This window comes from Juglans microcarpa x Juglans regia, chromosome 4S, assembly GCF_004785595.1.
Source record: "Juglans microcarpa x Juglans regia isolate MS1-56 chromosome 4S, Jm3101_v1.0, whole genome shotgun sequence".
Classification (NCBI taxonomy): Eukaryota; Viridiplantae; Streptophyta; class Magnoliopsida; order Fagales; family Juglandaceae; genus Juglans; species Juglans microcarpa x Juglans regia.
This window is the reverse complement of record NC_054601.1, coordinates 14,630,204-14,774,382: the sequence shown is the minus strand read 5'-3', so window position 1 is coordinate 14,774,382 and position 144,179 is coordinate 14,630,204. Positions and strand designations below refer to the sequence as shown.

At 36.4% G+C, this 144,179-nt stretch overlaps 4 protein-coding genes, 4 long non-coding RNA genes and 1 other non-coding gene across 18 annotated transcripts; 3 read left to right on the top strand and 6 right to left on the bottom strand.

The window, feature by feature from the left end:
• Nucleotides 1-16,392: 16,392 nt before the first annotated feature.
• On the bottom strand, nucleotides 16,393-20,307 carry LOC121263462 (protein indeterminate-domain 12-like). 2 transcript variants are annotated; one of them, XM_041166364.1, is made up of 4 exons: nucleotides 20,181-20,307; nucleotides 19,003-20,093; nucleotides 18,521-18,917; nucleotides 16,393-17,511 (listed from the first exon to the last, which is right to left on the bottom strand). In XM_041166364.1, exons 2-4 carry the CDS (start codon nucleotides 19,166-19,168, stop codon nucleotides 16,635-16,637), a joined length of 1,440 nt encoding a protein of 479 aa, XP_041022298.1. In that variant the 5' UTR covers nucleotides 19,169-20,093; nucleotides 20,181-20,307; the 3' UTR covers nucleotides 16,393-16,634. The 2 variants fall into 2 exon arrangements, with proteins under 2 accessions (XP_041022298.1, XP_041022297.1); XM_041166363.1 differs by having other exon boundaries at nucleotides 19,003-20,262.
• Nucleotides 20,308-76,321: 56,014 nt separating this feature from the next.
• Nucleotides 76,322-76,410, top strand: LOC121263931. The gene has a single exon (XR_005940412.1). It is a non-coding gene; the product is annotated as a small nucleolar RNA R24 (small nucleolar RNA).
• Nucleotides 76,411-77,913: 1,503 nt separating this feature from the next.
• LOC121263671 lies at nucleotides 77,914-79,677 on the bottom strand. Its single transcript, XR_005940317.1, has 3 exons — nucleotides 79,575-79,677; nucleotides 78,864-78,923; nucleotides 77,914-77,956 (listed from the first exon to the last, which is right to left on the bottom strand). It is a non-coding gene; the product is annotated as an uncharacterized LOC121263671 (long non-coding RNA).
• Nucleotides 79,678-81,712: 2,035 nt separating this feature from the next.
• On the top strand, nucleotides 81,713-106,267 carry LOC121262678. 4 transcript variants are annotated; one of them, XM_041165263.1, is made up of 21 exons: nucleotides 81,714-82,161; nucleotides 82,293-82,518; nucleotides 82,972-83,077; nucleotides 83,177-83,318; nucleotides 83,465-83,729; nucleotides 84,650-85,017; nucleotides 85,774-85,847; nucleotides 87,330-87,483; nucleotides 87,895-88,081; nucleotides 89,186-89,402; nucleotides 89,542-90,039; nucleotides 95,606-95,663; nucleotides 96,266-96,353; nucleotides 101,718-101,792; nucleotides 101,886-101,969; nucleotides 102,136-102,279; nucleotides 103,921-103,993; nucleotides 105,484-105,566; nucleotides 105,682-105,736; nucleotides 105,842-105,960; nucleotides 106,067-106,267. In XM_041165263.1, the coding sequence occupies exons 1-20, from the start codon at nucleotides 81,870-81,872 to the stop codon at nucleotides 105,905-105,907; spliced, it is 3,255 nt and encodes a 1,084-aa protein (XP_041021197.1). In that variant the 5' UTR covers nucleotides 81,714-81,869; the 3' UTR covers nucleotides 105,908-105,960; nucleotides 106,067-106,267. The 4 variants fall into 4 exon arrangements, with proteins under 4 accessions (XP_041021198.1, XP_041021199.1, XP_041021197.1 ...); XM_041165266.1 differs by lacking the exons at nucleotides 81,714-82,161; nucleotides 82,293-82,518 and having other exon boundaries at nucleotides 83,250-83,318; XM_041165264.1 differs by lacking the exons at nucleotides 103,921-103,993; nucleotides 105,484-105,566; nucleotides 105,682-105,736; nucleotides 105,842-105,960; nucleotides 106,067-106,267 and having other exon boundaries at nucleotides 81,713-82,161; nucleotides 96,266-96,358; nucleotides 102,136-102,193.
• Nucleotides 85,857-105,477, bottom strand: LOC121262680. The gene is made up of 3 exons (XR_005940157.1): nucleotides 105,230-105,477; nucleotides 104,469-104,470; nucleotides 85,857-86,977 (listed from the first exon to the last, which is right to left on the bottom strand). It is a non-coding gene; the product is annotated as an uncharacterized LOC121262680 (long non-coding RNA).
• LOC121262682 lies at nucleotides 90,929-102,805 on the bottom strand. The gene is made up of 3 exons (XR_005940159.1): nucleotides 102,794-102,805; nucleotides 91,832-91,835; nucleotides 90,929-91,163 (listed from the first exon to the last, which is right to left on the bottom strand). It is a non-coding gene; the product is annotated as an uncharacterized LOC121262682 (long non-coding RNA).
• Nucleotides 92,346-94,059, bottom strand: LOC121262681. The gene is made up of 3 exons (XR_005940158.1): nucleotides 93,890-94,059; nucleotides 93,716-93,792; nucleotides 92,346-92,433 (listed from the first exon to the last, which is right to left on the bottom strand). It is a non-coding gene; the product is annotated as an uncharacterized LOC121262681 (long non-coding RNA).
• Nucleotides 106,268-111,079: 4,812 nt separating the features above from the next.
• Nucleotides 111,080-118,305, bottom strand: LOC121262679 (ETO1-like protein 1). Of its 5 annotated transcripts, none has more exons than XM_041165268.1 (7): nucleotides 118,121-118,300; nucleotides 117,894-118,047; nucleotides 117,125-117,342; nucleotides 115,294-117,006; nucleotides 114,630-114,921; nucleotides 111,948-112,257; nucleotides 111,080-111,488 (listed from the first exon to the last, which is right to left on the bottom strand). In XM_041165268.1, exons 3-7 carry the CDS (start codon nucleotides 117,265-117,267, stop codon nucleotides 111,280-111,282), a joined length of 2,667 nt encoding a protein of 888 aa, XP_041021202.1. In that variant the 5' UTR covers nucleotides 117,268-117,342; nucleotides 117,894-118,047; nucleotides 118,121-118,300; the 3' UTR covers nucleotides 111,080-111,279. The 5 variants fall into 5 exon arrangements, with proteins under 5 accessions (XP_041021202.1, XP_041021204.1, XP_041021203.1 ...); XM_041165270.1 differs by having other exon boundaries at nucleotides 117,894-118,031; XM_041165269.1 differs by having other exon boundaries at nucleotides 117,890-118,300.
• Nucleotides 118,306-132,349: 14,044 nt separating this feature from the next.
• On the top strand, nucleotides 132,350-136,595 carry LOC121263810 (protein LIFEGUARD 4-like). Of its 2 annotated transcripts, XM_041166890.1 has the most exons (4): nucleotides 132,350-132,868; nucleotides 132,974-133,087; nucleotides 135,239-135,396; nucleotides 136,193-136,595. In XM_041166890.1, exons 1-4 carry the CDS (start codon nucleotides 132,619-132,621, stop codon nucleotides 136,394-136,396), a joined length of 726 nt encoding a protein of 241 aa, XP_041022824.1. In that variant the 5' UTR covers nucleotides 132,350-132,618; the 3' UTR covers nucleotides 136,397-136,595. The 2 variants fall into 2 exon arrangements, with proteins under 2 accessions (XP_041022824.1, XP_041022825.1); XM_041166891.1 differs by lacking the exon at nucleotides 132,974-133,087.
• Nucleotides 136,596-144,179: the final 7,584 nt, after the last annotated feature.

The window sequence follows — 144,179 nt, the reverse complement described above, 5'->3', positions numbered from 1 at the left end:
AGGCGAAACTCTACCACAGTCCCTGCTTACCACCATCCCTACTGCCTGCACCGTAGGCGGGAATCACAGGCGGGACACAACCACCATACCTGCTTACCACCATCCCTACCGCGTGCACTGTAGGCGGGAATCACAGGCAGGACTCTACCACCATCCCTGCTTACCACCATCCCTTCAGTTCCTTTCCACACAATTAATACTTATCACACAAAATGAATACTTATCACACACCATGAATACTTATCAGAGCACTGTAGGCGGGAATCACAGGAGGGACTATACCACCATCCCTACCGCGTGCACCGTAAGCGGGAATCACAGGCGGGACACAATCACCATCCCTACTTACTATCATCCCTACCGCGTGCACCGTAGGCGGGAATCACAGGCGGGACTCTACCACCATCCCTACTTACCACCGTCCATACTGTCTCTTTTCCTTTTTCTCAAACCAGTCAATCTAGTCGTTTCAAACACATGAAAATCATTTCACATGAAAATCTAATTTTCAGATAAACACATGAACATGTATGCAATCATGTGAAAACCTAGTTTTCATTTACAAACATGAACATGCGTGCAAATATGCCATATACATGAAACCACACCACAACTAACAATTCACAATACTAACCAAAAACACAACTCCGTCTATAATCCATCCGACCCCCGAACTCCTCAGACTCAGTCCGGCATGTCCAACCAGATTACAATAATATGTGTTAGTGTAAAAATACATTTAAATTATGAAAGTTCTTTGGAAAAATACTTATAGTACTATATAATAATTTTCGAAGGATCACGAAGCTGCAAGAAGTGGCGGCTCAGCAACGTAACAATGAAAAATACACTATGGCCGTGCGTCTTAAAAACTCACTTTTCAACGGAGATAAACTAAGACCCGAAATTGATAGGGTAGGGCCTAGAGAGGTCGGTGAAGCCAATGGTGGTGGTGGTTTGCCGTGGGTGGTAGCGCAAATGGTGGTTTTAGGCCAAAAATACCCAAATCGGAAATGGGATTGGATGTGCTTCACCGGAGACGGATTGGAGCTGGAGTTGGGTCCATTGGGTTGCTAGGAGGTCAAGGATGAAGTGGTGAAGAGATGGTGGCCAGTGGTGGCGCGACGATGGCGCTGGAGCTTAAGATGCGCCGCGGCTTGGAGGGGCTCGTGGGGGCAAACAGCGGCGCGATAAGAGTTGAGAATGGAGGGAGGTGGTCGTCGGCCGGTAGGGAAGTTGATGGGAGAGGCGGTGTCGCGCACGGCGGCGCGACGGCGGTGGGTTGGGTGAGGAAGAAGCAACGCACGGGGAGAGAGAGGGAGAGGGTGTCACGCGCACGGGGAGCAGCAGGGAAAGAAAGAAAAAAAAAAGAAAGAAAAGAAAAGAAGAAAAGAAGAAAGAGGAAAGAGAAAAATGGAGGGAAAGAAATGAGGTCCAATCTTCACATCTTGGGTCACAAAAATGATCCAACGGAAAAGATTTTAAAACCACAAGTCAATTAAAATAATTTAAACGTAATGATACAATGCAAATAAAATAATTAAATCCAACAATCAATTAATTTAAAAGAAGAACAATTTAAATGCATAACAATAAATAATATTAAGAAAACATAACAATTTAATTTTCACAATTTAAAGATCATAAAATAACCCATTTAAAATATCCGATAATTGTAAAATAAGAGAATAAATTTTTGAATTATTAAAAATAATCCTTCAATGAAAATACACTAAAATACAAGGTGTTACAGAAACTGTAGCATCTAACACTGGTGGGTGCAAAATAGGATGCTTGCGGTGAAGGCATTACAGTCTACCACAACAGTTAAGAGTTCTTGATGAAGGTGATTCGATCTTCCAAAAGCTAAATGGTACTCATGGTAAAGGCATTACGATCTACATGAGTATTCATTCTTTATATGATATATTTACTCTCTGTGTAATGTATTCACAACTGGTCAAGGGACCTCTGATGTGGTGTAGTAACCAGAAGTAGCACACAATGTATGGAGAACTGTGAGGCGTCACCCTTTGTAAGAACAAAAACAAGAATGAATGATGTTTTACGAAAGCAAGCATGTTATGAAAGCATGAAGTTTCGATGATGATGATATTTTATGAAGAGAAGTGCTGCAGCCACAAGAAAATCTCACAAAAGTAAACGTACAAACTAACATTGTTTCATATTTTACGCTAGATCTACTTTATAATAAAATTATTTTTAAATCTAACGTACCACGTTAAGTTATATCAGTTTGCGAGTTCTCTTGTATGAAAGCAAGTATGTCATGAAATATGAAATTTCGATAATGAAGATGTTTATTTTAAGAAGCACGTTCATGTCAATCACTATTAGTAGACTAGTAGTATAACTTACTGAGATTTGTAAAAATCTCATCGTGGTAGTCCCAACTATTATTCCTACTCAAAATGGTAGAAGTTATACCAGGTTACCATGAAGATGAATGGGCAAACCTCGTCGAAATCAATTATGGAGATGCTAAACCTAGAGGACCAAATGAAGACTATCCTCCAGTTTTTTAATATTATCTTACTGTTGATAAACGAGCTGCGAAGCAGCTCAACCTATGGTTAAGAAATTATATAGTCAATTGTAACTAAGGAGTTCTTACTCCAGTACTATGTTCTTTTAATGTAAGGTTATGTTTTGATGGATGTTGAACCAACTTATGTATAAATGTTATGAAAAAATATTTTAGAATTTAGTCTATGCTGGTACAACTTATAATTGAACAAAAAAATATATTCCACTGAGATTGTTTCATACTGCTAAAAGCATGCTAAGTGCATTGTATATTATCTGTCATGAACGGGGGTATGTAACATTATATTGCATGTCCATATTTTATTACAGCTAGTAATAAAATAAGGACTTGCTAATTGTAAAACTATATAACATAACCATTGGAACAAACCATTGATTTAAAGAATATATAGTTTGTGAACTCCCTTCAAGTAGTGGTGAAAAATAAAGATAGACCAAGCCACAAAGAAAATGACTTAAACCTTCAAAAATTAGTGAGTATTGCACAAGATTAAAAAACAAATGAGTATTGAAGGAAGGATCTTATCCAAATGTCTCAGTCTCACACTTCAAGCGATTTTATAATTGCTAACACTAACACATTAATAAGTATTAGAAGCAAAATCATCGAAAAAAATTTCACAACGTTCAATCAATTACAAAAACTTGTCCTCTTCATACAAGACAAAACATGCATGTGATATAGTAATACGTTTCCCATCCTATTTCATTTTTAACTCCTTCCTTATTTTGAGATTGGAAAGGTCACGAAGCATGTCAACATGATCTTTTGCTTTTTCTAAACATCAATGGTCCCAAGATGTTATCACATATGTTCTTCCACATGTGCATCACATCTAGATTATGTATAATATTCAAAGTGGGCCAATATGACAACTGAAAGAAGATATTTTTTTTGTCAAATTCAACTACTTAGTGGTGTGTTTTCTTTTCTTTATAACTTTACCAAAATGAGCATTTCGATTATTTTGGAGTTGATTGATTATATCTTCTCCCGAAAACTATGTAGTGAGCCATGATGCTCTTGATTATCGTTCAAAATACTCTTTTTTTTTTCTCCAAATGTGGCATGGTAGTAAGAACCAACGCTACCCAATATAACAATATTTTTGGTTGTTTGTCAACTACATTAAATATTCTTGGAATTGAATGTCCCAAAACCTACTTTATTCTTACTTCTACTCCTCTCTCGATTTTCTTGCTAAGTAGAGGTTTTCTCTTGTCATTGTACAGGTGATTTTAGACCATATTTTCATTTGTTGTTCTCTGATTCTCGCAATGGAGGCGAATCTGGAGGAGCTGTACAAACGGTTCGCTCTTACGGATAAAAAACAAGAGGAGATTCAAGTGGAGACCCACAAATTGGAAGATGCCTTCATTCATGGAGGTCTATGCTTGATTATACAAGTGTTGACAATGCGACATTACAATAGAGATGCTTTTAAGTAGACAATGTAGAGGGTTTGGAGGCCTGTGAAGAATATCAGATTTCATGATTTGACGGCTACGTTACTTCTTATTGAATTTGAGGACATTAAAGATAAGGAGCATGTGATCCGTGAAGGCCCCTGGTCTTTTGAAAAACAATTGGTGCTGCTAAAGGAGGTAGAAGGGACTTAACCTGTTCACCAGATACATCGTACAGAGGCTCTGTTTTGGGTTCGCCTACATGGGTTACCCCTTGGAACAAGGAATGAGTACATAAGGGATTTGATAGTAAGCAGGATTAGGAAGGTAAAGGAAGTGGATATTGAGATAGGAGAGATGGCATGGTGAGAGTTTATGGGAGTGAGGGTCAAGGTCGATATTACAGAGCCTCTACTCGGGGGGAAGATGATAAACTTTGGTGTGAGAACAATAGATTGGATTCGATTATCCTATGAGTGCCTTCCAAATTTCTGCTACTGTTGGGGCCGATTGGGCCATTGGCATTAGGAGTGTGAAGTATGGCAGAAGGCACAGGGTCGAGGCGAAAAAGATGGTTTTCCTTATGGCATGTGGATGAGGGCAGTTGACAATAGATCTAGTAGTGGGGAATGATGGAGAAATTTTTTTGCAAATGGTAATTCACCTCAAGCGGCTGCTCTAGCGACTGTGATAAACAACGAGGGTGGTACTTCAGTTACGCCATCACAACCCATGCAAAAGGTGGAAGATGCTGACATGGATATTTCCAAAACTGTTAGGAATATTCCTAAAGGGACGTGGGGACCAAGCGAGAGAAAGAGGTTGAGGTGGTAACGAATCGCGTAGATTGCGAAGGTAGTTATTCTGTTTCTCTTAACAAAAGGCAAGTAGATGCTGAACTCAATATGAAAGAGGTTGAGGTGGGAAGGGAGTTTCTCAGGGAAAAGATGACACAGCAAGATGGGCTTTCTTTACCAAAGAGTCCATGGGATGATCAAGATGGGCTGAGAGATTAGAGGGATGTTGTTTTGGGGAAGAGCCCAATAGAGCTAAGCAAGTTAAAGCCCAATGAGAGGGAAGCCTGAAAGTGGAAACGCTTGTCTCATTTCAGCAAGTCTTCTTTGACCCAGAAAGAGAATTCATTCCAGATGACAACGGTAAAAAAGAGGAAATAATTGTGCGAGCTGGAGGAAGGAGAAGGTAGAGCTGCAATGAAGAATCAAGTACAAAGGAAGGTTGATCGGGATCAAAGTGAGGAACAAACAAGGATATCAGCGATGGTTGACCTTCAGCCCTGTCAAGAACCATGGAAACTCCTTAGCTGGAATGCTCGAGGGCTTGGGAACCCACAAGGCATTTGAACTCTTCGAGACCTAGTCACAAATGAAGGGCCCAATGTTGTTTTTTTACAAGAGACCATACTGCAAGCTCAAGATATTGAGAAATGTAAGTTTAGACTTGGCTTTGTTAACTACTTAGCTGTTGATTGTGAAGGGAGAAGTGGAGGCATTGTTTTATTGTAGAGAAAGGATGTTAATCTTACCATTCTGAGTTACTCAAAGAATCATATTGGTGCCAGTATTAAAACTGAGGGGTCTAGTAGAAATGAAAATTGTTGTTAGTTTATTATGGGTGTATATGGGAGTCCTGATACTAATTGTAGACATGTGGTGAGGGCTTTGATTAAATCCTTATATAGAAGAGAGGAGCCATGGATAGTTTTTGGAGATTTTAATGAAATAGTAGGTCATAATGAAAAAATGGGTGGTAGGAGAAGGCCTGAAAAACAAATATGGGAGTTTAGAGATGTGATTAATGATTGTGCTTTAAGATATTTGGGTTATGGAGGACCACCGTTTACTTGGTGTAATGGGAGAAAGGGACAAAATTGCATTAGTGAAAGATTAGATTGATTCGTGGCTAATTCTCACTAGATTGATTGTTTCCCACATGCAAGTGTTACTCATGGCTCTGTGGCCTAGTCTGATCACCTTCCAATTTGGCTAGAGTTAGTAGGGGGAGCATTACCAAAACCAAAAATAAACTGTTTCGTTTTGAAGCCATGTGGATTGGGTAGAAAGATTGTGAGAAGATTATAGAAAGCTCATGGAGACATGATTTTGAGAGGAATGATATGGCAAAGGTGATGGCAATGATTTCTGATTGCAGCCAAAAATTGGAAATGTGGAATCGCATTTCTTTTGGAAGGGTTCAGTACCAATTAAGGAAGGCCAAGCAGAAACTTCAATATATATAAGAAAGAGATCCTACCTATGGTTATAGAGAGTCACATCTTTCAGCAAGAGCAGAGGTCCAAACTTGGCTGGAAAGAGAGGAAATATGTGGAGATAACGCTCAAAAGCATTATGGCTAAAGGAAGGGGACTAGAATTTCAGATTTTTTTTCATACAAAAGCTTCACATAGAAGAAGGAGAAATGGTATTAAGAGATTAAAAGATGCAAGTGGTGAATGGCAGGAAGGAGATGCAAGAGATAGGATCATACTGGATTATTTTCAGGATCTGTTTTCAGCTGCTAAGGAGAGAGGTCATACAAATTTAATGGAAAGCTTGGCTAGTAGGGTGACTTCCTCGATGAATAAAGAATTAGCAAGACCCTATATTGACAAGGAGGTAGTTGATGCACTGAAAGAGATGAACCCCTCAAAGGCCCCTGGGCAAGATGGGATGGCCCCAATTTTCTTTTAAAAATACTAGCATGTTGTAGGCAGATCAATGACAACAATAGTTTTAAAAGCCCTACAAACTAGTAAGTTCCCCACTGCTTTGAATCATACTTTCATCACTTTGATCCCAAAAAAGAAAGTCATTGAAAAGATTGTAGATTTCAAACCTATCAGTTTATGCAATGTTGTTTATAAGTTGATTTCAAAGGTTATTACTAATAGATTGAAGAGAATGCTTCCAGCAATCCTTTATGATTCTCAAAGTGCCTTTGTTCCTGGCTGAGTTATTACTGACAACGTTCTTGTAGCCTATGAATTGATTCACTATTTGAAGCATAAAATAGTTGGTAAGCAAGGGTACATGTCACATAAATTAAATACGAGCAAAGGTTATGATCGTGTTAAATGGAACTTTTTAGAAACAATCATGATAGCCTTGGGATTTGAGAAGAAGTTGACTGATATGGTTATGAAGTGTGTCACTACTGTGAGTTTTTCTGTGTTCCTAGTAGAGGGCTGAGGCAAGGAGATCCCATCTCTCCTTGTTTTTATTATGCACTGAAGGTTTGATTGCTTTACTACAGAAGGTAGAGAAAGACAAATAGCTCAAAGGGATTAAAGTTTGTAGAAGGGCTCCTCCAGTTAACCATCTGCTTTTTACAGATAACAGTATGATATTTTGCAAAGCAAATGCTGAAGAAAATAGAACAGTTCAAAGGCTGCTGGATACTTATGAGAAGGCATTAAGTCAGAAGATAAATAAAGAGAAAACATCTATCTTCTTTTCAAATAATGTGTCGAAGGCAGTGAAGGATGAAATTTTACAGTTGTGGGGAGTCACTAATGTTCAATAGTTTGAGAAGTACTTAGGACTAACTCCTATGGTAGGTCGATCCAAATTAAGGGCTTTCTCAGAGATAAAGCAGAAAGTGTGGCATAAACTGCAAAACTGGAAAGATCAACTTCTATCTCAAGGGGGTAAGGAAATATTGATCAAAGTTATTGCTCTCTCTATTCCTACCTATTCAATGCGTTGCTTTCTATTACCAAGAACTTTATGTAAAGTGTTGGAATCTATGATGGCTAGGTTTTGGTGGGGTCAAAAGAAGGATGAGAGGAGGATACATTGGCTCAGTTGGGGAAAAATGTGTGAAACTAAGGCTAGAGGAGGGTTGGTTTTCAAGGATTTGTAGTCATTTAATATGGCTCTGCTTGCTAAGCAAGGATGGAGGATCTTACAAGCTGAAAACTCAATGCTCCATAAAATATACAAGGCTAAGTACTTCCCACGAGGCACCTTTTTTTACTCTAGGTTGGGCCACAATCCATCATATAGCTGGAGAGGCATATGGATAGCTAAGAAATGACTCTTTAAAGGGTTTATGTGGTGGATTGGTGATGGTAAAACTACAAAATTATGGTCTGATAACTGGGTTCCAGGGCATCCAAATTTACAAAGGGGTGGTAGTGTAATAAGGATGGAGGATGAAATGGAGACAGTGGACAATATCATTGATAGTACTTCGAGATGATGGAATGTGGAGAAGGTTAGAGCCCTCTTCAATCCAAATGTTGCCTCTGGTATTTTGAAAATTGTTATAGCCCCAGGAGTACAACCAGATTATAAATGGGTATGGACGCAAGAAAGAAGTGGCAACTTTAGTGTGAGATGTGCATACAGATTCATCATAGGGCAGTTGCAAGGCAATTTAGGGGAATGTTCCTCATCTAACAGACATCAATCTTTGTGAAGGGCCCTATGGAAGATGAAGATACCTCATAAAGTAAAGGTGTTTGCTTGGAGGGCATGTAAAGATGTGCCAACGAAAGACATATGTTGTTTCTACAAAGTAGGTGTTGAAAACCTTCCCCATGCTTTATTTTACTGTCCTCAAATAAAAAAATATTGGAGCAACTTATTGCCTATGATGGATGAGCTGGGAAGTGAGATGACAGTAATGGGTATTGCAATGAAAATACATGAGGATGGAAGGGATGATGATTTAGCAATATTTTTTGTTTTGTAGCATGGGGTTTATGGTTTAGGAGGAATAAGCTGGTAAATGAAAAGATCTGTATTGAGCCTAGACAAGTAGCTAAACATGCTTTACCTTTGAAGAAGGAGTTTTCTGCAGTTCAATCTATGTCGTGCAATGAGTTAAAGAATTTTTGTAGCTGGAAGCCTCCTAAAATAGGTTTTCTAAAAATAAATGTAGATGAGGTTATATTTAGTGATCTACATAGAGTCGGTGTTGGGATTGTTTTAAGAGATGAAAAATGAGATGTTATCATGGCTGCTAGCAAGATAGAAAATGAAGTTTCATATCTTGAGGATATTGAACTTTTAGCAATTTTCAAAGGACTTCAGCTATGTGTTAATATGGGGATCTAATTGATTATTGTTGAAAGTGACTGTTTGTTGCTGTTTCAGGATTTTCAAATGAAACTGGTTTTCATCTATACGTGGTATTTTGATGATAGAAACTAGGAGATTGTTATCTTTGCTGAGTGAATACAAATTCCAGCATGTTGGTAGGTTAGGAAATGAGGTTGCTCATAGACTAGCTCGACATGCTTGAAATGTTGATACACTTGATATGTGGTGGGATTCTTTTCCAGATTTTCTCTCTCAAGTCATCTTGCTTTATAGATGTCTATAATACTTTTATGATGAATGAGATTGTTTACCATAAAAAAAAAAAAAAAAAAAAAAAAAAAAAAAAAAGACAATGTTTCTTGGTTGCAAGAAGGATATGCTATTTTTCCTTTAGTTACCCATCCGGAGTAGTTACTGTATGCGAGAAAGTCATTAATTGTTTACAAAAAAATTGCTTATAATCAGAATGTCTGAGCTGCCATTGTATCATATGTATCTATACCATTTTCTCATAGATTAATGAGTTCATCTATCAGCGACTACAAATAAACATCAGTTTTATTCCCAATGATCTTAGACCAAGAGTAAGAAATGAAATCATGAAAATGGATTTTTCTTGGATAACCACAACAAAAGTTATAAGGGAAAATAATCACTAGCCATATCATGTTGTAAGGTTTACTCCAATTATCAAAGGAAATGACGTCGTTTTCCTTCCTTCAATGGGCTAGGTGTTCTCGTGGGCTTGGGTATTACATACACGGAGGAGTTTGAAGATAAGAAAAGTGGCTTGGGAAGGAAAAAGGCTAGGGATGTAAATAAAAAAAGGCAAATCTATCGCTAAAGATTGGCTCCATCAAACTCTTTTTGTTTATTAATCGAGTCATTCATGAATATAAGATTATTATTAATTATTAAATGATACAACTTGTATAAAACCTAACTCAACTCATATAAGTTCGTATAAACTCGACTAACGTACTTCGTGTCTTTTATTTCTAATAAGAAAAGCTCAAGTATTTGAAGAAATTATAAGAAGAAATAAGGTTCCTAACACCATATATGTTACGTGAATCCTTGCAAACATAGTGAATGATATATGTACATATAAGTTATACAAAGATATTAACAAACTATTAAGGTTTGATTGTCCAAATTTATAGATAAGATTACAAGATACAATATATATATATATATATATATATTTAATTGTTTTTATTAAAAGGACGCAGTTTGTGAATAAATTTGAACTTGCTCGAATAATAAATGAGCTTCTCGTACGTGAATATAAAATAAAACTCGATGATAATAAATGGGACGACGCTCAGTCGAGCAAAGCATCATCATGTACACGACAATAGTTTGCTATATGATCTTGATTCGTAGCCCATTAATTTCATTTTGTTATGACGAATTCGAATTCTTGTGTTAGAGTTTCTATTGATTTTGGTTTGTAATATATTTAAGTACTTGGGATATCTTTGATCGAACAAAATGATATTTTTTTTTTTTTTAATTTTAATGCCCCTGTGAGCTAGGCTAAATCTTTTCAAGCACAAAATAGCCACTTGTTCATATCACCATTTTTCCTGATGAGTTTTGTTAACTGATCTATGATCTGTCACTTTTAGAGTTTTAAGCTATAGTACCAGTTTTACAACATGTTATATTAATAAATGTTGCCTTTAACATATTGTTGTTCACCCTGAATTGCGTCACACTCTTAATTTGTAGTTTTGTCTTCTCATTAAATTTTGACAGCATACCAAAAGTGGTTTATCTGCTCATCAATATCCCAGCACAAATGCATAACTGGATTGATACAGGAGAATCCTGGTCTAATATTGATACAAATTTGATAGATTCTACGTTAATAGCATTGGTACATCAACATAAATACGACATAAAATTGTGAAAATTCTTCGGATTGGCGCAATAATATTGCTCATAATTTATAAGTATTTTGGCTATAACTTTGACTATGAGTATCATAATCGTGGATTAGAAGACCCCAATTCAGAAAACCCATTTGGCGTGCACATTGTGGGTTACCAAGTCACGCATGGTAGCTCACGTTTTGATTCAGAAATCAGCCGTTATCTATCCTCATATCAAATTGTCAAGTTACATTGCTTTTTGCGTTCTTTGGAAATACTTCAATTAATTCATTTTTAGAGATAACTTTGATTCCAATTTGCGCTAAATGTTTTGCAAGATTCTTATTTTATTTCGTTTTAATTTTATGCAATAATTAATTTTACATTTTTAGACAAAATTCTCATAATTTTGGATTTCCATAGCTATTGGGCCCGAATTTAATCAATTGATTTTACTTCTCATAGTTTTCTCTAATTTGTTTTGAGTTTTTTTTTTTTTTCCTCAATCTCAATCTTATAAGTTTCTATTAATTAAATAGCCATTTGAAGAACCTTAATTCTATCTGGCGTCTGCATGGATCTTCCACCAATGCCCAAAATTAAGTGTAACGTCAAAATTATATTTGAAAATGTTTGCGACCTAGCTCAATTGATTGCACTGGAAATAACATACCACGTCCAGGGAGTAGATAGAAACATTTTGAGACAAATTAGAGACGAAAAAATCTCGTCTCAAAAAATTTTTAAAGACGAAATTAAAACATTTTGATACAAAAATTTTCGTTCCTAAAAAGTAAATTTGTTGGGGACAATTAATGATGCATTATCTAATTAATTTTATTCTGTGTCCAGAAAAAAAAATTAGTTCATTTTATTCTTTGTAAAGTTCTTAATTTGTTGGACAGGTAATATTGCAGGCATTCAAGATCAAATGCGTTGCATTAGTACATGCGAGTAAAACTTTGGATGGACCAAAATCGATCTTTGGTCAAACGATTCTTAGAAAAACTTTCCCGCCTGTGTCGATTTCACGCGAGCAACTCATTCACTCATGTTCACAGCATGCAGAAGCTTTTGGTCCCAGTCTAGCTTAACTTTTGATGCCAGACATGAGATATGAGACAGTCATCCACATGCAGTTTTGTATATTATGGACCATTTACTTTGAATAGCACTGCTGTGCATTTCAGCTGTATACATGCTAGCTATCTGATGATCTGCATTAATATTTGGCTGGCACATGTATGCATGCATCTCGATCGGCTTTTAAGTTGTTTCCGGGGGAGGTTTCAGATCCAAAATGCTCCATTAAAACTCTACGGCTTAAGAATTATATATACAGAAAGGACAGGCTCCTTAGTATTTTAGATTAACCTCGTTTGTTTTCACAATTCATCTCATCTAATTATTACAATTTTTTCAAAATTTTATACAAAAATAAAATAAACAATTCAACTTTTTCAAATCTCAAAACAAAAATAATATTAAAAAAATATATTCTAACAATATTTTATTCAAATTTTAACTTTAATCTCAATTTATCTCATCTCATCTCATCTGCGAAAACAAACGAGGGGGCTCAGTGATATTTTTGCTTCTTTACATTAAATATATATTCTTTAAAAGCTTGCATTTTGCAGATCATGTGTCGATTGACTTGAGATAACTTCAGCTAATTCATGGACTGGCAAAAGTAAGTTGCACAAATATTGTACCTATACTAAATTAAGGATGGACTGAGATTGCAGAAATAATGGGCTTTGCTTGTAGTTAACTTAGATGGAGATGAATGCTACAATGAAGAGAAACTGGTTGATCCATTGCATATATCACCATCATATGGCTAGCTAGGCAGCGTCCAAAATTAGTCCCTTTTGGCTATATATAATCATTATTGCTTGAATTACATATACGAAGATGCCAGGATGAAAACATTGATAGGAATTAAAAGCCATTGAAAATTCAGAATCAAAATCATGAATGGAAAAACACAATCAATAATCGTGTAGGTTGGCTATATAATTAGCTAGTAACGTTGTGAAAATGTCCCCATATATATATATATATATATATATATATATATATATATATATTTTAATTTATTATTATTTGGAAAATTAACCCTTTCTTGAAGTTTGTGGGAGAAAGGCTAAAGAGCTGAGTGCTGTATGGGGATTTGAGGCCGAAGGGAAAAAGGAGAGAAAAGCAAGAAAAAGAAAGGTGTAGTAATTATTGCTGTTGGAAGAAAGAAAGAGGCAAAAGGAAGGTTTCATGAGATGAGAATGAGATTCCCTGATGGAAGATGACATATGCAAGAGTGGTTGAGAGAGGAAGAGATCAGGGGGAGGGAGGGAATAGAAGACTAGAAGCTTTTGGTTTGTCTGGTTGTGCAGCAGATCAGGAAGATAAAAAAAAAAAAAAAAGAGGCAGTCTTTTTTACTAGGCAAATGGCATGTATTGTACCTAAATCCTGCCACTTAGAAATATACTTTCTAAAAGCTTTGATATATCATAACAACAAGCTTGCCTTACTTTCACTAATCCCTATGCCTCTCTATAGATCTCTACCTCTCTCTTCTCTCACAAACAATACTGAATATACTTGGTCGTAGCTAGTAGCGAGGAACTTTGCTAGCCTGTTGCGTGCCCCCGTTCCTTTATTTGGCAAGTCCTTTTTTTATTCACATTTGTCCTTCTATTTATATATACACATATGTTGACATGTAAATGTAAATTTTAATAGAGGATAAAATTGACAATTCACATATTAATATATGGCGTGACCGGAAAAGATAAGTAGCATTTTCAATCTTTAAAATATAAAGTAACACAAATTATTTGAGTAACTCCTCTGCGTAATCACCATATTATTAGCTAGAGAGGTCAAATTATCTCAATTATATGAGACCGGCCTTTTAGGTTAATTTAAGGCGTAAACTGGCCTATTGGCTATTGTGAGATATTCCTCCAAATAATGGGTTGCATGTAGATCAACACTTGTTTTCCATTAGGATAAAATTATATTTATGGGTTATTTTCTGAGCATTGAGATCATGGCCAGGCTCGTATATACCAATTGTAGGGTTCAGATTTGAAAGTGCGTGGGCCATCAAGATGTTAGCAAACTAAAGTACTAAGCGATATATACTTGACTGTCTGCGATGGTTTTTACTGAAATTTAAGCTGCCAAGTGCCACAGACTGCGATATGGGGACGTGCACAGAAATTAAGAAAGTGTCATCAATGAAAAAGAAGACTGTCATTCAAACTTTCAAAGTTCTATCAAGCATCTTTCTTGTAACCGTTGACATTGTGTTCTTTCTATTATTTCCGCTTCTTTTCCCTTCTTTTATTTCCTTTTGGGTTAGCACCACTATATGTGACGGACCACCATCACACCCAGCTTGCGCAAATACACATACACGGCCATCAACTTAGTGTGCCTTTTCACTCATCACGCTTACGACAGGTTCTACAGCCTCCCCGTTTAGAAAAAGGCTAAAACTTCTTTAATATATATCCTCTTAATTAGTTCATCAAAAGAAAGCGATGAGGAAAAGAAGTTCTTGGAATTCGATTATATACTTATAATAATAATCTTCAGTATATATTTTGTGTTGGATATGAGGAGGAAAAGCAAGTTTCTTGAAATTTCACAATTTGATAAATATGCTTTAGTACTAAAGCATAGTTGCTTTAAGGGGCCAGAATGTACGTATTGACAATTTTGGATTTGTAATTTGGTATCATTGTTCAGCACCAAATCTGCATATCTCTTGGATTTATCTGCATGCATACCGCGTAAGTACGCACGCAATACGAATGGATTTGTCATGCATGCTTACATGATGAGTTATCATTGGCACATTGATTAATGTCTTATGGTTAATTTACATGATGGGTTAATTGCATGCATGGAGGTTCAATAATCAAAAGTGGGGTACGTAGCTACTAGCTAGCTATATATCACTTTGATCATTGGTTGCCAGGTTGGGCTGGTTGAAGGGAGTATCCATAAATTAAAAGTGTCCTGCATATTGGTATGGCCCTCTGATCAACCGACATGCATATGCTTACCTCATCTCGTACTTGATTGCTTAAATCTTACAACAAGCATATACTGGCTTTTTACACATGGGAGCGCTAGCTAGCAGCTAGCTACACACGTCTTGTTATGTTCACATGCATCGGTACGTAATTTCATCTAGCTATAATTTTATATCAAATTACAACAAAACAAAGAAATCTATCTGGATATCTCTTTCCATATCAACATATATATATACATTAATAGAAAGAATAAGAGAACATAGCCACTAATTAATGAAAGTAATATGCATGGACCGACAAGGAATAGTTATGGAAAATATTGCTAGATCAATTTTTGTAAGGCTTGCAATTTAAAACAATTAAATTAACTTCATAATTGGAATGTGTTTGTCCCGGTCAAGTGTTTCAATTTGCAGACACTGGCCAGCTGAGTGGTTTGATCATGCGATAAAAGTAATTAATTAAAGCGACCGACCGGATGATACTCTTAAATTACGCACAAAGAATGCTCAACGTACAGAACCTTGTTTACACAGCTTGTTAGGACTGAATTAGCAACACTTTCGGGAAACAAAAAGCAGTAAAATCCTCAAATATTAATAACCCTAGCTCGAATATTATATATTCTCTAGTCACATGTCTCAATTATTGATGATCACCAGGTAATTCGATCTAAGTTAATTAGCTCCATTTGTCTCGACAAGAATTCGTGGGAGTCTATCAAAGCGACCATTAATGCATGACAGCTTAATTTCTATCAAAATGCATGACGGGAAATTGGGATCAATTCAGATTAGCATGACATTAATGTCCAATCATCTTGTTAATGAATTGAGATTTTGACGGATAGTGGACAAGTTTTATTATCCGATCATCATCATCCTGTTGTTGATTTAAAAAGTAACACGTATATATCTTGATGACAGTAAACGTACGTAGGGCGGTGGCCAACCTAGCTAATGCCAGTAGGTATATTCTCTCGATGATTTTGGCATGTATGAACAAGCCACTAAGACCTCAGTGAAGAAGATCCAAAGAAAAAGAAGGGATACTGATGAGGATTTCACTTTATCTTTTTTAGTGCCTTTTTTTGTGGAGGTGGGGTAAAACTAAATCCTTAACTGGTACCTCTTAGTGGCTTTTACTTTTCAAAATAAGAAGATAAAGTGCTATATTTTTAACTGATCAAATCCTAGCGAGCTCCTCCTAGAATTCGTCTGTAACTAAGTGACAACTAATTTTCTGCAACATATACAATATCAGAATGCCGCAATGACTGTGCATCAGGTGGGATATCAATAAGAGCCGAAAAAAAGAAGAAGAAGAAAGAAAAAATGAAAAAGACGAGAGTACTGAGAAACGTCAAAATGAAAGAAAAATCAGAACGTCCTAGCTAGCTACCACATGCATGCAGGTAAAAATCCAAATGACAGAAGCTCACTCCATTTAAAACTAATGTAAATAGTTAATTAAAAACAAATAAGAGCAAAGCTAGGGTAGCATACCTCTTTAAAGGGAAACTACAGCGAACATTTATATAGGAAAGAAAATTGCTATCAAATACGCAGAGAAATTTGGTCGAACTTCCTTTGGTGGGGGAGGCATAGGCATTGGTACTTCTGCCCTTTTACAGGAGTTTGAAGTAGTATTTCTGCCTGGTCGTTTGATTTCAAGCTTTTTTACGATCAACAATCCCCCAAGTTTCGGAGGCAGGCTCTGCGAATCCAAAACCATGGGACTTCAACAGCGTGTGGTCAGTACGTTCATATGGTTGTTGGAACGTCTGATGATGGTCTACGGCGCCACTATTCGTGAACGATAGCATATCTTTCACGTTCACGCTAACGTTAACGTGACCACCATGTCCGACGTCCACAGCACCATTACCATCCGTCAGACCCAGAAAGTCCCTTGTCAGACGGTCAGTCTTCCGCCACGCTGCAATGTCTCCGGACGTGAACCCAGTACCCATGTACTCGGAGGCCGGGATGTGACTCATTGGGTTTATTTGAGTCACTGTTCCAAACTCGCCCATGTTGTTTAAGTGAGTCATCATGTGACCCACTGACTGAGCCTGTTGGGTTGCAGTGGCAGCTGCACCGACGGTTGCAGCCTTTTGGAGGAGTGCAGTGGCTGAGAGGTGTGCTGACGTGGCAGGGTTGGAGGTGTGTTGGGTGGTCACATGAAGCTTTTGGAAGGGTGAGTCTATCAATGCCTTCGGGTGGTGCTGTGTCGGTGGTTCTTGGAAGAAAGTTTGCGCATGGGGAGAAGAGAGAGAATGTAGTGGCATTTGGAAATGGTGAGCTTCAGGCTTGATCTGAACTAGGTTATGGGTGGAATTAGGGTTAGGGTTTTGGGGTGGGTCCCAGGGAGTGAGCTGGGAGATGTGGGTTTGTGGTGGGGTTGGGAAATGTTGGGTTGGAAAGTGGAAGAGAGGCTGAACTGTTGGCCGGTTTGTTGTGGCTAATTGGTTTGCTGAGAGTGATCTTGCACTTTCTTCAGCTAATGCATCACAGAAAGCTCTATGGGTAATGAAGCTGTCCTTCCTATAGTATTCACATGAAAATTAGACAAAAAATCCAGAATATGGTTATAAATGTTATATATTAATTAACCAATTAAGAAAAACAATAACTTAACTTTTACGTGTAGATGATGGCCAGAGCAAACAGATCACAGGAGATCAGGGAGACGTGATAAATTTTTTTTATGGTTTCGTGCATGCATCTATTAGTTTAATAATGCCAAAATTGAGAAGAGCAAAATTGGGAAGAACATTCTATAGTATACGCATGACCCTAATGTTGCATGCGGATGGCAAAGAGACACAAAGGTCAAAAGGCTTGGAAAACATATAAAAGGAACGACCGTGACACTTGACATGCCAAATGGGCACATGATAAGTACCCTTCTACAACTAGCTAGATCAGCTAATGCATGAAACTAAGATATGCATGAATTGAAGCCCCATGTCACGAAGAGAAAAGCAAGAAAATCACCATATCAGATTTTTTTTTTTTTTTTTGCAGATTTATCAGGTTTCGTAATGATGAAAATCAGAGATTCAATCTTCAGCAAGTAATTAATTGCATGCTTCAGGAAAAAATCATCATCGATTTTCTCAGCCATGAAACTTTAAAAGTATTTAGCTTTCTTTTTAACTTTTTTCTTTTTTCTGGATAAAGAGCAGACCATAATTATTTTTGATACTGCAGTCACTCCGTTAACAAAGTACCAATAAAGGCCAGATATACACAGTAAAAGGAGGTGTTATAGGAGAAAGACAATTAAGTTTGGTATTGAGTCACAGACAAAACAGTAAATGAAAGGTTGCGTGCATTCTTTCTTTCGGTTCTCTGATCTCTTAATTTGTTATTTTCATACATCAACTTAAAATGGTTCAGAATTCAGTGATATGCGATCAGTTTTTCTTGTAATGTCACCAGCAATCCAAAGTAATGAATGATAGCAAAGATCAGAACATCGTAAAACCAAAAGGAACACATCTTAATATGAAAAAAAAAAAAAAAAAATACCAAGACAAAATAATTGTACCTTGAGAAAAGGGTTCCACAGTCACATCTATATTCTCTTGTCCCACAGGTTTTAGAATGAGCCTTCCAATCTGATTGAACTGCATAGATCTTTGAGCATTTCTCACATTTCCACTTCTTCTCCCCATGTTTCCTGCAATAGTGTTTCTTAATTCCTGTAAGATCACCCAGAGCCCTTGAAGGATGGTGGTGAACACAAGAAGGCTCAGGGCAAACATAAGCTCTCTTTCTGACCTCTTTGCTGTTTCTTTGCTTCAGCTTCCAAGGGAGGTTATGGCCTCTCCTGTGAAGCTGAAGGTTTTGATCCCTCTGAAAGCCCTTGTTGCAGATCTCACACACAAATCTATTGGTGGCCAGTAGGGTCTTTGGGGATAATGCAATCACTTCAGAATCTGGGTCTGAATCACCATCAAATACTAAGACCAAAATGAAACATGAGAGCAATCTAATGCAAAATTGAAGAGACATGGAAATAGATCTTACCTGGGTTTCCAGGGAGGCTTCTCTTTTTCTTCATCTTTTGTGGCTGCTGTGGATTAGTTGTTGAAAGCACTCGATTTAACGTACCAAGGTCCTGAACTCTTGTACCAGAAGAAACACTAGCTTCTTCAGACAAAGAAGTTGAATTGGACATAGCTGCAGGCAGCATCGCCTTTGACCAAAACTCCAACAGAGAAAAACAAGAAAATCCAATAATCTGATCTCTTCGTTTGTTTGAAATCTTCTCCTACTCTATTGTTCTTCAAGTACCCCTTTTGCACCTTTGAACAGACTAAAAAGGCAGACCTAGGAATAGATCAGAATCCCAGCTTTGGACATAACTAAGCTTGTTGAAGAACAGGTGGCAGTAACACATAGCCACAGAAAGGCAACATTCATTGGTTTGGCAAAAGCAAAATTAATCTCGTGAGAAGAATGATGATGGTGATGATGACGAAAGGTTATTCTCCAAGTCGCTATCTAGGCCATGGATTGCTTGCCCGAGCAACTCTGCAGAACCAGTTCAGATATATCTCTTTCCACTCTCTCTCTCTCTCTCTCTCTCTCTCTCTCTCTCTCTAAGCCATCTTAGCTTTCACCATGCAGTCTAACATGGGAAGAACAGTCAATCAGATGGATTTTCTTTAAAACATCCTCCCAAACCAATAGCCTTTTCCCTCTCCTATTTATCCATACATGTGTACAAATAGATCAGGGACAGAAAATGAAGAGAAAAAATCAGTAGCTGGGTGTTGTAGTGGATAGTACACAGAGGGTAGAGGGTGATGATTACTGGGGCAGCCTGAGTGGGTGGTAAATTGAAAAAAAAAATGATAAATGATGAAAATAAGAAATCAAGGTAGGGAAAAAGATGGGAAGCAAAAAAAAAAAAAGAAGAAAAGAGCCCGGAATACTGTAAAAAAAAGGGGGGGGGGGGGGGGGGGAAGAGAGAGAGAGAGACGGGATGAGGGCTGCCCGAGAAAAGACTGGAAGAATCCCAACCCCACTTGACTCACAAAATTTTCTCCTTATTTTCTTATTCGATTTCTTTCGATTTGAGTCTGAAGTTAGCACTTTCTGTCTTTCCTTTGTTCCTGTAATAAAACACCCAAATCCTAAAAGGCCCTTGATCATCATTTGAATGGAATGATATTAAAAAGAGGGATTGCTTATTTGCTTACCAGAAGGCTTAGATCAAGAATGAGACGCTGGAAAAGCTTTGAAAGTGGTAAGTGTTGAAAGATAGGCCATCTCAAGTACCTTTCATAAAACCCCACAGTAACATGATCCATTTCATTGATCGACTCTTAGCTTATATATACAAGTCCTACAAATTTATTATAACTTAATATAACAATCAGCAGCTTGTCGGTACTTATCTCCAATATTATTCCAAATTTCCTACGAGAAATGAACTTGTCCAATGAGGGTTAAGCTTGCTTATTAATATTGTTACCTTTTTTAGATTTAAAAAATTGAAGTTTTTTTTAAAATGATTGTTAATTAATTAAGTCGTGATCAATTAAGTAAATTCAATCTGTTTTGCAGTTCTTAATTTCTATCAATGTATCCTTTCAATTATGCATGCATGCAGGTTAGAGATTAATTTTACTCCCCTTTCTGTCACTCTTTATTTTGTTATAATTCTCACTTCAATTATTGCACAGTGCACAGAGATCGATCAGGAATTTCCAAGTCTTCTTGATCTTATTTCCCCCCTTTTTATAGTAGTTTCTTTATTCCAAACCCAAACGTAAAGCCATGGAGATCAGGGAGCACGAATTCTCTATTATATATATATATATATATATTAGAAAAGATATATATATAGATATATATTGCTGAACGTGTACATGAGCATTAATTCATGCATGGCTAGTGTTGTACCGTCCGTCCTGCAGCATCATGTTCCTTTTCTAATATTACATGAAGAGATTTCTATCCTTAGAAGCCATGCATGGGTGGGCCTAAACATGGCAGCAACCATGCAGTTCCATAAGTTTAATTTAGGCGTGGATGAAATAGGACCCATCTGCATGCAATAGTACTTTTGGTACAAATACATATATAGCCTAGCTTGTTCATGCATGTGGCTCATATAAATCCTTTTGGAATCCTATGCATGCGCGCGGGTTCTTTTTTCTAAATCTTTTGAATATGCAATGACTTTTCAGGACTGAGATTAATTCATGGTTTTTTTTTTTCTTTTAATAAGATGAGATTTATTGCTTCATTATTGATTAAGCTTTTAAGAAAAAATGGTGCAAGCATGCCATTGAGAGTTTGGCAATTAGCTAGCATGCATGAGTACTACAATATACAAGCATCTTAAAAAATATTATAAAAATTGGAATAAAATAGAAAAAATATAATCCTATTGCACCAAATTTTATCTACCATATTATAGCATATATATATATATATATATAATCATAATCAAGAGGTTCTACATCTGAAAAGTACGTATTTTATTGAAAAGATGACGTTGATTTTAATATTTAATTATTTCCATAATTAATTAGCAGGAGACAGATAGAGGCCAAGATCTGTCTTACCTGTTATTAATTGAGGCTCAGTTGCTTGCTGATCATAAATGTCGACGATGTTAACTTCGTCCGACACTTCTGTATTTTCATGTTTTGATGCTAATTTTAAAAATACAGGAATTAATTAAGTCTATACAATATATATATATATATATATATATATATATTTATATATAGGTCTATTTACAAAGGATTTTACGCCTTTAATTTTACAAAGAGATCTATCAGGTGTATTGGGTGTACGTTAATAAGCGAGCTAGCTAGCTAGGGAGAAGACAAAAGAGGATGGAAGATTGGATCCCACTACTTGATTAACATCCCAATTTTATATATATATATATATATATATATATAGCTACTCATGTTAATTGATGAATCCATCTGGGAGTACGGATCGATATATTTTGACCTTTTCAAGCAAGTAGTGCATGCAGAAGCGCACACATGCATGCACAGTCTTTTTACAGCTTGTTCTTGCCGATCTTGTTATTTTGATTTTCTAATTATTACTGATGTGCAGATCAGAGCTGGGATCGATATTAATCATCATGAATGGTAAAGAATGGTGCATCATGCGGGCCATACCTTATTCACGGGTTGATCTTCTATATATATTATATTCTCAGGTGCAGGTTTTGGCTATATATATATATATCTTACCCCAAGCTAAGGGCACTGCAATACTACTGCCCATTATCCTTATCGTGCATGCAGCTATATTTTTTTTTTAACTTTTGTATGGACCTTGCTTTCAGAATTCATGATTACTACTTTTCCATCGGCCCAGCTAGCTATATATATATATATATGTGTGATAATCAAATATTTTTACCCCAATCACACCCGATCGACGAAGTTGATTAAAAAAAAAAAAAAAAAAAGGTCCCAGCTGGGATTATATAAATATATTCATCATGAAAAACAAATTAAATATGAACTTGAATCTTCATTTAGTAGTTACTAGTAGGGTGTAAAAAAAAAAAAACTAGTGAACCGGTAAATTGGACCGGACTGAACCAATATCGAGTTTGGTTCGGTCCGGTACCGATTTAATTTTTCTTAAAACCGGTCAGAATTGGTCCGGTTCTGGTTTTTCTTTTTTTTACCTTCTATATATATTATAATTTTTTATATTGTATATAATTCTTATATATAATATATAATTATATATAAAATAGTTTTGTATTATATGATAAATTACAATACTATATGATAACTATTGTCTTAATAGTTATACTAATATTATATCACTATATATTATAATATACGATAATAGATTATTATATTATATATTATAATATATCACTATAGTACTATATACTATAATATACTATTATATATACTATATAATATATATAGCATATTAAAACTGAAAAATCGGATTGAATCGGACTGGAACTGGTAAAACCGGAAGTACCGTTTTAGGAGAGCGTAATTGGTGCGAAATCGGTTCTTGAAAATGCAAAACCGGTGCATACCGGTTTGATTCCAAATTTTGTCCAAAACTGGATCAAACCGGACCCGTTACACCCCTAGTTACTCGCTACCTAATCTTTTGTTAATATTTGACCAAAAAATTAATTTTTTCTACTTAATTTAAAAACATGAGTGCGTACGTAACAAACTTTCTAAATCTCTATATATATATATATATATTCTATTTAAATATTTATTTCAATTCTTCGTTTATATTTTTTATTTTCATGATTATATATAGTTGGAATTTTTATTCATAAACTAGCCTGCATATGTGCATAAAAAGAATTTTGAATAAAAAAAACAATTTGCCTATTTTCCATATATATACATCTTGCTATAAAAAGTTGGGATATCAATAGTGCATTAATTAATTTTAAAAAATATTTCCTAATTTTCCTAGTCAAATACAATGAAAAGAAAAAGAATTGTACGTACTACTACAATATGGCTTATTAATGGCCCTGTGAAAGGAAACTAGTTGTCGATCCGTCAGTAGATGATTGTGAATATTGGCTATCCAATTTTACTAGCTAGCCATATTTAACTAAGATAAATAGATCAGTGGGCCAAATTAAACTACTGTAGCATTGACTAGCTCACCATACATATATATATATAAGAAATGCCAATAAGCAGGCAGTTGTCGTCTACTATTTTTTTCGATTTTACCCCTACTTTTCTATTCATTTTCCATTTATGTCGTTCAATTTTGGTTGTCCGATACTTTTTTCTCAGGACTGCCCCTATTTTTAAATTTGTTTTCTCATTCTATCCTTCAATTTCTATTGTCCAATATTTTTTTTACCAGAATTGTTCCTGTTCTTATATTTATTTTCCCATTCTATCCTTATTTTTGTTTTTCTTATGTTTTCCACTGCCTTCTGGATTTAACTATTTCTCATCTTATCAGATTCTACATTTCCTTCTATTCGTTTCCCACTGTCTCGACCGTTTCTTTTATTAAATTCTAATATTTTCATTTATAATTTTGTCCTTTTGTCTTTACATTTGTTGTTCTTGAATTTACGTGTTCTCATTTTTATCAGATTTTAAATTTTTTTTCTACAGTTTTCCGTTGGCTTCTGGAATTTTTTTTTTTACATTTCTCAACCGTTTCCACCACTTCATTATTTCTATAGGAATTATTTTCATTTTTACATTTCTACCGCTTAAGCTGCTGACTACCTCGTATAAGAATGGATTCCCTCTCCTTTAATTTCTACTGTTTGCTATCTCTCCTTTTAACTTCCTGAAATCTGTTTCTTTTGACTCTGGGTTCTAAATTTGTCTTCCACATTTGTAATCTTGCAAGTCAGTTTTTTTTATCTCTGTTTCCTAACTATTTCCTTACGTTATTTACATGTATGAAATGGTTGAGAAATAAAAAATTTACATCACTATTTGGATTTTTAAAAAATACATTTACTTAAAACAGATGACTTATTGTGCTGCTGTTGTTGCCACTGTTATTTTCTGAATCTTGATTTCTTTCTGCTCTCTTTAAATTCCATTCTCTGTTGGTATATACAGTATCTGAAAAATTCTTTTCTGCTCCTTTTACGTTTCATTCTCAGTTTATGTATACAGTATCTGGCAAAAAAAATACAAGTAAGAAATAAACTGAGAGAAATAAAATTATAAACTTCAAAACATGTAGTTACATCTGTACATCTACAAAACATGTAGTTACATAGTAAAGTATGCTAAAACAACACAAAAACATATATAAGAAATAAATCAGAAGATAACAAATAAAAACTTCAAAAGATGTACATATGTACATCTACAGATATTCATTAAGCTCAAAAGAAAACTTATGCTTAGAAAAAAAAAAAAACAATTCCTCACACATGTTTAGATCATATCTAATCAAATATCAGATACAATAAAATATGCTAAAACAAGATAAAATCATATATAATAAATCAGACAATGAGAAACAGAGAGGTAAATATTTATAAACAATAAAAAAAAACCTTTGAGCCAATATATTCATCACAACAGCCCAACGCATAAAATAAAATGACAAAACAAATAAATAAATCAGAATCTCATCAATGTAATCTTAGATCTGTAGTGTTGCGAAGAATAATTTAAATATCAGCACAGACAGTGAGAAAATAGATCACGAAGAGTAAAGCTCAGAAGATATAACATAGATATAACGATCTATATTCATATATGACATATATTCATCATAAAAGATATATGTTATAACATATATACAGGTCTATTCATATGACAGGTCTGTTCATATAACATACATATTTTTGTGATGATATAACATATATTCATCACGAAAAGGTCTTAGATATAACATAAAAGAAAAATATCTAAGACTTGTTCAGATCTATACATGAAAAAAAAAATTCACAAGTAAACCAACTTAAAAAATATATATATACATCCACTTAGATCTGTAGCAAGAAAAAAAAACACAGAAAACAACTTTAGTTCTTTGTTGTACACATAGGAACGATACTATCTCCCTAAATTTCTACATAAACTGAGATCTGTTGGAAATAAACATTGTCTATTTATTTACCTACAGATGCACGATGGAATGAACAAAAAAAGGAGTAAAAGAAGAGAAAAAACCAGATTGAAAAAAAAAAATTAACATGGAGGAAAAAATAAATAAATAATCAAATCTAAAAAATGATCTTTTCAAATTTGTGAACATCTGTTCAGAGAGAAACAAAGATTTAAGAGACGGAGAACCAAAAAACACAAAACATAAATCACAGAAATAAAACGCTTGAAATAAAAAGGCCCTTCAACGAAAGAAAACACCACTCCAACCCAAAACTCAAAAATAAAACAAAATAGCAAAAAAAAAAAAAAAATGAAATCAAAGAAATCAATTCTTATATGTATTGAGAAGAAAAATACCTGTCAAAGAAAAAAACAATCGCAAAGGGAGATCCAAAGAATAGATCTAGAGATCTATATGCATTTGAAGAAAAATAGACCTGCAACCAAAATAAAATTAGAAAATAGAATCTCAGATTTGTGTGTGTTGAGAAAAAATTATTTATGCGAAAATTATTTATGCGAAAAATTGTTGTTGCCATTATTACAGATCTAGAGATCTGTATAAGCATCCGTAAAAAAAATGTCCATGCACAAAATATTCACCACAAGAGCCCATCGCACAAAAATAAAAAACAAAAAAATAGAAAAAAATCAAAATCTGAGAAAAAGAATGTCAGATCTGTGTTCACAAAAAAATTTTATGCGAAATAAATGACCAGAGAGAAAGGGAAAATACAGATCAATAAGAACAAAGCAACACACATTAAGCGATAGAACCAAAAAAAAAATTCTTAAATCTGAAACATGGAGCTTCAGATTAGTAGGATTTCAAAAAAAAAGAGTTGTAAAATATCATAAAACACAGACAAAGATAGAGGTGCTGATTTTTCTTTCTCTGTTAAGAGAAGTGGCAGTGAGCGGCAAGAAGAAGAGAGAGGAGTTGTGAGAGAGATCATACGGAAAGGGAAGAGACGAGAGAAGGAGAAGAAGAAAGGTGAGAAAAATAAAGAAAGAGAGAGAGAGAGAGAGAGAGAGAGAGAGGAAGAAGTAGAAGAATCTGGATGGATGAAATGGAGGCACATGTGGGTAAGGATGTATTTATAAGAGGTATGGATCAACTCTCCACCTCCGAGTTTGCCCCTTATCTCCACCGCGAAAACCGCCACTCAACCGCCGTAGCAACCCCACATTTGAACTTCTAAACGGTATGGGTCAACTCTCCATTAATTTTTTGCACGAATGGGTTGTGTTTGGAGGTATGGATTTCGAATCCGAAATCCACCCATTTTGGTATATCCCGTAGAAATAACATCAAAATAATCGGTAGAAATGATTGGGCTTCACTCCTTAATCATTTATACCGATTAAAATAAAGGATAACATCTAGATAGGAAGTTTTTCAGTTCGGGGCTGAGTCGACTTAGCCATGGCTGTTTGGCTTCTTCCTGTTCGAACTAACTATAGTCTGTTCGAACGCTTAGTTGCCAAACATAATTATTTCTGTTCAAACAACATAAATTCGTTCGAATGAACAAATTTTACCGGTTCGAATGAACAGAACAGTCCATTCGAATAGATTTGACTAGTTCGAACAGAATATGTCCTGTTCGTACGAATTATTTCAATTCATTTCATAATACTATAATTGTTCAATAATATAATTTAAATATTATGGTTAATTATATTCTTACATTCCTTATGGTTAAACACTATATCAATGGCATCCAGCGGAAGAAAATGTGCGAGAGATCAGCCCAGCCAAAGTAGTGGAGCAGCTCATGCTCAGGAGACGAGGCCGGTACTTGTCGAGCTTCCAGTCATTTTGTCTGACTTCTCTGATCTTTCATGGGAGGGAAGGAGCATATAGTCCATCTACACCGAGCGGAGATGGATACCGATCTGTGAGCAGCGGGGGACTGCATATCCAGAGATGGTCAGTGAGTTCTACCGTGCCATGGGAGAACTTAGTGCTGATGCTCTGTTCTACACCCTATCGGTCTGGGGAGTGAGTATTAATTTCTCTCCCCGCATTATTGTTGAGTTCCTTGACATCCCGATCATGGCCGATGCATATCCTGCAGCGGATACACGGGGACCAGCGGCTGCACCATCTGATTCCAATACAACGGCCGCATCCTCCACGCTAGCCCTGAATGTAGATTCGGATGCTAGTTTGGATGGTCTCACAGACGATCAGGTACGTCAGCTAGTGGGAGACCCATCGGCTCCTCCATATGATGGGAGCAAGGTGATCCGACAGGCCGATTGTATAGCATTTTTTAGAATGCTTAATTTGATTGTTGGCTATAATATCGATCCGAAAAAACACAAGACTGATTTCGGGATTGTATTTATTCCTCCGCATTTGATCGGAGTCACGATTTTCCAATGGAGGTAGTCTACCATTTGCACTGCTGATATCTAACCTCCTACTCCGATCGGGGGTTACAGTGTCCGCCACTGAGCAGAGGTCGCCACAAAGGAGGCCCCTTAACAAGATCACATTCAGCAAGAGCAAGGGGCACTTGCTGTGGTTACTTTGGATCGGGTACGAGCTCTATTTGTGGAGTTCGTTAAGCTCATCATGGAGAAACTTATGGATCTGGAAGGATCTATTAAAATGTTGCAAGAGAATGTTGATCTACTAAGGACCCAATGATCGTTTTAGTCATTATTTTTCTTTTTTATGTTGTATTGAATATTATATATTTGAGATGTAATTAATGTATGGTGTTTATTTTTCGTGTTTATTACTTGGTTTATTTTTTTTAATTTACTTGCCGTTCATGATAATATAAAAAATGATACTATCTTTAAAGTTATATTTATATAAATTTAACATAAAAGAAATCACTATAAAGTTTTGAAGTTAATTACATAAAATTAATTTATGAATTTATAAATATTTTAACTCACTGCAAATCATAATATATAATATATACACATTTTTATATTTTGAAAATGATAACAAATTAATGAGAAAAATATATGCACAAATCCATACTAATAAAAAAATTAATTGAAAAAATTTCCGTTCGAACAAATAAATTTAAGTTCGAACGGTTATTAACTTTCCGCGGGAAAAATAAATTAGTTTCCCGGCCAATATTATTATTCGAACAGATTATATACTGTTCGAATGGACATTAATTCCATGTTCAAATCTATTTTGTTCCGTTCGAACGGTTTTCTTTTTTTTTAGACGATTTTGTTCGTCACAAAATATCTTGTTCGAATGGATAGTTTTCCGTTCGCACGAATTTCGTAGTTCAGGCATTTTTTGAGACGAAAATTTCATCTCCAAAAATGACTTTTAGGGACGAAATTAAATTCGTCCCTAACAAATTTCGTCCCTAAAAGTCAAATTTCTTGTAGTGTATTAAACTAAAAAAATGGAGAAAGAGTTACTAAATAATTATATATAGGCAACTTGGAGTACATGCAATTTCCTCTCAATACCGTTCTAGAAAAACAAAATAAAAGAGATAATATTGAAGTAAAAAGTGCCTTGATCAGAGCTAGCAAGTTGTATACACTACAACAAAAAACTGATTTTGAGACAATTTTTGTTTGGGATGAAATAAAAATCATCCCAAAAAATGAGATATCGGGATGAAATTCAAATTTTGTTCCTAAAAAACGACGGAAGATGTTTACCATTCAAATGGTATATGTAGGGACGAAAATTTACGTCCATAATAAAATAAACGTTCCAACATCCAGAAAAAACATTCGAACAAAATATAATAAACATTCGAACGAAAATTATATATGGTCGAACGACAATTCGGCTCATTAAGTGATAAAAGTTTAACAGGATATTGACTTACCATTCGAACATATCACTATACCGTTCGACCAAATAAGTTATCAATGTTCGAACGTATAATAAAGTGTTCGAATGAAAACTAGAAACGTTCGAACTTGAAATATTCCATTCAAATGTTTATATAATTTTTACAATTATTGATGGCAACAAAATACCTTACTTAAATATTGATAAATATTTAATTTATATAAAAGCTAGCAATTAAATAATAGAAATCAATAATTAATTTAGAAAAGACAAAAAATATTTAATTCTTAATTCATAATTAAATTAAATTTACAAAACACCAAATATTGTTCATACAAAAAAAAAATGTAAATAAAAAATATAAACTATTAAGATCCCAACTCCCTACACACATTCTCGACTGTAGGTAGGCGTGTCTCTAGTTGTGTCATTCGAGTACTGATCGTGACCTGAGTTACAGACATGGTATCAATTTTTGTACGTAACTCAAATATGCTAGCATTAATCTCCGTAAGTAAGTTAGAGATGCTAGCATTAAGTTGAAATTTGCATCATATTAAAATTTATCAATAAGTGATGTTAAAATTTTTACACAAGTTCTAGGTCAACGTTCAGGGTAACTGAGGGGTTTGTGTCTCTATGTAAACCCTTCTAGTTCTTTTTCATCGTCTAGGTTTGCCTATAATACCTCTATAGCATTAGACAAAACAAATTTCAAGATCGAAGAATTGACTGCAAGCAGCATGAATTAGAGGTTCAATTGGCGAAACAAGCAGACATGGAGATGCGCATGAAACAACAAAAACAACAATAAGAAGAGTTTAGGAGAGATGTGCAACTCCAAATGCAAATGCTTATACAACAGTTTAGGCCTACAACCAACTGATTTATATTATATGTACGTATTTTGGGATCTATTCTTGTATAAGAACGCTAGGACTACTACTATTTTATTTATTTAGTTCTCACTTATTAGACTAGTTTTATGGATATTGAACAAATAGTAATATAATTTATTAAATATTATGTATGTCTATTTGGTTTTTAATTATTGGGTAAAATAAAATAGTTACTGTTCGAACGAGAAAAAACCGTTTGAACAAGATAAATAATACCATTCGAATGTAATCGGAATTAAATGTTCAAGTAGTACGTGAAACCGTTAGAACGAATCATCGAACGTGAACCAAATGTTCAAACGTCTACTGATATGAAGTTCGATCCTATCATGGTCCATTCAAGCGTCTTACTATTTGACCATCAAATTGTTTGTTTGAGAGAAAAAATTTGAATAAAGAATATTATAAAGTTAAAATATTAGTAAAATATATATTTTTATATTATTTTTGTTTAAAGATTTAAAAAAGTTGAATTATTTTTTATTTTTATTTGAAAGTTTAAAAAATTGTAATAATTAGTATGAAAAAATTATCATAATTAATTTTAAAATATTTATATTTGAGTGATATTTAAAAAGAAAATGAAATAAAATGAAAATATTTTTGAAACAAGAGTAACAGTTGGGCCTAGATAGAGGCCGAATGAATATCTTTCCGAGGCAATGAGCCCAAGAAAAGGGGGAGAAATCCCATGCATGTCAACATCGATAAGGACATATCCTTAGAAACATCCCGCCCTAAGCATCATCATTTCCTCACGAGAAAGGCAAGGAATAGAGCTGAGCTGACTTGGACCCCAACCTCGACCCAAGTGTCGAGTTCACGTGCCTCGCTCCAAGACAGACAGACAGACATGCATATATAGCTAATTCTAGTTAAAGCATTGCCAGCATATACGGACAGACCATGCTCAATTGCTCATCAAAAAGCTAAAAGAAGAAAGAAAAAAAGATAGAAAAGGAAATCGTACGTTGTGGTTACTTCTTTTAAACTTTCTTAGTTCTGGCGTGTGTGATTTGAAGAACCCGAGAACTCAGTGATTAGAATCAACTTCACATGAATGAATAGGAATGGATGTTAGACATTACATGTAAATAGGAGTTGACTTCCGATCCATATATATGGTTCTGAATTACATTTAAAGATTAAGGCTTCTTTTGGTTATTAAAACCATCTTAATTTATATCAATTCATCATTATAATTTTTTCAAATTTCAATATAAAATATAATAAATAATTCAATCTTTTCAAATTTTAAAATAATAATAATATTAAAAAATAATATTCTAACAATATTTTATCAACTCAACTCAACTCAGTTCAACATCCAAACGCAGCCTAAGAATCATTTATGCAAAATGGAACCTGTTTAGCCATACATCCATATATATATATATATATATATATATAACAATTCTTTTATACATGATTTGTGTATGTAAGAGATTACGATATGTTTTTCTTCTAAGCTAATTCTTTGACTAGTAATAAAATTTGTTATACTACAAGAGAGTTTTTTACCATGAAATATGGTCATTTTCATATTGAACTTATGTAGATTGTAATAAGGTATAAGTTCTTGGGCTATCTTTGGAACTATAGAGGAGTTTGTTTTTGCTATTTCAGAGTTACACGAGTTGGGTTTCTTGAGTACTATATAGGGGAGTTTTTTTTGCTATTTGAATGTAATAAGGTTGTTTTGCGTATGTTTTTTTATAAGGTATTCTTTCGGTAAAAGTAAGAATTTTTGTTAATAATATTAGAGGATCTTTTCAAAAAAAAAAAAAAAGTAGATTGAACAAAAAAAGTAAACCGAAAATGATGGTAAAAAAAGGAAGAGCAAGCATAAAAAATAAGTATGCCAAAACATGTTGAACATGTACCCCTACATACGTTAGCATACTATAGACATATATATATATATATATATATATATATATATATATAAACAAAGATTACGTACCTTTAAAAGTTAGAACTACTATATATATATATATATTTTATAAAGATATAAGAAGCTGGTAGGTGCAGTACATGGACGTGAATCAAATTGGAAAGATCGATTTCTTCCAGGCCCTTTCTATCAACAAAGTCGTGACGTCGTAATTAAAGTATATGGTGCAATATTCTGGGGTTGGCTAGAAGTCTTGATTTTGTGATCTGTACGTACGATATTGCTAACCAGTCATGAAGCTTAATTACGTCTCGTTTGGTTACGGAAATAATTGATCATTTCATCTTATCTTATAACCATTATAACTTTTTTCAAACTTCCACACAAACTATAATAAATAATTAAATTTTTTTAAATTCTAAAACAAAAATAAAATTAAAAAATAATATTATAACAATATTTTATTTAACTTTTAACTTTCATTTTACCTTATCTTATCTCATCTTATTTGTGTAACGTCAAAATGAGGCCTTAATCTTATTTGTAGAAGTTGTTAAATCCTTAAAAACAGTATTGCATGGATAGTACATAGTTGTATTTTTTCACTAGCCCTATTCAGATTCAGAGTTGATCTTAGCTCATCTTATCTAATCATTATAAATTTTTTAAATTTTTACACAAAATATAATAAATAATTCAGTTTTTTTAAATCTCGAAATAATAATAATATTTTATTCAATTTTCAACTTTCATCTGAACTCATCTTATCTCATCACAACTTACTATCCAAAATTCACCTAAATATCACATTATGACTATATATATTTGATTATTTCCTATAATTCGACCATTTTCATCGCTAAAAGGTCGTCACGGACGAGAAGAGGACAGATATTCAGAGACGTTGATGATGTTATAAGGCATTTTTTTTTTTTGGCTCTTTTTGGTTAGTTGCAACGTCGTACATCTCTAATTATCTATCTGCTGGCTCTGATCTCTTGAATTTGTTACTGTTTTGTCGGCTGCAACAACTTGATTAAGATTCAAAGATAATTAATTATTCTAAGGTCATTTAATTATTAGTATTAGTTATTCAAGATGGATGGGGACGACCCCTTGTTCCAAATTTTCAAATTTATAGCCAACCCAAGAGCTGAAAAACTTTCTTCATTTGTTTTATATGTTAATCATCCAAATCATAATGAATTGACAAGTACCGAAACTTAACAAAATCTAGTACTCTACGCAGTAGAAATTACTAATTAATGTCGATCAACTTAATTGGATCCTCCACAGAAAAAAAAAAAAAAATTAAAGCATATATAATTGGTAGAAGCCATATTTGTTTCGTTTACTACAAGGTAATTTAATTATTACACTGTTGCCTACATGAGTAAAGTTTGTTATTGTTTCTTATAAGAAAATTGCTTATTTGTAATCAGCTATATATTTTCTGCGAAATGACTATGTTTTTGTTAAAATAAATCTATTTTTGTCGTAAATAATTATTTTCGTTGCAAATAAATCGTTACAATTAAATACTCTTTTTCTTTGTAGTGATTTTGCCCCTTCCCGTCCCTTACTTCAGTTTTCTCCACTTTTGGTTTGTATATATATTTGTAACGGCTATATCAATTTACGTACGTAAGACCAATGAATTTGTAATTCACAAAACCAAAACTATAGCAGATCTTGTTCTCCTGGTTAGTAAATGGTATTATATATTCGTAGAGGATTAGTGACATGATAATCTTCTCCTTGAATTATGAAAATATACATGATTAGTGGCCAAATCATCATGATCATATATATATATATATATATATGCTTCAGCATGATCCTTAGTACTTCTCGATGGATGGATTTCTTATTCTCTTTAATTTCTCATGTGAAGTGGTACGTAGTGCAGTCCAATATATATGAAAAAATCTTTTTGCAAGCGATTTTGGATACACTAATGTTAAATGCAATGTATTCTTTTATTTTATTTTATTTTTAAATAAAAAAATTATTTGAGTGTTGATACACAGATTGGTATTAAAGTAGATTTTTGAAAGTCCAAGCGGCAGAAGTACATGAACTACGTACATTGTGAAAGAAAGTCCCCTCATGAGTCATGGCTACGCAACGTTGTACCACCATTAATGCATATATCTCCTTCAAATTAAGATTACTCGTCTTAGGCCAATATCTGATCTACTGAATGCATTAATGGCTTTCCACAGTCCAATGGCCTCTGCATGATCTAAAGGAGGTTCAGTTATGAAAGGCTTTGAACTACACATTAACGAACCTTTTACTTCCCCGCTATGATCCCTGCTTGCCCTAATTCCAAACCCCACCTTTTTCCTGTACTGCTTGGCAATGGCAGCATACGCGGGCCAGTTGCCTTCGATGGCATGACTGCTTCCTCTGGGCAGTGCCATTTGATCACTTCAGTCTGAGCCTTCATGCTTTCCCCTCCTGAACTGATCATATTCACCGCCTCTCGATACTCTTGAATACATCTTACTCCCCTCCTTTAATATATGATCTGGAGTTATCATGTTTCCCTCAAATACCCACGTATTTCTACGTATCCACAACTTCGATATTATTAAGGCTGTTTCTTCCGATGTTGGAGTCCCCATCCTTTCTGACATTTGTGATCTAAATTGTAATTAATCGAATGGAGAAGTAATCTCATATAGCATCAGCACGTACATAATTCAGTTTTGCAGTTTAGACGTTGTGAAAAATATGTTCGTGTAAAATAGCTCATGCCTACACCATTATTCGTAACAAATCGTCCATGCAATAGAATATTACGTACATACACGAATTATTACGTATAAACATAGAAAAGAGTGTAGAAAATCACTGAGATATTTTTTTAAAAACAAACTATTCAAGTGTTCTCATAAATCAATCTCTAATAAGTTTTTGTAAAGTCTAAAAGAGATTGTTTATAGCTATAAAATGCAATTATTCACCATTTTGAAGCCCAGAATTAACCAGTTTCTACCCAAGAACATAATAGGTTTACTACTTTAGCCTCGATAGGGACCATAGTTAAACAGATAAATAAAGCATGACTAGTGATGGTAATTATAATAATAACAAGTATCTTTAACAATCCCTCAAGTATCCCCACCAGGAACTACAACCTAAGACATCCACAAACAAATTCTATGAGCTCCAGCCAAATGGCACCATAATTTCTTTCCAAAACCGTTTAGCTAGCTCCATTTCCAAGTCAACAACCAAAACTCAACCAAGTTTCAGCAAAAGTCCATAAATAAGAATCAAGCCTATTGAAACATCACCTCCTCCATTCATTATATACCACACCCACATCCAAACAAATCTCTTCACTTTGCTTGGCGGGTACTCAACACGATACCAGCATGCACATTCAAAAACGTTAACACCCAGGATAAACATATTTTATTGAATGTTCATACTGAGCATATGATATGCCCTAAGTAGCTAAAGAAGATGCTTGATATATAGAAATTTTTTTTCTTTCTTTTTTTTTAATACATGGGGAGAGGGGATTCAATCCTTGGTTCTTTTAGTAAGAAACCAAGGTATTGCTAATTGATCCAAGGGATCTTGGCGCTTGATATATATATACTTAGTTTAACATTTTGCATTTAAACTTGAAATTTTTCAGTCAATATGCATGACTAAGCTCATTTAACTCACTAATTAGCCTTTAATTAAAACAGATTGATAAAGTTATTGTGGACATTTTGATGACTTTGTAGAGCTTCTAATTATTAGGTCTAGGTAGAACCACTTGATTTGGTGGTTGATGGTGCCGGAGCAACTACCCATGGTGGTCTAAGGTGATGCCCTTAATTGGTTCAATTCAAGCTAAATTTTAGCCTATGTGAAACCACCCAATTGGTGCTCAATTGGTCAAACTTTTATCCAGAACCTTATAAATGAATAAGGAATAATACCATGAAGTATTTGATTAAAATGTAGATGAAAATTCGATCAATTAAGGAAAAATTCGACCAATATTTACTGGTTTTGCAGTAAATTGATTCCACTGAGTGTTATTCAATTTGCATATGCAATTAATAACCCAAACTCGACTTTCACAACCCTAGGACACACTAGAATACTTCCAGAATGCAGAAATTAAGCTCTGGAAGCATGTGGTGTCGAAATTAGCCATGAACAGCGGTTATAGAAAGCTTTACATAATCTTGTCTTTGCTCATGTTTTGGTCCAATTAAGTAAAATATTCGACCTTATCTGAAGTTGTAAGGCTATAAATAGACTCATGAAATCAAATGAGAGCCATTTTTGTAGCTATATTGTAAATAAAATAGAAAGAAACCTTGGGAAACAAGAAACAAAGATCAGGGGCAAGGCTGAAACAGTTTCTGCACTGGATGAGCATGATTATATTCAGTTTTGTTTATTTACGGTGTATAGACGTTTGGGTAGTACTGAGAAGTTTGGTCCTTTATAAATGATGGTATTATGATACTATTTTGACAACAAAGTGATTTGGATTCGGGGGAACTTTTGATGGAACTTCAGGAGCAAAGTTGAAGAAAACATTCTGAAAAATGAAACTGTTTTGATGTTAAAAATGTCCAGCCATGAAAACGATTGTATAAAACCTTGATTTATTTTTCTCTTCTAGTATTATTAAATTTTGACATTAGTTTGAATATTATAGATGAACTTGGTGGAAAGTCGGAACCAATAATAATAAGAACAGATGCTGAAATTCAAAGAAGAACCCAGATTGGACAGATTTGAGTTATTGAGATGTTCATGAATGGACTAGTTGTATAGCAGAGCCTAAGGACCCAAAAATTAATTCTAAATCTTTCTAAATACTCTTATCAACCTAACTGAACTGTTTAAATTGAGTTTGAACAGGAGAAATTCTGGTTGAAAATGGAACATTAAAATAAGGAAGTGCATGGGAACTCAATTTAAAGATGGTGAACCTTAATTTGTTATGTATAAATTGAGCATGTAGTCCTGGAATCCAACTTTTCATCTCATTGTAATTCATTCTATTGATATTTAAAAGGATGATTGAGGTATTTAGTTGATTCTTTGAAATGTTTATAGATGGTTGACTATAAGAGATTCAAACAGAAAATCGTAGAAGCTACGTAGGAGTTTGTTTGTCTATGCTCATGTATGATGTTGTTTTATTAAAAAACCAACTTTAGCATGCTTTGATTGATAATTCCACATCCTTATTAAGATCTAAACAAAGAATGTATGACTGTGTAGTAAGTTACATGTATTTTCTATGATTATATGAAAGTAAAATGGTAAAAAAAAATCAGCATATCAATTAGTTGACATTGTACAACTTTGATATTGTAAGAAACTAGGAATGTTTTATTTCTTTTGTAATAAATATGATTATTTATGCAATTATAAGATTATGTATGGACTAACTGGATATAAAAGACAAGAGGGAAACAAGCTATTAGAAACTAGGTGTCACCATTAGGTTACAATTGAAGTATAGTTGATGATGTAACAACCTGTCCCTCTAGGGTTTTAAATGCTAGAGAAACCGAATGCTACTAACATAGTCATATGCTACAAATTACTCTAAATTGTGAATGAATAAAACCCTCCTCCATTCCTCAGGCCTCAATATCATCCCCCTGAGCAATATCCTATCATGCATGTAGTGTCCTCATAATTATCCTAACCTAGGTTATGAAAACATAAAAATACAAAATGAGTCGAATACTCAGTAAGAACTATATCATGCAATAAACACAATAGTAGACTAGATTTTTAGTAAAGCCTTCATATTCGCAAGCAACATCTACCATGTACCATACATAACATTAACCTCAAAGCATAAAAGAAAGCAAGCATTCCTTAACCTCATATCATTAATGTCTGTTACACATTATTATCCCCATATGTTAGGGTTAGTGGCCCTCACATTCATGACTCTTTTCATTGCTAGTGGACAAAAATCACTACAATAGCCATCATTGAGGCTTGATCCAATCCAAATAAAATATTCTTTAGTCTTAGACAAATCCATTTCTACCCAAATTAGTGCATAACTAGGACAATTGTGGGTTAAGGGGACTAAATCAACTTCCAAAATACTTCCCTAAAGGTTGAGCAATAACCTTCAAGTAAAGTGAAATACAGAAATTCAGAGGCAAGAGAGTCAAGGTTGGCGCCATTGGTGACTCCTTTATTTTGGAGAGAAATCACATGTACATTTGAAGAGTTGGAATAGTGTAACGCCTCGACCCCGAGGGTCCGGAGAGTTAACTCATAAAACCTAATAATCAACTCTAACAAGGCTAGAGTACTTCCAAATTCAAGAATATATCAATTTTTCAAACCTCAAATCGAACGTAAATACTTCAATTAAATAAATCAAATAAACTCATTTATCCAATATTCAATCCAATAACCCAAATAAAATCAACTCTTCTTCATGTCTCAAATAACAACTAGAAATAATAAAACATTAACATAGTTTCCATAAACCGTCTAAATCCATTGAAGCAAACTTAAGAAATATAATTAACCTCCAACACCAACACTAATATTATGAGATACCCAACAACAAATCAATGCTAATCTTCTCCATAGACTCTAATACTGATCTTCAGCGGAGCCATCGATGTCATCTGAAATATTATGAAGATTAACGGGGTGAGTTATCAACAACTCATCAAGCAGAGAGCATATACTAGCATGTAAACATGAGCATTTATAACATTTGATAAGCCGAACAAAACATTTACTTTCAGAATGCAGAAACAAAACTTGTACAAAAATATTAGAGCGAAATTTTTCAAAAAAATATACTTATTCCAAAAATAGAATCCGTTGGCATTTCTAAACTGAAACATTATAATCTTATCATCGTTTAATATCACATCGGGACAATATCATGTTTAACCCCCGTGGTAGGGTTATAAACCACCATTATACCTGTGGCTGGGCCATTTTCCATGTTTCACCCCCGTGGTAGGGTTATAAACCACCATTATACCCGTTGCTGGGCCGTATACCATGTTTCACCCCCGTGGTAGGGTTATAAACCACCATTATACCCGTGGCTGGGCCTTAACAGAAACAGAACGGATTTCATCAAAACTCCGATTACAATCATATACAGAATCAGAACTTCATGCCAATGTTTTCAGATGACACATCACATCAAAACAAAACACTGAAAAGCTTCAGATCATTTCACATGTTCGAGATAAATATAAACAAAACATTCTCATTTGTTCATAACAAAACTTTTAGAATTCCTTATTCGCTCTTTTACATAGTTCAGAAATAAAGTGCACAAAACTAGCTCATGCCTACACCAGTCATGACAGAAAAACACTTTCTCTTATGTAGAATTTATGCATATGCAGAATAAACATCTGAGGTTGTTTTCAGATCATCTCTTTTCGAAAAAAGTAAACACATTTATTCTCAAAGTCAACCTCATTTTATTTGTTTTATGTAAAACTAGTATATGAACCCCGCTTACCTGGGCAACTTAGCTTTTCAGAAATTTCTTCAAAAATGTCGAGTCGACTATAAATCGTCACCTATAAAAATAATCACACAATTTCTGTAAGTTTTCAATCAATCACGGATTTCCATATTTAAGCCTAAACTTCTAAAATAATCTATCTTAATTTCTCAAAACTTAAAACCCTCATAATCCCAAAATATATCACCACTTCCTAAAAAAATCATCAATATCCACCATGACCAACGTCAAACTCAAAACACCAATATTTAAATCCGAAACAGCCAACAAATTTCATAGCATAAACCAATCACACAAACAACTCCATCATCCAATCCAACCGACCCCTTTACTCCTCGGCCTCAGTCCGGCACAAACAGAAAATTCACAGTAAATATAAATTAGCGCAAAAATATATTTAAATCTCAAAAGTTCTTCGAGAAAAATACTTACAATGCTATAATATAATTTTTGAAAGATCATGGAGGTGCTAGAAGCGGCAACGCAGCAACAAAACAGTGCCAAATGCACTGTGGCCGTGGGTCTCAAAAACCCACTTTTGAACGGGTGCAAACGAAGACCCGAGATTGATAGGGTAGGGCTTAGGGATGTCGGTGAAGCTAATGGTGGTGGTGGTTGGCCGTGGGTGGCGGCGCAATAGGCGGTAGAAGACCAAAATACCCAAATCGGAAAAGTTGATGAATGTGCTTCACCGGTGACGGATCGGAGGTGGGGTTGGGTCCAATGGGTTGGCAAGAGGTCGAGGATGATGTGGTGAGAAGATGGTGGCCGGAGGTGGCGCGACGGAGGCGCAAGGAGTGCCGCGGTTTGGTGTGGTGCGTGGGGGCTAACGGCGGCGCGAGGAGGGTTGAAATTGAAGGGGTGAGGTCGCCGGCTGGTGGGGAGCATGATGGGGTGGGCGGTGTCGGCACGGCGGCGCGACGGCAGCGGGCTGGGTGAGGAACGGTTGCACGGCGAGAGAGAGAGAGAGAGAGAGAGAGAGAGAGAGAGAGAGAGAGAGAGAGAGAGAGAGAGAGAGAGAGAGAGAGAGACGTCCGCGCAGGAAGGGAAACCAGGGGAGAAGAAAAAAAAAAAGAAAGGGAAGAAAAGAAGAAAAAGAAAAGGAAGAAAAGCAAAAGAGGAAAGAGAAAAATGTAGGGAAAGAAATGAGGTCCAATCCTCATATCTTGGGTCACAAAAATGATTCAACGGAAACGGTTTTAAAACAACAAGTGAAATAAAATAATTCAAACGCAGTGATTAAAATGAAAATAAATAATTAAACCCAACAACAAGTTAATTTAATTCGAGAAGAAATTTAAACACATAACAATAATTAATTTAAAGAAAGTACTTCAAAAATAAATTTCACAAAATCAAAATCATAAAAATAAACCCACTAAAAATCCAACAATTTTAAAACAAGAGAATAAATTTTTAAATTAATAACAAATAATCTTTCAATTAAAAATACACTAAAATATGGGGTGTTACAAATAGAGCTCCCTCTATCTCATGAGATTCTCTTGTCTAGGCCTTGGCAAAATCCTCTGCTAACTGAAATTTGATGAGCACATGGCGAGATCAATAAGGCCAATCACAAGCAACTTCTTAGTTATGTAAAAAGGACACCAGATTTATCATCACTAGATTGAATTTACTCATAACGAATAGCTATATCCAAGAATGATATATAAGAGAGTACAGTATGGAAATGTCAAATCTTATTACTAGATTGAGAGCTCTAAAATTAGAATTTTCTGATGAAGTTCTTGTGCATCTTATTTTGATTTCTCTTCCTACACAATTTAGTCCCTTTAAGATATAATTATAATACTCAAATGGATAATGGATTCTTAATGAGCTCATTGTTCAGTACTAAATGCAAGAGAAAGAGAGATTAATGAAACAATAAATAATAGAACGTGCTCACTTGACAACTTTTCCTCGTGGAATTTCATGCACCAAGAGAAGAAGGGGAATAATAAAGCTAAGCCAACTGTAGATGTTGGAAATTCGAAGGCAATTGTAAAATAGAGACAGGATAAGGTTTCTACCTGCTACTTTTGCAAGAAGGTTGATCATGTGAAGAATGATTGTCTTTTGTATCATAAGTAGCTTGCAGAGAAAGATAGTTTTTTTTCTTTTTTGTTGGCACTAAAATTAATTTGGTCATTGTGCCACGTTATAATGCAGGTCATGCCACCTAACACTTAGTGGGATACTATTCACATAAACGTTACAATCCAAGGTTGTGCCACCTAACACTTGGTGGATAGATTCGAGAGTTACTATTCGCATAAGTGTTATTATGTAGGATTACCTAAAGTGCCAAACACCCAGCGATATTAAAAAAAAAAAATGCATGTAATTACTTGGGAGATGATAATAGAGTTAGTGTGGAGGTAATTGGTAGGGATGTAACCGGTCTAGTTCAGTCTAGTTTTATACATATTTTAGAACCCAACCAGTATACACCGATTTTGAAAATTTAAGAACCAATACTAGACTGATTCACTACCGAAACCAAAACTTCCAATTTCAGTCCGGTCCAGTCCTATTTTTCCAATTTTACTGATATCTATATTAGTGATAATATAATTTTTACATATATTAAACTATTAGTTTATTTATATTATAGTATAAATACATTATTTTCTAATAATTAACACATACTAATATAATATTTAATTTAACTATAGCCTATATAAGTTCTAGACTTTTTATATGGGTATATATGATCAAATATGTAAAAATGTATTTATAAAAAGAATATATATTATAGTTTATTATGCCAAAAATATATTTATCCTTGATATCTATATATATATATATCAAAATTAAGTTTATATTAATAACTTAATATTAATGTTTATATTTAAGATTAAAACTTTATGTTATATTAATTTTATATTATAAATTAAAATTTATATATTATATCAAATGTTATATTAAAACTGATAAGATTAATTTTATGTTATAAGAAGACTTGAATAATAAGATTATAATTTCATGTTATATTAATATAAAAAAATTATATATAATATAAAAAATCATATATATATATATATATATATATATACCGGTCTACTTCAGTTTAAACCGGTACAGCACCAATTTAAGACCGATTTTGGTTTTTCAGAACTGGTATAGAACTGGACCGCTTACAAACCCGGTCCAATATAGTCCGGCTCAACAAGTTTTCCCCCTTTTTTTTACACCCATAGCAATTGGAGTCTTTGCCAACTAAATGCTTTAATGTAAGTAAGTGGGTTCTTCGATTTGCCACCCCTTAGCATTCAACACAAAGAAACTACTCAAACTGTGACAAGCCTTTTTTGATCTGGTACTTATACTAGAAACCTCAGTCTTGTATTTTTTCCTCGTAGTTACCAAGTTCAACAAAGTTTCATCTTCAAACAGAAAAATTTGCCAGCAGCTTCCTTCCTCCGATATTGTGGCATCTATATGTAACTGATCCATTAGAGTAACAAATGGGTTACTCAAAGGAATAAAATCTTCATATTTGGACCTTGGCCACTTCTACAACCTAAAGATGGATAGTACTTATCTCTACATTCATTAGATACTCTTATACATATAGTGACAACTTCTCTCTAAAATTTGTAATCTCATGACCTTGTAAAATCACCACTTGTACTAAAAGATTAAGCTTAAACTGATGAAAAAATGTAGATTTTATTATTTATTTTATATCTTAACACTCTCTCTCACGTGTGGGTCATACTCTACCTCAATGGATGGCACAACACGTGTAATATTTAATTAAATGGGATAGAGCGTAGAGTTAGGGTTCAAACTCAGAACCTCTACTCTGATACCATGTGAAATCACCACTTGTCCCAAAAGGTTAAGCTTATAAAACTGATGGAAAAAGATAGATTTTATTATTTATTTTATATCTTAACAAACCTTAGAGGCAGCAATGAGAACAAAACTTAGGAAACCTCTCATAAATGAATTGTTGCCAATAAGCGCCATCATTGGTGCAATTGGTGACTCCTTTCTTTTGGAGTGAAATCACGTGTCCATTTGAAGAGCTAGAATAGAGCTCCCTCCATCTCATGTGTCTTTTGCCTAGGCCTTGGCAAAATCTTTTGCTAACTGAAATTTGATGAGCACATTGCATGAGCAATAAGGCCAATCATCAATATATGAGATTGAATAGCCACTATAGGTGGCATTCCTCTAGAGAATTTTGCAATAAGTGCATACTGCATAGGAGCCTCCAATCTCTGTAATTCCAATTATGTAAAAAGGATAGCATGTTTACTATCTTTAGATTGAATCTGCTTATGATGAATAGCTATATACAAAAATGATATAGAAGAAAGGTCTAGTTAGTTTGTTTGTTGAATTTGCAACTGCAACATGGGATCTTTTCATAGCATCCACTGCTCTATATATCATGTCTTTCTACTTTTTTTTTTTTTTTTTAGATTCAACTTATAAACATAAAGAACTATTATAGCCAATGTTTAATTTTTGGTGGATTTACAAAAATAAATACATAAAAATTTCTGGAAGTTCTTGTTGAGGAATAATCTCACATTGCTTGTAGATAAGGTCTTTGGCATGCTTATAAGGAATGAGCAATCATCTCTTGTAGAACCAATTTTATGAGAAGATGAATTTATTCATGGTATTAGAGTCTGCCGTAGGATAAATGAGGGTCCATACTACTTACCCCGTGATAAGGACCAGAAAAAAAATACTAGCATGTACATGAGGAATGGTGTTGAGGAATAATCTCACATTGCCTATAGACAAGGTCTTGGGTATGCTTATAAGGAATGAACAATCATCTATTGTAGAATTGGTATTATGAGATGCGTTAGGTCCGTGAAGTTCTTTAGTTCTAATATATTTATCAAAGTGACAAATAACTTTTGCCCTCCTTTTCATTTTTTGGATCGACAATCTAGTCATAGACCACCTTGAATCAATTGTAACTAGAGCACATGTGGATCTAAATCTTCGAGCAAGTTAAAAAAACAAAGGATACAACATTAGTTAAGACAAACATAGTTCATTTAGTATCAGTGGCAGCTAGAGCATTGCAGAAAGAATCATGATGCACAAAGCGCACAATATGATACTACTTCAGGATCCACTGCTAATGACAATGCCTGATGAAATGTAGCATCTTGAGAATCTCCGCATACAATTTCTCCTGTCTTTCTAACAGATCAAAGGGCAACTCAAAAGTAGTGAGATTAAAACCAATAAAGATAAATATTAACACCCACTTTTATTGAAGCGACATTCAGTTGTGATCCTTGGAGCTTCCAGCTACATCTTTTCCAGCTTCAAAAGTTCCCCAACAATCTACTTTAATCAATTAAAGGCCAAAGATATATCACAGGTGAAATAAATGAAATAGACGCATTATGTATTGAATGTTGGTTTTCTTAATGAGTGAGAATAAGAACCTTGAGATAAAACATTATTATAGGAACTACCACACTTTGTCCAAGCACTACCTTCAACCTAACTAAGATAGAGAATAATGAGTGGTATAGATTTACAAGAGGATAAATAAACAACTAAATAAATAAATAAGAATAGAAACAGCAGCTATTTCCATGGACTCAATGTTTCGTAATTCTCCTGCCCTGCCATATAGCAGGAAATCTTGATCAATTTCATAGCATTGGAAAGTATCTTTGTTTTTGCAATACTAAGAAACTCGGGCTTTTGTACTTTGGGCTTGAACCCAAGTGATCTAAGTGATCAATCAAGAGTCAAGACATTAGCATCTTCATCTTCACCTCCTCCATTGTGATGCCCGTATTTACGTGTATTTTGATTAAGTAGTTATTGCATTTTTTAAGATTATGAGCTTTCTTATTTTAAATTTTAGATGATTTACATGGTATTATTTTAAGATTTTTAACTGTTAATTCATTGTGTTTTCTTATTATTAATTATTGTTCATTATTTAAATTGCTCTTTATTTTAAATTAGTTTATTGTTGGATTTAATTATTTTATTTTTATCTAGTCACTACGTTTAAATTATTTTATTTAACTCGTCGTTTTGAAATTCTTTTTATTGGATCATTTTTGTGATCGAAGTTGTGAGAACTCGGTCTCATTTCTTTCATTCACTTTTTCTTTTTCCCTTTTTCCTTTTCCCTCTTTTTTCTTTTCCTCCTTCTCTTCTTTTTACCCTGCTTTTTCCTCCCACACGCGAAGCTCTCCTCCCCTCTCTTCCCATTTGTTTTCTCTTCAGCACATAGCGCCGTCGTGCGCCGTCCGTGAGCGACACCACCCCTTCCATTCTCTTCCCCTCTGGCCGGCGATCAGTCCCCTCCATTTTCATCTCCTCCCTCTCCACCGTTAGCCTCCACGTACGGCTTCAAGCCGAGCGATTTTGTGCTCCAGTGCTGCCGTCACGTCACCATTGGCCGCCATCTTTTCACCACATCACCGGCGACCTCCTAGCTACCTAACCCACCCATCCTCAGCTTCGATCTGCCATCCTTGAAGTTCCTCCATCTTCATTTCCGATTTGATTGTTTTAGCTTCCAACCGCCACCCACGTCGCCACCCACGGCCAACGACCACCACCACTAGCCTCACCAACACCTCTACGCCCTTCCCTAGCCATCCCAAGTCTTCGTTTGTCCCCATTCAAAAGTTGAATTTTGAGATCCACGGCCCTTGTCCATTTTGCACTATTGCATTGTTGTACTGCCACCTCTTGCACTTCCTTGATCCTTCAAAAATTATATTTTAGCACTGTAAGTAATTTTTCAAAGAATTTCTTGAGATTTAAATAAATTTTTGCAACTAACAAATCTTCTGCAGTCTGGTTGGTTGTGCCAGACATTGAGTCCGAGGAGTATGGGGTCGGTTGGATATAAGGATGGGTTGTTTATTTAATTGAATTATGCTTGCGTGCATTTATGTTGTGTTTGGCATTATGGCATTTATTGCATCATGTCATGCATGCTCATGTGTTGTGAATGAAAACTGGATTTTCATGTGAGAGATTGTTTTGGGTATGTTTGAAATGAATGGATTGAATGATTTAAAAGAAAGGAAAATGAGACTATAGAGATGGTGGTAAGCAGGGACGGTGGTATAGTCCCGCCTGTGATTCTCGCCTACGGTGCATTCGGTAGGGATGATGGTAAGCAGAGATGGTGGTAGAGTCCTGCCTGTGATTCTCTCCTACGGTGCACACAGTTGGGATGGTGGTAGAGTCCTGCCTATGATTCCCACCTACAGTACATGCGATAGGGATGGTGGTAAGTAGGGATGGTGGTAGTCTCGCCTGCGATTCCTGCCTACAACGTGAGCTGTAGGGATGGTGGTAGTCCCACTTATGATTCTCGCCTATAGTGCACACGATAGGGATGGTGGTAAGCAGTGATGGTGATAGAGTCCTGCCTGTGATTCCCTCCTACAGTGTCTGATAAATGATTATGTTGGGCCATTTACTAGAAAAATGGCGATTTATGATTTAACGGTTACGCTCACCATTTTCTAGGAAAATGGTGGATATTGTTCATGGCGTATTTTGGGTCAAATGGAATTTTTTGCATGCATTGGAAAATAATCATTTTTGGGATTCATGAGGGTTTTGGGTCACATTCGTGTTTCGTCATGTGCACTCATATTTGTTGGTTGCATTAATGCATTTATATCTCTTGGGTTGTTTGGTTAATTACTTGTTGAGACTCATAATCTCACGGTATTCGATACCCGGTACCGTAGACTTTGATGTAGATGAGGATGAAGAGCCTGAGGCTTTGGCTCTGCCGGAGAAGTGATTTGGGGTTGCTCTCATGTATCGAGATTTATTTTCCCACTTGTTATGTATTTTTCCATTTGTATTATATTTTTGGGATAACTGTATAACTCCTTTCTATACTACTTTTATTTTGGTAACTTTGTATTTAAAATTCTGGTACTTAGTTGACTTATTTAATTTATCTGCTATGTTTTTGTTGTACACTTTTTGCATGTACACACACTTGGCACTTATCGTTGGGGTGCGTAACTCATGTTGTCATCATTTAGACGTCACGATTCTCGCGTTTCCGTGTGTGGGAGTCGGGGCGTCACATCCATCATTTGCTCTCACTATTTCTTCCTAAAAGCCTCATAGAATAATTCTTCCCAAAATCCCTTGTCAAGTTCTCTGTCCCCACTCTCCTGTTGCTTTAGCTCTTCCTCTTTCTACTTTCTCGCCCTATATAATCTCTGCATTTCCAATGCAAATGCTTGAAGCAATGACACTTCAAATCCATAAATCCCCAATTCTAAAGGCTCAAATTTAATGGGTTTTGATCCTTCACCACCAACAAAACTATACTCTTGACCGATTGGCCTCCGTTTCTTAGTGTGGGCATCTTCTAGCTCCTTTCTCTTCTCCTTATACTGGACTAGCTGCTGGAGAAATGTTGGAGTTGAAGGAAAGGAAAAAATGAGAAACACTACAATGGTCTAAGGAATCAATAGCGGGAGACGTAGAGTGAAGATTGTCCAACTTCTAGGCTAGCAAGCACCCTGTGTGAAGCTGGTTGACATGTACCAGAGCGAGGTGGAGATGAGCGTCTCAACCATGGCAAGTGAGCTAGAAGCATCGCCTACCATGAGGAGGAGAACTAGGAGCGGAAGGGAGTAATGAGCTCGAGCGAATTAGGAGCTACCAGTCCAATGCTAGATAGGATTACTCCCCAAACAAGAGCAACGGTCAAGGTCTAACACAACTAGATATGGAAACTTTCCGAGATAATATGTAAGGGCTAAAAAAAGTGTTAGCATTGTACATAGAAGCCACATCCCATCTGAAAGGTCACATATGGAGTGGCTCTGCAATGAAAGGTGAAGGCATAACAAATGGTGTCGTTAGGACTCAGAACTATATTTACTCACTGATTTATGATGCTCTCAATGTTTTTGATGTTTTAACTGTTTTCTATACCTGATGATGAGACCCTGTGTGGGAACCCTGTGTAGTGGTGTGCGCATATGTTTGCATGTGTGTTTGTGAGTATTCAGCATGACTCTCTATTCATGGTATGGGACGAAGAATTTTTTGGGACCATTTCGCGAAGCATTGCCACGTACATTGCACGAGAATTAGAATGCCTCGTGGACAGTAGGGTGGAAAGGTGTTGTACTTGGCTTCACTTGATAGTCAGGATGTGGGATCCCCCAGTATTCCTGGGGATACAAGTTTTAGTGTGTGTGTGTGCGCCTATGAGCAAGTGTGTGCCTTTGAGCAAATGTATGCCTACGAGCAAGTGTGTGCCTATAAGCAAATGTCTATCTATGACCAACTGTGTATGCATATAGGCAATGCCTATGAGCAAATATCTGTGCGACGAGTAATCGCGTGGTGAAAATAATGTTACTTGGCTGAAATAGGCATAATACTGGCTTTTACAAGTTTTATACTATATGGAGATGGATAACTCATCGCCATAATATTATTGTTGTGTTTTTCCTTTGCATAAAGAAAGGGCAATGTGACACCCTGCTCATTCTTTCTGGAGTAAGCAAATTTGACTACGAGCCTCGTTATGCGTGTTGAATCTCGATCGTGTGTTTCTAAAGATATTATGTGATTTTTAGAGTAAGCCCAGTGTTTTAAATCCCTCAAATATTTTAAATGCCTTGGAAATATATATATATAGGGTATTTTCAGTGTTATTGAACTAAACTTGATTTTAAATAAGACAATTATAATATTTTTGAAGAGCTTCAAAAATATTATAATTGTAAGAAATCATTTTAATATCATTTTATTAAAATGATTTCAGCTATTTAAAATATTATAAGATTTAAATTTTGTTAAAAACTCTGATTAATTAAATGGTTTTATTCTTTTAAATATATTAAATAAGACTTCATCATTTTATTAATGATGAAGGAATATTATTTTATATTCTATCTTAATTCTTCTTAGTACTTTTAATTAAGTTAATGTTTACACATTTTCAAATTAGTATCTAAAGTCCACCGCTAGATCGCTTTGAAGATCCCAAGATGAAGAGCCTAGATTAAATACCCAAGCCCCCTATCTTCTCCCTCACTTTTCCCTTCCCTCTCTCTCTTCCCTCTTCTTCATGAGTATGCCATGAGCGTTTCTAAGACCACACCTAGCTATCCAAATGCCTAAACAGCCGCCATGTTAGGTGAATAGCCACCGTACGTGGGTTAGCCGCCACGTAAGACCCTTCTAATGTCATCGACTGTGATGATTAGCAATCAATGCACAGGTCAACCTGACGATGGTATAACCCTCTATCCCTAGTTAATTATGTTAGTTGGTTGGTTAGGTTATGGACTGTGCTGTTAGTATTGTGGAGTTCGCTGCGTAGTGTGGTGATGTGATGTGCTGTGTATGTGAAGTGTTGGGCGTAGTTGAGAACTGTGCTTATGTAGTGTTGTGGATTGTGTTGTGAAGTGTAGTTCTACTTCTAGTTTAGTTGCTTATGCATTAGATAAAGAATGAAGTCAAGGTTATGTGCATACATGCAGGTTGCCATCTAACACGCACATGAATGGACTGCATAATATGAAAGTAGCATGAAGTCTAGGTAAGTATTACGTTCATACTCTTCTAGAGTTCTCTAAAAGACATGAAATGAAAATGAAATTTTTTTCCTTTACGATACCTTACGAAATGGCACTAAAGATGTTTTATGAAAACATACTAAGTATAAGTGTTCAAAGGTATACATATATACCACCCTTCTTGGCCCCTTTTTATGCAACCAAAATATTAATTATATGCATGTGAATGAATGACTATACGCAGTATCTATTATATATATTTTCTTACATAGTGCTTAAGCCTCAAAGTTGGCTTAGAGTCTTGCGGCGTGTATGGATGGGAATGAGGATTTAATGTGAGCTATGATACATGAAGGTAGTGACGGGTGTATTGTCTAGGATTGGGATGCATGACTCCGTTAGTAGGAATCATGGGTCGGAATGTGGCCAATGGGAAGAGTAAGACGAAGGTCTTAGTGTCTTGATCCTAAGGTGAATCATGGATTCACTTTAGTGGATGAGCACTTGAGATAAGGCCTTGAGTTTGGAAGAGGTAGTGACCGTAAGTTGACCCCGAAGGTTTTAACATAGTAAATGGCACGTAAGAGTACGGGATAGAAGGAGAGTATCCAAAGTGAAGTGTAGTTCTACTTCTAATTTAGTTGCTTATACATTAGATAAAGAATTACGTCAAGGTTATGTGCATGCATGTGGGTTGCTATCTGACACGCACATGAATCGACTGCATGATTTGAAAGTAGCATGGAGTCCAGGTAAGTATTACATTCATACTCTTCTAGAGTTTTCTAAAAGACATAAAATGAAAATGAAATGTTTTTTCTTTTCGATGCTTTACGAAATGACATGAAAGATGTTTTACAAAAGCATGCTAAGTGTTCAACGGTATTCGTATGTAGAACCCCTTCTTGGTAGCCCCTTTTCATGCAACCAAAGTATTAATTGTATGCATGTAAATGGATAACTATAAGTAGTATCTATTGTATGTATTTTCTATGAAAAGAAATGTGAGGCTTATGCCTCGTGCTTTAACTGATGCTTTAAATGATGTGAAGAAAGTGTTTTAAAATGTCCCTATAAACTGATGCTTTACGAATGCCATGGAAGATGATGTTTAAGCTTTTGCCTTTAAATGACGTTTTTCTATGAATGGACTATTAAATGAAAATGACTGAAAAGAAATGACTGAAAGGATTGAGCATTTAATGTATGAAAATATGTAACGGCCACGTGAATGAATGAAAATGGTAACAAAAGAATGGGCAAATTGCAATGCCGGGTAAGTAGTACTGGTAGTGCACCCAATGCTGCCCCCATGAAAGGGATTCCCAACATGTGGTCACGGGCGGAGTCCAGGTCCAAAGGAAGACAGCTAACCCTAACACACGGGGCGTAACAGTGTGCACCGGCCAGAGAATATGATAAGAAAGAATGTATGAATGCATCACATTCTTTAAGAAATGAAGGCACAGACGGGAGAAACGTTTACGAAAAGAAAGCCCATTTTTAAAGAAAAATTCCGTCCAGTAATGTTTTCAAATGCATGTACGTATAGTATGTATGTTATGATAAATACATGAATGAAAACTTATGTTATTATATTTTAACGATATGAAATAATGCTTACTGAGTATTTGACTCATTTTAGTTTTTATGTGTGCACTTTCCCCACAGGAACTGAATGAGCAGTACGTGTCAGGATGGACACGGCCCATGGGGAAGAGTACGAAAGTCTAGGCATGAGAGTTTTAACTGTATGAGAGACCTTTTTATCTTAAGATTAATGTTTTCTGCTGTAAACCTCTTTTATTCTCAAAGCACATTTTATTTTATAACATAGAGTCTTGCATCCTGAGTATGGAAGTAAAAATTTTTAAATTGAACGGTCATTCCCGTCGTCTTTTCTAAAATCATTTTATAAAAAGTCCCACCACAAGGATGGGCATTACATTGTGGTATCAGAGACTGAATGTAGTTAGAGGATAAGGAATGGACGATGGAATGTTAGGACATGTAGCAATAGTAGCTTGCTAATTGAAGAATGGATTAGAAACATTAGAGAGACTGCAATAACTAAGAAATGCATGAACAACTATGAGCTAAGCTAGGACCAAAACGGAAAACGAGATGGCAGCTTCAAGCCTTGCTGGTAAGAATCTTAGAGTGGAAGGTATGAGCGCTACATGATGGATGGGGCCAAGTACTTTGGACTGATTTTAAGCATGTCGACGGAGGAGTAACAAGACGTGAGGGCAAAGTTCTATACAAGAAGTGACTAAGATGCTAAACATGCACGGAGATGCATGAAGACAACGTGAGGACTAGTATGAATGGGTCCATAGTAAGGGTAAGCAAATTCTTAGAACACTACGCAAATTCCTAGAACGCTAACTAAAATCCCTAGAACATTAAGCAAATTTCGAGGACGGAATTTATTTGAGGGGAGAATGTAACACCCTGCTCATTCTTTTTGACATAAGCAAATTCAACTACGAGCCTTGTAATGCGTGCCAAATCTTGATGGCATGTTTCTAAAGATATTATGCGATTTTTAAAGTAAGCCCAGTGTTTTAAAGCCCTAAAATATTTTAAATGCCCTGAAAATATTTATATGGGTTATTTTTAGTATTATTGAACTAAGTTTGATTTTAAATAAGACAATTATAATATTTTTGAAGAGCTCCAAAAATATTATAATTATAAGAAATCATTTTAATATCATTTTATTAGAATGATTTTAGCTATTTAAAATATTATGAGATTTAAATTATGTTGAAAACTTTGATTAATTAAATGGTTTTATTCTTTTAAATATATTAAATAAGACTTCATCATTTTATTAATGATGAAGGAATATTATTTTATAGACTAAAGTCTAGTTTAAATCATATTCTATCTTAATTCCTCTCAATGCTTTTAATTAAGTTAATATTTACCCATTTTCAAATTAGTATTTAAAGTCTACCGCTAGATCGCTTTGAAGATCCTAAGATGAAGGGTCTGGATTAAATACCCAAGCCCCCTCTCTTCTCCCTCATTTTTCCTTTCCCTCTCTCTCTCTCTCTCTTCCCTCTCTTTCACACGTACGCCCTTCCCTGTAGCCGAATCCCTTCTCCTCAAGCCCAGCTCCACCGCCGGCCACCACTGGGCGCTACCTCAGGCCGTGCCACCATTGTAGATCCACCACCTCACTGGCGATCTCCAACCACCACCAGAACCACCCACGACAGCCCTCTCCCCCTTCTTCGCATGGGGCAACGCACACATCAGGATGGACACAGCACATGGAGAAGAGCACGAAAGTCTAGGCATGAGAGTTTTAACTGTATGAGAGGCATTTTTATCTTAAGATTAATGTTTTTCACTGTAAACCTCTTTTATTCTCAAAACGCATTTTATTTTATAATGTAGAGTTTTGCACCCTGGGTATGGAAGTAAAAAGTTTTAAATCGAACGGTAATTCTCGTCATCTTTTCTAAAATCATTTTATAAAAAGTTCCACCACAAGGATGGGCGTTACAGGCAATGTCCCGAGAGGGTGATTCCTAGTCATACCTATATATATATATATATATATATATATGTTTTCACTAAGAGGGTGATTCCTGGCCAGAATTTGAGGATGCATGTAGCTATAAGAGCGAGGGTGATTCCTCTCCATGCTTATACGTGTTTTTTTAGTATTTACATGAAATTGTTTCATAGCATTATCGATAGCATTATCTCTCAATAATAATCAGTCGAATACTCTGAATGATATAATGTTTTGAGGTTAATAAAGGGCGAGAAGTCCTTTTTCATGAAGTTTAGCGTTATGGTAATGTTTGCTAACGTTGTCACCACAATGTATTCTATTTACATTTTGTTGTGTTATCATAAACCGAATATCTTACACTTGTACTTCCCTCGGGATTATTACACAGCTAAATTTACTCTAGGGTGTTGACGATCGGCTAGCATCCTTGGCACCACGAAACCTCACATAGTCTTTCGTGAGGAACGGGGTGCCACCACTTGGTATCAGAGCACGTGTTTATGCATGACTCTAGGTAACTCTTAGAAATATAGGGTAGTTCCAAAAATAAGTATTGATAGAGTGCGATAGGTTGAAAACTCTAGTGTTAAGATTGAATTGTGCTTAGGGCAGTGAGGTGGATAGTATGTAATAAGCTTGGGTTGTCTCGTACTATGCAATGCCATGTTCAGCATGTATTTCGTCAAGATAATATGGTGGTGGATTGGTTAGCCAAGTCTGGAGCTTTAGTTGCAGAATTGGCTTATTCTAATAATTGTAATATGCGTCGATTTCTTCGAGGATTACTCCGTTTGGATTTTTTAAGCCTTCCCTTCTTACGATGTTAGGTTGGTCTTTTTTTTTTTTTTTTTTTTTGTTATTCGTTATTCTTGATCCATAGGCTTGTAATAGAAAAGTTTTATTGGTTGTGGCTTCCTTGGGTTTCTCCTTGGGCCTTGTTTTTGTGTCCATGGTATTCCTCCGCCACATGTGAGCGAAAAGTGAACCTTCCACTCTTTAAAAAAAAAAAAAAAAAAGCTTGGGTTATATGGCAAGATTTTACAATGGTACGACTGAGAGTTCCGTGAGGAGAGTGAACGCTGAGTGGTCTTGAGGGTGGATCTTCCCACAGAGGAAAGTACGAAGAGCTAGCTAGAGCGCTAAACCGGATATCAGATATGTTGGAACAGCGGTATGAGATGTGTTCCCATCACATACAAGTTTAGTCAGTAGAATCCCCCAAAGAGAAAGGAAATGGATGTACGTACCAGTGATTTCTGGCTCATTGCTACCTGGGGTTCTTCGGAAACAAGGGACCAGAAAAGGCAGAAAGGTGGGTATCTGATATAAAGAGGATGTTTGAGTTGTGCCGATGCACCAAGGATCAGAAGGTGCTATATGCAAGCTACCTATTCCAAGGAGAAGTAGTTCTATGGTGGAATACCCAGAGGCAACTCCTTACTATGGAACTAGGAGCCACAAGAAGGATTTAATGGGAAAGAAGAATTTGACGTCGATATTTCCCTAAGATGATAAGGAAGCAGAGGTTAAAGGACTTCGCAAACTTGGTCCAAATAAATATGATGGTGGAATAGTATGACACCAGATTTATGGATTTAGGGAGATTGCCCCTCACCTTATCTATACAAAGGCCATGAGGGCAGAATGGGAACATTAGTCAATAAGGCATCTATAGCCGAATGGGAACATCGAAACTCGTTGGTTGTATCTCCAAATCGAAAGAAACGTATGGTAGTAGTCGAAGGGAGCAGCTTGGGATCTCCACAGAAATTCATGTATAGGGCCAGTGGGCGACCACCAGTCGTTCCAGGTTCATGTGCAGGCAAAAGGATGCCAGTGTATAACGTTTTCCATAGGACTCGAGAAGGGGATTTTGTCAAGCCCTGAACGTGTGCTATAGATTTGAACATACGGGACATTTTGCTCAGGATTATCCCCAAGAACCCCTAGTGCAATGTACGATACTAGGAGGAGGACGTGGAGGTCTAAGGCAGCCTGTGCAAGCAAGGGTATACGCACTTACCCTAGGAGAAGTTGATTACGACGCCATAAAAGCACCAAAAGCTAGCATTACTATAGGTATGACGTTATTACTCGCATTAGTTAACTTCTTTCATAAGAACCATTTACGTATAGTAAGTAGTGGCAGTTATCACAAGGAGAGTTAGAGTATCACATGTCTATGCAAGCGCCTTGTTCGACTCGGGAGCCTCCCAGTCGTTTGCATCTTCCATGCTGGATAAGATGGCTAGCCTTCGGATGCAACTGATGAGCCAAGGAATCGCAATGGCTTTACCAAACGGAGAAACAATATTCTATACTAAGATTGTTAAGGGATGTCTAAGTACCTTTGGAGGCCAATCTAATTGCATTCGGTATACTAGGATTCCACGTTATTTTGGGATTGGACTAGTTGTTTAGGCATTTTACAAGTATAAATTATTGTTCGAGAATGGTAACTTTTCAGGTACCAAGAATTGAGGCTAGGATCTTTAGAGGAAGTAAATTGTACCCCCTACCCAAAGTTATCACCTCACTACAAGCTAAGAAGGAATTGGCAAAAGGAGCTGAGGCTTACCTAGTACATTTGACTTTGAGAAAAGGGATGTGTAAGGAAGTGGATGACATACCAGTAGTAAGAGAATTCCCATAAGTCTTTGACGAATTGCCAAGGATACCCCTTGCCAGAGAAATTGAGTTTACAATTTATTTAGAACTAGACATTGTTCATGTTCATAAGGCACCCTATAGGATGGCCCCAACGGAGTTGAAGGAATTGAAGAATCATTTGCAGGAGTTATTTGTGGCACCCCAACCTCCACTTGGGATGGAATAGAGATTTTAAGTATCAGGGCATGTAACACATGATTACATACCCCATTCATGACAGATATTATGCAATACATCCTAGAGTGCAACTAACAGTATGCAATAATTGTAGCGGAAAAAGGCTAACTACTAAAGAATTTTGTGCCAAAATAGACTAAAACATCCTAACATGTAATTTAACCATAGATAGTTCCTTACTTAAAAGAGGTCCAACTAGTAAGGCATTAGTCAAATATAATCTGGGAGATAAAGATCTCCTTATTACAGACAAGGTTCATGAAAAAAATGTAACTCAAAGAATCTCTTTGATATATTCCAAGGTAATAAGGATCATATCTATGAACAATAATATTAACTCTAGCCTTTGTTCGGGATCAGGCTCGTTCGGGATCAGGCTCGTTCTCAATCATCTGAAGCCAAGTGGTCATCACCATTCTGTTTGTCAAAGGTTGGTCCTGACACAACTTCTATCATTTCGGGGAATGATAGTTAGACTACCACAATGAGATTCCTTGAAATCTCAGTAAGTTAAATAACTAACTTTCACAAAGATAAGATATGCATGATTAATGATAAACATTAGATGCATGCATGATATACAGAAAAATGGTTTTTTTCATTCGATCCAGATTCATCAACATCTTAAAAAAAAGAGAGTTTTGATGCAAATTTTCTTACAAAAAACATTTTCTTAAAAACATACTTCTTGTTATTAGAGCCATCATAACATAACATATGGTATCATGACATCTCTCCATTTGCATTGTGAGTACCTACTGGTGGTCGTAGTGCAACTCATGTTTAGACTATGTTGTCTGCAGACTCATTTTTCAATGTATTGACATTAAACATCATAGCATAACATCATCATTATAACATATGCACTTACCAGCATTAGATGCCATATATGACTTTGCTCTGGTATTCTTTAAAAAGAATTCATTCGTAGCCCATTGATGGTTCTTTGTCAACACAGGGGTTACCACTCAATTCCTACATATTTCAAAGTGGACAAGGGAGTTCTATTACCATTCTAGCATTGGGTCTTGATAAAATATTTTCATGCTATACTTTATGACAAAATACTTCATGACATGTGTTCATTTTGTAGCATGTAGCAAGCTTTATGCAAAGATGATATTTTTATGCATCATGCTAACAAGAATATGAGTAATGCTACTCATCATCTCAATTCTCACCATCCTCTCATCATCTCATGATGTGACATTAGATGATTGAAAATTATTTATTATACTTCACTTGTGAACCTATCATCTAATGCCACATCATGGAATGATGAGAAAATGATAAGAAAATGGATGATAAATAGATTTACTCCAAGAAAATTATTTCATGTTTGTGCCAGAGTAACATAACACATGCCATGTATGCAAGTAGCCAATGCTCAATGATGTATCATATGATAAATTTATGATCAAAGTGACATTTACAATATGAATGTTGTATTTATACAAGAATCATAAATAAACTATCTAGGATTAAGTTAAAAGCTAACTTAAAAACTTTTTGAGTACTATGAATCGTTGTTCTCTGAAATAAAATGCGTACCAGAGTTGAAGTTTTAGGTTCAAAATATTAGAAATTGCAAATCTTCCCCCTAATTTTCCAAAATTGCCATCTTGGCCTAAAAGTTTTACTATTTAAAAATTTCATATTTTTCACGTTCTAAATCCATATATGATCTTAGAATTTCAAGAATCAAATATCTATCAATCTAAATTCGTCCAACTTGTGACATGCATCATGGTTTGGTTTACTCCCGATGCTATTTTGAACCTATAGTCTCCATGAATGCATATGTGATCGAAATTTATCATGAAACAAATAATGGATCTAATCCTAAGGATGTGTTAGCAACTCAGATTCAAGTCACATGAAATTCCAAAAACATTTATGCATTGATCATCATCAAAACATCACAAAGCCTTCAAATCGAGTATATGCATGATAAGTCTAGCTTCTCTTTGGCATATGAACTCTTAAGGCCTAAATACGTCATTCAATCTAACTCTTATCTTGATGACAATATATTTCTAGATGTTTATTAGTAATTTTTTGGAAAACCTAATTAAGAAATCACAAGATAACTTCGCATAAGTAGAAGCCAAAATGTGCTAGATGATCAACCCAAGATATTGATTTATAAACCTATCATAACATGTTGTTTTCTTCAAATATGAACTTTGGATGAATCAAAAAATACATTAGCAAAACATATAAGATCAGATCAAGACATATATCATGGCTAAAATTTCATCCCAAAACAATTTATACAAGCAAGACTCCAAATCTGAACCGAAGTGCACTTCTTCAAGTTAAACTTCATATAACTCAATCAAATCTTCATTCTCATGTCATAATTCAAAGCGTAACATGTTAATCTATCACTCAAAAAAATTATAAGGTAGGGTTACTCACCAAACCAAAGCCTCTGAGACACTCAAAGATCAACTCCCTCCAAGGTACTCACTCAACCTCACGGTTTTACTCTTTTCTCAGACTAAGAGTGTTTTGCTCTTAAAAATACTAAAGAGATACTTGGGGAAGGTGTGGGAGAAGTGAGGCATGAATAGAAGTATTTATAGGCTTCAATGGAAGAGGGAAGAGATGAAGGAGTGCACGATTTACTAAAGTAAGGTGAGTATGTGCGGTGAGTGTGTGTGGTGGAGTGCATGCTTGGTGTTTTCAGCTAAGTAGTTGAACAACTCACTTGGTTATCTCTTGGAAAATGACTAAATGAAGGTAATTGGTGCAGAGGTTGAATGATTTCAGGAGTTTGAACAAGAACCACATGGTTTCTTCAAGAGAAATAGAAAGCATGACTGGTGGTTTTGGCTTCCCAAAGCTGTCTAGTTTTGATCACCCTTTGTCTCATCCTTGTGGTCTGTTTTGATCAAATAGTAAACACTATTTGAGTAGTTTTTCCAAGTATGTATTGAGGTATGAATGACTACCATTTAGTTAAACTTGAGCAAAAAATGAAAAGAGGTTTGAATGGAAATGGTGTAGCCGAAATGAGCTCATGCTTCATCACTAAAGTATCCATTGGTTTTGATCATTTTGTGGGCAGAATTCGAAGGTGTCATGAAGGTGATTCTATGAAATTTTTCAAAGCTAGAGGGGTTGTTAATGGCTTGTGAATAGGGCTGAGTTTACTATAGAAAATTTTGGAAAAATCAATGGAGGTTTTCAGCAAGCATGCTTCATTTCCTAGGTGGAATAGTTTCCTACTTTGAGTGATTATGGGAGCTGTTCTTGGCTCCACATGAGGTCTGAATTTTCTAAGTTTAGGTGGCATGATATGGGTTGAATAAATTTTAGATAAAAAAAAATCACTTGACGATTTGTTGAAAAGCCATGGTTACAATGGAGCACATCAGTTAGCACCAAGTGTGCCAATTGGTGTGTTTTAGTGGCATTAACATGCATTTTCTTCAAGTGACAAGGATTGGATTTAAACTACTATTCTAGATTTGTCTAAGAGTGATGCAAAATAATAGGGAAAGATGAGAATTTTAATTCAAAAATTATGAAGAAGTGAACTAGAAAAAAACTAGGCAAGGCATGATGATTAACTTACTATTCATGGAAATGATGAGGGGTTTTGGACATAAAAACCTAAACTTAAGCTAGGGATTTGACCATGGTTGGAAAAAAACCTTAGGGGTGTGTGGGATGGTTTTAAGAGAGAGAAATCCAATGGTTTGAGGTATTGCATGCCCTTTTACAATAGTGAAATGAGAATCCTAAGCTTTGTTTCCAAATGTTGAAATCTCATTGGGCCACTTATTACTAAAGATTTAAACCCTCAAGTGGGCCTTGAAATGGGCCTTTCCTTGGTTCACATGTTTAAATCTTTATTGGTCCTTTCCTTGTGCCTCAATAGTTCACTAAGTTGAATCTTAGCCTTAGATCTTACTAAGTTAGGCCTATCCCTGGCCTTCTCTCTTATTAACCTTGGACTCTTATTATAACTAACTATTTGGCCTTCTTCAATTCCATCTAATTCCCTTGGCTTGTTGTAGATCCATTAAGGTAGCAAGTCTTCTTCACACCGCTTGTCATCCTACTATTGGCCTCTTGGAACCTATTTTCTTAAAAACTCATATTACTCTAGAAGTTTAAAGAAAATAATTAATAACCAATGGTGGAAGTTATTTTTGTCAAATCTTGATCCAAAAGTTATATTTCCTTAAGGATCATTACTTCCATTTTAACTATGGTCATGGGTTACTATAGTTTAATTCTAAGTTGCCTTTAGGTGGGTCCTACATTATTGGTAAAGAGGTTCATTAGACCCATTACCTCGCTTTGGAGAGTGTCGGCACTATTTGTGAAGAAGAAAGATCAAACCCTTAGGATGTGTATTGATTATTGAGAGTTGAAGAAGGTGACCATCAACCATAGGTACCCACTACTTATGATAGATGATCTATTCGGTCAATTGTAAGGGGCTGTAGAACTCTGGCATCTGAAAACTCTCTCTCTCTAAAACTCCATTCCTTCTCTCTAAACTCTTCAAAAACCAAATCCGGCTAGAGGGGGTGGGAGCTTCGGCTCCCTCCCCCTCCCTCCCTCCCTTCTCCTTAGTCTGGTTTTGTTCCTATATAGTGTTTGGTTTTTGTTTTGTGTTTTCAGGCCAAATAAAGGAGGATTGCCTATCTGGGACCTTCCGACGACCAAAATCCTACACGCGCCCTACTTTGGTGTTGCCCAGCTACTGATCTTCATGACCACCGAATGCTGTGCCAAACAGAGTGGCACGTAGCCCCAAGGGACTGCAGTCTTTTCCAAGATCGATCTCAAATCTGACTACCATCAACTGAGGATTAAGGAAGGTAGTGTGTCTAAGATGGTTTTCTAGACTAGGCATGATCACTATGAGTTCACTGTAATGCCTTTTGGCTTGGCAAACCCCCAGCAACCTTTATGGACCTTATGAATAAAGTGTTCCGACCAATCTTGGATCTATTTGTAGTGGTGTACATAGACGATATCCTAATATATTCTTGAAATTCTGAAGATCATGAAGAGCACTTGAGGATAGTATTAAGGACTCTTCAGAATCACTAGTTGTATGCCAAACTCAACAACTAGGAATTCTGGTTAAAGGAAGTAAGGTTTCTAGGCCATGTAGTTTATGGGGAGGGAACCATGGTGGACCCCAGCAAGGTAGAGGTGGTGATGGATTGAAAATGATCCACTTTGGTGTAGGAGATTAGGAATTTCTTGGGTTAGCTAGTTACTATTGTAGATTCGTGGAGGGATTGTAACACCCTTGCCAAAACATACAAAGGGACCAAAGAGACATTGAGATTGTTGTCAATGATGACTTAAGGTTTAGGCTAAGTGAATATATAGACTTCTAGGAGAATTGAACTTTTTGATATTTAGGGTTATGATTTAGCCAAATAACCTCCACCATTTACATAGTTAGAATTGTTGGAGTGTGATGCCAAGAGTCCAATAGGAGAGTAGCAAGTGGCATGAAGAGGACTTGCCACCTCAATGGGCTTGGAAATGGAGCTATAGCATGTTATGGATCTTAGATGGATATGGAGAGGACTCAAGTTTAATTAAATGTTGGATCAAACTTTTGAAGAAATAGGCCAAAGATGGGCCCAAGGCAAAGTTCAAGGTAAGGCCCACTGTAAGGCCCAAAGTTGAGGCCCAATGAAAGGCTCAACAAGCTAGACCTGAGGCCCAACCCAAGGCCTAAAAACTAAGCCTAGCTTAGCACACAATCTTGGGGCCAAAGACTTGCCCAAACATGGAGACCAAACTTAGAACTTTTCTCATCACTCTTGGCCATAGGAATGCTCCACCTAGCAAGTTGTTTTGTCCTTGATCGAACCAAGTTGCGCCCTAGAACTCCTTGGCTGCTAAGTTTCACCTTCCATCGTTATTCAAGAGTCAAATTTCGTAAGATAGTATAATGCTATGAGACAAAACAAGACATGATAGTCAGCCAAATGACTTCTAGTCTCACTCCTTTGATCTTTTTTTCAGAAACCAAGCCTCTCTTTCTTTAAATTAAAATCAAAATTGTAGACCTAGGCTAGATATCAATGCCATTACATGTCATGAAGGTAAGAGACATGTCATTGCCATGTAACCCCACAACTAATCCACCTTGTGCAACCGGATTCTCTTCATCATGTACCATCAAAATTTTCTAGTCAAACCTATTTTATTTTCTGCAATAACACAACCCTCTCTAAAGAATCTAAATGTGGATAATCAGATCTAGTGTTGGTTGAAAGAACAACACCTTCTTACACATTCAAAAGTAGAATAGTGCACCTAGAGGATCAAACAAAGACTAGCCGAGCACCACTACTAACTTACACCCTTCAACAAACAAAACCAACCCTATTCACACGCCATAAGCTTTTCCTCAAGTATGAATAGAGTTCCAAGATGCTCAGATTCTTATTTGACCCACACATCTTTTACTTTGCACCAAAATTGAGAGAAATGATGAAGGGAGTTGGAAGAAGCCAAATAACCTTCTTGGCCGATGCAAACCTCTCTCACCTTCTTCTACCTTTTTCACAAATTTATGCCAAGTGTCCCTCATCTCTATCCCTTTCATTCACAAGGGAAGAGTGTCATGAGAATCTTTGCACCCTACTTGGACCTATAGAGCCGAATTGGTTAGAAACCAAGTGGTATAGTCTATGGTTTTGCTTGAGAGGAAATCTTGCTAGCTATCCGATTCCTTTTGGGGACTTGAGCATCCTTGAAAAATCTGAAACCCCTACACCTTCACACACTCAGTTGGTCTTCATCTATAGGGTGACAAGAGGCACACCTAGCTACTCATGAAAGGAAAAAATGAAACACCATCAAAGCCTTATAGTCGATTGCATCAATAGGAACCTATCCTCTCAATTTCGGCTAAACCATGTGACACTTAGCTCGTTGCATGAATTTCTTCTTCACATGAGTACTATAAATAGCACCCTTCATCCGTCATCTCCATCCACGCCAATTTCAAGAATACTTGAGTCTTGTGAGAGAAAAACTTCATAAGTACTAAGTGAAGAGTGTAACTGAGAACCCTTGGAAGAGAATTTGCGTTGAGTGCCGCACAAACTTCAAACTGGTAAGTGATTCTGCCATGAATATTTATTGGAAGATACATGATAAGCTTAAATTAATGGTATAAAATTGAGTTTTGGAATTGAGTTGGGTGATGATAAATTATTGGGAACAGATTGAGTACAAATTTGATGTTTGGTTGAATAAACTTGTGTTAATCTTGGAATATGATTATGGCTTGCCTTGGTACAAAGTAATAAGCTTAGCTAAAGTCTTGTTATGATAATTAAGAGTTGATATTTACAAAAAACCGCATGCCATACTAGGTTTTAAATTGATATATTGGGTTGATCATCAAGCATGTTTCAGTTTATGCTTGGTTGAAGTTTATCTTGTGAGATATTGGTTAAGTTTCTCAAAGCATGTATCATCTAGAGATATGTTCTTAGCATGTTAGCAAATGGAATATATGATTTCTTAAGGTTCTTAGTGTTGATATGCAAAGTAGAAGACATAAACATCATGAGTAGTCTTGACTTTGTGATATTTTTTTGATAGTAGTTATTTTATATAATGATGATATGTTGATAAAGGACATAAATCTAAGTTAATAGCATGATAATAATTTCTGATTTAGTGTTTGCTTAAGTATAAAATCTCAGACCAACAAATGATCATAGGCTTGAATCAAATATTGTGGGAATTGGTATTATACATGTCTCGGGTTAGATAGATTTCTCATGGATAATGTTTGAATCATGTGATGCTAAGGTCATGAATGGAATTCGGATATGAAATACATGAAGTTTGTGTAATTTGGTGAAATTTGGGGCCGAAGTGCTAATAATGAAAGTTTACGGTTATAAGTGCAATTTTAGGTAATATGTGGGCAAATTTGCAAATATGGTTTTTGCATGGTAAATTCTGAAATTTCTAACTTTTAGTATATCTCTTGTTTCAACCGCACCACCCTTAGAACCCGAAGAGTTTGTAAGTTAACATCTGGCTTACTCTTGGATAATGTTTATATGACTTTGTATAAACTTTTTTTCTTTTCTTTTTTTTTTTTTGAAAGAGACAAGGTCACATGTCCAAGAGTGACCCCGACCCACATTTATTCGAAAACATAATCTCACTTATGGCGGAGGAATACCATGGCAACATCTAAACTTCACAGCATTTACAAATATTCAAACACAACCCATCCCATGAGTCAAAAACCCAAAAACATAGAAAAATAACCAATACCCAAACTAAAGCAAAAGAATCTGTATAATGACTCACGAAAGATAGACCACATGATTTATATCACATGATAGATACTAAAGCAAGAGAATTTGTATAAACACTTCATTCATGTTATGAATATTGTTTTAAGCATAAAATATCACATGATATATATTATTAAGCATTAAGTCACTAGCATAATTTCAAACATGACATGTGTTATCCTATGTTACTTTTGGTACAAAGCATAGAAATGTATTGTTTACCATGATACATGAAAATATATCATTTTAGCATGAAGCATACAAAGTTATAAAATGTATACATGTTATAAAATATGTTTTTTCATGAGGTAGCTAGAAAAACACTTTTATCATGACCCAATGTTAGGATGAGAGAATATTCTAGTGGAACTCATCTGTCCACTCTGGAGTGACTAAAAATAGAGTGGTAACATCTGGATTGATGAAAAACAGTCAAAGAGTTTTGATTGGTTCCTCTTTAAAGGATTTCAGGGCGAAGTCATTTATGGCATCTAAAGCTAGTGGGTGCATAAATTATGAAATGTTTATGATCAATGCATTGAAAGTTATATTTGTCTAGCTCTGATGATGTAGTCTCAACTTAAGTTGTGCTACGGTCATCGGCAGGTACTCATGGTGCAAAATGGGAAAATCTGACGTTACCACATGTTAATGATGGCTCTAATGAAAGAAATGATATGCTTTGAAAAGATGAAGTATGTAATGTTCTCTGTAAGAAAATATGCATCAAAATTTTTTGAAAGATGGTGAGGAATTTAGATGAGAGACAAATACAATTTTTTGCATATCATGCATGCATCGCATGTTTATTATCTATCATGTGTATATTATCTCTATATATGTTGGTTGTCAACTTTTGAAATTTCAAGAAGATCTCACTCTGATAGTCCAAACAGGACCAGTAGTAGGCTTGAATGAACAGGACTAGTAGTAGAAGATAGTGATGAACTCTAACCCCACGCTAAGGATGATTTAGAATAACCAAGACCTTGACCGCAAGTTAGTGTTGATAGTGATATTTCTAGAGATGGTCCTATATACCATGCAATGCATCAAAGAGATGCTTTAAGGTGTTTTGTTTAAAAATCCTATGACAGTTGTCTGTAATAAAGAGATGTTATCTTCATAACAAAGTTTGAACTAATGCCTTACTACTTGGAATCTGCTAAGTGAAGCCTTTATCTATGTTTTAATCAAATGTTGTGATGTTTAGTTTATTCTGGCATGTGAAATGAACAAGTCACATTTTCTGCTTCGAACTATAGCATACTGTTAAATGCACGCTAGGTTGCCTTCCATATTATCTGTCAAGAACGGGGGTATGTAGCCTTATGTTACATGTCCCGATGCTCAAAGTTTCTATTCCATCCCAAGCGGATATTGGGGGCATCACAGGGATTTTCTAACTTGTCAAGCCCTCTCATAGCATTGACAAGAAAGGATGTTAAGTTTATCTGGGCGGATCGATACGAGCGAAACTTTGAGGAATTAAAGAGATGATTAACCACAGCTCCTGTTCTAGCACCGCTAGTACCGACTAAGCCATTCGTGCTATTCAGTGACACATCGAAGTATGGCTTTGGATGTGTTATGATGCAAGAATGCAAGATAATAGCCTATGCATCTAGACAATTGAAAGATCATGAGAAGAATTACCCCACCCATGACATGGAATTAGCAGTAGTAGTATTTACCCTGAAAATATGATGACACTACTTATATGGTGAAAAGTGTGAGGTGTACATGAAACATAAGAGTTTAAATCACTTGTTTACTCAAAAAAACCTATCGAAGATGGTTGGAGACCATTAGCGATTATCAGTGCAAGATTAAGTACCACCCGGATAAGGCTAACTTAATCGACAATGCCCTAAGTCGCAAGTCAAAGACCAAGGACAAGCGAGAGACCTCAGAGGTAGATTCGTTGTTAGAAGACATGAGGCTCTTACTGGTAAAGGACAAGTTATCGGAAGAGGTTCTCGCCACGTTACAGAAGTTGAGGATAAAAGGGTTTGAAGAATTGCAAGAGCAGCAAGAGAAGGATTGGAAGTTGTTGGAGATCCGACGTAAAATTGGCAGAGGCAAAGGACCTACCCGTTTTAGCTAAGGTGAAGATGGGATCTTATTGTTTGAATGGGAAAAAGCGATCCCAAATAACCCGAATGTCATACAAGGAATTTTGGTAGAAGCTCATTCATTGTCATTCGCCATGCATCTGGAGCAACGAAAATGTATCGAGATCTCAAGAAGGGATATTGATGGGAAAGAATGAAGAAGGACATTGCTCAATTTTTATCGAGAGATTTTACACATGTAGAAGGGTAAAGGCGGACCATTAGCATCCGGCAAGGAACCTACAACCTTTGTGGGAAGATATCACCATGGATATCATGGTGGGATTACCCCGAACACCTATGGGTAATGACTCGATCTGGGTGGTAGTCGATCAATTTAATAAGAGCACTCACTTCTTACCAATCACTACTATAAATACGATGGACAAGCTCACCCAGTTGTATATAAGGGAAGCAGTGAGATTACATAGAGTCCCCAAGACTGTAGTATCAGATTTTGATCTTAAGTTTACGCCTTATTTTTCGAAGAGCTTACAAAGGGCGATGGACACAAAACTAAAGTTTAGCAGTGCCTACCACCCTCAGAAGGATGGACAATCGAAAAAGACCATCCAAACCTTGGAGGACATGTTAAGGACGTGTCTATTAGATTTTAAAGGACCTTGGGAGCAGTCAATCGATTGACTAAAAGCACTCACTTCTTATCAATCACTACTATGGATATGATGGGTAAGCTCACCCAGTTGTAGATAAGGGAAGTAGTGAGATTACATGGAGTCCTCAAGACTATAGTATCAGATTGAGATCCTAAGTTTATGTCTTATTTTTGTAAGAGCTTGCAAAGGTTGATAGACACGAAACTAAAGTTCAGCAATGCCTACCACCCTTAGACAGGTGGACAATCGAAAATGACCATCCAAAGCTTGGAGGACATGATAGTATTAGATTTTAAAGGACTTTGGGAGCAGGACATCCCACATATTGAATTTGCATATAATAATAGTTACCAGGTAACTATCTAGATGGCCCTTATGAGGCACTTTATGGACGAAAGTGTAAGTTGCCTATTTGTTGGGATGAAGTAGGAGAGACCCGATTACTCGGACCCGAGATAGTCTAGGAGATGATGGAACAAGTCAAACTTATACAAGCAAGAATGACTACCACCCAAAGTAGGCATAAGAGTTATAACGATACTAGAAGGAGAGAATCAACATTGGAGAAAGACAATTGAGTGTACCTCAAGGTATCCCCAATAAAGGGTGTTAAGAGGTTTGTGTTAAAGGAGAAATTGAGCCCAAGATATATTGGACCTTACCAAGAGATGGAAAGGTTGGCCCAATGATGTATCGAGTTTGGTTGCCTACAAAATATGAAGGTAATCACAAAGAGTTTCACGTTTCATCACTTACGAGGCATTTTGAGGACTAACAGTCTCGAGTAATTGAATGAGATCTAATTCATTTATAACCGAATCTTATGTATGAAGAGTGGCTTGTACGTGTTATAGACAGGAAAGAGAAAAGATTGATGTCTAAGGTTGTACTCTTGGTAAAGGTGTAATGGAGGAATGCGGGAAATAAGGAGTTTACATAGGAAGGCAAGTGGGTCACGCAAGAGCAGTTCTTATATTTATTCGAGTCTAATTATGAGCAATAAGGCACGAGGAAAGGGTAAGATGGACAATGCACGGAGAAGGACGTGGCTATAAATAGGTCATCGTACACACTAAACTCTTAACTCAAATCCACAACCCTAGGAAGACGAAATGGTGTGGAGAAAAGAACTGCAAGGAAGACAGCCATGCCTCCCAAAGTCATACTACGATTCGTAGAGGAACGACATGAGAAAAAAAGGAGAGAGGCCGAACAACGATAGATAGAGGAGGAACTTCGCCGAGAAGAGAAGAGTACTCGAAGGGCCAGGGATCTAATATCTGAAATGCTAGATCATGTTGGCATGAGTTCAATGCTAAGAGAAGGGAAGAGAATGGTGTCAGAATGTGACGAGCAAGATGAGGCCAAGGGTGAAGATTCACTAACGTCCTATGAGATCGAACCTGGCCTAAGTGCTAGGATACAAGATGCCATAACTGATGGACATGGTCGAAGAAGAAGACGGAGTCATCTCATGTCTTGACCCCAAATGATGGAGGTCAACCTACTGACACGATTAAGGGAAAGCCTCATTTACAGTCGAAGGCTATTAGAGGCATCGACGGGTCCCCCATATGAACTCGCCTCCCTTGAGAAGGCCAGACAAGGGAGAGTCATTGATGAATTTCAAGGATAAAATTCTTTATAAGGAAGGTAGGAAGTGAGAGCCTATCTAACGTGAAAGGGGATAAACCATTCATGCAGTTAAAAGAAAGGCAAAGATGAGATATACTCATGTGGTTTAAGGAATCAACAGCGAGAGACATAGAGTGCAACTTGTCCAACGTTTGATAGAGCAAGCACCTTGTGGGAAGCCGGTTGACATGTACCAGAGAAAGGTGGAGATGATCATCTCGACCATGGCTAGAAAAGTCACCCATCGTGAGAACAAGAACAAGAAGCTGAAGGGACTGATGAGCTTGAGTGAGTTAGGAGCTACCTGCCCAAGGCAAGATAGGATCACTAGCCAAAGAAGAGCAACAGTCAAGGTCTAGCACAACTAGACATTGAAACATTCCGAGATAACATAGAAGGGCTCGAAAAAGCGTCAGCATGGTACATAGAAGCCATACCTCCATCTAAAAGGTCACATCTAATGTGGCTCTATAATGAAAGGTGAAGGCACGACAAGTCGTATCGCCAGGACTCATAAATATGACTCGACTCCATGTGGAGAACCCTCGTTCAAGGAAGGACTAAGGAGTTAGCAAATCGTAGGGTATGCGGATCATACCCTGGTCACTTGTCTCTATCATCTTACAGTGTGACAAGACAAGGATGATAGACTCATATCCAAGTATACCTGGAGTAAGAGATACGTTAGAAAGGACATCTGACAATCTCAGTCTATTTAAAGGACCTAGACGTTGGATGAGATTTCACTTTTGAGATTTTATTCGCTAAGAAGCATTGGACAACGACTATTTAGGAAAACAAGGAGCAAAGAGACAATGAGAGAACTTTTGACGTAGGAAGGTAGGTTAGTTTCTAAGATAGTGCTGGAGGGTGAATGTTGTATGTAAGAGGCATTGCATTATTTCTGTAATCTCTTCTCCATTCTACAAGTATAAATAAACATTCCAAACACTATATTTTTAGCTATATTTACCCACTAATTTATGATGCTTTCAGTATTTTCGATGTTTTAACTGTTTTCTATACCTGATAAGGAGATCAAGTGTGGGAACCTTGGATATCGATGTGCTTGTTTGTGTGTGCGTGTGTGTGCGAGTAGTTAGCGTGCGTCTTTATTCATGGTATGGGATGGAGAATTCCTCGGGACCATTCCGCTAAGTATTACCACATACATCACAAGAGAAGAGGAATACCTCATGGGGAGTGGGTTAGAACGATGTCATACTTGGGCTCACCTGATAGTCGGAATGTGGGATCCCCCAGTGTATCACGTGTTGGTGTCTTTGAGTTGATTGTGGCCGAGTAAATGTACTCTGGCTGATGTAATGTTTAGTGATTAATGAAGGGTGAGAAGCCCTTTTTCATGAAGTTTAGTATTTTGGTACATGTTTGCTAATGTTGTCACAACAACGTGTTCTATTTACATTACGTTGCGTTATCATAAACCAAATATCTTACACGTGTACTTCTCTCGGGATTACTACACGCTTAAATTTCCTTTGGGGTGTTGATCGTTCAACCAACATCATTGGCATCACAGGACCTCACCCAGTCTTTCATGAGGGACAGGATGCCATAGTATAGGATCTGCATTGAGGTCAATGTGTTTGACATAATGCGTACAAGAAAACAAGTCTTTTTAAAAAGACTACAGTCGGTTTATAACGAGATCTTTTAAACAGTTGTCAAAATTTAGGAACAACAAAATCTCTTGGTATGAAAACCCATTATTATTAATTTAAGTGGTGCAATGTATGCTCCTTTACAAAATGTTACCGTTATAGCTTTCAAAGTTATTCGAGAAGTTTTACAGTTACAAAAAGATTTTATAAAAGTAAATCTATAAACTGATATGGCTTCATATGGTACGTTAGATTCACTTTACAATAAAAATAATTTTATAATTTAACGTACCACGTTAAGTCACATTAGATTGTGAATTTATTTTTATAAAATCATAGGCTAAAACATTTCTCATTCCACTCTTAAAAGTATAGATTTCATCCAATGAAACACTATTATAGAATCTGCCATGTAATTGCATACAATCGTGCTACAGGGAAGCCTCTTAATATTAAGCACACTGCACACCAGTTGAGGTGGAGTAATTATATTAGAAAAATGCTAGATTGCACGACATTTATAAAACACGAAAGGGCACACATTCCACATCAACACATATGAAATGTCTAATTTATCCTCCTTTAAAATATAACCTCATGTGTTTTCAGACCATCATCATTCCTCACCCACGAACATCAACTGCATTTCTCACCCATGAGCATCAGACCCTTCTTGGCCATGGCTGCAGCATCTGCATTAGACCCACATCTGCTCTATTTTTGCACCCACAAAATCGAAGCTCTACCTCCTTTAATTCTTGTTTTGGTCTATGAGAAGGAAAGGGAAAGGAAAACTTTTAATTCTAGTCTTTTGCTTACTTTATAGATGATTTTTCCCAGACGAAAGAACAAATAAGGTTTTGTATTTTGTCTGTAATAATTAGATCATGAAAAAGGAATCAAAAATTTGTGTTGGTTTGGTTTTATAGAAAATAATTTTGACTAAATTTTCCCCCTTTTTTTAGGGGCTAGAATTCTTTTTAATTTTTTTTTATTACTATTTAAAGAAACTAATTTGTTGGAGAAAGTTATGAATTCTGAATTTTATATTTGTGTTTTTTTTACTATTTGGAAGGAAAGGAGTTGTTAAAAGTTTGAAGCTTTTTTTACTTGTAGAAAATGCTTAAAAAGTTGTATATTTCAGAATGATTTAGGTTTTGTGGAAGTGGGAGTTGCACCAAGAGTTTGCGGATCTCATTTTAAGTTTGGCTCACTAGTTCAAATTTAATATACTAGTGTCTGTTTGATGGTAGGGAGGGGTTGTGGGATATTAAAGAAATTGATTTTTATCTTACAAGCTATATATTATATAAAAAGAAGATTATTTTGCTAAACTTTAGACCTGTCTGATACCTGTTATCTGGGAATATTTTTGTTCCTGGAGTCCAATAAGACACATTTTTTGGTCTTTGGAGTTAATTGAAGACACATTTTTTTGCATGTCCTCTCTTAAAATGTCTTATTTTAAAGATGTGCTAGAAAAATGCAGAGAGAAATCACAGAATTTTTTCTTTATTTAAATTTTTGTTGCTCTGTATTAAAATTCTTGACAAAGTTTTAGCACTTAAGTTAAAATGTCTCAAGGTTCTGATTTACTTTTATCTTCTCACATTTCTTAGCATGGCTTGAACTGTTTCTTATGAAAAAGAAGAGAAAACAGGACTTGAACCATCCATTTTGTTGGGAGGAGTAATTCAAGGTCTTTTATGTGTGTTATGAGAAGGGACTTGTAAAAAAAAAAAAAAAAGTGTTATGAAATGTGTTTGTGTATTGGGATGTATCAAGTCTAGCAAACAAGAAAATAGTTACTATTTGTAACGCCACGATTCCCAGAGGTCCGGAGAGTTAGCTCATATTACTCAAGATCATCTCCAATAATCAATAATAAATAAACAGAACTCCACAAAATACTTAACTTATTTGTTTGATCCAAAAATCTGTGTCCCTTCACAGAAATACTAAACAAAAAATAAAATAAAATAAATAACATCTCCACAAAGACTCAAATTATTCATAACTTGACGTACCAAAATAACCGCTAGAGGTAAAACTACTAAATATGATCTTCCAAAATACTTGTACCCTTATCACTCATTCATCTATGATCATCAGACTTTTTCAATACTTCCTACTCTTATTCTCCAGCTGAGCCATAAAAATATCTAAAAAATGTTATGGAGATATGGGGTGAGTTATCAACAACTCAGTAAGCAGAGAACATATGCTAGTATGTAATCATGAGCATTTTCACAGAGTTCAGAATGCAGAAACAAAACATTTTAGTTTCAATATGCAAATCTCAAAAATACATATTATCAGAAAATCAGAGTGACATTTCAAACATTTCATATTCAGAAACCAACTTTTCATATTCAAAGTCTCATTTGGCACAATATGACTGAACATTTTTATCTTATCATATCATATCAAAATAGAGGCCATGTTTAACCCTCGTAGTAGGGTTGTACATTCTGCGGAAAGCCAAGTAGAACATAAATCATCATATTATCAAAGCGATTGCACTCAGAACAGAGACCACTATTATATCTCGTGGTAGGGCCAAATGCTATTATTATTTCCGGTGACAGGGCCAGATGTCACTATTATATCTCGTGACAGGGCCATAGGTCACTATTATATCCCGTGATAGGGCCAAAGGTCACTATTGTATCCTGTGACAGGCCAGATGTCACTATTATATCCCGTGACAATGCCACATATCAAAGCAAAACAAAATTAGAATCACCATGTTATCAAAGCGATTGCACTTAGAGCAGAGACCACTATTATATCTTGTGGTAAGGCCAAATTTCACTATTATATCCCATGACAGAGTCAGAGGTCACTATTGTATCCCGTGACGGGGCCAAAGGTCACTATTATATCCCGTGACAGGGCCAAAGGTTACTATTGTATCCTGTGACAAGGCCAAATATCACTATTATATCTCGTGACAAGGCCACATATCAGAGCAAAACAGAATCAGAATCACCATATCAGAACAGAATCAGAATCAGAGTCAGAACAGAATCAGAAACTTATGCCAAAGGTTTTTCAGATGCCACATCATATCAAAGCAGAGTACTGAAATTCAGATCATTTCACATTTTCCAAAACAGATTCAGAACATCTTCACGTCACATATAAATTTATCAAATTTTCATGTTCGCTCATTTTTCTTAGTTCAATAGCAGAATGCCAAAGATAAGCTCATGTCTACATCAATCATGCCAGAAATATACCTTATTCTTATACATAATTTTATGAGTTATGCAGAACAAAGATTGAGGTCATTTCAAATTTCTTTTCATAACAAAACATGCATATTTTTTAAAAATCAACCTCAATCCATTTTATGTTTATGCAAAGTCTAGTATAGGAACCCCACTTACCTGAACTTCTTAACTTTTCAGAAATTCTTCACAACAGTACTGAAGGAAAATCAATCGTTATCTATAAAATACACATGTAACTTCCGTAAATCTCAAATTGAACACGTACTTCGAAATTCGAACCCAAGATATTAAAGAAAATCTCTATTTTTCTAATGACTAAAATTCTCGAAACTCTAAAATACATTCTTTTCCCAAAGTATTTTGATTTTTATATAAATTCTCCAAAAAAAGAAAACATGATTAACGCCTATGATCATATTAATCCATAAATTAGTCTTATAATATTGTCCATGCGAATACGTGATCTCGATCCCAAAATATACACGGCCCAACACCGAAAAATACACACCAGCCCATTTCGATCTACCCGGCCATCATACAAACAAACCCAACACAGTAACAGATCATGATTGGAAGGGCAAGATTGTAATTACAACTAAACTTTTATTCTATCTAATATCTATGTAAGAGCCTACGACAAAAACAGTTTAATTAAAAAAAAACACTCGGCAACCATTCGTGGTGGGTAGAGGGCAGTGGTGGGCTTACCATGATTAGCAATGAGCGGTGTCCAGTGATTGGGCACGGCATGAGTGCACCGTGGAAGTGAGAAAGAGAACGGAGAGAGAAAGCAAGGGCAGCGTGAACATGTTTGCGATAGTTGGGTCAGGTTGTTTCCGGTGGAGGCTTGCGATGGTGAAGGTCATGTAGGGGTTGATCAGAAGGTTGACAACGTGGAGGGCTAGGCTTCTAGGGAGGCAATGGCGTGGAGGAGAGGAGGTTGTCCATGGTGCAACTACTCTGTTTTGGACTCCTAAAAACATAAGCTCTCTAAGCTTGGAAGTGGCTATGGCATCTTGAGGGTCATGGTGGGTTACGGTGGTGGCAATGAAGTTTGGACAGGGTGGTTCCGTGCGGTGGACGCACGAGGGATTGAGCTTTCATGGAGTGGCTCTTGGTGGGTGGGTCTTTTGCCTTGCGATCTGAGTGCTTGTGGTGGAGTTTGACCTCTGCTGGCCATGGGTGGTGCATTGCAGAACTGCAAGGTGTGGGGTGGAGGACAATGTAGTTGTGGACGGCAGTGTGGAGAGGCAGCTATGTGTGGGTTGTTACGGTAGGGTATGGTTCGACGTTGAGTGGAACGACGGCTTGTGGAGGTGCAGATGCGATTTGGGGCTATTTCTATGGTGGAAAGAGGCGTGAAGTAAGGAGAAAGTGGCAGTTACGCGAAGGAGGTGATTCATTAAAAACATTAGGTTGCGGTAACTTCTTTTACAAATACATGTATTTATAGAGTTGATTGGAAAAACCCTAGATGAGAACAAAAAAAAAAAAAGGAAACAGGGTAACCGTGCATTGGAGACGTGCATGGCATGAAACATGAAACGTGCCTGACGTGGAAACTGGTTCCTGGTTTCATGGGCTTGGGTTTTGGGCGTTGATTGGGCTTTTTCTTCGAGTTTTGGGCTCCCCATTCAACCTCTAAAATAATCTAACTTATCCAACCAATTTTTTTCCTTGGCCCATAAAAAGATTTTACCTAATTCAAAAGCATTTAATGATTCTAACCTAACTAGCAAGCCCAATAAAAATATATTCGACATCCGTCACAAATTAAATTTGGGCTCGAATGGGGTTTCAAAAAAAATGTTTGCTAATCTCAAGTGAGCTTTTCACTTGTATAAACCAAAAAAAAAAAAAAAATTAAAAAATAACTTGGTGCTGGACCTGGGTGCTACACTATTCAACTTGAACGTAAAGACCGATTGGTGTTGCTTGCTACAACCAAGACCAAGAAGCAGAACAAGCCTGCTGCTTTGCTTCAAAAGTCTGTGATGAAAAAGGAGTACCGCAGGATGGCAAATGTTGTGGCAAACCAGGTAATGTCAGAAGCTGGTTCCTTTTAGATTTTCTTTTTCTTTTTCTTTATTTTTTTTTAGGGGGGGGGGGAGGCCTCTACATATTTGAGTATTTTATCTCTTCAGTGTGTGGAGGTAAGAACTTCTACACAAAATTGTTATCTTGTTTTTGGCCACAAATCTCAACACTCTACGGTGATGAGCCACGAACATGTAAGAAGAAACCATATGATATGGTTTTCTCGATGAAATGGGCTTGTTATGCTTGGCTTCTAAACTTCCGGTGTTCAAATAGTTTTTTTCTTTACATATTTGAGTACTTCGCTTGGCTTCCTCTCATTTTATTCTCTATCTTTGAGCAACTCCTTCCAAAGTGGAGTTTAGCAACTCCTTCAAAAGTGGAGTTTTGGGTGGCTGGGATGGTCATGGGCTATCTATTACGTTGAAAGGCAAGTCTTGAAGAGGAGGGAGAAAAGTAAAAAGTCATAAAGAAGCTTTGGTTTTCACTTTTCATTGTTTTGTTTTGTTTTTCAATTCTTCTAGGTAAAAGCAGGTTGGTGCAACCAGCGTACCAAATGTTATTTTAATGTTTTTGTCAGATGCTATATACTATCCAAATGATTATTTTAATTTTAATTTATCAATTGTCAGATGCCACAAAACCTCGACGCAAAGCGAGCGAGCGGGCGAGAGAGAGAGAGAGAGAGAGAGAGAGAGAGTCCGTCTGTCTCTCAAACTCAGCAATGGCAAAGAACAGGAACAAGAAGAAACGAAAAGCTGATATTTCAATGGATATATCCGAAGAGACTGTTACAGATCTACCTCAAGCAATGGACACGTTAGAGTCCTTTTGGTGCTCCAATTAAAAAGGTGAAGAAGGGGAAATCAATGAAGAGATTGAAAAATGTCCGAAAGACCAAATCCATAGAAAAAGCCATATCTAAAAATGAGATGTACGTTGAGAAAAACTTGAAGCATGAACACAAAAAAATAAGAACGCAATCCGCCAAAACTCTGTATGACTGAAGAATCGAGGATCCCAATCTACTAGGACATACATTATAGAAATGGCTTAGAATCATCAAATCCTTCCTATGATCTCTGCATCAGTTTTGGTATATTTTCGTTTACAACAGGGTAGTTAATATTACATTTTTGTCTTAGCTTTAGAGTGGATTTTTTGGGAGTGGTTACTGGTAGTATGTTTTAGCTAGTTCAGTTTATGAGAATTTCATTTTCATTATAGTCTATATGTCAATGGTTCGTGGTATTGAAGATTACGATCTGTATAGCTTGTCATAACTACACTGCTAGCTATTTTATGTTATGGAATAATAAAAATTGTTCAAGTCAAGGAAGCAGTAAAGATGAGGAAGAACAGTACTAAGAAAATCGTGGAGCGAAGAAGTCAAGGCTTCAGACGCCAAGGGCGGAAAGAGGAAATGGCTTTCATTTTGTGGGTCCCATGCCTGACAGGTGCGCAAAATTGCTTGCCTTTAGAGTTTTTCTTTGTTTTTTATTTTGTTTTTCCTGTACTTATCCATCTGAGTTTTACTATGTATAAGTAAGTTTGCGTATCAATCTATGTATTAATATTATTGTCTTTATGTAACGCCCCGTCTCCGAGAGTCTGGAGAGTTAACTCATATAACCTGATAATCAACAAATGTATAGACTCCAAAATATAACGTCATCAGAATACTACAAAGTCTCTTAATAAAATCCGCCACTTCTCAAAAAATCTTCTATGAGGAATCCACTATGCTTAAAAATCATCTCACCCATACTCCATAATCCTGATCCTTAGCTGGTCTATTCAAAAATCATCTGAAAAATGAATGGAGATAAGGGGTGAGTTATCAACAACTCAGTAAGCAGAGGACATATACTAGTATGTAAACATGAGCATTTTCACAGAATACGGAATGCAGAAACAAAACATTTCAGTATCAATATGCAAATCTCAAACAAATACGTTTTATCAGAAAATCAGAGCGACTTCTCAAATATTTCATATTCAGAAACCAACTTTTCATGTTCAAAGACTCCTTTGGCACAACATGACTGTACAACTTCGTCTTATCATATCATATCAGAACAGAGACCATGTTTAACCCCCGTGGTAGGGTTGTGCATTCTGCGAAAAGCCAAGCAGAACATAAATCACCGTGTTACCAAAGCGATTGCACTCAGAACAGAAAACCACTATTATATCCCGTGGCGGGCCAGAGGTCACTATTATCTCCCGTGACAGGGCCAGAGGTCACTATTATATCCCGTGACTGGGCCAGAGGTCACTATTATATCCCGTGATAGGGCCAGAGGTCACTATTATATCCCGTGACAAGGCCACATATCAGAGCAAAACAGAATCAGAATCACCATATCAGAGTCAGAATCAGAGTCAGAAAGTCATGCCAAAGGTTTTTCAGATGCCACATCATAACAGAGTACAAAACAGAACAGAATCAGATCACAAAACATACTTTATGTGCAAAATTTCATATTCGCTCTCTTTTTCAAAGTTCAGAAACAGAATATCAGAAATAAGCTCATGTCTACACCAGTCATGACAGAAAATACTTTATTCTTAAACAGAATCTTATGAGTAATACAGAACAAATATCTGAGGTTGTTTTCAGATTTCTTTTCATAACCAAACATGCACATTTTTCAAGAAGGACCTTAGTTCATTTTATTTTAATGCAAAGTCTAGCTTAGGAACCCCGCTTACCTGGACTTCTTAGCGTTTTAGAACTTTCCTCAAAAATACCGAACAAATATTAATCGTCACCTATAAAATAATCATGTAACTTCCATAAATTTCCAATCAACCACGTATTTCGATATTAAAACTTATAAATGCTAAAAGAACCTATTTTAAGAACATCAAAGCCTAAAATTCTCATAATACCTAAAATACCAACATTTTCTAAGACCAACAATATTCACTTAATCGAAATCGTACTGGACAAGAAAATTTTTCGAAAAAGTATTATGATACTTATAGAGCTCAATAAAAATTAATATTCAAAATATCTAAAATACCAACAATATTTTATAAATAAAAATAATACATTGATTACTAAACTTTTCCTAAAATAATTCATGAAAAACTCACCTCTTATGAAAAATAGATTTACATACTTTAACTAACAATATTATCAAAATACAATATAATATTTATTAAAACTTAAAACAAAATCCTAATTAAATATAAACTCAACGCACAAAAGTTTCTTCTCAGCCGAAACTCAAACCGTGAACTTTCCTAATATATATTAGGTTAAAACTAGTAAGTGCCCAAGTTAAAACTTTACTTATAAATATACACACACACACACATATATATATATAAATATATATATAAGCACCCTATACGTAAAACAGACGATAAACAAACAACAGAATAAATGAAAAACATGCAGCGGCGGCAGGGACTCACCGAGATGGTGAAGTGCGACGGCGCGGCGTGCGACGGGAGGTGGTGCACTCGGTGGCTATGCACTGGACGAGAAAGAGAAAGAGAGATGCACGGTGAGAGAGAGCTTACGGGAGAGTAAACCAACGTGAGAGACAGAAAACAGAGAGGGAGATACCATGCGGCGGGGCGGCAAGAGGCGAACATGGGGTGACGGAAAACTTTGCCGACCTTTTCTGGAGCCGCAACGTGAAGAAGCTCACGGTGGTTAAAGGTTGCAATGGCTCACGGTAGGAGGAGAACCATCCTCTGTTTCGGGAGTGAAAAACAGAGGCTGCGGGATGGCTATCGAAGGCTACGGGTTCACGGCTGGGTCACGGTGGCGGCGCATGGCAGCGTTGAGGAGGAGCAAGCGGCGACTTGACTTCCTTGGGAGGCTGCGGTTTTCCAGGAGACAGTTGGATAAAACCGTGAAGATGCAGGATGGCTTTTGGCCGTGCGCGGCGAGTCTCTTGCCTTGCGATCCGCTTGCTCAGCGTCGCACTTGGTGCAATGGTTTCCCGCGGTTGCTGACCTCCTTGTATGAGCGGGACGGTCTCACGGTAACGGCATGCTGCTGCGGCTGAGGCTGAGACGGACACGATGGCGCACAGAGAGGCGTTGAGCCTTGGTGAAGGACGCTAACGGTGGCGTCGGTTTTACGTGCGTGGAGATGGAAGTTGACGTCGAACTAGGAGGGGCTGCACGATGGTGAACTCTGGAGGCTGGTGGCAGCGACGGCACAGGGTAGTTTCGAAGGTCTAGGGTGTAAGTGTGAAAATATACGGGTGCTAAGAAAACCCTAGAGAAAGAAAAGAGATAGACGTGCACCGTGTAGTGCCGTGCGTGGGAGAAAAAAAAACAGAAAAGAAAAAGAAAAAGAAAAAAATAAAATAAAACAATAACAATTAAAGTCCAACAATAAAATTATTCATTAAAGCAAAACGCAAATTTAAAAACAAACATTAAATAATAACACCAAAGCACATCCAAATAAATTTCACAACTTAAAAATTATAAAATAAATCTAACAAGAAAAATTCGATAAAATTTTAAAACAAGAACAATAATATTTAAATTAATTATATAAAAAAAAATCTTCCACATAAAATAAATAAATACGCTAAAAAAATACGGGGTATTACACTTTATATTCTAAATTCAAATTAACACTGTTTTCAATAAAATCTACTTTCTGACCAATCATATTAAAATGGTACGCATATTAATGTGCAAAAGTACTTGTAATTAAATTTTTCCTATTCATCTCGGTACCATTCGTGCATTTCGTGCAATACAGGGGCTTCCCTGTAGCAGCACTCATTATATTGATAAAAAAATTAAACTCACAGCGACTGCAAGTGTTCTTCACAAGGTCTAAAAATGTAAGTGTTCTTCGTTGTGCGAAACAAAAGTGTTCTTCCTGGTAGCATCACCACAAAATTCACCACAAAACCATAAATTGTTTTTACAAACTAGAAAAGTTACCATCAACTACGAACCATGAGACCCATACATCAGGATGCAAAGCCCCAAACAAAGATCAGCTCTAATTCATAATGATCTATCAAAAATTCAAAAGGGAAAAAAAAAAAACTAAGAAAGCCGCTCTGGCCGTATGAATGCAGAACATGAGGCGCTGATCTTAGAGAGATAAATATATATATATATATATATATATATATATATTACGGTTGTATTTGAATGTTGAAGTGAGTTGAGTTGAGTTGAGATGATAAAATATTATTAGAATATTATTTTTTAATATTATTATTATTTTAGAATTTGAAAAAGTTGAATTGTTTATTATGTTTTGTATTGAAATTTGAAAAAGTTGTAATGATGAGTTGAGAGAAGTTAGCTAACCAAACAAAGCCGTAATGGAATGAGGGCGAGCCACGAAACTCAGGCGAAGATTCGGAAGCCTCTGAATCTTCATGTACTGTTGTAAAAAGAAAGGATGAGTTAAAAGAAAGGATGAGTTAAATTAAAACTTTGTTAATAGCATTTTTGAATTGCATGCGTCTCATGTACTGTTGTAATGTAATTTCAGTTACAATAAAAAAAATCTACTCTTATTGACACCTATTTCCCCACTGCCACGTGTACAAATTCACCTGCCAGTGGAGATTTCTTCCTTCACTTTTCGTCTTCGCTTCTCAGCTCTGCCCAAGGTACATTAAGATGCTGCTTCTTCGACTCCGAACCTGAAATCTCTAGCGCAACAAGTATCGACGAGACTTCAGAATTCAGACGCCATAGCCAATGTTACAGTAGCGGATGATTGAAGCATCCAGAGTTGAGCTATTATTATTCCTGATAATAATAGCATTTCTTTCTTATGCAATTACGCCCTCTTACGGAGAATCCTCCACATGCTTGACGGTTTACAAAGAGGGCGGTGCTCCGGCGGTTTTTCGATCCCCCAAATGCCCCCGATGGAACCTCTCAAAGCCTCCTCTCGATTCACGGACGACCACCGCCCGTTGCCAATCTGCCACTCTTCAGGGTCGCCGAAACTCCCAGGAGGATCGCACTCTCTGTGCCCTCGACATTCGCATCCCCTTCCCCGGTACGCTCTCTCTCTGTGTGCGCGCGCGCTAGAATTTTGTGAGAAATGTGTACTCTTTGCGTTAATAAGGTTTTGTCTTTACGTTATCTGTTTTGCAATTGCCATATAATCTTCATTTGATGTTGGAGCAGGTAAGATTGGGGTTAAGGAGGTTGTAGTCGGCATTGTTGCGGTTTTTGATGGCCATAATGGCGCTGATGCCAGTGACATGGCTTCCAAGCTTTTGTTGGAGTATTTCGTTTTGCATACGTATTTCCTTCTGGATGCAACGTTTTCGAAGAAATCTGCCGGAAGGTTTCTGGATAAGAGAGAATATGATGTTTTTCGAGTGCTTAACTGGGATGAAAGAACTACTAGGTCAGCATGACTTGAATCTTGGAGAGTGATCGTGTTTTTTGTTTTGGGAATGAGAGTGATCGTGTTTAAGTATACACACATGTCAATATCGTTATTATTTTTACTATTATCGTTATTATTTTTATTTTTACTTTTTCCACATTTTCCGCATTAAAAAGTTGAAGGGTCAATTTTTCGTATTTTACCTTTCGAGATCATCTATTATAATTCTCTGAGGGATGTTTTGTTGACGTGTGTACACTCGATCTTTCTAATCATACAGCAGTTCATTTGAACTAGTTATCTGGTTCTTTTTATTTTCCCGGATGTTAGTTTTTAGAGCATGAAACTTCTATTTTGGTACAGCTCCCTTATACTGTAAATGGTGTTCGTTTGCATGTTTGTCTCACCACAAATTTTAAATCGGGAAAGATGTTGTGGAGTGATATTTTTAGATTTTGACTGTTTTCCTAGGTTTAAGTATTCATGGCATGCGGATCTTGATGATTCGCTTCACTTAGAAATTTTGAAGGAAGCATTGCTGAGGGCAATCCATGACATTGATGTGACCTTTTCTAAGGTAAGTTCTGTTTGATGTTTCTTTGCTTGTTTAAGAATTATTGTGCATTATCCATTGTTTTTGGTCTTGATTTGACATACATTTACTTGAGCCATGAAGGAGGCGTCTAGAAGGCATCTTGATTCTGGTTCTACAGCCACAGTCATACTAATAGCAGATGGTCAAATTTTAGTTGCCAACATTGGAGATTCAAAGGCATTTCTGTGCTCTGAGAAATTCCAGTCTCCTGCAGAGGCTAAAGGTTTAAATTCTCTTGGTTTAATTCTCTGTTTTTACACATGTTCATATTCTTTGAATGCAAAGTTTGATTACATGCCATTCTTTTACTTGTCATTTGATCAAAAACATAGTAAAGGGTTTTTAAATGATGGTGGTTGTGGATTGCAGCGACTCTTATAAGGCTATACAGGGAGAAACGACGCAATGGTGCTATTTCCCGTGCAACAGATTATGACAACTTCAAAGCAGCTTCCTCCAATGGACTGGTGCATTTTTATGTCAAGGAATTGACCAGAGATCATCATCCAGATAGAGATGATGAAAGGATGAGGGTGGAAACTGCTGGTGGGTATGTTTTGGAGTTGGGTGGTGTGCCTCGAGTAAATGGTCAGTTGGCAATTTCCCGAGCAATTGGCGACGTGTCCTTTAAAAGGTCAGATTCACAAACAGAAAAAATTTTGTGGATTTGGAATCACTTTTTTCTTGCCATAGAATAGTTCTTCCAGAAAGATAAAATTTTTGGGAATAATGACTAATTTTTAGTTGTTTGACAGAACTATTGAAATGATTTTGAAAAAATTTTGTATTGATTGGATTACCCTAAAAATCGTTCGTCATCATGAACTTTGGTCGATAATCCCTGAAAATATGAACTAGAAAACCTGCCCATCATTGAGAATCACAACTCGGCAGCAAAGCTGAGGTTATTGCTGATTGGTATGAATGAGCAAAATGCATTGGCAATGCCCATATTATTTTGGCCATTTCCATCAAGATTGGAGAACAAGGCACGGCATGGACCTTGCAACATGTCAGAGACATCAAGAATCCAGAAGCTAACAGCAAAGACAATGGTAGCACATGGTGTTGTGGGTTTGTCAATGGGGCTTGGCTGAGGTCGGCGGCGTGGATGATTGGGAAAATGCCGGTATCATTGAGTGAGCTGTCAACAGCTTAAGCAGGAGGTGCAGTGGTTGGTTTGGTAGCCAATGATGGGCTTGGACAACATGCTCAAACTGTCTTTCAAAGAGAAGCTTTAATTAATCAAAGTTGTTTTGCACTTTTGTTTTGCTTTGTTTACTGTTGATCAGGAATGCCTTTTTGTTGATTGAGGTTTTGAAGCTGCACCAAACATTGTAAAATATCATAAATATTTCTGAAATGCATTTTGTGTTGAAAAACTCAATTGACCCATTATAATTTCCAAAAGATATCATAATGAAGGTCTGTTTATTCGCATTTATTTCCTTTTTATAATCTAATACCCTCAATTGACCTTGCACAAAAAAAAAAAAAAAAAAAAAAAAAAACTAATTTTTTTTTCTGATTTATATTTATTTGATTTATTTTCAGTTTTGGTGTTATATCTGCACCAGAGGTCACAGATTGGCAACCTCTGACTCTGAATGATAGCTATCTTGTGGCTGCATCTGATGGCATTTTTGAGAAGTTGAGCATGCTGGATGTTTGTGATTTGTTGTGGGAAGTGCAGAGTCATGGTACCTCAAGATCAGAACTTTCTGCTTCATGCTTGTACTCATTAGCTGATTGTTTAGTTAACACGGCCTTTGAAAAGGGCAGTATGGATAATTTAGCAGCTGTTGTGGTTCGTTTGGGATTGTTTGGTTTTTCTGAAGATTTACTGAATGAAAGGTGTGTTGGAGAGGGAGACAGAGATGTCACAGCAACAGGAGTTCTAAAGTTCAGTTATAAACGCTCAGGTGGCTCTGCCTGCTTTTTATTTTTTCAGTTTGTACTAGAGCCACTGCCACATCAATAACCCAAAACTTCAGAATTCATTTTTCCCACGACTTGCCCTTGCTCTGTTTGAAAGGAAAAAATGCTATGAATTTTTTTGGTTTAAAAGCAAGGTTAACCAATTTGGGGTGCTTTAAAGTTAAATGCCTGTTTTGTTTTTTGTTTTCCCTTGCTATATACTTTTGTTTCATTGAGTTGCATCTTAACCAAATGAATTAGAAGTCTAAACTGGCTGGTTTAGCCCAGTTGATGCAACTTTTGGGTTTCCAAGATGCATATTAACTGGTAGTAAAAGGAAGAAATCACTGTATTGTTTTCTCTACTATGTGTCTGCTTTTTAACTTTATGCATTTCATTTACATCTTTGCAGTTTATGATTACTGATATCTGACTGTTGTCTATATGAGGCACATCGGCTCTTTTTTATTTGGGCATGTGTGTCCTTTAGTTACATTCAAGTTAGTTTTTTGCTGTTCATTTTTGTGAACTGCCTTTTCTAAAAGGAAAAAAAAAACTACTTTTGGTGTATTGGTGGTGACAAGTGATAGTCTAAAGTTGTGGATACCATGTCAAAAACTTAAGATGATGAATCAAGTGATGTGGATTATATTGAATGATTTCTTTGTTGACTATATAACAAATTTGTATATTTGTGTATATGCTAATTGTGATGATTGTTTATCTGCTATTGTACTCATTACTATTGTCACCCTGATCAGCTGAAGGCACCACTTCTGACCTAGTGGAATTGGACCATACTCATCCAATTGTGGCCAAGTTTGAAAGATTATTGGTAAGTCAAAAAGCCAAGGATTTTTTTTTTTCTTTGTTTTGATCCATTTGTTTCTCTGGATTGGATGCCTTAGTATTATATATTATTGCCAAGTCTGAAAGCAAAGCACTAGCCTACTTAAGCACAAATGTTGTCTAGAGCCTAGGCGCAAGGCACAAAGCAAAAGTGCACGCCTCATTGAATTGGAGCGCACTTTTTAAAATGTGATGAATAATATAACAAACAATCTATAAATACAAGGAAAAAAATGTTTAAAAAGCAAGATGTTAGTATGCTTAGCCTATTGAGTTATTTACTCAATATGTTAGAGTAATATGCAACATGACAATTAAGTAATCATCTAATTACATTAATTTTAAACATAACATTTTATATAATTCTCACCTATACAAAAAGCATTTTATATAATTCTCTTGTGCTTTGCTAAATATACACATCTATAATAATAGATAACCACAATCAAATTTAAGTACATGGTTGAATTGAAATATAGCAAAAGGGCCATGAAAAAAAGCTCACGAACCTGTAGGTATTGACTTCTATACTAACGTAAGCAGTCCAATATCAATCCATCTGGAAAGCCAACTTGGACTATTATATCGGGTTCAAATCATATACATCACATGCAGAAACATGTGGCACCATGGTATATAAATGATCTTCAATATCAACTAAATACTTAAAAAAATTTGTCTACATCATTTTCGGAGTCTTGAAATGATATTTTCTATTTTTTTTCAAACAAAATTAAAAAAAACACGCTTTTATGAGCTCTAAATTCAATAAAAAAGCTCCAAAAGTGTGCTTTGGTAAACCAAAAGCAAAGCACTTCAGTCCTTTACACTCTGCACTAGAATGTACTTTTACCCGGCTGCCTTGAAATTATGATCATTTGTTTCTCTCCAAAGATATGTCATTCTCTATAGCAACATAAATAGATGACTACCAAACTGCCAATTTCAAGGTGTTAGAAGATCCACCAAACTAGAATGCATAACCCAAAGGAGCAAGAAAGTCATTGGCACTTGGCCATTAAAATCTATCGCAATTGCCTAAAGGAACAACGTGTTGAAGAAGAAGACTTAAAGTTCATCCTTGTTTGCCCGTAATTCAAAACTTTTATCATTACTCTCCCTCCAAATGCACCACAAAAGACATATGGGAGCCATTTTCCATATTTCTGCTACTTGTGGATTACCTTGAAGGTCCTTTCAACTTGCTAGGAAATTCACCAACCTTCTAGGCATTCATTTCCCATGCTAATCCCATTCTAGTAAATAAGTTCACCATAGACTCCTGACTACCACAAAATGAAGTAGCAAGTGATCTAGCGTTTCCCCATTATTGATCTAGAAATTGTTGTGGTTGAAAGAAAGAATTCTGGGTCCTCATAATAAGACCATTATTGAATTAATTAATTCCTTCACCATTTGTTTTGGGAAAGATTTGCATGAGTGATAGTGGCTGCGTTTCTTGCTCTAGGTCAAGAGGAAAAATTGCAATTTTGGCTATTTTCATTTATTTGAGAACCTTGATGAACATATGGATTACCCATTGCAAGCTGGAAAGGATGACCAGACAGACTATATGTATGACCTACCTCAGGCTCTACCTGAGGCCCTTGATCAACAGTGTGGTAAGTGAAGGTCTCACGAGGGTATTTAATCCTTTGTATTTCTTTTGTAATTGTATGCTGCCATGTGTTACCTCTAGGACTGCTTTCAGCAAATTGGATTTAAAGCATATTAAGTTACTCTATTTTTTCTTTTGTTTTAAAATTAATGTGCACGCCTATCAAAAAAAAATTAATGTGCATTAGTCTCCTTTTTTAATCCATCTCCCTTTGCTGTAATATCAATATATTGTCTGATATTTTTATTAATAATACATTGTTAGATTTAGATACAGTCTTGCATAATCTCAATGCAATGATATTTGGTGCTTACAAAATCTGAATCTGATAGTCAGACAGTTGCCTTATTTTTGCTAATAACACTTATTTATTAACAACAGCTAATTTATTTCTTCTTTGTAATTTTGATTTTAGGTGGACCTTTAGATTTGCATAATGACCAGAGTTTGTGCTTCTACCTTGGTATGACTGTTGATGGAGCTAAAGATCAGTGCATAAATCCTGAAGGCTTTGCTAGTTTTCTTGGTCTGCTTCAGTCGATTCCACTCCATGACACTGGTTCAAATTATGGATCATTTGAGTATGCAATGCCGGACTTGAGGTACGTTTTGTCTGATTTATTTTTCATAATTAACTTTATCGTTAAAACTTTAGCCTTATGAGTGTATGTACTTTAAAGTGCTTCAATTTTGACATAAGCAATTATGCATGTAAAAAAATAATAATAAAAGATCCAAAAGGCATGTGATGCACCTCTGCTGTGTTCATCAATGTCTAAATGTACTAACAGTAATCATTATGATCATGTTAAGGAAGCACTTACTTAGCCTTCTCTATCTGAGATGCTCCTCATAAATGGAAAATGATAATTATATCCAACAATGTCCAATACACTGAGTATTCATTCTAGTGTTTTATTGGATGACATGAAATTTTTTCCTTATTTATTTATTTAATAAGTTTGTCGCATAGGGCACTTTGTTGAACAATTGGAATGCATGACTAGAGCTCTAAATGATGGAACCATTGTCATAAATTATCTGCACAAAGCCCTGTACTTAAATGCAAATCGTACAGTAATACCCTATGAAAAGGGGCAGATGCAAGAGCAGTTCCAGTGTTAGAGCTCTAATAAGCTTGTATGTCCTGAGGCAGATGTAAATTGACTAATAAAGCTAAAAAAAAGTGTATCAGATAAAAGGGGAAAAATGTAGGTCAAAGTGGTGCTATTTTTTTTAGCTGACAAAAGGGCAAATTACCAATTTAGCTGACAATGCAGGAGAAATTAATTTCAACCCAACATGACATGTTATGAAAATGCAGCACAAGGAATTTTAATGGGATATAGAATATTACAGAATGTGCAATCTATAAAAAATTTATTTCACTATTGTTTTAGAAATATGTTGGCTGAGTTCCTTCCGTGGATGTGGTCATACTATGATGTGCTAAAATGAGGGATGCATGATGATGATTGTGTGCTAGTATTGCTCATTGATGCATTTAACATTCTGGCTGGCCTAGGTTAATATGGACCATTAACTTATTAATGGCCTGGTTATTTCATTGTATGCAAACCAATTTAAGAGAATATAAATCCTGTATGCTTATTTTCACTGTTTTCGGTGTCATACATGAAGTTCACACTCTTCTTTTTGTTCTTGGAGAAGATATCCTTAAGCACTCTTTCCTTTGTGGTTGTTAGGTACAAACTAAAGAAGAGGTTTGGTCGGGGATCATATGGTGAAGTGTGGTTGGCTTTTCATTGGGATTGTTGTCAAGAAAACAATGGTTCAAACTGTTATGGAAAGAACAATTATATCTCACCTAATTCTTTTCATTTTAACTCAAACCATAGTTCATCTACTCATAGTCAGGCTGATCCTGCTGATGAGAACTTGTTCATTTTGAAACGTGTAATGGTAATATTTTTTTAAACTAACTTTGAAACTTTAGAATTGCATGTAGATCCTTGATGTCTTTTCATCTCTACAACAGTTTTATTTGCTATGGAATATGTATCAAGATTAGCATGGATGACTATTTGCTTGCCATGAATAGGTGGAGAGGGGAGCCGCCGTTTACTTAAGTGGTCTACGGGAGAAGCATTTTGGTGAAGTTTTCTTAAATGCATCTAAGTGCCTTGGAGGCTTGCTATCAGCTGGAACTTCAAATACTGTTGTGGATGAATCACAGCTGGGAATATCTGACCCATTAGAGACAAATGATACAATGGTCCATGAAAACACTTGGAGTTTTGAAAATGTATTTCTCAACAAATTTAGAACTCAAAGGGTTGCATATGAAGAAGGTCTGAACCATATTGCAAGATATGTAGAGTCTTTCGAATCTCGATCTAATGAAATATGGCTTGTATTTCGACATGAAGGTGTGTCCTTGTCGAAGCTTATGTATACAGTGGAAGATGTAGATAATAATGCTGATGAAGGGGTTGAACATGTAAAACACGTTCAGATATTGCGTCCCTCAAAATGGTGGCATTGGTTGAAGACTACGGAAGCAGGACAACAGGAAATGCGCAGTCTTATATGGCAGTTGGTATGTCTGCAATACTGGTTTTGGATTGTTGATTGTCATGAAGTTTTTGGAAACCTAGTCAATCTATCAATTTTTTACTTCTTTAGATTCTATGCTGCTATATTTTGTAGGAATTGTTGCTTGGCTTGTGTTAACAAATCTCATAGAAGCTTATCCTTATCTCATAGTTAGAGTTATGTTTCTTATTGGCTGGACAAGTTTATCTTGATCATGTTTTCTTTTATTAGTGAAATAAAATTTTATTGAATCAAGTAAACAGGCAAAGCCTAAGTACATGGGTGAAGCCTAAGGACAACACCTAATTGCAAGTTAGAAGCTAGAAGCTAGAAATGGATACGAGGTTCGAATAGTAAGGGCCTTGGTCTTAGCGGTCTTAGTAGTATGCTCCTTCTAGGTCTAAGGCTTGAATCCTTGGGTGCACTGATCAAGGGAACTCTCTCCAATCTTCCTATTTATTACTTGTTTTTATTCCCTATGCTTGTGTGAATAGCCTGCCATTTTTTATAAGCTTCAAAGGGACTTCTTGTGGGAGGATTAGGCAATGAGTTTAAGTTTCACCTAGTTAAGTGGGACGGGTGGATTGGGGATTTGAAACATTATTCTTCGACAAAGCTTTGTTGGGAAAATTGCTTTGAAGGCATTCTATGAAAGAGGGAAATGGTGTGGCAAATGGTGGTGGGAGCCAAATATGATAACATGCAGGGAGGATGATCTTCCAATGAGGTTCGCAGGCGGTTTGGGGTTATGTCACAACCCCACCCTAACCTAGGACAAGGCCATGACCCATGACCTGTTCTTTCTTTATTATTATTAGTCCTATATATTTTTTTTCTACGAGGGTAATAAAGGATATGTGTGAACATGTCATGCATGTACTCTGTACTTCTAGTTTAAAAGAAACACCTAATAGACGATTTGTTCAATATTCTAAATAAAGGACTCTTAGAGTCCATCATTCATTCACCAAACATAACTAGTCCTAAATAAGAGGGGACTCAGTCCCTACAACACATACAAAAAGACATTAAACCATCGTATGTGGGGTTACCATCAACCCACCATAGAAGTTACACCATTACCATCACCCCACCATAGTATTTACATCATGCCCAAAGACATATTGTCTAAAGTTAATCCAACAAAACGTCCCAACACGGGACCCATCATAAAAAACATAAAACATAAACCATTATCATCAAAGTCGAACCGACAGGGGAACTCTAAGCATCAGCCCCTACCTCCTCGGCAGTGCCCAGCTCCATAGCCTCTTCATCCATACCTAGACGTTTAAAACATAAATACAAAGTGAGTCTAATACTCAGTAAGCAGTACACCATACAGTTAAGTTATTAATCACATAATCTTTATTTGAAAACATGCATACATAAACCAACAAAACGTCCCAACACGAGACCCATCATAAAAAACATAAAACATAAACCATTATCATCAAAGTCAAACCGACAGGGGAACTCTAAGCATCAGCCCCTCCCTCCTCGGCAGTGCCCAGCTCCATAGCCTCTTCATCCATACCTGGACTTTTAAAACATAAACACAAAATGAGTCTAATACTCAGTAAGCAGTACACCATACAGTTAAGTTATTAATCACATAATCTTTCTTTATGCATACATAAACATTTGCTAGTTCTTGACAATGCTTTCATGCATAAATAGTTTAAGGAATAACTATACTTTCATGCACAAATGATTTAAGGCATAACTATACTTTCATGCATAAACGGTTTAAAGCATAATTATACTTTCATCCATAAACATCTCTAAGAAATGACTTTACTTTACGTTTCACTTTTTTTGGCCGGTACACACCATTACGCCCCGTGTGTTGTGGTTAGCGGTCTTTTAGACCCGGATTCCTCCCGCGGCCACAGGTTGGGAATCCCTTTCATAGGGGGTTGCATTGGATGCACTACCAGTATTACTTATCCGACATTGCAATTTGCCTATTCCTTTGGTACCCTTTCATTCATATGGCCATTACGTACTTTCATGCTCTCATTCCTTTTCTTTCCTTTCTTTGCAGTCAAACATTTTCATTATCTTTTCCTTAGTCCAAATGCATATGCATTTCTTTGAAAAAGTGTTTCATGTCATACTACATATAAATAAGGAGTAGTTATTTAAGAGAGCATGTATAAAATTTCATGATGCATTACCATATACACATACACACACTTATAATCAATAGGGTGTTTATCAGGGGCTACCAAGAAAGGCTTGTACATAATATGTATACATTTATTCTTTCTTTAGAAGAACATTTGAAAAGAGAGAGAGACATTCTTCCATAAGAGAGCTTTGTGTAAGGAGCATAGTCATAGCTACTTACCTCGATGCTTTACAAGTAGGTTCCTTGAATCTTGAAAATAAACTCCTATTCAATGAAATGGGATAAACATATTAATATTCATTTTATTTTAAGCTTTACTATTCGACACCCCTACATGCTTACTTAAATTTCAAGTTGGAATTAAAGTGTTTTTCCTTAACCCATTTAGCTATCCACTATACATGGCACTAAGCCAAAATATTAATATCCTCGTTCTGACATTCAAGAAACCCATGAAAGTACATAACTTGCTTGTTGTCCCTTTTTAAAGGCCATCGTTTTCTATATGAAGGATAGGTAGAAATCATAAGTTAGGAATGTATAGATGGTAGGGATTTATTTAAGAATGGGAGGGAACAAGGAAGTGCTACAAGTCTGGAATTTTCATTTAAAGAGGGCATTTGATAGCTTTGTAACATCATTTGGAAGGTAAGTCCAACAAAAGGCCAATGCCCACAAGAGGGTTGATTTTTGTCACTTGTTCTTCAATAGTTTTTCATACTAAAATTTATTTTTGATTAAACAAAAAGGGTGAAATTGAACAAGTGATGAAATGGGCTGGTTTAGGCTTCATAACAGAACATATTTCAGAAATTCTGCAGTACATGGGCAACTAGCAAGTCTTAGTCCATTCATGGTCTTAAACATCCCTCTCTTAACCAAAATCCCAACTACACAATTAAGCAATATTAGAGTTGTAGAAAACTTAAGAAAAGCCTCATATATTTTCTGAAAACATAGCATAACAAAAGGGGTACAACACTCGGCAACTAAAATTCCTAAAACAAGTTTGCGAGTTTAAACTAGAATTTCTTAGTGGCTTACTTAGGCCATAAGCTTGAGGAAAGTATATCTAAAACTATAAACCTCAACTCCATTAATTTAACACATAAAGGCATAATTAAACATGGCTTAGACTCAAGAAAACACAAGAAAAGACTACAAAATCTGCCTTGCAAAACACACGGCTGGAACACCAAACAGAGCATGACCCATGGCTTCTTCATCTATATATATATATATATATATATAAACAGATCAATTAATCATCACTTGTGACTAACCAAGTTAAGTAGAAAATACCAATTTCGAGGGGTAGAAGAATACACGGCACAAACAGCTTCAATATGCTCGGTTTTGCCAAAAAAACAGAGCTTTCGGTTACCACCCAACTAGAACAACTATTAGAGGAAACAAATGAGGAATTTGTCTAGAGACTACCACATAATGATCGGCTAACACAAAAAATTCGAAAACCCCCAAATACATGGCACAAATTTGCTTAGCATAATCTCAATCGCAAGAAATCTTAAGGAAAGAGCATCACCTGACTTGGCTCCCTTTTCAAGCTACGGGAACAACCAGCAGACTAGAAGAGGAAGAGGAAATCCGAAGACTCAAAAGCTGGAACACAAGCAGGAAATTTCTTAAAAAATACCCTAGGTTAAACCCATAGATCCAAGATCCCAAACTAGAAGCTAGAATCATAGAACTCACTTACAAAGTCATTTTCCTTGAAGAATTTCGGTGGAGATCTTAAGCTTAGGAAGTGGAAGGAATCGGCTTGAAGAGAAGAGAGGAATCGCGCGGCTAGTGGAAACCGAGAGGCTTCTCGTGTGAAGGAAGGAACACTTAAGAAGTTTTCTCTTTTTGTTTGCCTTAGGACCGACGGGTGTAAGGGAAATGAGAAAGGAAACTACTTACTTGCCTTGGAAGCTGACATGTAGGAGAAGGAAAGGAGATTTAATTGGCTTGTTGAGGAAGCTACAGGTTCAAGGGGAGAAAATTCAATGAATTTGATCAAGCTTATCCCATAAGCTACGGAATGAATGGTGGAGATCAAATGTGAGGAGATATTTCCTTTACCTATCCATCCAATGGTAAAAAGAGTTTGGGTCATTTCTTGAGTAAATAAAATTAAAGGGCTTGAAAGAAAATATTGTAAAATCATAAAAATCATACCCTTGAATTATTTAATAACCCACATGAAAATAAAAGCACACCCATCTTTAAAATAAATGATAAAATAAGAAAATAAGAAAAGTCTTTATCTCAAAATATTTAACTTAAAGAATTAATATATGACGTAAGGACCTACGTAGTAGGGTTTGGGTATTACAGGTTAGGGTGCAGAAGACTATTAATTTTGAGACGACATTGCCACATGATTGAAAATTTAAATGTTCTATTCATTCTTCAATGAATTGTATTCTTTCAGGTCAATCTTATTTCAATGTGTTCATCTCTTCATTTGGCTCCTTATTTCCTTGGAAATGTATTCATAGGACCAATGCACTTTCAAAGCTTTTTTTTTTTTTTTTTTTTATGGTTTGCTTGGCAGCCCTAGGAAAGATCCGAACCACCTATAACATGAGAAAGAGGCACATTATGGTATCGGATAGGTCTACCATGTGTAAGTAAAATGGGGAAAGCATTGATCAGCTTTTGCAACATTGTGAGTTGAGTTATGGGTGGTAATATTTAAAATATTTGAGATTGAGTGGGTTATACCTCAACGAGAGGAGCTGTTGATGGAATCCCTGTGTAAGGCATAGAAATTCAAAGGATGGTCCCCCTATACTTATTGTGGTGTATTTGGCAAGAGTGCAGTGCTTGAACTTTTGAAGGCTGAGAAAGGATGTTTTTGGATTTTTTTTTTTTATGTAAAATTTTGTTAATACCAATAAGCTTGACCAAGTATATAGGATGTAGACAAGAGAAAACACCTAGCATACAAGGAACATTAAAGCCCATCTAGGAAAATGAACCTAACAAAGCCCTAGCCCATATGTTTTTGGAATTAAAAGCACTATCTTCACCACCTTTTATGTTTGGATGGCTACCTACCACAACGTTGTATCACTTGAATTCCAGACTTCAAAGACTTCTGCTCTTTTTCTTCTTCTTGTTAGTTGGGTGTTTCCTTTGTATCCTCCCTATGTACTTGGGTAGCTGTGACAGTGATCTCTATTCCTCATTGCATTTAGGCAGCCTTTGTGTTCCTTTACTCTTTTAATAAAAGGCACTGTAAAAAAAGGTTATCCATGTGTTTTTATTGATTGAAGTAGGTTTTATAAGTTTGAATTTGGATTTGTACCAGATATGTCCTGTTTTTAGTAGTTTTCTTTCTCTTTTGCCTGTTGTGCTCATTTAGATATCTGACACGCTCTACTTATAAAAAAAAAGATATCTGACACAATCTTTTTCATGTGCTCAGTTGTTGGGGATCAAGTCCTGTCATGATCGCAATATCACCCACAGGGATATCAAACCCGGTGAGGGTATACTTGCCTTATGATAGAGCCAGTTATCAATTAATGGAGTGTGTATGTGTGTGTATATATATATGTATAGTGTGCATTGCATTATAAATATATATTTATATATGTATATATTTGATATGTAAATACACACATTTAGATATTGTCATCAGATACCAATTGGCTGGCATTGGTTAATCTGAGCTCCATTAGTCCATTCTTTTTCTCCTGTTGGTTAATCAGCATTATTTCGATTGTAAGGTCCTACGTTATCCAGTTATTTGGTTATGAAAAGAGTTTAAAGAAAACAAACTGACATACTTTTGCATGATTTTGCAACTTTCACCGCCCATCTGTTTGCAATCTTGCATGTTTTACCTCAATGGCCAAAACTCACATGTTTGGTTTTCTGATGAAATGTATGCTTAAGTTTGTGGAGTGACTTCCAGTCTTTAGTTGCTTTCATGTCAGTTAGAGACTTGTATTTAATGTGATGAAATGCCACACACGCATATATAATGGACATTGCCTTATGTTAGCATGATTTTGCATTGCTCAATTATAAGGATTAATATTTGGCTGAATAAGCTAACATGGAATTCTTTTATATTTGAAAGAGAACATGATCATATGTTTTGAAGATCAAGACACGGGGAGATGCCTAAAAGAAAGTCCAACTGGAGATAAGAATGTCACCACCAAAATGTACCGTCGAGTATATCCTACCTTTATTGTATTTCACTTGGAATTTTCTTTTTTCATTTACTTTAAACGTCATTAGCTTCTAACATTGACTGTTAGAGAATCAAAATATAGGCGCTTTTGATGAGCTTGTGTCTATAATTTGAGAAGTTGATCGATTTTATCATATGTACAAATGTATGCATGCATATGGTATAGATCATAAATTCGTGGTTGGATCAGGAACAACATGCAAAGTTTGAGGCTTTGAGCTGTGGGGTGAAGGAGTAGCTATGTCTATCCTACCCCTTCTTTAGTTCAGCATTTGATAATAGGAAGGAGTTTAGGGCTAGGGCTATGGGCTAGAGCCTTATTCCCACTCCCAGCTGTTCACTTTTCCATCTTTCTTCTGGACATTTGTGGGCTATATTCCAAGAATTGTATCTCCATGAAAGACACAAGTTGGGCAAAGGAATTCCAACAAGACACATATTTGGGTGGCCATGGAAGTTGTGCTAGAAGCGCTACCTATGATGGCTAACCAATAGTTCTATTAGGGGTGAAAACCAACGCCTTCGGTGCGGTTTTTGGACAAGACCAATGCCGACCGACGAGAGGAAATATGGAGGAGCAATCGGCTGTAACCGGTCGATGGAGAGGAGAAACCGGCCGTGTAGACTCCGGCGGTTCACGGTCGGTTTCTCGGTTTGAGCTAGCGGCAATGGTGGTCTGAGAGAGAAAGAGAGAGAGAGAGAGTTGCAGAGGAGAGAGAGGATGAGAGAAACTAGAAATCGATCGGGGAAGAAGAAGGGAGGTTGAAGATGATATAATATCTAAACAACGCAGTTTGATTTAAATCAAACGGCGTCGTTCCACTTTTTTTTCGCATACATTAAGGCTAAAATGATGCCGTTTGGTTTAACTTCGTTTCAGTTTCATATATATTAAAACTGAAACTAATATACCATAGGCCGGTTCGGCGGTTTGACAGTGGTTCAAACCGGGACAGAACCGACCAACTTCGGTTTGAGCAAAAAACCACCTCATGCCAACCGGTTATCCACCGGTTTCAGCCGGTTCCTGATGCGGCCGGTCGGTTTGCTTCGATGGTAGCCGGTTGCGTCGGTTTCTGTTCAGCCCTAAGTTCTATACCAAGGCTATGAAGGGTCACATGCCACAAGCAACTTGAAATTTTGTACAAGGGCAGTGTTGGTAATCCCAAGGATTTTGAGAAGTAGAGAAGGTCATTCCAAGGTTGTTGGTCAGTCCAAGGTAGCCGATCAATCAAAGATTCCCCGTGTAGGTTGTCACTAGAGATGTTGCATAGCTCCTTGCTCTCTATGAAGACAAAGTTGCTAGAGATGATAAGGTGATCTTCTAAATATTGTGGAAGTGGGCTTGGGGATCCACAGCATAAAAAGGCCCAATCAGCTCGATATATTTCATATACTCACATCTCCTTGGCCTATTAAAATCAGAGGCCCATTAGATAGCCTTTTTTATAAGTAAAAATTTATTAATATCAATAGGCATAGCCAAGTACACTAAATGTATACAAGAGAAAGCATCTAGCTAGGAAGCAGAAATAGATACAAGGAAACCATGAACATTAAGCCCACAATAGGGAAACCATCTGAACAAAGCCCAAGAGGGAGAAATTAGAAACCTATCCAATCTAGACCAAGCCCGATTGGATGACCATGTGAATGATCCTCCAATCTCTTGCTTGGGACAAAGACATGCCTCCCCCGATCTCTCACTTGGGAATTGAGTAATGTTGAAGCAACCACCAATGTTCCAAGGCATGTCCCACTAATCCTGGTTTGGCCCATAAACTCTGGAAAAGGCCCACTTGAAATCATTGACCACATTTTTTACAAAAGCAAGCCACCGTTAACTCTCCAGCACACTTCTGAACTCTCTCTCCACCACCATTGTATCCCACATAACTAATACTCCACTCAAAGCTCCCTCAGAAGCTAAATAGGGCCATCCTACATATTGGAAACTCCACAAACTCCGAACAATACTGTGAGAAATATATTCCATTTTTATTCCTGAAAATACACAATATCAATTTTCCATGAACGGAGCAAGTTTTTAATTTGGGGACACTTATTAAACTCGTTTAGTTCTGAACATTCCAAGTTAAAATCTTGGGCTTTAGAATACAACTAGTTTTGCCCTCCCTTGACTTGGACTACGTCCATTAGCGTTATGGTTGATTGCCCAAGTAAGACACTTTAACTCCCTGTGCTTCTTAGATCTTGGTTTTGCCCTCCCTTGACTTGGACTACGTCCATTAGCGTTATGGTTGATTGCCCAAGTAAGACACTTTAACTCCCTGTGCTTCTTAGATCTTGATTTTGTTCCAATTAAGTGATCCGCCTCAATTGCAGTTAGTAATGTTGTGAATTGGTCCTCAAATCCTCCACATGTAATCCCCATGCACTGTTGTATATTGTTAACCTTTTGCAAAACCCAATCCGATGATTAACCAGCTATATTGTTGATCGGTGGAAGAGATATTAGGGGGAAAACATCTTCCCCAGACTCAGCTCCAAACTGTGCACCAGGCCCTAAATATTCCTCCTCGGCAGGCACCAACGACAACCCCATCATTTCCTCCACACCATCTCTAGCATAAAAATTCCATACCTTCTCAACAGCTCCATTTTTGCTGTCACCACCTTGCCCAAAGATATGTGTTGATCCATAAGGTGCCTAAAGAGATACCGAAAATTGGTTCTCTTCGTCATGAGAGGTGGGGCCATGGTCACCATTTGAAGTTTTGGGTTGGCGGCAAACCCAGAAACTCCCCCAAGTCTCGGCAATACATCAAGTTTCTTCACTTCCAGCATGGGTGTTGTCGTTTTGTTAGAGAGAACATTGACCAATTAAAAAATAAATTATTATAAATTGAAGGATTCAAGGGCTATCTCTAGAATAGACAATAGAAAGTTAAAAAGTCTGAGTTGCTTTATTAGTTCTGACTCGGGTAGTTCTAGGCAAACAATGATGAAGGGAAGGGTGCTTTAGTCCCACATGAAGCCGAGGATACTATCTTGGAATGTGAGAGGCTTGAATGTTGAAGAAAAATACCTCGTAGTGCGAAATTTGTTAAGGGAATATGTTTTTCAAGAAACCAAACGACAACATTGACTAGAGTGCGAAATTTGTTGGGGTTTATGGTCCTAACTCTAATCAGAATAGAAACTTCTATGATATGAATTGGCATAAATGATTAGATGGTGGGAAATATGGTGTTGCATTGGGGGAAATTTCAGTGTTATCCAATTTCTAAGTGAAATGTCGGCTGTGGCACTCTAGTCTATTTATGGTGGAATTCTCAGCATTGTTTTAAATATAACCTCATTGCTCCTCCAATGGAAAGTGGTTACATGGTCGAGTAACCAGGATATGTCTCCATAGCCTTGGATTGATAGATTTCTTATTTCTTCCAAATGGGAAATGTTTCTAGAAGTGGCCCAACGAAGACATCCAAGACTGCTCACCCCACTTCTCATTCTCTTGGACTGTGGGCACTTTTAGAAGTGCTATAGGTACTTAAAGTTTGACTTCATATCGTTTTCTAGGATTCCCTAGTTATGTTTGTTATCACAAATTAACGGCTCTGAAAGCCAATTTGACATTTTGGAACATGCAAAGCATTTGACAATGTCAGGAAACAGAAGAAGCTCTTTCTGGTTGAACCCAGTTCCTTTGAAGATTTGAAAGAGGAAAGGGCATTAGAATTGAAGAATAGTGAGGAAGGATTTCACTAGTAGTGAGGTGGAGAGGCTTACCCTTTTGGAGGAGATTTGTTCGAGATTGAAATTAAGTGCCTTGTGGTTGGCGTCTTGTGATTGAGAGAGGGCCACTAGTTGTTTTTCCACCAGGTGGCTTACTTGCACCGACAAAAGAATTCTATAGACTACGCACCGACAAAAGAATTCTATGGACTACTTGAGCATAAATTGCATAAAAATTTCCAACAAGAAGAGATTCAGGAGCAGATTATATAGTTTTACTTGAAACGATGCACTGAACACTGCTGGTGACCAAAAGTGGATGGCTTGGCTTTACAGGTACTGGCAGAGGAAGAAGCTGGTTGTTTGGAAAGGCCATTTGGGAAAACTGAAGTTCAAGCAGTGGTAAAAGAAATGAATGTTGATAAAGCCCTAGTACCTAATGTATCCTACATGGACTTTTTCCAAGGTTGTTGGGAGGTGGTGAAAGGTAATCAGGGTTTTCGTGACTTTCATGCTGATGGAAGAACTGTCAAAAGCCTTAATGTGACAATATTATCCTTATTCTGAAGAAGGTGAGGTAAAAAAAAGGTGTGAGGGTCGTTGACATCAAAGACTTCAAACACAAGTATTTAGAGCTGAGTTTACAAATCATCACTGATGTCCTCGCTGATAGATTGAAGTTGGTGTTGGGAAAAATTCTCTCAATTTCAAAAGTGTGTATTGGGGAAGGGAAATTCTTGATCTTCGTCTTTATTACTAATGAATGTTTGGACAGGAGAGTAAGATCAGAGATGGGTGCTCTATTTAAGTTAGCCTTTGAAAAGGCATGCGATTAGGACATTAGGACTTTTTGCTGCATATGTGGAGGTGCGGCTTCTGGAGGTGTAACAGTGCAATTGTATAGCTCAATGCATTTCCATAAGGTGGTGTTTTGTCTTTCAGAATTGACTCTACCCTAGGGGTTGGCTCAAGTGGCAAGGGCATTGCTCTTAGTGGTATGCCCCTCTAGGTCTAGGGTTCAAATCCTTGGGTGCAAACAAGTTCTAGGGGCCACGTCATATCGGTGAAAAGCCGATGATTTACTTGATCCGTGTGATGAGAAACTTGAATGTCGATTGGTCAGATGAGAGAGGATGTATCTCTCCAAGGGAGACAGGATAACATTGATTATAGCATTTTGTTGAGAAGTTGCTGAGAGATTTCTTATGGGATGATTTGGGGAGGAATAGAAATTCTACCTAGTGAATTGGCCCAAGATGTACTTCACATGGACTGGGTTGGTCTTCTCATTATTCTCCAGCTGGTTTGACCATTTTTTTTGGATCCAATATTGAGTGGTTGGCTGCCCACCAGAAAAAGCGGTTTTACCTAGAGAGCAATTATTTGTCACAGAAATATTCCGGTGCCTCATTTGAAATTGCTTCTTTACTTCTCCAGACTATTTATAATGTAACCTAAAAAGTAATCATTGTTTGGTGGTATGCATCCATTTGCACACTATTCTTTCATTCAACTTAGAGAGCATTCATGATCAATGCTTCGTTGTTGTTTGATGTATAATAATGTTACTGAAACTGCGCTTTTGTATTTATCCATGCTGCAAAAGGGGTTAATCCCTTTTTCTCCAATTGTTCAGGCGCATTATTGACTTTGGTAGTGCAATAGATGATTTCACAATGAAGCATTTCTATGGTTCCACTGGACCTTCTAGGTATCTCTTTTCTATTTGAAAGCTTTTTAATTCTTATTTATCTATGTTTTAATATCTTATGTGATCCATATATTGATTTTTGGGTTACCTCAGAGCTGAACAAACTTACGAGTATGCTCCACCTGAAGCACTTCTCAATGCAAGTTTCTATCATGGGCCAATAAGTACAACTTTGAAGTAAGTCAATCTTCAAAATACCAATTGTAAAGTTAGCTTTATTGGTTGATTTTTCAAGAATGCATGGAATTTATGGACTTTTGCTGCAAGTTCATCTTCATTAATTGGATTTAATATCATTTGGATTTTTGCACTGATATTCACCATTTCTGGTTTTATTTGACAGGTATGATATGTGGAGCATTGGTGTTGTGATGTTAGAGTTAATCCTAGGATCACCAAATGTTTTTCAGATAAGTGCTTTAACACGTGCTCTTTTAGACCAGCATCTTAAGGGTTGGAATGAAGGCCTAAAAGAGCTTGCATATAAGTGAGTTCTGCACTTGACAAGACTTTAATATTTGGTCAAATTCTTCTTCAGATGGAACTTTGAATGGCTCGTACTGATAGTTTCATCGTTAAATACAACCATTGGCATGCTTGAAAATAAAATTTTGAGACTCTGATTTCTCATATGGAGATGACTCTCCGATTTAGGTGCAAGGCTGCCTAGCAATGTAGCAGTAATCAATGTGATCATTCTGTAGCTGCCTAATAGCATAATGCTAAATCTGACTGCGTTGAACTGCTAAGAAATGTTTAGGGAGGATATAACTAATTTATTTTGTTATTAGTGTTAGGCATGATGCTTTCATTGTCTGAGATCTTGCCATGTAATGGCGATTTTGTGCATGTCCCTGCAGCAACAGTTCATAACCATGTAATCACATCCTATATCCTAGATTTTGAACCATTTTCTTTAAGTATGTGCCACCTAGAGCTTCTGCACTTTAAAAAGAAATGCACCACACCAGATTATTTAAAAACAAAAAAAGCTAGTCCACCAGCCATCCTAGGGTTGCCACCTCAGGTGCCGGAGTGGTAGCAGATCACCCCAACTGGGGTCGATCTCACCAACCTGGCCCCGGGGTGGACGGTCACACCCCAAATGGGATGGCTAGCCACCCATGGGGCACTCCTTGTGGTGGCACAAGACTCCTTGTGAATGGCTGTCCACCGTTTTTAATTTTTGTTTTTTTCCTTGAAGAGCTTTAATTTTGTATGGGAGTTATGTGTTTTTCAATAAAATGTTGATGTGTTAGCTTTTTATTGGAGGTTGTGAAGGACATGGTTTATACTAGGTTTTAATTGAAGTTAAATTCTTATTTACAATACTGGATACTCTGTATCTAATCTTTACCAGCCTTTATCTCACTGTTTCTCCTTCACCTGAAAGTTCCCAAAATCTTCACCCTCTCTTTCTCATCTTCCTAATCTAGTCAATTTATTGTGGCTTCTAGTTCTAGTTATGTTTGTCTTTATACTCTAACATCTGTTATAAAGTTTTTGCATGTTTCTACCTATCAAAAATAAATTATGTTTTTGCATGTTTCTGCATTCAAAGTAACTTCACCACTGGCAACCTCTCTTTTTGGAGTCAACTAGTCTGCAGCTCCCGGTCCCACTCTCTAGTTTTGGAGTCATGGGGGGTAGAGTTTTATGCCTCATTTGTTTTTACAGATGAGATGAGATGAGTTGAGATAAAAGTTGAAATTAAATAAAATATTGTTAGAACATATGGATTTGAAAAAGTTGAATTGTTTATTTTATTTTGTATGGAAATTTGGGAAGGTTGTAATGATTAGATGAGATGAGATGAGTTCAGAAGTTTCCTGAAAACAAACGAGGCCTTAGTCTCCATTTTCTTATAGTTTGTAGTCTTGCTTCAAGACAAAAGATTTGCTATGACAAATTTCTTGTATGTGTACGCTAAATTATCCCAAATAATTTTGTCATTGGTGTTCCCACTCCTTCAACTAATGGATTGAGTCGATAGGAAAGTTAAGAACTGTGCAAGTAAGATTTGCAACTAGGTCTAGGGTAACATTTTAATCTCTGGGAGTGAATTCTTTTGGTCTGTTCTTTTAGGAACTTCTTGAGAGTGATTATTGAAACTTGTTGATGATGACAGACTTAGATCATTCATGGAATTGTGTATCTTAATCTCTGGGAGTTCCTCAAAACATCAGCACTCAATGGACCCAGTAAGTGTACCATCTTTTATTGCCAAGTGCCATCGTAAGGTTTGTTTAAGTGTAACAACATACTATTTTTCATTGCCAAGGGTTCTCCTGTGTTTGTTAGTGTGCGAATGTACTGTTCACTCTTTTTACTTCATATTCTGCCCTCACTTTGCTTCAGAAATAGATTTTATTTTGAGAACCTTGTTACTGACATGCTTAATTCCTAACGTAGATTTTCTAATACTTTAATTGGTGGTTATAAGCATGGTTTGGGGTCTCAAGCTAGATCATGGTATCTGCCTACATACTGGAACAACTGTAATTCATGTTTAGAACAATGGGAAGGTGTTTGTAGCTATTAGTAGGTAAAGAAATTAAATAGAAATTTCACCTCAATCTATAATAATTCTGCATAAAATTGGATATCAATGATTTGTTATTCCAAGTTGGTTTGTTTTAAATATTGGAAACAATTAGAGCAAAATACCATATAAACTTCTCCAGAAGCTTGTGTGTTATGCAAATGGAGTGAACACGGTATTACATTACTATTCTGTGTTGAAGGGCTCTTATTTTGGCTTCATTATCGGAAATTTCTATAGTTTTTCTCTAACGTGATATAAATGTATTTTTGACTTTGAGTTGTCCAATACTTTAGGTTGCTAGTTCTGTATTGTATTTACTTGGACTCTATTGATTGAAAGTGTTATTGATATTAATTTGGCACTTCCTCTTTCCTTTGCTTATTCTTTATCTTTTGGGAGAATTTGAGATTCTGTGTTTGTTTTATTGCTTTTGGGCTAATTCTGATTAATGATATTGCCCTTCTAGAACTGGAATTTACATCATTGCCTTTTATGTATAAGAGTGACTGTTCATTCATTCAGAGTGGCTGGGCTTAAAAAGTGCATGAAATATACTTTTAGGTGATTTTTGAATTTGAGCATTATACTTTTCGTTTGGTTACACAGATGAGATGATATGATATGAAAGTTGAAAGTTGAATAAAATATTATTTGAATATTATTTTTTTAATATTATTTTTGTTTTGGGATTTGAAAAAATTGAATTGTTTATTGTATTTTGTATAGGAATTTGGGAAAAGTTGTAATAATGAGATGAGTTGAGATGGTTTGTGTAACCAAACGATGTTATTTATTTATAGTGCAAACTGATGATGCAGTGTCCTTCTAGGTGAGGGCTTGACATGCAGCTCTGGTGGTTCATTAATGAAAATAGATTTAAGGCTGAGATCACTCCACTACTATTCATAGATCATCTGAGATCACCTCACTACCCAAACGTAGCCTAAGCCAACAGAAGGCACCTGTCCCCCTGTGGTGGAGGGGAGTTTTCCAGATGAACTTTGAGTTGGGCATAGCTAATAATAGCTTTGTGGAATATTATCCTTTTGCAAAATACAGTGCTGAAAAAAGTTTTCTGGTCAAAGTATATAATCCATGTGTATATTTCGTGGTCTCTACATCTACTAATAAAATTTTCATCTTCAGGTTGGACTTTCACCAGCCTCCTGGAAATGCTCTGAAGAATTTTTTTCCAATCAGATAAAGAGTAGAGATCCTCTGAAACTAGGGTCTGTCTATGCTACTATGCATCTCTTCGATACTAGTACACATCATTTTATTATTATTGTCTAGTTCTTGGGAATGTTAGCTCATCAAAATATCTTATTTTCACGATGTCTACAGGTTTCCAAATGTATCAGCTTTGCGATTAGTGCGCCATCTATTAATTTGGGATCCGGTAAGTTTTTCATAGCATAGCTAAATGTAATGGGGATTTAAAATGCTTGGAAACTTGATGCATAGCTAAATGTAATGGGAATTTAAAATGCTTGTGAATTTCTAGGAGGATAGATTTAGTGTTGATGAGGCTTTAAGGCATCCTTATTTCCAACCTCCTCCCGAACGATAAGTTTTTCGCGAAGTTCATTAGTTATTTTAGTGGTGATTTCTTTTCCCAACAAGGTACCATTCTCCTCTAATCTCTACTGTCTTATGCCCATTAAACATACATCTATCTACTAGACTACTACCACTAGTTCCATAATTTATTTATTTTCTTCGACTCCAGGTTTCATCTTGTTATTAATCGGGAAAGGAATTTGGAAGTCAGAATTGCGAAGCCTCACAGAAACCGTTTCAGGAAATTTTAACTGATCTAAACACACGAATACATGGGGCAATTGTGGAAATATCTTGATTTTCATTTGCCCGGTCAATGATCTACATTATTGCACCTCCAATACATACAAGCAAAAAGCAATTGATTAAATGTTTAAACTAGTGAATTTGTGTGTATATGTGTGTGTGTGTGTGTGTATATATATATATATATATTTAAATGTTTAAAAAATGTTTGAAAGAAAAAAAATATATAATTATACTATGAGCACGTTCAACGGTATATGTTGGGAGGCAGAGTAGCAGGGTAGTAAACCCTTCACTAAATGTAGTGTCTCACTTGGGAAAGTCCGAAATGGGAATTTCAGATCCTAATACCATCCAAGTCCTGTTATTCCACATGATTTTCTTTAGACCTTCCCTTCAACTCTAACGAAACCTTAGAATTTTCGAATGAATTGTCCAAAATCTCTACATATAATTTTTAAAAAAAAAAAAACAATAAAAAAATATTACTAATAACAATAACCTAGAAAAAAATTAAAAATGACAAAAAAAAAATCAGGAATTGAAAAAATAGATGGTCACTAGTGGCTGGCGTTGATGGCCATTTTTCTGTTTTTTTTTTATTATAATTTTACTCTTTTTAATTTCCTACTAAGTTTCAGGATATTCTACATAATTTACTCAAAAGTCTTAATAGCTTTGTTGTATGTAAAACAATTCAACCAGGTGAAGGGCATGAATTAAAAACATTGGTAGTCTGTATACAAAATTTGAAGTTTTCATAGTTTGGAGAACAAATTAAGAATGTGTTGTAATTTGGGAGTGCAAAGTAAAATCTCCTTAATATTAAATGATCTTCATGGGCAGAGATGTTGGATCTATCCCAAAGCAGCCAGTGTGAAACGCATTCTTGTGTTACGTATTTGTTGCATGAGACATCAAGTCAGGACCAGGATTACCTAGCTAGGCTTTTTAAGATGATTTTATAACGGAATTTTGAAAGCTCTTGACTATTAATTTTAATATAGAGGTGCACATGTCCACCGGTTACTAATTTTTATTTTTAAAAAAATAAAAATAGAAGAAGACGACATTTTGCTGCTCTTTATATGTGTGTGTGTGTGTAAGATTAGTTAGCTGAAATATCTATGACAAAATAAAAATGGGGTTCCTTTCTTTTCTTTCTTTTTTCTAAGCAAACTCGATATTATAATTAAGAGAAACAGAAATACATGAATAAGGGGTAGGGGGTCTCCACAAACACCTTTTCTTAACTAGTGCAACACTAAAGAAAAAGAAAAAGAAATGGACAATGAAAACGAATAAATGTTTCCGACCCTTTCCTACTAAAATGGAGCTGCACAAAGCGATGGTTTTTATACAATCCAAGAGTAGGATTGTAGTTCCATAACTGTAGGCTATGATGATTGTAGTGACTGCATTTTGTCTTGAAATAACTGTTGGGGATGTCTATTGCCTCGTCTTCACAATCATGTGGCCAAATAGGACAACTCTTCTAATAAAAAGTCAGATAAAAATTCTTAACAACATCGCATTATGCGTCGTTACAAAACTCCACTCTCCTAAAGGAATACATGTGATTCTCGTGCCAGAAGCAAAAATATAAAAAGTGGAGCTCATGAATTATGGTAGAGGTGGGTGGTCTCACTCTTTAATCCAAGCATTCATTAATAAAAATAAAATAAAATAAAATAAGTTCATAAAAAAATTTAAAAAAAAAAAAAAAATCTGGTAAGCTTCCTTAACATGCCTTTGCTGGGTAGGTGGATGACAATTATATGCCAACCAAATACGTCGCAGTACATCATGTTCTCATCTGATCTTATGCAGATTCTGCTTATGGGGAATTAATGGCTTCTTGAATAATGATCAATCATAGTGCATGCATGAAAGCAGAGGTACTTGAAGTTCTGATCTGTGCTCATGTATTTGTGAAGATAGAGGAAGATCATGTACCTATTATTCATGCTACAAAGCAAAATTAAAAAAATAATACTAATAGTAATAGAAAAATGCTTTAGCCACAAAAAATCTCATAAAAGTAAATCTATAAATTAACACGGCTTGACATGGTACCTTAGATTGTAAAATTACTTTTATTGTGAACTCATGTCAATTTGTAATTTTACTTTTACGATATCTCTACTTACACGAACAACAATCCAATGTTACCTTTTTCTAATGTTGCATTTATTCTGCATTCAGCCGTTGAGGAAGAGACTTAAAAAGAACCTGAATCATGTGTAAGATCACATACATCTTGTGGTGTCAAGCTTTGGAAAAGTACCATCAGATGAAACCAACCACCAAATATGTTAATTAGTATTGGCAACCACCAAATCTGAAACCAAAAAACAAATAAAAAGAAGACTGCGTCTTAAATAATCTTCCAGACTAGAAAACTCACTCCCCACATAACAATGGAAACAGCAGCAGCTGCTTGAATTCCAGCTATTTTATCATCTCTCCTGTCTGCATGATTTTTCTGCTACTTAAAATTACTGTGAATCTACAAGAGATTTTCATATGTTCATTTGTTTAATATATTTTGGGAGCATATATATACATACACATTTGCAGGTAGAACTCTCCTCATGTACTGTGCCATTACTTTGTACGGACTGAACATAGGATGCATGTGAAAGTAATCCAAAACAAGTTTTGACAGTCATCAAATGCTAGATCAACATGACCAGCTGTAACCTCTTCAGAGAACACCTTTATGCTATTGCATCAACCTCACCATCATTTTTTTTTTTTTTTTTTTTTTTGAGGAAATAAAATCTTACTTTTTTCAATAAATGAAACATCAAAATGAAAATTTAGGGTGTCCCTATTATTATTAGGTTTACTACTATAGTAGGTTCACTTTTTATTCTATGTGCTTTTGCAGTTTGTTTTTTTGGCACTCGATTCCTTTCTCTTAAAGTCAGGTTATGTTCTTTATATTACCCATCTGAATCTCACTATCGGGTCTCATTCTCTACCTAGTTATGGATCTATATCACTAAGCTCAATATAAGAATATGCTATCTTTTATCTCTGGTCTTGGATCACCTAAGAGCACTGGTATTAGACTAGTCAAATATCAGTCAAGTCTAAATCTTAACTAAATTTTTTCAAAATCAATTATATTGGACTAGTCAAATCACTTCAAGTTAAATTATGAGTTACAGTAAATAGAAAACCAAAGTCATATTTGGTGAATTACTATTTACCAACCAAAATAATATTTTATTAAAAGTATTCTTATTTTTGTCACTCACTCCCACGTCTCCTCTCTCCCTTCCTTCCCTTTCTCTTTATTTTTTCTTCTTTTCTCTTACTTTTTTCTTCATGTTAAATAATTTGTTTAGACAGTAAAAACTAAATTATTAATTAATATATGAAGTGTATTTGTAAAATATAAAAAAAATTATTATAATATTATATTATTATTTTAACTTTGAAATGACTAGTCTAATGTGAATTAACCTCTTCAAAAATTTTGATTTTTAATAAAATTTTTAGTCAAAATTTAGACTTAGACAATGACCAATGCTCTAACTACTATGTATAAAGACTGGAATTGGCTCTGCGATTGGACCTGAGACCATAGAAAGGGAGAGAGCAGGGGAGGAGGGGTATAGGTCTCGATCATGTGGTTTGGGTGTATCCGGGTATCGATCTAGAGCTACTACATATGCGATTGGGTCACCTAGGTATAGAAGCTATGGATCTAGTATGTATGGATCACTAGCTAAGGTTGGCTTAGATGGACTTGACTTGGCTGGCTGCGTTTGGTTCCGTGACCGAATGGTTCAGTTTTAAATCTCTTTTAATTTTTAAACATTCAATTCTTAAATCATTAAATTCATCTCAACTTAAAACTTTTTTACACATGAGATCCATAATATTTTTCAATTCAATACCTCTTTACACGCAAAATTCATAACTTTTTTAAACTTCTCATAAATACATTTAAACTCATCTTAGGTGGGCCCTATAGAACTGACTCCACCATCTCAACTCACTACTATTCATAGAGAGTTCAGCATCCAAACGCAGTCTAATCTGCATAATATACTTATCCACTTAGCTCAGTTCACTGCATATACCCTTTTAAAATAGAAAAATGATAAACACATAATACTTTACACAACAATGTTTTAAAATGAGGGGTATTTTTATAAAATACATTTATAAAACTAACATCATTTTACAAAAATACCCTTATTTTATAACATGTGTTGTAAAATATGTTGAAAAATGTGTTGTATGAATATCACTACGGGTAGTGATAGGATTACTACCTTATTACTATACATTTACTACTCATAGTTCATTTTAAGTTTTTTATTTTTTTATCATTTTCTTTTTAAGTATTTTTTTAACATCCTTAATCATTAAGAAATAATTAAAAAAATATGTAATTTTACTAATAATCACTTCTCTAACTATAAAGTAAAATAAAAAATTAAATATAAAAAAATAATAAATAAGTAGTAAAAAAGTAGTAACTCTCTCGTTTTTCTTCAAATAATACGTGAAGGTTCCGTCTCCCTTTTATATTTTATATATATATATTTAAACAACTGACGAACTTGACTGCTCACTCGAATTTGACTCATTTGCAATCCTATCTGTCAACCCTTTCGCTTTGTCTACCTTATCCAGTGATGTCGTGGACAAAATGCGTTCACTTTTCATACTGACCAAGCCAAGTAAACTAAGTTACATATTTTATTTTTAGAATAATTATATTATATGCCTTAATAGTTTAGTTTTAAAAAGGTGCACATTAAAATATAACAACAATTTAAGATGCATATTACCCATCTTTAATAGTATGCAGTGCATATTGCAGAAAAAAAAAATGATATTTTAAGGGTGAAAAGTTTAGTTTTCTCCTCTTTCTGATATATAATTACATGTTAATCTATTAGCACTTGGGGAGTTGAAATGGAAATAAGAATATATTACCAAAAATATTAAAAAGATAAATTACAAAATTTGAGGGAAGAAGAAAAAGAAATATGACACAGACCTTGAATGCACCTCACCTCACTAGTATACATGGTGGTGATATAATTGTAACTATTTTTTCCAATTCAATTTTCCTTCTTTTCTAAATTCACGGTTCATGGCTGTTTATAACTACTTTATACGGCTGTGAAGCTCCAACATTTCTTGATGGTTTGGGTCTACAGAAAGGGCAGCTCGACAGTCCCGGAGTGCACCCAAGACATCTCCGACGTGCTCGTGGAATGCTGCCCGCAGGTGAAGAAGGTGAAGGTCTGCTTTGAATGAGATTGCCCTCGATAATTCAGCAATGGCTTCTTTTTCCTTGTGGCTGTCCATCAATACTGCTCCAAACAAAAAAACAATATGAACTCCAACAGCAGCAGCAGCACCACCAACATGACACAAACCTAATAAAGGCTAATTAGTCCCAAATGGGACTTGCAGAAATTTGAAACCAAATAATATGTAGGTAGAACTTGATAGGTCTAAATGGTTGGAAACAAAAGTATATTGACCACCTCTATGCCACTAAAGGTGGTTTCACACAACCCACTTCTATTTTCTTACTAAACATCTTGCAAATTTGAATTTGAGAAAAAAAATACAAGAAAAAACCTCCATTTCTTTTCAAAGCCCAGGGATAGAAATAAATCACATACCAGCAACAACAAATCGTTTAATCCTTGTGGCTGGTGTCTTTGTCATCGTCATTTATAGGTCGTTATTACAGATAAAACGTACATAAATTTTAGGCCACCAATTATGGAGGTATGAGGGATTAGGAAGGGGGAAAATCTAACCTGCAGCTCGATATCTGTAAGGGTATACCCGGAGAGGATCTAATCGGGTGACCATCTCCAGATCTGCCTTCGTTAGTTCACGATCACAGTACTCAGACCTCTTCTCATAGGCAGATGCATTGTTCCGAGCCTTCTCAATCAGTTTGGTCATTTCCTCATATGCCGCAGTCTTATCATTTCTGAGAAAATGAACCCGAGCAAGGCCCTGGTGAGCCCGGGTGTGCCGAATTTTAAGGGCATTAATGTAGCAATCAGCTGCCAAGTCAAACTTCCCACAGTCAACATAAACACTTCCGAGATTGTTCAATGCCTGCCAAATGGAAATTTCAGGATTCAAAAAAAGATCAGAAGATGCATAAGATCGAAATTTCCAAGCTTTTTACAATGTATTTAATATCATGGCACAAAGAGACTAGATTTAACAAATTATATAAGAGTACCTTCTGGTAAAATATAATTCCATATTTAGTTAATTTTTTTTATAGGTAATTCCATATTTAGTTACTGAACATATGTAAAGTGTCCTCTCATGTCATCAGTTTATAGAGAAAATCTTTTTTTCTAATAAGCAGTCAATAGAGGAAATCACTTTCTTTATAACCAGTTCATGAAGAAAATATTTTCAAACACCGAAGAACTAATACCCACAAAGAATTTTTCTTTATTTTATGAATCCAGTGGGAAAATGCCAAAAACGTCTTAGCATTTTCAAATGATAATTTCAAAAATATTAGTTTAAAATTTTCATAGTATATCCTCTATACTTCTAATATTATCTTAATTTAGAATGAAACCAAGAACTTCTTCAGTGTCATGCTAGGGAGGATTAATCTTGTGTAAACAGGTCTCATTAGAGAAAGACTGTTGTACATAATAGTTCGATATTTAGTGAAAAAGCTATTAGTCCATGATTTATTTCAGTCTTCTCTTCAGATTTTGTCATTAAGATCAGCTAAGTGTGAAAAATAACATATGTGCCAAAAGCTTAAATATTAAAATTTCAAATTTCTTTATTACTATCTTTTTTGCTGGAAAACTAAATGAGTAGCCACTCAAGACAACTGGGCAGCTCTGAATTTTAGTGATTTTTAGAGTCCAGATAGGCTTGCTTGGACTTGGCATTTACAATGCCTCATTTCCTGTTCACATTTTTTTCTTTGAGTTTGTCGCTCACCTCTTATAACCGATCTCGTTGTGTAACATCCAAGGGAAAGCCCAAGCCACATCTAGGCCATACTCCAAAAAGATTAATCAATAGTACAATCGGAGTTCCACTAGAATCATTACAAGGAGCAAGAACTTCTCCCTCTCAAGCAACATAGGATCTCATACACCACCTACACTCATCAGTCAGTATGAGCTATCACAATTTCTCCCTCCTTAAATTCTTGACATCCTCGATGGGTCATTACATCATAAGTGGCATGGCTTAAGTACCACACTTCTTGTTAGGATAGGCTCTAATACCACTTGCAACATCACAAGGGAAGTCCCATGCCACATATGCACCATACTCCAAAAAGACTAGTCAATAGTTATGGCTGTAAAAATAAACCGGAGATATATTTATATTTTTAATTAATTTTTATATTATATATAATTTTATATAATACATATAATTATATATGAAATAATTTATATTATAATTTATAACATAAAATTTAAATCTTAAACCTGAACATTTATTTGATCATATGTTTTAAATATAAAGTATATATATTAATTACATTTTATGGCCTAATAAATTCTCAACATATTCCTTTTGATAAATACATTAGTAATACTAATAGTAGAATCGGAAAACCAAACTGGAACCGATAAAACCGGAAGTACCGGTCTAGAAAGGTAACCAGTGTGACATCAGCTCTTGAAAATGCAAAACCGGTGTATATCAGTTTGGTCCCAAAATTTGTCCAAAACGAGACCAAACCGGACCGGTTACACCCTTATCAATAGTACAATTGGAGCCCCCCATTAGAATCATTTTAGAACTTCTCCCTCCCTAGCAATGTGGGATCCCATACACTACCTACACTCATCGGTCAGTATGGGTATCGCATGTTATAACCTTCATTAAGTAGATGTCATAATCTTAACGAGTGCAATCATTTAATAACCACTTGAAGTTTTGTAAAAAGGCCCTTATATTTTATTCTATCAACGAACTATTTCTCCAACAATAACGTCGTCACTAAAAGAAAAATCTTCTTATCATTCCAGTAGTGTGCTAGAAGCAAGAAACCAGGTGAACATTTTAGCATACTCAAAAAGAGCATTATAGCAATACCTGGACTAGAATAAAGCATGAAATTTAAAGAAACTCAAAAGTATTGTCAGATGATTAAAGGAATTCACTTTAATGGTATGAAGAAAAATTAAAGATAATCAAAGCATTGTCAGTTAATTAAAAAAATTCACTTCCAAGCGTAGGAAAATTAAAGGAAGTATTATCACTCTACTTATCGAAGTGAACGCTTATAAAAAATAATTAAAGGAATTCAAAATGCCATGAGCATGGTAAAATTATATTTTGAGAAACCCAGATTCAACATTTAATAGTACAATTATTAAACATTGAAATTTCTCGGAAAGAATCATAGACCCAAAATTTTGTTGTGGACCCTACAATAATGCAAACCAAGAAAGTTTTCCTCAGAGAAGCCGGGTAACAGGAAACCATACCTGACCTTTGCGCAGCCTGTCTGAGGGACACTTCAAAGCATCTTCAAGAAGCGAAACAACAGTTGAAGAACAAGATGGATCTTGGCTAGAGTCGGCCAATGCATAGGCTTTCAGGAAGAAGGCTTCAAAAGATCTCTTGATTTTGATAGACTCCTCTGCTTTCTGAAGCCCTTCCTCACAGTGGCCTGTATCATATAGGATCCATCCTTCATAAACCAGTCGTTCATGTTCACTGGAAGCATGTTGGCGAGCCAATTGTAGACTCCGCATTGCTGCCTCAGGACAGTTCAATCTGATCATGTAAAACTGTGAAAAGTCTAGTGCCTCAATGTGAAAAGAATCATTCTACAACCTAAAATCTCAGGTGAGTGGAAGAGAATGGAGCCAAATTCAGGGTTTCCAGAAGCAGAAATAATTCCAACAGAGATACAAGAAATTTATATTCCAAGTATAATAACACTAGGAATATGAAATAATCTATATTTTTTATAATAAAAACATGTATAAAATCAATTTTTTTTTATAAGTAAAATCACATATTAACAGATTACACAATCAAAACATTGGGTTAAAGATACTTAAAGAAAAAGATGAGGATGATTCCAGTCCTTTTGAACTCCAGGAATAATTCTATAACAGTACTGTAAAATAAAGCACTAAATACCTCAGGAGAAGCAAAGACTGTCTAAAGTATAGAACCCCTTTTGCTGCATCAGATTCAAGCATCTGGTAAATAACAGATAGAGACCCTATATCGTCAACTGAAGACCAACGATCATACAATTGCAGCCAGCAATCTGCTGCTGTCCAATTATCTACATGCTCACGCACAAGAGTACGGAGCTGGGATGCTGCCACCCGTCCCTCAAACACCCTATAATCAGGGGACAGTGTCAGAATTGCCTGAACATCACAAAGGGCTGACTGGTAATTCTCAAGGGCTAGATAGAAACAAAACCGAAGTTCCAAGCATTCTAGTGCAAGTTTAAACCGTAGAATACGATTGATCTCTGCAAGTGCATCTTGAGCATTCTGTCTCCTCATTAAAGAAGCAGCTCGATACATGTAAGGATAAGTAAGAGTTGGGTCCAACTCAGTTGCTTTCTCAAGATCTTCCCAACACTTCTCTCCTTCACAGTACAATGACCTCTCTTGGTGCATCCATCCAAGTGGGGTAACAGTAGATATTACGGAGCTAAGCTTGTCATATGCCCAAAGTTTATGACCCCTGGAGTAACCAATTCTAGCTAAAGCTGCAACAGAATAAACATGGCCAGCATTCAAAGCTGCCTCAAAAAGACGTTTGGCTTCTTCGTACTCTTTCCTCCAGAACCTCACACATCCCAATTGATGAAGTGCAATCCGTCTTTGCTCGTCTGTTTCAGCAAATTCAATTAATTGTTCCAGGAAACAAGCTGCTTTATCAGAATGGGGATCAAGGTTCATTGCGACTTCACTTAATAAACTATACAGGGAAAATGAGGCTGACCCAACCATGATTGATCTTTGTTGTCTATTAGCTTGGAGAAATATTTCCACCACTCGATCGTCATTCAAACAATCAGGAAGATCACGTAAAAACACTTGCAAACACGAAGCAGCTAAAATTGGAGTGTTCTCTTCAAGAGCATATTCCATGAGCTCCACCGCATCTTCTCTAGTGGAAACCAGAGACGCGAGCTTCCTATCACAAGCATCTTTGAGCCTTTCACAACAAAACTTATTCGCAAACACTAATATTTCCAGCAGAAGATTTGTAGGGACTTCACTTAAACTGCTTGTTCTACTGAAGTCATTCACTGCCCTCATACCTGATGGCGAGATATTGTTTTCAGACAAATCAATTTCCTCACAGAGCGATTCTGTGAAACAACCATTTAGCATGGCATTAAATGGAGCTGAAAGGCAAGAAATTTTCCTCCTATCACAAACTATTTTCTCATCTCCAATTCTAAAACTAACATGTCTTGAAATTTGGTTCCCATTAATGAAAAGACTCTCGTGGGAATCAACATTTATATCAAGAGGAAGCTGAGATGCTACATCTATAGGCCCAAACTCTTGTGCACATTTACCACAAGTGCCAAGTAAATCAGCTATAAGATCTTCCCCTTGCTTCTCATACTTCAACCAAGCTCCAAACACTAGCTTCTCATGAGCGCTGCTAGCCTTCTGCCAAGCTGCACGGAGGCTTCTACGCATCAATTTGATCTCCCCAAGGCCCCTAAACACTTGAAATTGTAACAAATAGAGGTTTGACCTCTCTTGTGGAGAACACGACTCAAGTTCTTCATGAATTTGAGCTAAAACTTCTACATAGTCAACAGGTTTAAAGAATGGTAGTATCGGTGGCTCAGGAACCTTGATAAGAGATTCTCTAAAGAATTAAAAACCCCCAAGAAACAAAAACACAAAACCAAAACTATTTTAATTCACTGAATTAGAAAAAATAAATTAAGCTACTGAAAATAAAAACCATGACAAGAAAAACTTACATGGATGAAGAAGAAGAAGAAGAAGAAGAGGGCTGTGATGAAAGTTTGGAAAGTTTCCCCCTTTCAACTTGAAGCCAAGACTGTGGATTGAAAGCATTTAGCTGCGTTTCTTTGCAGGGCTCAGAGGGGAAGAAAGTCTTCATGGGGCATAAGATATGAAACAACTCCCAGATCTCCACAACAGGCAGATGGGTTTCCCTCTCCACTCAACTCAAACACTATAAAAGTTTGACAAAAGAAAAAAAAAATTATGTTCGCTGTAATCACAATACATTACTCTTGGCTCAGACAAATTCCAATCCACCAAGGGAAGAAGGAAGAGAGAGAAGGAGAGAGAACAAACTAAAAAAGACAACAAAGCTTTAAAAAAAAAACAAACAAACCGTCTCAATCCTCATACTGGTTACTTTCAAATAATCGATAAACGCCCGAATTGGAACAAAAATAATTCCGAGCTCCTTTCACTCACCAAAACAACAAAAATCAAGCTTTGTTTCTTACTTTCGCAATCACAATCATTCGAAATTATATTGATTCCACTACAGATAAATGATATATCAAAACCTGTTTGTTTGCCCAGAAAATATCATTAGTCTCTTCAGAATAGAAAAGCAATAAAAACCAGAAAAGACCGAACACCGACTAAGGGTCACGTAAGATCTCTACCAGAAAGGTGACCAAACCCATATTTTAGCCCACCCAACTTCTCCATAAAACGCCAAGCTACCAATACCAAACAAAGCAAGCAGAGAGAGAGATAGAGACCCACTTCGCTTTGTGGCTTGAGTTTTGAAGATCCGGATCAGAGAATAGGAGCTGAGAGCTTCAGAGGCGGTAGATCAGAGAGAGAGAGAGAGTCGCTTCACTTTGTGGTTTGAATTTGCAGACCCAGATCAGAGAATAGGAGCTGAGAGCGTGAGAGGCTGGAGATCAGACAGTGAGAGGAATCCAAATGTAAAAATTTCGACTTTAAAAACTTTGCTTCTTAGTTCTTACCCCTTTTTTTCGTTTGGTAAAAGGGAAAGTTTTTTCTTTCTTTTCCTTTTTTTCTCACTTTCCTTCTGTTGGAGACCAGAAAAGATTTTGCAGCCTCTCTTTGGTTTTGGTTGGAAGTTGGAACTAGTAGAGAATTAAACTGGAAAGTGGACTTCACGTCACGGATCCAAGCGACGTCGGGAGGGATTGGCTGTCTCGTAACTATGTTTACATCAATAATTGTCTTACCAAACAATTTAATGCTCATTTTTAAACTAATGAAAAGTATAAAAATAAAGTGTCTTCAATATTATCTCACTCGGACAACTTTAATGCTGCAATTTTAAATTTGTGAAATTTTAATTTTACTTAAATTATAAAATTTAGTGTTATTAGATACGATTAAAATGAGCCCATTATATTCAACAAATAGATAATTGCGGATCAATTCGCGAAATCTATGAGTCGAGTGATTGGCATTAATCCTTTGGAAAATGAAAGGGGATAGTGAATGGTGCCCCAAGTTGACTGATATTTTTTTTTATTTAATGCTTAAAGAATAGACTAATAGTGAATTGGTTTTTTCTAATTTTTAAAAATATTTGAAATATTTAAAAAATAAATAAATAAATAAATAAGTGCATTTTGCACTATCGGTACAATACAAGACAGAAAAAATCTGAAGTGCAGCTACTGTTTAGAGAGCAACCGGATCACACCCTACGTGACTAAAGTGAAATGACCAAAAACTCCCTACAACAAAACCCACGTTTCACATGTTCCCTCTCATTTCACCCATTTCAATTTTTTTTTACTTCCTCTCTTCCCCCTTGTTGCCCAAGCCCATCCTACCCCTCCCACCCCTGCCAATCCTTTCCCCCCGCCCATCCTTTCTCCCACCACTCGCATCGCCCATCCTCTCCCCCATCTCTCCTGCATCGCCCATCTTCTGCAGGATCTGAAATGGGTGGTCATGGGGTGGCTACGGTGGAGCTGGTGGTGCCGTCGACTGTTGAGGTGGCGGCACAGTGGTCCAGTGGTGCAGATCTGGTCTTGAGAGAGAGAGGACCCATGAGGGAGAGGGCATGTGAGGGAGAGAGGAAGGTCGGCGTGAGCTGGGGAATGAGGGTATGGCCGAGGGGTGGAGGTCTAGCGTACTCATGGGCGGCAACGCATGACTGTAGGTGGTGGATCTAAGCCGCGACGCGGGGAAACTATGTAAAGAGAGAGGGCATGTGTGCGAGGGAAGAGGGAGGAGCTACGAGCCTCAGACTGGAGAGGAAGAAGGGTTCGGTGGTGGTGTTTGGTGGCTGTAGTGGGAGGCCCAGTCGATTGTGACGACAGATATAAGCTGCGATGGGGACACACGTGAGAAGAGAAACGGGAAGGAGAGGGAGAGGGGCTACGAGGACCGGTTAAAAAAAAAAAAAAATCACATAGGGTGTGCAATGTATACACCGCTACAGTGGTTACTCCCTAAAAGAACTTATACAAGACAAGGACATCATTCTCAATACTCTGACATTGTGTTAATCCTTTTACTGCTTTATATATGTTTATTTTGACAAATTAAAGTTGTTTTAATTATAAATGTATTGAGATGTTGGTTATATTTTTTAAGTATTGTTATAGATAGCGATTTTCTTATTGATCTGCATGTGAATGCATGCAATCAATATAATTTATGCTTATCAGATGTTTGGCAGCCAAAAAATAATAATAATCCACCTTTGAAGTCGGGCGATTTTTTTTTTCTGTCAAACACAACATCTCTCAAAAAATCATCTCCTAAATAATATCTTTTAAAACTTAAAAAAAAAAAAAAAAAAAAAAAAAAAAAAAAAACAGAGAGACAGCTGCTGCCACCACGTGGTGGTTGTGTTTTTTTCTTCTTTTAATGTTTTGTAAATAATTTATTATATCGTCACTAAAAACTTTTTTAAAAAAAAGTTTGACATACTTTTTTAAAACTCTATTATAAGTGTCTATTTGGAAATCTTGATGAGAATAAAACTTTTAGTATTGTAGAGTTTTGTTAAAGTGCCCTACAATTGAAAATATTTTGTAAACATAAGCTTAAAATGCTTTTAAAGTTATTAAGGCAGCTTTCAGTGTTATTTAATTGAGATTTGTTATTCATCATTTCACACATCGTACTTATTTTTATTTTTGTTTCATTCATGCTAAATTAATTGAATTCTTTTACTCATCATCCCTATACCACATACTTACTAAGAGAAAAAATAAAAAATTAAGTGTAGTGTGTGATAAGTAGTAAAGTTTTTCTATATAATTTAGTGTTTTTTAAAAAGCGGGTTTTTCAGAATTTTGTAGGTGTTTAAAGTATTTTTTATAGATTTAATTTTTTTTCTTTAAAATAACTTTTAAACTGTTAAAAAATACATTTTAAGCTCTCAAACTCAATACCAAACGGACACATTTGGACATTTAAAATATTTTAGAATATTTGTTAATAGTAGTAAAATAATCTATAAAATAGTAATAAAATAATTTGTAAATAATAATGAAATATTTTGAATTAAGATATTTTATTAATTTTTGCGAAATGAGAGTAAAAAAATCTATTATAAGTATTATAAATTTTTTAATATTAATTTATCAAGAGCAAAAACTTGTCCAGATCTATTACAAGCAAAAAAAAAAAAAAAGACCAAAATTTGAAAGAGTAAATCACATTCACTTAATCTTCCACATTCACATCACATGGTCACCCACATTTTATCACTATCCGAACTCAAAATACGATCGTTCAATCCAAAAAAATATATATATATATATATATATATATATTAATCTTACAATAAAAATGTCTCTCATACAATTAAACTCTTATGCTTAGACTTTCGTACTCTTCCCCATGGGTCGTGTCCGTCCTAACACTTGCCGTTCATTCCGTCCCTCTTGGGGAGGGGGGAAAGGACATGCTTAAAAACTAAAATGAGTCCATGACTCATAACTATTACTTCATACAGTTAAAATATAACAACATAGGTTTTCATACTATACTTACATGCATGTGTGCATACGTGTGTTCTTTTGAAAACATCACTGGACAAGATTTTTCTTTTAAAAGGGACTTTCTTTTCGCAAAACGTGTCTCCCGTCAGTGCCTTCACTTCTTCAAGAATTCGATGCGTTCATGCGTGCATCCATTCTTTCTTATCACTTTTATTGGCCAGTATACATTGTTACGCCCTGTGTGTTGGGGTTAGCGGTCTTCCTTTGGACCCGAACTCCGCCCGTAATCACGGGTTGGGAATCCCTTTTCAGTCAGGGGCAACACTGGTTGTACTACCAGTACTACTTACCCGGCATTGCAATCTGTCCATTCATTCATATGGCTGTTACGTATTTTCATACATTTCTTGCTTTCATGCCTTTCTTTGATTTTCATTCATTCATTCATATCAGCTATAAAGAGTTGGAGCTTTCATTCTTTTCTTTTCTTTCATTTAACAGTCATTTCATGAGAAAACATTCATTTTCACAAGAAAACATCATTTCATGAGAAAAACATCGTTTGGGGCGTAAGCTCGAAAATCGTCTTTCATGCATTTTCATCAATTCATGGATTTTCTAAGAAAATACATACAATAGATACAACGTATAGTCATCCATTCACATGCGTACAACTAATACTTTGGGTGCGTAAATAGGAGGCTGCCAAGGAGGGGTCGTACATACTTATACTTTTGAACACTTATACTTAACAAGCTTTTCATAAAAAATCTTTCGTGTCGTTTAGTAAAGAAAAGCGTTTCGTTTTCGTTTCTTGTACTTTAGAAAACTCTAAAAGAGTATGAACGCAATACTTACCTGGACTGCATGATATGAAAACTCCATGCTACTTTCATATCATGCAGTCCATTGATATGCGTGTTAGATGACAACCTACATGCATACACATAACCTTAACGTCATTCTTCATCTAATGCATAAGCAACTAAACTAGAAATAGAGCTACACTTCACTTGGAACACTCTCCTTCTATCCCGTGCTCTTAGGTGCTCTTTACCATGCTAAAACCTTCAGGGACCACTTACGGTCACTACCTCTTCCAAACTCGACGTTCTACTACGAGTGCCTTTCCACAAGAGTGAATCCATGATTCACCTTAGGATTAAGACACTAAGACCTTCATCTTACTCTTCCTATTGATCACATTCTTACGCATGATTCCGATTGACGGAGTCACGCATCCCAATCCTAGACACTACACCCGTTACTGCCTTCATGCATCTTAGCTCACACTAAATCCTCATTCTCATCCATGGATGCCACACGGCTCTAAGCCAACTCTGAGGTTTAAGCACCATGTAACCATGCTTAGGATAGATTACCCATTACATATGGTGAATCCGTTTGGCACATGCGTCTCACCAGATTACACATGTACTTTACCCCTTTATAACCTAAGACCAACATATAACACGTTGATCACATGCTCGTAGGGACAAGCGCTACACTCCGATATCAACCTTCTCTTAACTCGGCTAGCATGACTCTTTATGCTATCCGTCCCTTTTGACAATTCATTCCCAACACTTAACACGGCAAGACTCAATTCACACTATGCTTTACGTCACGTCATATAGTTCGAGACTACTTCCAAGTTACACCGTGACCTTGTCACGTCACCTGACATTCCGCTACGCCAACTCTTAACTCATCATGAGTACGGTTCCTCAAGTACTCCTATCACATCGTGACGTCTCTTCATGATCCCTGCTACGCCATTCCTACGCTAACTCATCACCTATCATAAGCACGACTACTGGTAACCATGTCACTTCGTGACATTCCCCAGTCATGCTTTTGCTACGCACTCTTGCAGTTGTTCTTCTACTTCACCCAGACTCCCAGCCATGAGTCAACTACACGGTGACACCCGTCACCTCAAACTACAGGCTACACCATAACTACTTCAGAATACTGTTCCATAGTTTCCAACACTATTCACCACGCTCTACGCCCATCAACCACACAACCATCCTTATCTTTGTGACATGCCACACGATGTGTCGCTACACCTCATGGAGTACAACAATCCATGTGTACTCCTTCTCACACGCTATGCCACATCATCACTATGGCATACTCGGCATATAGTGCATCACTCCATCACATAGACTACACTCTACGTGTACTCCCTTCATACGCACTACGCCACATCACCCTTATAGCATACCTGTCATATGGTGCATCACTCCACCACATGGAGTACACTCCGCGTGTACTCCCTTCATACACGCTACACCACACAGAGTACACTCTACATGTACTCTTCCCATTCCATAATACGCCAAGAGGGTATATTATACATATACTCTCCTTATCCCACACTACGCCACGAGAGTATATACTCTCTTCCCAATCCACATAGCGCCACGTCACCATTACAGCACATACTCCACAACCACACTTCATAGCACAGTCCATAACACTTCATAGCACGATTCCTTACTACGCTCCACACTTCACTACACAGAATGCCCAACACTTCACTTCACAGCACATCACAATACAGCGAACTCCACAATACTAACAGCACAGTCCACAACATAATCAACTAGTCAACATCTAACATAAATAACAAGGAATAAAGGGCTATACCATCGATGAGATAACCCGTGCGTTGCTCGCTGATTGTCACAGTCGATGATGTCGGAAGGGTCGTACGTTGCGGCTAACCCACGTACGGTGGTTGTTTGGGCGTTTGGATAGCTAAGTGTGGTCTTGGAAGGGCTCGTGGTGGCCTTGTGATGGTGGCAAGGAGCGTAACACGGCGGATCTAGCAGTGTATAGTGGTGGTCAGCCACGCGCAGTGGCTGTCCATCACGTGTAGTGGCTACCCACCACATATAGTGGTGGTTTGGACTTAGGGCTAGACTAGGGGAGGCCAAGGAAGGCTGAGGGTGGTCTCATGGTGGCTGGGGTGGCAGAACACGACGGAGCCGTGGGTTTCCAAGGGGAACCTGTGGGTCTTGAGGCATGGAAAGGGGGGGGGGAAGCTTGGTTGGTCGTGGTTGGCCATGGAGGGGCTGAGGGAGGTGCGGTGGAACTTGTGGTGGCACTGGGGTGGTGCCACGGTGGCCTACGGCAGCGGATTGAGCTTGGGAATGAGGGAGAGTCTGTGAGAAAGTGAGAGAGAGTGAGGGAGCATAAGTGACAGATCGGGGCCATGGGTGGTTGGGATGGGTCGGTGGTGGCCTGAGGATGCCGGAGAGGGTGGTCACACTCCATGGGTGGCGGCGTATGGTGGTGGACGGAGAGAAACCCGTGTGTGAGGGAGGGAGAGAGCCCGTGCCATGGAGGGAGGCTATGGGCCTCGGGTCAAGTGGAGGAGGAAGGGAGAGGGAAGGGGAAGTTCATGGCGGTACTCGATGACCGTGGTGGCCGCGTACGGTGGCATTAGGCGCTGCGCACGGTGAAACCGTGCTTGAAAGGCTGTGTGTGTGCGTGGGGGAAGACGGCTACGAGGTGGAAGCTGGGCTTGACGGTCGGAGCTCGTCGGCGTAAGAGGAGTCTGTTGGTGGGGGTGGTGAGGCTCACCAGCGCACGGCGGCGCTGGGCTGGGCGGAGGAAGAATCAGCTTGGAGAGGGGCAACATACTGCATACGCGTGAGCTGAGGGAGGAGAGAGAGAGGGGAGGGAAAAGTGAGGGAGAAAGAGAGAGGGTCTAGGTTTTAATCCTAATCCCTTCGTCTTGAGATCCTCAAAACGATCTAACGGCGGAGGATTAAAACACTGATTTGAAAATACATAAACATTAACTTAATTAAAAGTACTTAGAGGAATTAAGGTAGAATATTATTTAAACTAACTTTAGTTTATAAAATAATATTCTTTCATCATTAATAAATGATAAAGTCTTATTTAATATATTTAAAAGGATAAAATCATTTAATTTAATTAGAGTTTTAAACATAATTTAAATCTCATAATATTTTAAATAACTGAAATCATTTTAATAATAATATTAAAATGATTTTCGATAATTATAATATTTTTGGAGCTCTTCAAGAATATTGTAATTGTCGTATTTAAAATCAAGCTTAGTTCAGTAATACTGGAAATATCTCATATAAATATTTTCAGCACATTTAAAACACTGGGCGTACTTTAGAAGTCACATAATATCTTTAGGAACACGTCATCGAGATTTAGTACGCATAACGAGGCTCACAGTCGTTAGAGAGAAGGGGCAGACGGTTACATAATTTCCGTCCTTGAAACTTGCTTATGTTAGAAAAAAGAAACGTACGTCAGAAAGAATAAGCGTACGTAAGAAAGAAAGAACGTACATCAGAAAGAATGAGCGGGGTGTTACAGCACCTCCTGCATTGGAAAAACCACGCGAACTAGCTCTTTGTACCACCGTAAGCCAACAAACCATCATGTGCTCATCACGGTGTTTACACCGCCACCTCTTATGTATCTTGCTGCAAGTTACAATTAAACTACTCCCCACGCAAGACCATCAAGCAGCCTTGAACCACCTTTTCTCAACCATATCTTCATGTGCTGCCAGCCACTAGCATTGTGAACAACCCCCACGAGAACAAATAATGCATGCATTATTAACAACGAGAAAAAAATGTAATTGCAAAATGTCATTTCTGTTTTAGTGCAATTAGCACCGTCAATTGTAGGCCGGAGAAGTTAAAGAACTTGGTATTTAATTTTGAGAATGTCAACCAAATTACTAGAAAATGAAAGAGAATCAACCTTAATGTTCATAATAATAGGAAAGAAAGATGGAATCACACCATTTCCCAGCTAAATGGGTTGCCACTAGAGTTAAAATCAATCAATCCATGAGTATCGAAAAAGTGATGTACTCCTATATTTTTACGAGCATGAGAGGCATAGCCTCATTTTTTTCCCCCCTTTGCGAAATAATCTAGTTGAGATCACCAAAACAATGTCATGATGTGCTCTGAAGTGATTACAATCTGGTCAACAAATAATTTCCAAATGCAGTTGGTGGAACCCTAAGCAAAACTAACGAAGCATAAATAAGAGAATAGTTCTACATATATGTAGACTAATTTTATTAAAATCGAAATAAAGTAAATCCACGAGAAGAAATAAATAGTGAAAATTAGGGAAGATTTGGATAGTGAGTCGAAATTATATGAATTGATATGAAAATTAAAAGTTGAAAAAAATATTGTTAGAATATTATTTTTTAATATTATTATTATTATTTTGATATTTGAAAAAGTTGAATTGTTTATTATATTTTGTGTGAGAATTTAAAAAAATTGTAATGATTAAATGAGATGAAAGAATACAATATCCAACTAATATATATATATATATATATATATATATATATATATATAACCTGAATCTTTATTCTGAAAATAGTCAATAATGAGGAAACAACGGAGACCTAGGATAAAACCTCCACTATTCCATGAGAGAAACCTTATAGATCGGTTAAGTGAGATCAAAAGGTCTGCCACCTTGTTAGGTGCATGCTTTAGATCAAATCCTGGAGGACTCTTGACTTTGCAATTGCGATAAACTTTTGGATTGCCTATATTCCGAGCTGGAGGATGGGGAACTTGCTAGCCTGTTTTCTATCAGTGTTCTCGGTGAAGATTTTGAGGGCACAGCTAGCTGAGTGCCGCATTGAAGATAACGACTCTAAGCCCATGGAGTTGGATATAAAGGGTTGAAATTCAGTGGGGAAGGAGAGCAAAATAAGGGGCTCTTGAGCGTTGAGGTAAAGGGTACGTCCATACTGACTAATCCAATGGGTTAGATATAAGAAAAATTCTAAACAGAAACTTCACACCCTGCACATCACTTAAAAATATTAGGATAAAAAGATAAAATCACATACTTTTAAGTGGTGTGCAGGGTGTAAAACTTTTGAGTAGCATGACTCTAGATATAAAGGGTCTGAAGTTCATTGGGGAGGCAGAAAGTGTTCTGGTGAGAAAAGATCTATTTAGAAGAAGTTTTAATTATATAGGGAATGAGGGTTGTGTGCATTTTGGGAAAAAATAACGAATGACAGGGAAGATTTTATTAGATGGTGTCAGTGGGATGGGAGAGACTAGGCCCATTTTGATAGAGAAACGATTTGATCTCATCTCATTATTACAATTTTCTTAAATTCTTACACAAAATATAACAAAAAATTTAACTTTTTCAAATTCTAAAACAATAATAATATTAACAAATAATATTTTAATAATATTTTATCAAACTTTCAACTAAAATCATCTCATCTCATCTCATCTCACTATCTAAACGGAGCCTTGAGTTTGGAGTTTGCTCGAGGATTTGTTTCTAATTGAATGGTCGAACAAACTGATTTGGCTAACAGTTGCAAGGTTTAGGATGGTGGAGAGGTTTGTAGAAGAGGCGAGAGTGAAAGGTCTGGCTTTTTTTAATTTTTGTAATTTGCAAAAGGGATGGAGGTGCTTGTCAACTACAAACATAAATATGAAGTAGGGATGTGTGGGAAGGATTATTTGAATTCGAGTTAGCAGTGGTAGATGTACTTGAAGTAGTAATATTTGAGAGATGAAGAATAGCACCGCTAGGAAGGTCAAGTGTCTGAACACAACTCAGGAGTAGTAGGGGAGTGTTTTTTTATGGGTGGGGGAATATAAAGGTTGGGAGTTAATGGATGTTGATGTGGGGGCCAAAGAATGCAAGAGAGGTGTGATAGATAGAACAATTACTTTTGGTGTGATGTCGGAATCGATAGAGGAAGTCAAAATTGGGTAGGCATTCATATTTGAAGTCCATCTAAATTGGATTATAGTTAGACTAGGTAAGAGAGAATATAGAGATGAGAGATTAAAAACACAAAAGTCAAAGTTGAATATCGTAAAATTATAATTTGTCCCAAAAGCTTAAGCAGATTGAAAGAATAGGAGTGAAAAAAAAATCAATGAACCGGTAAACCGGACTGGACCGGATCGAAACGGTGGGTTTGGTCCGGTGTCGGGTTTGGTTCAGTCTGGTACCAATTTCATTTTTCTCAAAATTGGTCTCATTTTGATTTTCTTTTTCTAACACCGGATCGGAGCGGTTCATATATATATTTTAATTTTTTATATTGTGTAAAATATTTTTATACGATTTTTTATATTATATATAATTATATATAAAATAATTTTGTATTATATGATAAATTACTGATTAATATAATTTTAAATTTTAAAATCCTATATAAATAACTATATATTATTACTATAGTCTATTGTATTAATAGTTATACTAATACTATATCACTATGTATTATAATATACTATAATATATTACTATATTATATATTATAATATATCACTATAGTCTATAATATAATTATAATATACTCCAATATATTATCATTATATTATTATATACTATAATATGCTATATTATATATATTATATAATATACCGAAAAAACCAGATCGGAACCGGTAAAACTGGAAGTATTGGTTTAGAGGTTAATCAGTGTGGTATTAGTTTTTCAAATCTCAAAACCAATATATACCAGTTCGGTTTTAAAACATGTCTAATTCTAAACCGAACGGAACCCGTTACACCCCTAAGAAAGAGGTACAAACACATGACCTTTGTTATGATATCTATAAAATTACTATTTGTTCCAAAAATTTAAGCTGATAGTAAGATGTAGATTTAATTATTTATATTATATTCTTAAAAAATACAGATGATTCATTTTAAGTATTCGGGGAGCGTAGAATTAAAGATTTCAGTATGTGCTCAAGTTTTCCAGTAATGATAGTATTGGGGGAGAAGATACCCTTTTAAGATAGTTGATGCATATAGATCCTTAAGGAGGAGGATTAGAGATCAATTTCGAAAATGATTAAACTATAGGCCAATCCTTAAAATCAAGGAGATCGCCCTAGAGGTCAACAGGTATTAAGATAGGACGAGAGATTTGTGCTTCTGATTGGTGAAAGGAAACAAAACATATTTATGGTAAATTTCCAAATTAGTCAAATGAGGGAAGAGGTTACCATTTGGTTGATGTCCTTAGGAAAACGTGCCTGCCTAGTAGAGAGTGGGTAAGGGGTTGAGCATGGAAGGTAAGTTGTTGCAAGTCCTTCCATGAGAGGGCTTGTGTTTAAGCTCTGAGTTGATCGATTAGTGCTCTTTCATGGAGATGATAGTATGGTGTATCAAGAGAGATGAGCGCTAAGGAAAATGAATTCAAAACATTGGATGAAAATATGTTATTAATAGCCTATCAACTGTTATGAAAGGAGAGGGAAGGAGTAGTGCCTCTTCGAGTTATTCGCGAATACCTTTTAGCTTTTTATTAACTTAATTGGTAACTTCATTTCAATGTGAAATGTTTTTCTTTAATATGATGTTTAATTACTACCCTTGTGGAACAATCTCCAATAACTTTCATCTTCTTGTCATTTGTTATTCATGATGTGTATTCATTTCTTCATTTCAGATAACGTTGGTTACCAAATTTTTATATGGAACCGATTGTCATCCAACCAAACTCAACCAAAAACAAAGAAAAGCTACTTTAGAAAGTTGAAGAGAATTAAAACCTAAAATGTCAATCTAACCCAATTAAAGATGGGGAAAGGCAAGGTGGGTGAACTAATAATGCCTAAAAGTTAAGATACTTCTTCCCCACAATCAGAAATTCAACAGTATTTTGACCATGGCAAATTCTCTGTGTCTAGAGCATGCCAATGATCAAAACATGGGACTGTGAAGTAATGTTTTGAATACCATACCGGAAGCCGTACCGGCCAAGGCACTGGAACGAAATATTTCGATACTAATACCGTTTCGTATACTGTTTTGGAATAGTCGATATATGAATAAATATATATAAAAATTATATTTTAAAATAATAGTCTATATATGAATAAATTATATATAAATATATATAAATTATAAATAGTCTAGTTTGAATTGAGGGTCAAAAAATAAACTTATAGTTTGAAAAAAAAAATTAAAGATCAAAATATAAACCGATACAGACCGAAATTAAAATCGATATCTAGACTGATACGAAACGTATATAATACCTATACTGACTCAACGGCCGGTTGGCATGGTACGAGATTGAAAACTGTGAAGGCATATTTTTGAAGGTACCAATGAGCAAAGAATAGAGTAGCGTTGCTATCATACTCAAAGTGGTGGGGAATAAGAGGGCAACATGTGGCCCAATGAACATGCTCCAAATCGAAATGAACATACAACAGAAGTTGAAGAAAACCCATACAGATTTCTCCGGCTGACTATGAGGCTGATCACTTTTTTCCTTTTTATTTTGCAACATCTTTGCTCTCCATTCAATCTAATTTACATTGCTACGATTAGGTCACTTTTTTCTCCTTCTGTCTTGTTTGTTTTTATAATTTCTCTCAATTCATCTATCTCATTTTATCTAATCATTATAATTTTTTCATATTCTCATACAGAATAAAAATAAATAACTCAACTTTTTTAAATATAAAACAAAAATAATATTAAAAAAATATATTCTAATAATATTTTATTTAAATTTTAACTTTAATTTTAAATCATTTCATCTTATTTGTGAAAACAAACGATACCTCGTAGTAGAACTCATTAATTTGGGTGTTCCTTAACTTTCTTTTACAAATTTTATGAGTCATCTAAAATTCAACTTCTCACTTTACCTGTATGATTTTTCTTGTTTTAATATTTTGGTGTAATCTCTTATCATCAAGGGAAAAAAAACCAGAGTGATTACCTTACCTATTAGACTAGCACATGAACATCTTTCACACAATCTAAAGAAAGCAGTAAATTCCCAGGAAAAATGGGAGCAAATGTTTTTGTTTTCACCTTGAATTCAGGAGAAAATACCATATCTAGTGAGTAAAGTGTCCTTTCCTGCTACAAGTGACTTCTTTTCCGTGAGAAGTGGGGGGTGGGGGGACAAGGGAGTTTCCATATCAACTTGGCTCCCCTCCACTACCTTTCCCCACCAAATTATAATGAATCCATCCATATTGTTTTTTGTTTTAGCCAAAGTGAAAAAATTCCTCATGATTGCACTATTTTACGAAACTAGTCTCATTTAAAACTAGTGTCAACTCTGTATGAACATTCATTTAATAAAGCCAATTTTATCTAACCATTGGGGTGACTGTAGAAATAGGTGACCCATGTTTTAGAGCAAAATAGGAAAACATAATAAGGCAAAGAAAAATTCTTCTTATTAGCCGCTATTCAACACCTCACACTCTATATCCTATAAAAAACACACACATACCTTATGAAAAATACCCTCACACTCTATGAAAAGTTATAAGTGTGGAGTGCGAGAATAAATAGTGACTGATGCATACCATTCCTCAAAGGCAAAATATAAGAAAAAGGGAAAGTAATGGGATTGGTTTGGGAAGTGGTGGGACACCATGGAGTAATTATTTTTGGATCACTGCTTAATAGATGGATGGATAGAAATAGACAAATCCTGAGGTCAGTATGTGGTGGATTTGGATTCTCAGCCTCTCTAATAATATGGGAGACACTAAATTCCAGCAGACATCCATATCATGCATCCTATATCTAATCAATGGCAAAGTTGAAAACAAAATGTCCCCAATCTTCTATGATGTGCTAGATACTCCATCCCACTACCTTAAATTGCAACATAAAAGGAATTTTTCTTTTTTTTTTTAACACATCACCCTGACATGCTGCTATCCTAGGATTTTACTGGGCCGGAGTTTGTTCGAACTAAATTTGGGCTAAGATTGGACAGATTTTCTTAATTCCCAAAAGTTGCATTAGGCCCCAAGTTTATTACCATTTCTAATAAACTTCTATATATTTATAATCGTAAATTAGACAATCATCACATAATTATTTAAAAAAAAGTAAATAAAACATAAAATTTATAAAAAAAAATTAATTTTTTAATAGTAGATCTCACTCTTTTTCAAAATGATTACGTAATATTTATACATTTTACAGTTATATATAAAATTACTCTTATTTTTTTTATAAGAACTTAAATAAAATTTATCTATTTAAGACTTATATAGATTATTTCTCATCTTTATAACTATGGTAAATTAGATTTTAAGACCCTATTTAGACATAAGAAATATTTTATCATTATAATTTTTTTAAATTTTTATATAAAATATAATAAATAATTAACTTTCTAATCTTAAATCTTAAAATAATAATAATAATATTAAAAATTATTAATCTAATAATATTTTATTCGCGAACCTACTACCTTGGCAATGAAGAGCGGAGACACCTCTGGAACGTTTGCGGTTCTTCGACTCTTTTACGAAAAGCATCTATGCCATGTTCCGCGTATCAACCTCCGCTATTTACACCTCTTTTTCCCTCGTTTTCCATCCAAAAACCGCTCTTTTGTTCTTTCTTTTACCCCCCTCCACCGCTTTCAAACCTTCGGACCCAAACTGAGAAGAAAAGCCCCGATTTTTACGAGAAAAACTATCCATTTTGGTGATAGCTCCTGAGCAGAAGAAGATGTGGACCCAGCCTTACCGGAAGAATGACTTGGAGGCCGGAGCCAGGCCTCTCTACCCTTTGATGCAGGAGAGCCCGGAGCTCCGCTGGGCTTTCATTCGCAAAGTTTACTCCATCCTCACCTTCCAACTGCTTGCCACTATTGCCGTCGGCGCCGTGGTTGTTTTCGTCCATCCCATCGCGCACTTCTTCGTTAGCACCGGGGCCGGCCTCGCTCTCTACATCTTACTCATCTTGACGCCGTTCCTCGGTATGTTATTACACTTCTTGTTGCAAGTGCTTATGTTCGTGTTCTGCTTTTTTTCTAAATTTAGTTGTTTGATATCATTCGTGGTTGTGTTGTGTGGTATGGCAGTGATGTTGCCTTTGTACTTCTACCACCAGAAGCACCCGTTTAATTACCTTCTTCTTGGGATTTTCACTCTCTCTCTTGCTTTTGCGGTTGGATTGACTTGTGCATTCACCAGTGGTAAGTGATGCTAGTATTCGAATTCCATTCTCCATGTTGACATATTGCTGTATTTTGTTTGGGAATCGTAAATGACTTGGTCTCGAATATGGACTCTGTTTGTTTAGTTCTTTTCCCATTCAGATTTCTGCTAGTTATTGATAGAAGAGTACTGCAGCAATGAGTTGTGCCACCCACTCTTTTTCAGGTTCACCATTCAAAACTTAATATTTTGATGCCGGTCCATATTTCCTTTGATATGGACATTACCACTCTATGACTGCATATATCAATTTCTCTTTGATAGAATCTGTTTTTTATCCTTTTCTTTTCTTTGTTGGAAGTCAAACCCGGTCTTTAATTTGTGGTATTTGGGTATATAACTAAGATAAAATTTTGGGTTGGAATCCTATGGTTAACAAGTAAAAATTTAACTTTTGGTTTGTTTTGGTCCTGGTAATGTGGCAGATCCTATGGCCTTAAAAGGGAGGCAGAGAGCCCTTTTCCAAACAGGGCAGTAGTAATTTGAGTGAGTCTTTTGTTAGGTCCCTCATGGAAAACAGAATAATTTGGAATGGAAATTAGATAATAATAGACAAAGAATGATAAATTCTCCATTGGTAGGAGACACCTCAATACAATTAGCCATACATTCGACCACTAACCATACACTACTAGTTACATGTATACTGCTATTTACAAGATAACTTCCATATGTTAACTACCAACACATGAACATGTAACTTGCGCACATAACTGATAAATGTATAATGCATTATAATTGCTCATAGTGCTGTATAACCCAAACTACATCCTAGATATTGCTAAATGCCTCCCACACTTCCATGTGATGTGCAGCACTATGAGCAGTTATTATCCAATTTGCATGGCGTAGTGGTAGGTTGCTATCCAACCTTGTGCATACTTTTCCTACGCATGAGTGTATAGGTGTTTGGAATTTGGTTTACGTGGACTATAATTATCTCAGCATTGGGAAGAAACTTGTCACCGAGATTATCAATTTTTTTAAAATGTTGGCATGTGGTGGCTCCTTCTTTCCAACATCGTTTCTTCCATAGGCTCCACCTTGCCCTGTTGCTTATCTTGGATCAAGACTCCCTCAAGTTTTTACCAGAACTTGAATTTGAGGGGATATTTTTCCACTCATCTTCAATATATACTTGGGGAGTTCTGCATCTATGCCTGTGGGTAAACCATTTATTACATTTGAAGTTGATGGAGAGGCTAAATTTGCTTTGTGAGATAGACAACTTGTCAGGGTACATACATTCCTAGTCACCTTCTTGTGCTGATTGAGTTTATCTGCTGCATTCTTGCCAACAACAAAGTCTCTAACATTATGTTAGGACTAAGCATGCACACCGCTAGGCAGTGGATATCCTCTTTTAATCCTCCCATGAATGTTCAAATCAAAGCCTTCTGTTTCCAACTTTCTAAGCGATTGACTAGTTGATCAAACTTCTATATGAACTCCCAAATGTAACCAAACATTTACTCACTAACTCATATACTTCCAGTTACACGTGCACTACTATTTACAAGATAACTACCACATTTTAACCGCCAACACATGAACATCATAACTACCGCATGTAATTGAAAGACATTTTGAGCACCACATAACTGAAAATACGGAGTGGATGATAGCTGCCCATAGCACTGCACGTCCGAATACCATGTCCCAGCCACACCTCCAACCCTTCCACGTGATCTCTGTCCAACCCATACATTTCCTACATTGATTTAGTGGTATAGATAATTACCCAAGTTGTATGTACAGATCCTGCCCATCAATAGTTACATGTTGGGGATTTGGTTTCGTGGCCTATCATATTTTTAGTTGGGTTTTTAATGTTGTTTTTCTTTCTTAATTGTGGTTTTCACTTTTCAGTATGTGTGTAGAAGTTTTAATTTTCTTGTAAGAGATTATAAATGATGGAGACCCATCAGATAGTGTTTTCTAATTAAATGGTGATTGGTTGCTCTGTTAGCCTAAATATTTGGCTCACACTTTAGTTATTTATATGAGGCTCTGTAATGGTAACATCTATATTGAATTTTCATCCATAAAGATTAGTATGCAGCTCAACTTTTATACAGTATCTTATATGTACGAACTTGTGAAGTTTATTATTTTCCAACCGGGCACAGGGAAGGTCATTTTAGAATCTGTCATTCTGACTACTGTTGTCGTCATGAGTCTCACCCTGTACACATTCTGGGCGGCAAGGCGAGGCCACGATTTTAACTTCCTTGGTCCCTTCTTGTTTGGTGCTGTGCTTGTACTCATGGTGTTCGCAATGATTCAGGTATGTTGAGTATCCTGCATTCATTCCCTGCATATTTATATCATCTCTTTCACTTAGGGGTGGCAATACGTGACACGATTTGTGAACCCAACATGAACATGACATGAAATATGTAGGTTTGAGTTTGATATTAACGGGTTCGAGTCAAAATAGGTTGACCCGTTAAGACATGTCAATTATGGGTCAACCTGTTTAACACGAAATCAATCTGTTTTGATTCGTTTAGAATTTATTTCAAAATTGAAAATTTATTATTGTTAAGTTGTAATATTAGTATTTTTCAGTATGCCTATATTTTAATTGTTGAGATTATAATTTTAGACTTATGCTCATATTTGTGTTTGTAATATTGTTTTATTATATGTTAAAATTTGAAAAATATTTATATATATTTTTTAAGATATTATGGTTATTAATAAATATAGATTTTAACTTTTATTTGAAATTATGTTAATCAAGTCAAATGAGTTATGCATTTTAGTTCAACCTATTTGCATGAAATATATGGGTTTAAATGAGTCGTGTCGTGTTAACATATTTTTAATTAATTATTAAACAAGTTAAAACGAGTGACACAATACGACTCATTATCTAAGTGGCTTGGGTTATGATTTAGAAGTTTAACACGTTTAAACTTAACGAGTTTGGTTCGAGTTGACTTATATAATCGAATGTTCATGATTTGACACGACCCGAATTCGATTTGCCACCCCTACAGCTTCACTAGTGCACGCCATAGTTGTATTTGTTGCATTTGGTGCTAACTGTGGACTGAGATTTTTATTTCTGGCTGCAGATTTTTTTTCCGCTTGATAGGATTTCTGTGACGATCTATGGATGCTTGGCATCACTCATATTCTGTGGGTACATAATTTACGACACTGATAATTTGATCAAGCGGTTCTCTTATGATGAGTACATCTGGGCTGCAATCTGCTTGTATTTGGACATCATCAACCTCTTCCTGGCGATTTTAACTATTTTCAGGGCTACGGAGTAGCGAAAAAAGGAAAGTGTGCTGGATCTCTGCTTCCTCATATATGTTCTGTGATAAAAAAATAAATATATTCTTGTCAATAGGTTCATCTTTTCTTCCACGGGTGGGGCTCAACGTCAATGTTTGTAACTTGTAAGCCACTCCAATTCTGTAATTACACTGATAAGTAAATACTAGATAATGGAGTTGGAATTTTGCTTTCCATGTATTTGTTTATTGTATATTTTGTTGATAATGCAAGTGAATCAACAGTATTCTACTGCCCATCATTTGGACAAAACGATGAAGCATACTGGTTTGAGGCACTCGGATGAGTCACATATGGTGAAACAAGGATTGAGATTCATTACAATTTTTTATTCAAACCATTTTTACAATTTAGAGAGAGAGAGAGACAATATATAATGGGGTTTAAATACTGTCTCTCTTTTTAAAGAGTAATGCTACATGCAGTCGTAGAGTGTTTAAGTGTGGAGTTTACTATTAAAAAATTAATAGTAGACTTCACAAACGTGCAGTCATTTTGAAAAAAAGTAGGGTCTATTATTAAAAAATTAATTTTTTTTCATGCGAGTTTTGTATTTATTTACTTTCTTTAAAGTGATTGTGTGATGTTTACGCACTCACAACTACAACTATCATTTTTCCTCTCTATTGTTGAAATCCCTGCCCAAGCAAGCAGTCAACAATGACTACTTGCTGCTCAACCTCCAGTGCGCAACATCTAACGCTCAACTGTCCATTGAATGCAAATAAATGCATTCATACGTGAAGTAAGGCATCTATAAATTGAAGATTCATGCGAGAGCTTCACACACCCAAGAAGAGAAAAGAGAGAGCCTGGAGAGCTCTGAGAGAAAAGAAGAAAGTTGAGTTGAGTAGAGTGTGATCCTCTTCCTCTGTAATATTTTCTTGTGTACCACTATTTAATGGTGAAACTCTTTTCTGTGGATCTAGGCAGTTGCTCAACCACGTTAAATTCTTGGTGTCACTGAGTGCGTAGAGTGTACTCTTTTATTACTGCTTTTATCCCTTCCTCTGTGTTGATTTCCCCAACAAGTGGTATCAGAGCGATTGTTGGGAAGAGTTTTTTTTTTTTACAGAAAACTCGTTTTTAGTGTGTAGCTCAGTTTTCAAATTTGAGCATACCACTGTATTCGTCTTATCGAGACAAGAAAAGCGGTGAAAACCTGGGTCTGGACGAAAACCTGGGTCCGGACGGACGCCGCACGCTCCCCCACGTGCTGTCTGAATATCTGAGAGTGAGCCCACTCTCGACACGCGCCGCACGCGCCGAGGAGAGGCACGAGCGCGTGAAACACACTCTCAGCACACGCCACACGCGCTCCTAAGAGAGTCTTGCGCGTGAAATACACGTACACTTGAATCTAGAAGGCGTGTTAGATACACACGCCTACGCGTTCCACGCGCTCCAATGAAGTTCTGGCGTGTGAAGTACACGCGCCTATGCGCTGTTAGTCGCGCCACGTGCTGCACGCGCGACAATATTCCTGTTTTGGTTCTTTTTCTCATTCTTTGTGCTATCTGAGTCCGATTTTGACGAAACAAGACTCGTTTCCAACAAAATCAAGCATTCCGGACACAATGGTGCTGTCCGTTTTGTGATATTGCACTTCAAAGATCCTGTACTTGTATTTTGTATTTAGAATCAGTCTAAATCCATGGAGGATTCAGCATCAGGTGCCATGATAAAGCTGACTGCCTCAAACTACAGTCTTTGGAGGCCTCGGATAGAGGATCTATTGAACTGTAAAGATCTTTCTGACCCTTTGGAAGATGAAGGGAAGAAGTCATATGAAGTTATGGATCAAGTGTGGAGAAAGATGCACAAGAAGACTATCGGTCAGATCAGACAATGGATTGACAATAGTGTTTTTCACCACGTGGCCCAGGAGACAGATGCATATAGCCTCTGGAAAAAGTTGGAGGATATGTATCAAGCTAAGACTGCTCGAAACAAGGTCCTCTTGATGAGACGGCTTGTTAACTTGAAGTTGAAGAGCGACACCTCTGTTGCCGAGCACACTAGTGAGTTTCAAAACCTAGTTAACCAGCTCGGATCCATCAACCTGAATCTTGGCGATGAAGAACAAGCCCTGCTACTTCTCAGTTCGTTACCAGATAGTTGGGAGACGCTGGTGGTCTCCCTCAGTAACTCTACTCCAGATGGCAAACTTACCATGACGATGGTTAAGGATGCCCTGTTTAATGAGGAGACCAGACGAAAAGAGACAAGCATGAATCAAACTCATGTCCTTGTCACCAAGAGTAGAGAAAGGCCTCGAGGTAATGATAGAGGGAGAAGTGGAGGCAGAAACAGAGGGAAGTCTCAACCACGTGGAAGGTCCAGCAGTAGCAGAAACCAGCAGACGGGTAACATGAAATGTTACCATTGTGGCAAAGAAGGCCACATAAGGAAAAACTGCCGCAAGTTTTTAAGGGAGCAAGGTCAAAGCAGTAAACTGAAGAAAGAAGATGGTGAAACCCTTGTCACTCTTTCGGGAGATGTGGCAATACTCTCCACCAGTGACGAGACATGTCTGCACATTGCAAGCCATGATGTTAAGTGGGTGGTAGACACAACAGCATCATACCATGCCACTTCCCATAATGAATTTTTCACTACGTACAAAGCAGGAGACTTTGGTACTGTAAGGATGGGGAATGCCAGTTCCTCGAAGATCGTGGGAGTTGGGGAAGTCAAGATAAAAACCAACGTTGGTTGTACCATGGTGTTGAAAGATGTTCGACACATTCCTGACCTTCGGCTCAACCTGATTTCAGGAACAGTCCTTGATCGACAGGGCTATGACAGCTACTTTAGCAATGGCACTTAGAAGCTGTCACAAGGTGCCATGGTTGTCGCCCGAGGACATATTGCGGTACATTGTACAAGACCCATGTGAAGATTGATACTGATAGCCTCAATGCAACGGAAGACGAGGCATCATCGAGTCTGTGGCACAAGAGACTCAGACACATGGGTGAGAAAGGGTTGGATATGCTTGCGAAGAAGGCACTCATCAAGGTTGTCAAAGGAATAGCGTTAAACCCTTGTGAGTACTATTTGTTTGGCAAACAACGCAGAGTCTCGTTCAATTCCTCTACGAAGAGAAGATCAGAGTTGTTGAGTCTGGTACACTCTGATGTATGTGGTCCCATGGAAGAAGAGTCATTGAGAGGTAACAGATATTTCGTGACATTCATTGATGATATTTCACGAAAGGTCTGGGTATATGTTTTGAAGTCAAAGGATCAGGTCTTCGACACTTCAAGAATTTCTACACCCTAGTGGAAAGAGAGATGGGAAAGAAGTTGAAGTGCCTGCGAACGGACAATGGAGGAGAATATGTTTCCAAAAGGTTTGCTGCATACTGCGCTGATTGTGGTATTCGCCATGAGAAGACGATCCCATATACCCCTCAGCACAATGGTGTAGCCGAAAGAATGAATCGAACCATCATTGAAAGAACAAGATGCATGCTCAGTATGGCTAAGTTACCAAAGCCATTCTGGGGTGAAGCTGTTCGTGCTGCCTGTTACCTGATCAACAGATCACCTTCCGCACTACTGGAATTTGAAGTTCTTGAGAAGGTTTGGTCTGGAAAAGATGTCTCTTACTCTCACCTGAGAGTGTTTGGGTGCAAAGCCTTTGCACACGTATCCAAGGAGCTGAGACAGAAGCTCGATGTCAGGTCAACTCCATGTATCTTTGTTGGATATGGAGATGAAGAATTCGGATACAAATTATGGGATCCAATGACAAAGAGAATTGTCAGAAGTAGGGATGTTGTGTTCCATGAAAATCAGCATATAGGAACTGAAGCTTCCTTGATGTTAGTAGAGCTTAGTTCCTATACACATCCTGCACCATTACAGTTCACCACAGATAATGAGGATATGTAGGATCGAGATCCAGAAGCAGAAAAAGAAGCTCAGGGTGTCGAGTAGGGGGAGCAAGAACCCTCTCCACCAGCAGCTGGTGTACCACCACAAGGGTTAGATGGTGATGAACCTCCTTTGGTTGATGAAACTCAACCAAGAAGATCAGCAAGAGGCCGCCTACTGATTCCGTCGATGAGATATCCGGAATCAGACTATATTCTGCTTATTAATGAGGGGGAGCCGGAGAGCTTCCAGGAAGTTCAAACTCATGCTGATAGAAGCCTATGGGTGCAGGCAATGCAAGAAGAGATGAGTTCTTTGCAGAAAAATCAGACCTATGAGTTGGTGAAACTTCCTGAAGGAAAGAAAGCCCTAAAGAGCAAATGGGTGTTCAAGCTGAAGAAAGATGGCCAAGGAAAGCTGATAAAGCACAAGGCCAGATTGGTTGTCAAAGGATTCCAACAGAAGATGGGAATCGACTTTGACGAGATATTTTCCCCGGCGGTTAAAATGATGTCAATCCTAGTCATACTTGGATTAGTAGCCAGCTTGAATTTTGAACTCGAACAGATGGATGTGAAGACAGCCTTTCTCCATGGAGATTTGGAGGAGGAAATCTATATGGAGCAACCAGAATTGAAGCTCCAGGGAAAGATCACTTAGTCTGCAAGCTAAAGAAGAGTCTCTATGGCCTCAAGCAAGCGCCGATGCAATGGTACAAGAAGTTCGACTCATTCATGATGAGTCATTGTTACAAGAGACTTGTTGCAGATCAGTGTGTCTATGTTCGAAGGTTCCAGGATGACAAGTTTGTCATACTCATTCTTTATGTTGATGATATGTTAATCGTTGGTGAGGATAGGTCTAATATTAACAAACTAAAGAAGGAACTATCCAAGTCCTTTGACATGAAGGACTTAGGCCCAACACAACAACTTTTGGGCATGAAGATTGTTCGTGATAGGAATGTCAAAAGGGTGTGGCTATCACAACAAAAATATGTTGAACGGGTCATCAGACGTTTCAACATGGGAGATGCTAAGCCAGTCAATACTCCACTTGCTAACCACTTCAAGTTGAGTAAGAGCTCGTGTCCTTCTTTAAAGAAAGAGATTGAAAAAATGGAAGTAATTCCCTACTCTTCAGCAGTAGGAAGCCTGATGTATACAATGGTTTGTATCAGACCAGATATTGCTCATGCTGTAGGCATGGTGAGCAAATTCCTTTCAAATCCAGGAAAGGATCATTGGGAAGCAGTCAAGTGGATTCTCAGGTACCTAAAAGGTACATCGAAGATGTGCTTGTGTTTTGGGGGAGCTAAACCAGTTTTGGAAGGCTATACAGATTCAGATATGGCAGGAGATCTGGATAGTAGGAAATCTACTTCAGGATTTCTCTTCACTTTTGCAGGAGGAGCTGTAAAAGCTAGGAAAGAAATGTTGTGGATGAAGCATTTTCTCCAAGAACTAGGGATTAGTCAAGAAGACTACACAGTACATTGTGATAGTCAAAGTGCTCTAGATTTGAGCAAGAATTCAATGTACCACTCCCGCACCAAGCATATTGATATCCGCTATCATTGGATATGCGAAGCGATGGAACAACAGCCATTGAAGCTTGTGAAGATCCATACGAAAGAGAATCCAGCGGACATGCTAACAAAGGTGGTTACAAGTGAGAAGCTTGAGCTATGCAGAAACATAGCTGGGATGGAGAGCATCTAGGTAAATGGGCATGGAGGGGGAGAATTGTTGAAATCCCTACCCAAGCAAGCAGTCAACAATAGCTGCTTGCTGCTCAACCTCCAGCGCGCAACATCCAGCGCTCAACTGTCCATTGAATGCAAATAAATGCATTCATACGTGAAGCAATGCATCTATAAATTGAAGCTTCATGTGATAGCTTCACACACCCAAGAAGAGAAAAGAGAGAGAGCCTAGAGAGCTCTGAGAGAAAAGAAGAGAGTTGAGTTGAGTAGAGTGTGATCCTCCTCCTCTGTAATATTTTCTTATGTACCACTATTTAATAGTGAAGTTCTTTTCTGTGGATGTAGGCAGTTGCCGAACCACGTTAAATTCTTGGTGTTACTGAGTGCGTAGAGTATACTCTTTTATTACCGCTTTTATCCCTTCCGCTGTGTTGATTTCCCCAACATGAGTATGCCACAGGAACGAGCTTTGAAATTTTTGCAAATCTAAATTTTAGTATGAGAGAGTGGTAAAGTGCTTATAATACGAGTTGAACTAGATCTAACAAGACACGAACCCAACATATATAGAACATACAAAGGTAACGGCTGCTATGGAAAAAAACCACTACTGCAGCAACGAAGACAGCTGCATGGAGCTGGGCATGGTGGGATCTGGTTTCCTCTTTTCTTCTTCTCTTTCCTTTCCTTCATCCACCTTCCAACTGTCTTGGTTCAACTGCCAGGGTTGCCAACACTGGCAGGCCCACCAATCACCCTTGAATAGAGGATGAATGGTGTTTTAATTTGGCATGCAAAAATTGAAATCACAAATAAATATAATCATGATCTATACACCATTTTTTACTTTGGAGGCTCCTAATTGATACTAAAATCCTTACCATTTTACCACCATAATTTTATAAACAAACCCATAATGGTAAATGGGAATATCATATATTATATTTGTGAAATCATCACTTGTTTTAAAAGTTTAAGCTGATGGAAAAAAATAAATTTAATTATTTGTTTATATTTTTAACTCTCCCACATATATATGTGAGCCAGACTCTCCCTCAGTGATTGAGCTAGCAAGGTAAAATTAATAATAAAAAATAAGAAATGATATTTATAGCGGTGGAGTACACAAGTACTACAATTCTTTTTAGAAAAAGCGAATAAAACACAAGATTTATATAAAAATAAATAAATTTTTAATAATAAATCTCACTCTTTTAAAAAGATTAATTTATCTGAGTTCAGATTTTATCTTAGTGACAGTAGTTGATCCATTAGCAAAACAGGCAAAATTGTAGACAAACATGACAAGATATGTGACGGACAGGCAGAGTGAGTAGCTTCACCAATCACCAACCATATGCAATTGTGCACGGATTTCGATTATAAGAACATTAGAATTTTATCATGGATTTTGATGGACTAATTTTAGAAGGAATTATAATTAATACTTTATATATAAATCTCATTGTATTTAATAATTCTTTTATAACTCTTAGGGAACACACTATATATATTGTTGATATAAAAGCCTACCACACTAGCTTAGATAAACAAGTATTGGCATTTTAATATTTTTTATTAATACAATGAATTTTATATTAATTAATATGTTAAATATCAAACTTGCAAATAATATTACTCATCTTCAAACGTAAGAAGTAGCCCAAAATCAATGGCTCAAAATTAAAGAGAAAGCCTTGATTAAATATCAAACTAGGCTGCTGCCACCAAGAACCTAGGTCAAGTTTGATTGAGATCTTAAAATCTTTTTTAGGAAGATTGAAAGAGAAAACAAGGAGAGAATGTCACGGAAAACCCTGCTAACAGAGAAAGCCTTGATCCGCTCTGCTAACAGTGTGGCAAATGTGAACATAATTGATAATCCTATACAACCCTGTTACATTAAGGTGATAGTCTTGGTGTTCTTCTTGTTTCACAACCACTCATTCGTGAGAATTTCCACACTCGAATTCGATCGATGACTATGGCGTCGATTGTCGATGGAAGTTTACCTCAACCTACCGAGAACGATCCTCTATATGTTTATTGGATTTGTTGCAACATTATGATGCTATCTTGAATAATTAATCCATTGTCCAAGGAGATTGCATCCAACGTTATATACATTGATTTGGCTTAAGCAACGTGGAAAGATCTCAAAGAAAGATTTTC

Excerpts from the sequence above, each read along its gene's own strand:
- LOC121263810 (XM_041166890.1), top strand. The coding sequence starts at position 132,619 with ATGTGGACCCAGCCTTACCGGAAGAATGACTTGGAGGCCGGAGCCAGG. Across the intron at positions 132,869-132,973 it reads CATCTTGACGCCGTTCCTCG|TGATGTTGCCTTTGTACTTC; the intron begins GTATGTTATTAC and ends GTGGTATGGCAG. Across the intron at positions 133,088-135,238 it reads GACTTGTGCATTCACCAGTG|GGAAGGTCATTTTAGAATCT; the intron begins GTAAGTGATGCT and ends AACCGGGCACAG.
- LOC121262678 (XM_041165263.1), top strand. The coding sequence starts at position 81,870 with ATGATTGAAGCATCCAGAGTTGAGCTATTATTATTCCTGATAATAATA. Across the intron at positions 82,519-82,971 it reads TGGGATGAAAGAACTACTAG|GTTTAAGTATTCATGGCATG; the intron begins GTCAGCATGACT and ends CTGTTTTCCTAG. Across the intron at positions 85,848-87,329 it reads CCAAGTTTGAAAGATTATTG|GTCAAGAGGAAAAATTGCAA; the intron begins GTAAGTCAAAAA and ends TTCTTGCTCTAG.
- LOC121263462 (XM_041166364.1), bottom strand. The coding sequence starts at position 19,168 with ATGCTGCCTGCAGCTATGTCCAATTCAACTTCTTTGTCTGAAGAAGCT. Across the intron at positions 18,918-19,002 it reads AAGCCTCCCTGGAAACCCAG|ACCCAGATTCTGAAGTGATT; the intron begins GTAAGATCTATT and ends ATGGTGATTCAG. Across the intron at positions 17,512-18,520 it reads TGTGGAACCCTTTTCTCAAG|GAAGGACAGCTTCATTACCC; the intron begins GTACAATTATTT and ends TGAATACTATAG.
- LOC121262679 (XM_041165269.1), bottom strand. The coding sequence starts at position 117,267 with ATGAAGACTTTCTTCCCCTCTGAGCCCTGCAAAGAAACGCAGCTAAAT. Across the intron at positions 114,922-115,293 it reads CAGTCTTTGCTTCTCCTGAG|ATTGAACTGTCCTGAGGCAG; the intron begins GTATTTAGTGCT and ends TTACATGATCAG. Across the intron at positions 111,489-111,947 it reads TTACAGATATCGAGCTGCAG|TATTGATGGACAGCCACAAG; the intron begins GTTAGATTTTCC and ends TGTTTGGAGCAG.